Here is a 144,179-nt window from a genome sequence, read left to right as displayed (position 1 = left end):
CCACTCTTATTCACCATTGTGCTGGAGGTCCTAGCCAGAGGAATTAGGCTAGAAAAAGAAATAAAGTGCACCCAAATTGGTAAATAGGAAGTAAAAATATCTCTATTTGCAGATTATACGATTTTATACGCAGGAAACTCCAAAGAATTCACAAGAAAACTACTGGAACTAATAGAAAAGTTCAGCAAAGTATCAGGATATACAATAAACATTAAAAAAAAAAAAACAGTTGGATTCCTCTACACCAACAAAGGGGACGTCAAAGAGGAAATTGCCACATCAATACCATTTACAATAGTCCCCAAGAAGATAAAATACTTAGGAATAAATCTAACCAGAGATGTAAAAGACCTATACAAAGAAAACTACAAGACACTACTGCAAGAAACCAAAAGAGACCTACATAAGTGGAAAAACATACCTTCCTAATGGATAGGAAGACCCAACATTGTAAAATATCTGTTCTATCCGAAGCGAACTATAGGTACAATGCAATCCCAGCCCGAATTCCAACAGCATTTTTTAATGAGATGGAGAAACAAATCACCAACTTCATATGGAAAGGGAAGAAGCCCCAGATAAGTAAAGCGTTACTGAAAAAGAAGAACGAAGTGGGAGGTCTCACTCTACCTGATATTAGAACCTATTATACTGCCACACTTGTCAAAACGGTATGATACTGGTACAACAACGGATGCATAGACCAGTGGAGCAGAATTGATAATCCAGACTAAAATTCATCCACATATGAGCAGCTGATATTTGACAAAGGCCCAAGGTCCATTAAATGCAGAAAAAACAGTCTGTTTAACAAATGGTATTGGCATAACTGGATATCCATCTGCAAAACATGAAACAGGACCCATACCTAACACCATGCACAAAAACTAACTCAAAATGGATCAAAGACCTAAATCTAAAATCTAAAATGATAAAGATCATGGAAGAAAAAATATGGACAATGCTAGGAGCCCTTATACATGGCATAAACTGTATATAAAACATTACTAATAATGCACAAACACCAGATGAGAAACTAGGTAACTGGGAGCTCCTAAAAATCAAACACTTATGCTCATCTGAAGACTTCATCAAAAGAATAAAAAGACAACCTACAGACTGGGAAAAAGTTTGGCTACAACAAATCTGGTCAGCATCTAATATGTAAAATCTACAAGATACTGCAAAATATCAACAACAAAAAAGACAAATAATCAAATTAAAAAATGGAAAAGGATATGAAAAGGCACTTCACCAAAGAAGACTTTCAGGGGGTTAACAGATACATGAAGAAATGATCTCCATCATTAGCCATCAGAGAAAGGCAAAGCAAAACTACAATGAGATACCATCTCACCCCAACAAGGCTGGCATTAATCCAAAAAACACAAAATAATAAATGTTGGAGAGGTTGTGGAGAGACTGGAACACATATATACTACTGGTGGGGATGTAAAATGGTACAAACACTTTGGAAATTGATTTGGTGCTTCCTTAAAAAGCTGGAAATAGGACTACCATATGATCCAGCAAACTCACTCCTTGGAATATATCCTAGAGAAATAAGAGCCGTTACATGAATAGATACATGCACACCCATGTTCATTGCAGCACTGTTTACAACAGCAAAAAATGGAAACAGCCAAGGTGCCTATTGATGGATGAATGGGTAAACAAATTATGGTATATTCACACAATGGAATATTATGCAATGATAAAGAACAAAGATGAATCCGTGAAACATTTCGTAAGACGGAGGAATCTGGGAAGTATTATTGTGAGTGAAATTAGGCAGTCACAAAACGACAAATATTGTATGCGAACACTATTATAAGAACTCAAGAAAAGGTTTATACATAGTAGAAAACATTCTTTGCTAGTTACAAGGGTGAGGGGGAAGGAGAGCGGTCTTCACTAATTAGACAGTAGACAAAAATTATTTCAGGTGAAGGGAAGGACAACACCAGACTAATCCAAAAGCTAAAAAGTTTCCTGAATACAACCAAACACTTGGAGGGACAGAGTAGCAGGGGCGGGGACTGGGGACCATGGTTTCAGGGGACATCTAGGTCAAGTGGCATAACAAAGTGTATTAAGAAAACGTTCTGCATCCCACTTTGGTGTGGCAACTGGGGTCTTAAAAGCTAGCAAGCAGCCATCTAAGATGCATCAATTGGTCTCAACCCACCTGGAGCAAAGGAGGTTGAAGAACACCAAAGACACAAGGAAATTATGAGCCCAAGAGAAAGAAAGGGCCACATAAACAAGAAACTCCATCAGACTGAGACCAGAAGCACTAGATGGTGCCCAGCTACCAACAATGACTGTCCTGACAGGGAACACAAGAGAGAATCCCCGATGGTGTAGGAGAAAACTGGAATGCAGACCTCAAACTCTTGTAAAAAGACCAGACTTAATGGTCTGAGACTGGAGGGACCCCAGAGGTCATGGCCCCCGGACTCCCTGTTAGCCCAAAACTAAAACCATCCCTGAAGCCAACTCTTCAGACAAAGAGTGGACTATAAAACACAAAATGATACTGGTGAGGAGTGTGCTTCTTAGCTCAAGTAGACACATGTGGGGAGATCCTGTCTGGAGGTGAGATGAGAAGGCAGAAGTGGACAGGAGCGGGTTGAATGTACACAGGAAATACAGGGTGGAGAGAAGGAGTGTGCTATCACATGCAGGGACAGCAGCTAGGGTCATACAACAATGTGTGTGTAAGTTTTTGTATGAGAGACTGTCTTGAATTGTAAACATTCACTTAAGGCCCAATTAAAAAAAATCGGTAGTTTCAACAGTGTGCCACTCTAAAACAAACAAACAAAATGCAAAAGGTAGAAACCACATATGTATCTCCTTATATTAAAACTGTTGTTGTTAGGTGGTGTCCAGCAGGTTCCAACTCATAATGATCCTATGTACAACAGAATGAAACACTGCCCAGTCCTGTGCTATCCTCACAATCCTTGTTATGGTTGAGCCTACTGTTGCACCCGCTGTGTCAATCCATCTCATTGAGGATCTTCGTGTTTTTCACTGACCCTCTACTTTACCAAGAATGATGTTCTTCTCCAGGGACAGGTCCCTCTTGATAATATGTCCAAAGTATTTGAGGTGAAGTTTTGCTATCCTTGCTTCTAAGGAGCATTCTGGCTATATTTCTTCTGAGACATATTTGTTCATTCTTTTGGCAGTCCATATTCACTATTCTTTGCCAACACTATAATTCGAAGGCATCAGTTCTTCTTCTGTCTTCTTTATTCATTGTCCAGCTTTCCCATGCATATGAGGTGATTGAAAACACTGTGGCTTGGGCTTGGGCCAGGCGCACCCTAGTCCTTAATGTGACATCTTTGCTTTTCAACGCTTTAACGAGCTCCTTTGCAGCAGATTTGCCCAAAGCAATGCGTCTTTTGATTTCTTGACTGCTGCTTCCATAGGTGTTGATTGTGGATCCACGTAAAATGAAATCCTTGACAACTTCAATCTTGTCTCCTTTTATCATGATGTTGCTTATTGGTCCAGTTGTAAGGATTTTTTTTTTTTAATTGTGTTAAGCTATAATCCCTACTGAAGGCTGTAGTCTTTGATCTTCATCTGTAAGTATTTCAAATCCTCTTCACTTTCAACAAGCAAGGCTGTGTCCTCTGCATATTGCAGGTTGTTAATGAGTCTTCCTCCAATCCTGATCACCCATTCTTCTTCATATAGCCAAGCTTTTTGGCTTATGTCCTCAGCATACAACCTGAATAAGTATGATGAAAAATACAACCCTGACACACAACTTTCCTTATTTCAAACTGTGCATAATCCCCTTGTTCTGTTCAAATGACTGCCTGTTGTTATATGTATAGGTTCCTCATGAGTACAACTAAGTGTTCTGAAATTTCCATTCTTCCCAATGTTATTCATTACTTGTTCTGATCCACACAGTGAAATGGCTTTGCATAGTCAGTAAAACACAGGTAAACATCTTTCTGATATTCTCTGCTTTTAGCCAGGATTCATCTGACATCAGCAATGATATCCCTCGTTTCATGCTCTTTTCTGAAACTGGCTTGAATTTCAGGCAGTTCTCTGTCAAGTGGTACTGTTGCAACCACTTTTGAATGATCTTCAGCAAAATTTTACTTGTGTGTGATATTAATGATATTGTTTGATAATTTCCACATTCTGTTGGACCACCTTTGTTTGGAATGGGTACAAATACGGGTCTTTTCCACCTGGTCGGCCAGGTCGCTGTCCTCCAGATTTCTTGGCATAGGTGAGTGATCGCTTCCAGTGCTGCATCCATTTGTTGAAACATCTCAATTGGTATTCAGTCAATTCTTGGAGCCTTGTTTGTCATCAGTGCCGTCAGAGCAGCTTGGACTTCTTCAGTACCATCAATTCCTGATCATATGATACTTCTTGAAATGGTTGAGCTTCAATGAATTATTTTTGGTACAGTGACTCGGTGGATTCATTCCATCTTCTTTTGATGCTTCCTGCACCATTTAATATTTTCCCCATAGAATTCTTCACTATTGCAATTTGGGATTTGAATTTTTTTCTTCAGTTCTTTCAGCTTGAGAAATGCTGCGTGTGTTCTTCCTTTTTGGCTTTCTAGCTCCACATCTTTGCACATTTCATTTTAAATATTTTGTCTTCTCAAGCTACCCTTTGAAATCATCTGTTCAGCTGTTTTATGTCCTTGTTTTTCCTTTCACTTTAGCTACTCTGTGCTCAAGAGCAATATTCAGGCTCTCTTCTGACATCCATTTTGGTCTCCTTTTTCTTTCCTGTCTTTTTAATGACTTCCTACTTTCTTCATGTGTGATCCCCTTGAAGTCATTCTACAACTAGTCTGGTCTTTGGTCATTAGTGGTATTGAACTAGAAAATTTAAAAAGTGGTGTCCTACAAGGAGGAGGTGGTAATAGGGTGGAGGATTCCTCATGATCTATGTAATTTGAAAATATAAGCCAAAACTTCTTTGAATAAAACTTGTTTTGTACATTTGACTTTAAAGTCATGTAATAATTTACACAATATGAAATCCAATTAAGTTTTAAAGTGAATTTCCTATAAATTCAAATACGCAAAGAAACAAATGAACATGTATATACAATTGGTGAAATAACCACACAGAAAAAAAAAAAAAAACTCTTAAAATGACTTTAAAACACCTTGCTTTATACACCTCTAAATCAAAAAACAAAATAAAACAAAACAAACCAACTGCCTCCATGCTGATGCCAATACACAGCAACACTGTGAAACAGACTAGAGCCGCCCTATCGGGCTTCCAAAGGTGTACGCCTTTACAGAAGCAGTCTGTCACATCTTTCTTCTGTGAAGTGGCCGGTGTGGCTGAACCACCAACCTTTTGGTTAGCAGCCAAGCGCTTTACCCACTGCCCCACTAGGGCTCCTCCTATACACCTATTAAGGAAAAAAGCATTTATAAATGCTAACGACTTTTTTGTTGTAATCATATAGTTGAAGAGGAGGGTTGGCGTTGTTATTCTGAGGCTTTTGGGTGTCATATTGAGGAATAAAGGAAAATTATTAATTTCTATCTTTTATAGTATTACTGAGAATCAGGTTTCTTGGTGTGGGATAAGGGAAGCTCAGATGCAAGATATGAGAGGCTTAGTACAAACTCCAGAATAATGAATGTAACTGACTGTATCACAATGAACTTATCATATATTTTATATTAAAAAAAACAAAACAAACAAAAAAAACCCTTCCTATTTCTGTCCACTAAAAAGGTAAAAAAAAAAATAATGACCAACTCAGCAGTAATGAGTGTATCTACTGCTCAAATTGAGGTCCTGTTATATCATTTCCCACTAGAAGGAGCCAGGGCTCCTTGAGAAATGGTTGAGTCCACGTCTAGAGAAAGAAATGCAGAAGTTGAACTGAGAAACATCTTGATCTTTTTGTGTGTGTGTGTGTTACTATTATTTATTTATTTATTTTAGATGAAGGTATACAGAGCAAACTAGTTTCTCATAAAACAGTACACACATTGTTGTATGACATTGGTTAACAACCCCACGATGTGTCAACACTCTCCCTTCTCAACCCTGGGTTCCCTATTGCCAACTTTCCTGTTCTTTCCTACCCTCCAGTCCCTGTCCCAGGGCTGATGTGCCCCCTTAGTCTTGTTTTGTTCCATGGTACTGTTCAATCTTCAGCTGAAGGGTGAACCTCAGGAGTAGCCTCATTACTGAGCTGAAAGGGTGTCCGGGAGCCATACGCTCAGGGTTTCTCTGGTCTCTGTCCGGCCAGCAAGTCTGGTCTTTCTCTTTGAGTTAGAATTTTGTTCTACACTTTTCTCTAGCTCTGTCCAGGGCCCTCTATTGTGATCCTTGTCAGAGCAGTCGGTGCTGGTAGCCGGACACCATCTAGGTGTACTGGACTCAGTCTGGTGGAGGCCATGGTAGATGTGGTCCATTAGTCCTTTGAACTAATTTTTCCCTAGTATGTTTAGTTTTATTCATTCTTCCTTGCTCATGAAGGGGTGAGAACAATGGAGTATCTTAGATGGCTGCTCACAGGCTTTTTAAGACCCCAGACACTACTCACCAAAGTAGGATGAACATTTTCTTTATAAACGATGTTATGCCCATTGAGCTAGATGTTCCCTGGACCACGGTCCCCATAGCCCTCAGTCCAGCAATTCAGTCCCTCAGGGAATTTCTGTGTATCTATGGTGCGTCCATGGCCTTGCTTTGTACAGATTGTGCTGGCTTCCCCAGTGTTGTGTACTGTCTTGCCCTTCACCAAAGCTACAACTTATCTATTGTCTATTTAGTGTTTTTCCATTCCCGCTCCTCCCCTCCCTTGTAAGCATCAAAGATTGTTTCTTTTTGTGTATAAACCTTTTCATCGTTTTTACAGTAGTGGTCTCATACAATATTTGTCCTTTTGTGATTGACTTATTTCACTCAGCATAATGTCCTCCAGATTCATCAATGTTATGAAATGCTTTGCAGATTCATCATTGTTCTTTACTGTTGCTTAACACTTCATTGTATGTATGTACCATAGTTTGTTTATCCATATCTGTCGATGGGCATCTAGGTTGTTCCCATCTTTTTGCTATTGTGAACAATGCTGCAGTGAACATGGGTGTGCATATGTCTATTCATGTGACGACTCATATTTCTCTAGGATGTATTTCTAGGAGTGGGATTACTGGATCATAGGGTATTTCTACTTCTAGCTTTCTAAGGAATTGCTATATCATTTTCCAAAATGGTTGTATCATTCTGCATTCCCACCAGCAGTGCATAAGAGTTCCAATCTCCTCGAAGTCTCTCCAGCATTTTTTGTTTCCTGTTTTTTTGATTCGTGCCTGTAATGCTCGGGTGAGATGGTATCTCATTGTGGTTTTGATTTGCATTTATCTAATGGTTAGAGATCCTGAGCATTTCCTCATATGTCTCTTGGCTGCTTGAATGTCTTCTTTGGTGAAGTGTCTGCTCATTTTCTTTGCTCATTTTTTAAATTGGATTATTTGTCTTTTTGTTGTAGAGGTGTTGGATTTTCTTGTAGATTTTAGAGATTAGTCCTTGGTCTGATTTGTAATAGCCAAACATTTTTCCCAGCCTATGGGTTCTCTTTTTACTCTTTTGTTTAAGTCTTTTGATGAGCGTTTAAGTGTTTAATTTTTAGAACATCCCAGTTATCTAGTTAATCTTCTGGAGTTTGTGTGTTGTTAGTTATAGTTTGAATCCTGTTAATGCCATGTGTTAGAGCTTCTAGCATTGATCCTAGTTTTTATTCTATGAACTTTATAGTTTTTGGCTTCATATTTAGGTCTTTGATACATTTTGAATTAGTTTTTTTGTATGGTGTGAGATCTGGGTCCTGTTTCATTTTTTTTTTTTGCAGATGGACATCCAGTTTTGCCAGCACCGCTTGTTAGAAAGATTGTCTTTTCCCCATTTGATGGACTATGGGCCTTGTTGAAGATCAGATGACCGTAGGTGGATGGATTTATGTCTGGGTTCTCAATTCTTTTCAATAGGCCAATATGTCTGCCGTTGTACCAGTACCAGGCTGTTTTGACTACCATAGCTGTATAGTAGGTTCTGAGGTCAGGTACTGTGAGTCCTCCTACTTTATTCTTGTTCAATAGTGCTATACTTATTCAGGGCTTCTTCTCTTTCCATATAAAGTTAAAGATTAGTTTTTCCATCTCTTTAAAGAATGTTGTTGGTAGTTGGATTGGGATTGCATTGTATTTGTAAATTGCTGTGGGTAGAATTGTCATTTTCATAATGTTGAGTCTGCCAATCCATGAGCATGGTATGTTTTTCCATTTATGTAGATTTCTTTTGTTTTCTTGCAGTAGTGTTTTGTGGTTATCTTTGTATATATCTTTTACATCCCTAGTTAGGTTTATTCCTAAGTATTTTATTTTTTTAGGGTGTTAAATAGGAGTGGTGATAAAAGGCATCCTTTTCTTCTTCCTGTCCTCAAGGGGAATGTTTTCAGCCTCTCTCCCTTAAGAATGATGTTGCCTGTTGGTTTTGCATAGATGCCCTTCATTATATTGAGAAATTTTCCTTTTATACCAATTTTATTGAGAGGTTTTACCAGGAATGATAGACTTTGTCAAATGCCTTTTCTGCATTGATTGATATGATCATATGATTCTTTTCTTTGCTTTTATTTATGTGGTTGATTGCGTTGGTTGATTTTGTAATGTTGAACCACCCTTGCACACCTGATCTGAGTCCCACTTGGTTGTGATGTATTATTTTTTTGATATGATGTTGAATTCTATTGACTAGAATTTTGTTGAGAATTTTTGCATCTGTATTCATGACAGATATTGGTTTGTAATTTTCTTTTTTTGTGTAGAGTCTTTGCTTGGTTTTGGTATCAGGGTTATGCTGGCTTCGTAGAATGAATTTGGAAGTATCATTTCATTTTCTATGTTCTGAAATAGCTTGAGTAGTACTGGTATAAGCTCTTCTCTGAAGGTTTGGTAGAATTCTCCAATGAAGCCACCTGGGCCAGGGTTTTTTTTTTTTTTTTTTTGGAGTTTTTGAAATTACTTTTTCAAGCTCTCCTTTTGTTATGGGTCTGTTCAGGTTATCAGCATCATGCGGTGTTAGTTTCGGTAGTGTGTTTCTAGAAATTTGTCCATTTCCTCTAGGTTTTCAAATTTGTTGGAGTATAGTTTTTCATAATACTTTGTTATGATTCTTCTTATTTCAGTTGGATCTGTTGTAATGTCCCCCATTTCATTTCTTATTTGGGCTATTTGTGTCAATTTGGCCAGTAGTTTGTCGATTTTATTGATACTTTCAAAGAAAAAACTCTCGTTTTTTTAAATATTCTTTCTATTCTTTTTGTATTCTCTATTTCATCTATTTCTGCTCTGATCTTTATTATTTCCTTTCTTCTGGTGGCTGTGGGCTTTTTTTTTTCTATTTCTATTTGTTTGAGTTGTGTAGCTAATGGTCTGTCTTTGTCCCTTTCTTCTTTTTTTTGATGTGTACATCTACTGCTGTAAATTGACCTCTGAGGACTGCCTTTGCTGTGTCCCAGAGGTTTTGCTATGATGTGTTTTCATTCTCTTTTAATTCTAGGAATTTTTTGATTCCATCTCTGATTTCTTGTATTACTCAGTGGTTTTTAAGCAAGGTGTTATTTAATTTCCATGTAATTGGTATTTTTTTCCCTTGCTGTTCCTGTTGTTAATTTCTACCTTGATGGCATTGTGATCACAGAATATACTTTATCTCAGTGGTTTAGATTTTGTTGAGGGTTGCTTCGTGGCCTAAGATGTGGTCTATTCTGGAGAGCATTCCATGTGCATTGAAAAACAATGTGTACTTTGCAGCTGTTGGGTGGAGTGTTCTTTATATGTCTATGAGGTCAAATTGGCTGATTGTGTTCTTTGGCTCTTCTGTATCTTTGTTGAGCTTCTTTCTAGATCTTCTGCCCTTTACTGAGAGTGGTGTGTTGAAGTCTCCTACTATTATTGTCGAACTGTGAATTTCTGTTTTCAGTGCTGCTAGAGTTTATGTATTTTGAAGCCCCGTCATTGGGTGTCATTGTTTGTTATGGTTATATCTTCATGACAGATGGTCCCTTCAATCATTATATTGTGTTCTTCTTTGTCTTTTAGAATGGATTCTGTTTTAAAGTCTATTTTATCTGAGGTTAATATTGCCAGGCCTGCTCTTTTTTTTTTTTTGGTAGCTGTTTGCTTGATATATTTTTTCCAACCTTTGACTTTCAATAAATTTATGTCTTTGTTTCTAAGGTGTGTCTCTTGAAGACAGCAGATTGATGGATCCTTTTTTTTTTTTTTTAGTCCATTCTGTCACTCTCTGTCCCTTTACAGGTGCATTTAGGCTGTTTACATTCAGTGTAATTTTTTTTCTTATACAGACTTTCTTTATTTTTTAAAATTTTTATTGTGCTTTAAGTGAAAGTTTACAAATCAAGTCAGACTGTCATACAAAAACGTATAGACACCTTGCTATATACTCCTGGTTCTTCTCCCCGTAATGAGACAGCACACTCCTCTCCACTTTATATTTCTGTGTCCATTCAGCCAGCTTCTGTCCCCTTCAGCCTTCACATCTCCCCTCCAGAGAGGAGCTGCCCACATAGTCTCACACATCTACTTGATCCAAGGGGCTCACTCTTCACCAGTATCATTTTCTATTTTATGGTACAGTCCAATCCCCGTCTGAAGAGTTGGCTTTGGGAATGGTTCCAGTCTTGGGCTAACAGAAAGTCTGGGGACCATGATCTCCAGGGTCCTTCTAGTCTCAGTCAGACCATTAATTCTAGTCTTTTTATGAGAATTTGAGGTCTGCATCCCACTGTTCTACTGTTCCTTCAGGGACTCTCTGTTGTGTTCCCTGTCATGGCAGTCATCAGTTGTAGCTGGGCACCATCTAGTTCTTTTGGTCTCAGGGTGATGTAGTCTCTGATTTATGTGGCCCTTTCTGTTTCTTGGGCTCATAATTACCTTGTGTCTTCATTCTCCTTTGCTCCAAGTGGGTTGAGACAAATTGATGCATCTTAGATCGTCACTTGCGAGCATTTAAGAACTCGGATGCCACTCTCCAAAATGCGATGCAGAATGTTTTCCTAATAGATTTTATTATGCCAATTGACCTAGATGTCCCCTGAAACCACGATCCCAACCCTTGCCTCTGCTATGCTGGCCTTTGAAGCATTTGGTTTATTCAGGAAACATCTTTGTTTTTGGTTAGGTCCAGTTGTGCTGACCTCTCCTGTATTGTGTGTTGTCTTTCCCTTTGCCTAAATTTGTTCTTGTCTACTGTCTAATTAGTGAATGCTCCTCTCCCTCCCTCCCTACCTCCCCGCTCTCATAACCATCAAAGAATATTTTCTTCTCTATAAACTATTTCTTGAGTTCTTATAATAGTAGTCTCATACAATATGTGTCCTTTTGCAACTGACTGATTTCACTCAGCATAATGCCGTCCAGATTCCTCCATGTTATGAAATGTTTCATGGGTTCATCATTGTTCTATATCGAGGCACAGTATTCCCTTGTGTGAATATACCATAATTTATTTATCCATTCATCCATTGATGGGCACCTTGGTTGCTTCCATCTTTTTGCTGTCGTAAACTGTGCTGCAATGAACATGGGTGTGCATATATCTGTTTGTGTAAAGACTTTTATTTCTCTAGGATATATTCCAAGGAGTGGGATAGCTGGATCATATAGTAGTTCTATTTCTAGCTTTTTAAGGAAGTACCAAATCGATTTCTAAAGTGTCTGTACTATTTTACATTCCCACCAGTGGTATATCAGTGTTCCAGTCTCTCCACAACCTCTCCAACATTTATTATTCTGTGTTTTTTGGATTAATGCAAGCCTTGTTGGAGTGAGATGGAATCTCATTGTTGTTTTGATTTGCATTTCTCTAATTTTTTTTTTAATGAATAATGATCGTTAGTATTTCCTCATGTATCTATAAGCTATCTGAATGTCTTCTTTAGTGCCTGTTAATACTTTCGCCCATTTTTTTAAATAGGTTGTTTGTCTTTTTGTTGTTGAGTTTTTGCAGTATCATGTAGATTTTAGAGATCAGCTGCTGATTGGAAATGTCATAGCTAAAAACTTTTTCCCAATCTGTAGGTAATCTTTTTACTCTTTAGGGGAAGTCTTTGGATGAGCATAGGTGTTTGACTTTTAGGAGCTCCCAGTTATCTAATTTCTCTTCTGGTGTTGGTACATTTCTAGTAATGTTTTGTATACTGTTTATGCCATGTATTAGGGCTCCTGGTGTTGTCTCTCTTTTTTCTTCCGCGATCTTTATCATTTTAGGTTTTATGTTTAGGTCTTTGATCCACTTTGAGTTGGTTTTTGTGCAATGAAAGAAGACCTCGTTTTCATTTTTTTTGCAGATTAATATCCAGTTATGCCAGGACCACTTGTTAAAGAGTCTGTCTTTTCCCTATTTAACAGACTTTGGGCCTTGTCAAATATTAGCTGCTCGTATGTAGATGGATTTATGTCTGGATTTTCAGTTCTGTTCCATTGGTCTGTGTATCTGTTGTTGTACCAGTACCAGGCTGTTTTGACTACTGTGGTGGTATAATAGTTTCTAAAATCAGGTAGTTTGAGGCCTCCCACTTTGTTCTTCTTTTTCAGTAATGCTTTACTTATCCAGGCCTCTTTCCCTTCCATATGAAGTTGGTGATTTTTTTCTCCATCTCATTAAAAAATGTCACTGGTATTTGGATCGGGATTGCATTGTATGTATAGATCGCTTTGGGCAGAATAGAAATTTTTTCAATATTAAGTCTTCCTATCCACTAGCAAGGTATGTTTTTCTACTTACGTAGGTCTCTTTTGGTTTCTTGCTGTCGTGTCTTATAGTTTTCTTTTTTAGGTCTTTTACATCTCTGGTTAGATTTATTCCTAAGTATTTTATCTTCTTACAGGCTATTATAAATGGTATTGTTTTGGTGGTTTCTTGCCAATGCTTTCTTTGTTGGTGTAGAGCAACCCAACCGATTTATGTGTTTATCTTGTATCCTGATGCTCTGCTAAACTCTTCTATTAGTTTCAGTAGTTTTCTTGAGGATTCTTTAGGTTTTTCTGTGTATTAGATCATATTATCTGCAAACAAAGATGACTTTGCTTCTTCTTTGAATGCCCTTTATTTCTTTATCTAACCTAATAGCTCTGGCTTGGACCTCCAGCACAACGTTGAATAAGAGTGGTGATAAAGGGCATCCTTGTCTGGTTCTCGATCTCAAGGGGAATGCTTTCAGACTCTTTCTATTTAGGATGGTGTTGGTTGTTGGCTTTGTATAAATGCCCTTTTTATGTTTAGGAATTTTCCTTCTATTCCTATTTTGCTGAGAGTTTTTTTTTATCATGAATGTGTGTTGGACTTTGTCAAATGCCTTTTCTGCATCAATTGATAAGATCGTGTGGTTCTTATCTTTTGTTTATTTATGATGGATTACATTGATTATTTTTCTAATGTTGAACCATCCCTGTATACCTGGTATGAATCTCACTTTATCATGGTGAATTAATTTTTTGATACGTTGTTGAATTCTATTGGCTAGAATTTTGATGAGGATTTTTACATCTAAGTCCATGAGAGATATTGGTCTGTAATTTTCTTTTTTTATTTAGTCCTTACCTGCTTTTGGTATCAGGGTTATACTGGCTTCATAGAATGAATTTGGGAGTATTCCATCCTTTTCTATGCTCTGAAATATATTTTGTAGTAGTGGTGTTAGCCATTCTCTGAAAGTTTGGTAGAATTCTCCAGTGAAGCCATCAGGGCCAGGGCTTTTCTTTGTTGGGAGTTTTTTAAATGACTTTTTCAATCTCTCTGTTTGCTATGGTTTTATTTAGTTGTTCTGCCTTTGTTTGTGTTAGTTTAGGTAGGTAGTGTGTTTCTAGAAATTAGTCCATTTTGCCTAGGTTTTCAAATTTGTTAGAGTACAACTTTTCATAGTACTCTGCTATGATTCTTTTAATTTCAGTTGGACCTGTTGTGATATCGCCAATCCCTTTTCTTATTCGGGTTATTTGCTTCGTCTTTTGTTTTTCTTTTGTCAGTCTGGCCAGTGGTTTATCGATTTTTTTTTAATCTTTTCAAAGAACCAGCTTTTGGTCTTGTTAATTCTTTTTTAATTGTTTTCCTGTTTTCTATTTCATTTAATTCTGCCCTAATTTTTATTATTTGCTCTCTTCTGGTGCCTGAAGGTTTCTTTTGTTGCTTTCTTTCTATTTGTTCAAGTTGTAGGGATAATTCTTTGATTTTGGCCCTTTCTTCTTTTTGTATGTGTACATTTAGTGATATATATTGACCTCTGAGCACTGTTTTCGCTGTGCCCCAAAGGTTCTGATGGAAAGTGTTTTCATTGTCATTGGATTCTATGAATTTCTTTATTCTGTACTTAATTTGTTCCATAATCCAGTCGTTTTTGAGCAAAGTGTTGTTCAGTTTCCATGTGTTTGATTTCTTTTCCCTGATTTTCTTGTTAATTGACTTCTAGCATTATGGCTTTATGGTCAGAGAAGATGCTTTGTAACATTTTGATGTTTTGGATTCTGTTAAGGCTTGCTTTATGGCCTAATATGTGCCTATTCTAGAGAATGTTCCATGTGCATTGTAAAAGAAAGTATACTTCCTTGGGTGGAGTGTTTGTATAGGTCTGTGAGGTCAAGTTGGTTAATTGTGACATTTAACTCTTCCGTGTCTTTATTGAGCTCCTATCTGGATGTTCTGTCCTTTACTGAAAGCGGTGTGTTGAAGTCTACTATTATTGCAGAGCTATCTATTTCACTTTTCAATGGTGTTCAAGTTTGTTTTAAGTATCTTGAAGCCCTGTCTTTGGATGAATAAATATTTAATATGGTAATATCCTCTGGGTATGTTGTCCCTTTAATCATTACATAGTGTCCCTTCTTATCCTTTGTGGTAGATTTAAGTTTGAAGCCTGTTTTGTCAGAAGTTAATATAACCACTTCTGCTCTTTTTTGATTGTTGTTTGCTTGCTATATTTTTTTCCATCCTTTCAGTTTTAGTTTGTGTATGTCTTTAAGTCTAAGGTGTGTCCCTTGTAGGCAGTATATAGATGAATCATGTTTTTTCATCCATTCTGCAACTCTCTGTTTTTTTATTGGTGCATTTGGTCTATCTACACTCAGCGTGAACATAGATAGGTATAAGTTTAGTGCTGTCATTTTGATTCCTTTTTTTGTTTGTTGTTGACAGTTTCATTTTTCCACTTTTTTTTGTGCTGAGTAGTTTTTCATTGTAAATTGTGTGTTCCTCTTTTTCATTGCAGTTGATTTTGTTGTCTAGCACTTAACTACCACTGCCCCACATTTTAAATACATGCAGTTTATTTTATTTCAACACATGGTACTGGAACTTCTTTATTCATCAATAAATGTTTAAACAATTAAAAAAAGTAGACATCACATATTGTGTGATTCAGTTTATAAGAAGTTCTAGAGAAGAAAAATACATTCTCTAGTGACAAATGGAAACCCTGGTAGCATAGCGGTTAAGAGGTATGGCTGCTAGCCAAAAGGCTGGCAGTTAGAATCCATCAGGTGCTCCTTGGAAACTCTAGGGGCAGTTCTACTCTGTCTTATAGGGTCACTATAAGTCAAAATCGACTGGATGGCAAAGTTTTTTTTTTTTTTAAATGACAAATAGAAATCAGTGCTTGCCTGGGGCCCTGGCTTTCAGGGCGTTTAACTGCAATGGTGCATGCAGGGATCCTTCAGGCTGATGGAATTATTCTATATCTTGATTATGGTCACGATGACTTAAGTATATGCATTCTTCAAAACTCATCAAACCATGCGTGCAAAGTGTATGCGTTACAGAATATGCATCTTAGTCATCTAGTGCTCCTCTAACAGAAATACCACAAGTGGTGGCTTCAACAAAATAAACCGAAGTTTATTCTCTCACTGTCTAGTAGGGGAAATCCAAATTCAGGGCATAGCTCCGGGGAAGCCTTTCTTTCTCTGCCACCTCTGGAGGAAGATCCTTGTCATCAATCTTCCTCTGGACTAGGAGCTTCTGAAAGCATGGTCCCTGGGTCCAAAGGATGCACTTTTCTCCTGGCACTACTTTCTTGGTGGCACAATATTCCCTTGTCTCTCTGCTTGCTTCTCTCTTTTATAACTCAAAAGACTTTGGCCCAAGGCCCAATCCAACCTTGTGGATTGAGTCCTGCCTCATTAACACAACTGCTGCTAATCCCATCCCACCAACATTATAGAGAAAGAATTTACAACATACAGGAAAATCACATCAGGTGACAAAATGGTGGACAATCACACAATACTGGGAATCGTGGCCTAGCCAAATTGATAAACATATTTTTTGGGGACACATTCAATCCATGACAGTATGTAAACCATACCTTAGCGTATTTTATAAAAAACATCAAGTCTAGTTCCTATGTGTAGGTTCTGTAGGGTATGTTTAAGAGAGAAATATAGATTTAAACAGTCACCACATAGACTAGCATGTAGAATAAAAAATAAATAAAGGTAAATAGTGCATTGATCTCACATTATTTTTTCAACTATGGAATAGTTTACATGTTGGGACAGATGTGACTGGTTATGAAACATATCCGTATCACACATATGTTTATCATATGTTTGAAATTGTGGCACTTTTTTTTTTTTTTTTGTAAATAAACTCCACCTTGGGCATGGTGTCGACATGAGTGCAGAAACGTTAAACTGAAAAATCCATGTGTGAGCAAAGATTGTGCTTTGTTCTTGAATTCTGATTTCCATCCACCTAATTCCAATTATTACCCTGTAATGAATGAATTAAAACAGTCCGATTCAGTCATGCTTATAAAATGTTCTTATTAGTAACTACTTTGAATGTTTTCGTTGTCTCCTTTTAGAATCCTTTGGTAATAAAAATCCCCCTTCTGAAGTTTAAATGTCAAACATAGATGTCAAATGAGTAATGTGGAAGATTGGGTGCATGCTATAGTTGTCTCTAAGATCCGGAAATCTCTATTAGACTCCTGTCCCTGGGCTCCCATCAGAGCAGCTATGGGTGGCTTTAATTATTTGTTGAGGAGCACAGTCTATAAAATATTAAACTATGATGAAATGGAGAGAATATTCTGAGGCAGCTACAGACAAAGCCCCGCCTGTCAAGAAGATAAAAGGCGGAGGCTGAGTCACCTGCGGGGGAAGATGTGGTCATCTTTCTGAGAGGAACTGTCTCTGGAGGCAGATTGCGCAACTGGGGTGGCCTCTCGCCTGAGTCCCAAGAGGCCTGGAGGTGAACACTGGGTCAGCACCAACTGGGCAGGGTTGTGCTGAGGGCATCCTGGGGGTGGACAGCTCCATGTTGTGCCAGTCATGGGCTCCCAGAGGTCATTTCTGGAGGAGCTTTTTCTGCCTCTAAGAGCCACTTCAAGTCTAAACATTTTGTGTAAACAGGAGTGAGCTTATGGGAGCAATGCTCCTTCCCAACAGAATTCTCCCCTAGCATTGGGGTGACCTCTGGGCATTGGGGGCACTGAGAATAATGCTGCTTCTATTCAGCCACTTTGGGGTAAATGCTTTACATCAGGAAGTGAAAGGATATGAAAAAGTAAAGGGGCTTTGAATCAAGAGGATGCTGTAAATTCATGTCTTTGCTACCCTGCCCCCACTCCAAATGCAGCAGGGACACAGAGACAATAAATACCAAAATAAAAAGACAGAGCCATACAACACAGTCTATTTATGGTTCATAAGCAGACCAGGAATACGTATATAAGGTAAGGATGTTTACAGAAGGTTACTGAAATAGACTTGAAAAACATGAGCAATCATGAAGAGTTGGGATTACAGTCCTACCACTAGCTGTGTGAAGTCCCTGGGCGGTGCAAACAGTTTGCACTCTACTACTAACCTAAAGGTTGGCAGTTTGAACTCATCCTGAGGTGCCAAGCAAGAAAAGCCTGAAGACCTGTTTCTGTAAAGATCGCAGCCACGAATATCCTATGGAAGGGTTCTACTCTGAACACCTGGGTCTCCACGAGTCAGAATCAACTCCACAGCAACGGTTTTCTTTCTTTTTTTTTACCTGCTGTGCAGAGTTCCTGGGTGGTACAAACAGTTAACATGCTCGGTTGATAACTGAAAGCTTGGAGGTTCCAGTCCACCCAGAGGAACCTCAGAAGAAAAGTCTGCTGATCTACTTCCAAAAAATGAGCCACTGGAAACCCTATGGAGTGTAGTTCTACTCTGACACACATGGGGTCGCCATGAGTCAGAGTTGACACAATGGCAACTGGTATTGGTACCTCTGCTTAAAACTCTAAATGTTTCTACTCTATGACAGAAAACAAAACAATAAATGTAAGCATAAATCATGCTGATCAACTGAAAATGCAAGAAGGCAACAATGCTGGCAATTTCATCATGTTGGAAGCTGGCACATTTAGTTCACATTATTGTTATTATTTGGTGCCGTTGAGTCAGTTCCGACTCCTAGCAACCCCTTGTACAACAGAAGGAAACAGTGCCCTGTCCTGCGCCATCCTCACAATCGTTGCTGTGGTTGAGCCCATCGTTGATCACATAAGCACAGCTATTTCCTCAAACACATAAAGCAGAAAACAAAACATAAATGAACTTTCAGTGGCATGACTGGTTTGGGCTTTTTAGGGAAACTAAAGATGTATTTTCAAGCAATTAGTTTAACAGACTCTGCTGAAACCCAAAGTAGTCATAAGAAATGTATCACACTCAGGTACGTCATGTTTAGTTTGGCGGAGGGAGGGAGCGGAGAGAGTAATTCATCACGTGTTAGTGTTGAGACATCCTAAACGTGATTGATTTGGGGACAGGGTGCCCCATCTTGAAAGGAACACTGTGCATCGATAGTTGCTCATTCTAAAGCATGTGCAGCTCCTCATCCTGCCTCCAAAACGGCCAGTGCTCCTACTCTCTCCTCCCCCCCCAGCCCCATCCATCCCCCATCTCAGCTTCGCTTGCATACTTCCAGATTGACACATCCAGACCCGACTCTCTTCTCAGTTCTGAGTTTCCAGTCACATACCAATGTTCTTAACGTGACATTTCATGGTGCTCCTGATTTACCCCAGACAAGAACAATGCCATTGTCTTATAAGTCTTCTCTTGGATCTCCTGGGGTAGAGGCAGCATTACTGAGCATTCCAGGATCCAAAACGCAAGAGTTTATTCTTCATTCCGTAGACGCAGCTCCAAACTGCTCCCGAAACCCACCCTGCTGTCCTCACCCCTGCAGCCACTGGTCAAGGTGGGTGTCATTACAGACACACACCTGGAGTAGTTATCAACTATTACCACTGTTTGTATATTATATACTTGACCCTTGCAGCAACCTAAAGAGCTGAGTTAGTATTCAAATTTTATAAGTAAGAAAACTTAAGTTCAAAGAGATTAATCAAGTTGACCAAAATCAGACAGCTAGCACGGTATAAAATCAGTATTGGCATCCGGGTCGACCTAGCTGCAAAGCCCACACTCTGGAACCAAAAGAAGCACAGTCTGTGTGCAAAAATGTGCTGAGAAAAAATGAAGTGCTTCAAGCGTCGTCTCATTTGATCTTCACAATGGCAATATGTTGCAGATAAAGGACAGGAGGTTCAGAACGTGAAGTACCTTGCCTAGGGCTGCACAGCGAGTTAAGCAGCTGCCCTGGAGTCAACTCTGAGTCACGGCTACCCCATCCGTGTCAGAGTAGAACTGTGCTCCATAGGGTTTTCAGTGGCTGATTTTTAGGAAGTAGATTGCCAGGTCTTTCTTCTGAGGCACTTCTGGGTGGACTCGAACCTCCAACCTTTCAGTTAGCAGCCAAGTGTGCCAATCATTTGTACCTCCCAGGGACTATGTGTGTGTGTATGTATACATATATGCATACAAGCTATATGTTGTGTTGTTAGGTGCCTTTGAGTCGATTCTGAAGGAAACACTGCCTGGCCCTGGGCCATCCTTACAATTCTTGCTATGTTTGAGCCCATTGTTGCAGCTACTGTGTCAATCCATGTACGTGTATATGTATATATATATATATATATATATATATATATATATATATGTAAGCTTTTGTAGCATGAGGTTATTTGTCTGACTTTTCATGAGACGCGGTAAGTAGGTAAGGTGCTTGTCACCCGGAACGGAACATCGACTGAGCAACACAAGCGTTGCAGGGTTCAGTGAAGGGGGAGTGGCTGCCACACAGAGTCCTGGGCCCAGCGTGTTCTCATCCACACATGTCATCACCCACGAGTGTTCTCACCAACAAGTGTTCTCACCCATGTGCGTTCTCACCCACGCATGTTCACATCCACACATATTCTCACCCACATGCCCCTCTGCTGCATTGCTGGCTTGAGGCACTCATTCACCAGGGCCCAGTATCCTGAGCACAGGAAGAAGCAGAGATGCTGAGGTGGACATGGGGCTGACAGGAGAGTGGGCTAAGTCATAATTTAGCAGACTGTGCAGCAATGCTTGTGTCCCTGGAGGATTCGGCCATGCAGGCATGATAATCCAGCTTGAGATCCATCTCTTTTAGAAGATAAGCATGTTAAAACTGTGCTAAAAAAAAAAAAGTGCTAAAGATTCCGGTAAATCGAACACCTAATGAGTGACAGCTCTATGGTTTATCTCTTCAATGCCTGAGTCATGGGCATGTCAGGATGCCAGTGAGACAAAACCTACTGCACACACACTGTTGTAACTAGTTCTACAAACTCTGATTTGTGTCCTTGATACCTACTGCTCTTCCTGGACCTCACCCTCACTTGTAGTGGCTTGTTCAGCTCCCCAGCTCTAGCAACCCCAGGTTGTGGGGCGTGGAGCCCTTGGCCTCTGGCACAGTGTAGGCCCTGCTTCAGGTATGCACTTGGGTGGCTGGATGGTGATGAGCGAGCAAAAGCCCAGGAATGTCCTGGATCATGTATACATTAACGAAGCGTTCTTAGTAGCCTAGTGCAGTTGTAAGACAAATACCACAATCAGTGGCTTTAAAGAACAGAAATTTATTTCCTCACAGTTCTAGAGGCTAGAAGTCCAAATTCTGAGGCTCAATCGTATCAATTCCTTCCTTGTCAGTAGCCTTGGGTGTTCCTTGGCTTGTAAATGGTTCTCACAGGGCATCTGTCTTCCCCCATATGTCTAATCTGCTCTTTCTATAACTTCCCCCTTATGTCTAATCTGCTCTTTCTATAACTCAGAAGTGATTAGATTTAGAACCCACCCTACTTGGGTAGGATCTAATTAACATGACAAAGAAAACCTTATTTCCAAATGTGATTACATTCACAGGTATAGGAGTTAGGATTGCAACACATATTTTTTGGGGAAGGGGGTCACAATTCGATCCATAACAGATGTCAATAGAAGCTTATAATAGCATTGAGTTTAGGGGTAATCTGGAAACGAGCATTCTCATTTTACATACTGGGATTGACTTACTCTTGTGGCAAGCCTTCCATCAGATCCTGCTCATGGGCCTTAAAACTCTAGACACGTTGCAGGTAATAACTTCTCCTCTTTCCTGGAAAGTAGAAGGGATTGCCAATGTGTACAACATGAACTCTATGTCCTTTCTTCAGAAAATAAACCACATAGAAAAAAAGAGTGAGAAGATAAAACACAGATGAATCTAGGAGCCCTGGTGGCGAAGTGATTAAGAGCTTAGGCTACTAACCAAAATGTTGGCAGTTCAAATCCACCAGCCACTCTTTGGAAACCCTATGGGGCGGTTCTACTTTGTCTTATAGGGTCACAGTGAGTCAGAATTGACTCGATGGCACACAACAACATCAACAACAACAGATGAGTATCATTTCAAAATCTCCTAAAGTGTAGATGTGTTGGCTTGTTTACACGTTTCTATTGTGGGTAGAAAGACGCTTGCTTCTCTGTGTCTCTCAAGAGGTTAGAAGTTTTGATACAGCGTCACCCCTAAACCTGCCCCACATGAGGGGAAGTATGACTGGGCAGAACCACAGGCAGCATTTCTGACCCAGAAGAAGAAATAAAAGTGGTCAGAAATGTTTCTTTTTTGGAACATTCCCCCCATTTGTGCCCATTGAACGTGGATCTGACTTTTGGACAAACCCCGAGTGCTTACCCCTCCTCATGAGAAGTGGACAACGCTTACCCTTCTTCCCCAGAGAGATGGACAAACTCAAGGGCCCTTGACTGCTTGGGCAGCAAGGGTCTTAGGCCGCAACTGGCCAGGGCAGCAGAAGCCACATTAGAATGTTCTCTCACTGTCCTGGAAAGGGTCTGAAGGGAAAACAACCCCCTGGCTGGTCTCTGTCTCTGAGTGGACTGGAGCATCTCCCTCATAGTACTTTGAGGAAGGCCTTGGTAGAGAGAGGCACCATTTTGAATTCTAGCAACTTCAGTGACATCTATAAAATATCAGTCTTTATCTCTTGACTGTTTTAGAGAGAGCTGATAAGTGGATAGGACCTGGCCCTGCCTTGAGGGAAATATACTGAATCTGCTAATTTTGTCTCGGCCCATTTCCATTCCCCTTACTCATCAACCAGGGTGTTCTCCACAGGCATCTCACTCTAGAAGGAAGTCACGTGTTCTTCCAAGAAAGGGCCCTTTCAGACTGACTGCACCCACTTGACCACTGTTGGTTGGCCTCTGTCTCCACAGGAGACCCACTGACTTCTAATTCTGCACCACAGTCCCTAGGATTCCTCATCTCCTACTTCATCAGTAATAGTGTCCCTAAGTAATTCCAGTGGATATGGTATGCTTATAATGACCCCAGAAGTAGATGCCCACCTACTAATCCCTGGAACCTGTGGGTAGGTCACCTTACATGGCAAAGAGAACTTTTCAGATGGGATTAAGTTAAGGAGCTTGAGGTGGGAAATGATGCCAGATTACCTGGGTGGGCCCTATGCCATCACAGTGGTCTTTATAAAAGGGAGGCAGAGGAGATTGGCCTGCATAGAACAAGACGGCGATGTGACACTGAAGCAGGATGCTACACTGCTGGACTTGAGGATGGAGTAAGGGGTGCAGGGGATGTGGCCTGAGAGGCTGGGAGAGGCAAGGAGAGATTCTCCCCAGGAGCTTCCTGAGGCTGCAGCCTGCTGACACCTTGATTTCAGCCCAGTGAGAGAGACTTTAGACTTCTGACTTTTCAAACCATAAGAGGGTCAATGTGTGTTGTTTGAAGTCACGAGGTTTGTGTATATTTGTTAAGTGAAATAGTGTACAAATACCTGCCACAAATGAAGATTACATTTCTCAGCCTCCTTTTGCAGCTATATGTGGCCATGTTGCTAGGTTCTGACCCTATGAAAGTACTGCATCAACTTCTAGAAAAGTATTCTTAAATCAAGGGGCCTGTCCTCCTCCTCATAGGAGCTCTGGTGGCACAGTGGTTAAACATTTGGTTGCTAACTGAAAAGTCAGAGGTTAGAACCCACCAACTGCTCCTCAGGAGAAAGGTGGGACAGCCTGCTTCTGTAAAGATTACAGCCTTGGAAACCCCATGGGGCAGCTCTACTCTGCCTTATAGAATTGCTATGAGTCAGAATTGACTCCACAGCTATGGGGGAGGGCCTCCTTTTTTCTCCTTTCTGCTGGCCGGATTGCAGTTAGGTTGCCTGGAGTTCTGACAGCCATCTTGAGCAATGAGGTGAACTTGGAAATTGAGTCTACACATGGAGGAACAAAAGAGAGTGAGACTGGGAGCCAGCACTGGAGTGCCATACCAGCCTGGGTGGCCTACCCAATATGTTATATAAAAGAGAAATAAATGTCTATTCTGTTTACCTAAAACCAAACCAGGTGCTATGGAACCAACTCTAACTCATGGGGACTTTATGTATGTCAGAGTACAGCTGTGCTCCGTATGCTTTTCAACGGCTGGTATTTCAGAAGTGGATCACCAGGCCTTTCTTCTGAGGGCCCTCTGGGTGGATTCAAGCCTTCGATCCTTTAGTTAGCAGCTGAGTGCACTAACCACTTGCACCACCCAGGGACTTCTCCATTCAGTTTAAGCAAATGTTATTAGGGCTTTTTGATCAGCAAAACCCGATCATGACTAACAGAACCTACTCCTATTTATAAAACACCTCCCTAAACTGTCTTCTCCAAAGGATCCCATGGATTAATAAGCACCTCTGTTTACTGTCTGTCAGTTTGTTGTACTGTGAGGGGTTGCCTGTTGCTGTGATGCTGGAAGCTATATCACTGCTGTTCAGATACCAGCAGGGCCACTCATGGCGGAAAGGTTTCAGCTTAGCTTCCGACTAAGACTAAGAAGGATATGGCAGTCTATTTCTGAAAAGAATTAGCCAGTGCAAACCCTACGAATAGTGGCAGAACATTGATGTAGTATTGAAGATGTGCACCCCAGCTTGGAAGGCACTCTAAAGATGACTGGGGAAGAGCTGCCTCCTCAAAGCAGAGTTGACCTTAATGATGTGGATGGAGTCAAGCTTTTGGGACCTTCATTTGCTGATGTGGCACAACTCAAAATGAGAAGAAACAGCTGCAAACATCCACTAATAATTAAAACTTGGAACCTACGCAGAATGAATCCAGGAAAATTGGAAATCATCAAAAATGAAATGGAATGCATAAACACTGATATTCTAGGCATTAGTGAGCTGAAATGGACTGGTATTGGCCATTTTGAATCAGACAGTCATAAGGCCTACTATGCTGAGAATGACAATTTGAAGAGGAATAGCATTGCATTCATTGTCAAAAAGAACATTTCAAGATCTATCTTGAAGTACAACACTGCCAGTGATAGGATAATATCCATACTTATACAAGGAAGACCGGTTAACACAGCTATTATTCAAATTTACCCAGCAAACACTAATGCCAATGATGAAGAAATTGAAGATTTTTACCAGCTACTGCAGTCTGAAATTGATTGAACAAGCAATTAGGATGCATTGATAAGTACTGGTGATTGGAATGGGAAAGCTTGGAAACAAAGAAGAAGGAACGGTAGTTGGAAAATATGGCCTTGGTGATAGAAATGATGCCAGATATTGCATGATAGAATTTTGCAAAACCAATGACTTCTTCATTGCAAATACCTTTTTTCACCAATATAAAAGGTGACAATACACACGGGCCTCGCCAGATGGAATACACAGGAATCAAATTGACAACAGCTGTGGAAAGATACGATGGAGAAGTTTAATATCATTAGTCAGAAAAGGCAGGGGGCAACTGTGGAACTGATCATCAATTGCTCATATGCAAGTTCAAGATGAAACTGAAGAAAATTAGAAAAAGTCGATGAGAGCCAAAGTATGACCTTGAGTATATCCCGCCTGAATTCAGAGGCCTTTTCAAAATAGATTTGACACATTGAACACTAATGACTGAAGACCAGATGAGTTATGGAAGGACATTAAGGACATCGGACAGGAAGAAAGCAAGAGATCACGAAAAAGACAGCAGAGAAAGAAAAGACCTAAATGGATGTCACAAGAGACTCTGAAACTTGATCTTGAACGTCAAGCAGTGAAAGCAAAAGGAAGAAATGATGAAGTAAAAGAACTGAACAGAATATTTCAAAGGGCGGCTTGAGAAGACAAAGTATAATGACATGTGCAAAGAGCTGGAGATAGAAAACCAAAAGGGAAGAACACACTTGGCATTTCTCAAGCTGAAAGAACAGAAGAAAAAATTCAAGCCTCAAGTTGCAATAGTGAAGGATTCTATGGGGAAAACATAAAACAATGCAGGAAACATCAAAAGAAAATGGAGGGAATATACAGTTATTATATTAAAAAGAATTGGTCGACATCCAACCATTTCAAGAGGTAGCATATGATCAGGAACCTATGGTACTGAAGGAAGAAGCCTAAGCTGCACTGAAGGCATTGTCCAAAAACAAGTCTCCAGGCAATGATGGAATATCAATTGAGATGTTTCAACAAGTGGATGCAGCACTGGAACTGCTCACTCATCTATGCCAAGAAATTTGGAAGACAGCTACCTGGCTAACCCACTGGAAAAGATCCATATTTATGCCTATTACCAAGAAAGGTGATCCAACCCAATGCGGAAATTATCGATTAATATCACACGCAAGTAAAATGTTACCGAAGATCATTCAAAAGCGGCACAGCAGTTTATCGACAGGGAACCGCCAGAAATTAGGCTGGATTCTGAAGAGGACATGGAACCAGGGGTATCATTGCTGAGGTCAGATGGATCCTGGCTGAAAGCAGAGGATACCAGAAGGATGTTTACCTGTGTTTTACTGACTATGCAAAGGCATTCGACTCTGTGGGTCATAACAAATTACAGATAACATTGCCGAGAATGAGAATTCCAGAACACTTAATTGTGCTCATGAGGAATATCTACACAGATCAAGAAGCAGTTGTCCAGGCAGAAAAAGGGGATACTGAGTGGTTTAAAGTCAGAAAAGCTGTGTCAGGGTTGTATCTGTTCAGCATACCTATTAAATCTGTATGCTGAACAAATAATCCAAGAAGCGGGACTATATATATAAAGAAGAACGGGGCATCAGGATTGGAGGAAGATGCTTTAACAACCTGCATTATGCAGATGACACAGCATTGTTTGCTGAACGTGAACAGCACTTGAAGCACTTACTGATGAATATCAAAGACTACAGCCTTCAGTATGGATTACACCTCAGCATATAGAGAACAAAAATCCTCACAACTGGACCAATGAGCAACATCATGATAAATGGAGAAAACATTGAAGTTGTCAAGGATTCCATTTTAATTGGATCCACAATCAACCCCATGGAAGCAGCAGTCAAGAAATCAATAGGCGCATTGTTGTTGTTGTTAGATGCCTTCAAGTCAGTTCTGACTCATAGCGACCCTGTGCACAACAGAATGAAACACTGCCCAGTCCTGAGCCATCCTTACAATTGTTGCTATGCTTGAGCTCATTGTTTCAGCCACTGTGTCAATCCACCTCATTGACGGTCTTCCTCTATTCTGCTGACCCTGTTCTCTGCCAAGCATGATGTCCTTCTCCAGGGACTGATCCCTCCTGACAACATGTCCAAAGTATGTAAGACGCAGTCTCGCCATCCTTGCCTCTAAGGAGCATTCTGGCTGTGCTTCTTCTAAGACAGATTAGTTTGTTCTTTTGGCACTCCATGGTATATTCAATATTCTTCGACAACACCACAATTCAAAGTCAACAATTCTTTGGTCGTCCTTATTCATCGTCCAGCTTTCGCAGGCATGTGATGCGATTGAAAATACCATGGCTTGGGTCAGGTGCACCTTAGTCTTCAGGGTGACATCTTTGTTCTTCAACACTTTAAAGAGGTTCTTTGCAGCACATTTACCCAATGCAATGCATCTCTTGATTTCTTGACTGCTGCTCCCATGGCTGTTGATTGTGGATCCAAGTAAAATGAAACCCTTGGCAACTTCAATCTTTTCTCCATTTATCATTATGTCGCTCAATGGTCCAGTTGTGAGGATTTTTGTTTTCTTTATGTTGAGGTGTAATCTGTACTGAAGGTTGTGATCTTTGATCTTCATCAGTAAGTGCTTCAAGTCCTCTTCACTTTCAGCAAGCAAGGTTATGTCCTCTGCATAACACAGGTTGTTAACGAGTCTTCCTCCAATCCTGATGCCCCATTCTTCTTCATATAGTCCAGCTTTTCATATTATCTGGTCAGCATACAGATTGAATGTTGTTCTTGTTCTTAGGTGCCATCGAATTCGTTCTGACTCATAGCGACCCTATGCAAAACAGAACGAAACACTGCCTGGTCTTGCGCCATCCTCACAATCATCGTTATGCTTGAGCTCATCGTTGCAGGCACTGTGTCAATCCACCTCTTTGAGGGTCTTCCTCTTTTCCGCTGACCCTGTACTCTGCCAAGCATAATGTCCTTCTCCAGGGACTGATCCCTCCTGACAACATATCCAAAGTATGTAAAACGCAGTCTCACCATCCTTGCTTCTAAGGAGCATTCTGGTTGTACTTCTTCTAAGACAGATTTGTTCATTCTTTTGGCAGTGCATGGTATATTCAACATTCTTCATCAACACCACAATTCAAAGGCGTCAACTCTTCTTTAGTATTCCTTATTCACTGTCCAGCTTTCACATGCATATGATGCAATTGAAAATACCATGGCTTGGGTCAGGCGCACCTTAGTCTTCAGGTGACATCTTTGCTCTTTAACACTTTGAAGAGGTCCTTTGCAGCAGATTTGCCCAATGCAATGCGTCTTTTGATTTCTTGACTGCTGCTTCCATGGGGGTTGATTGTGGATCCAAGTAAAATGAAATCCTTGACAACTTCAATCTTTTCTCCGTCTATCATGATGTTGCTCATTGGTTCAGTTGTGAGGATTTTTGTTTTCTTTGTGTTGAGGTGTAATCCATACTGAAGGCTGTGGTCTTTGTTCTTCATCAGTAAGTGCTTCAAGTCCTCTTCACTTTCAGCAAGCGAGGTTCTGCTATCTGCATAACATAGGTTGTTAATGAGTCTTCCTCCAATCCTGATGTCCCATTCTTCTTCACATAGTCCAGCTTCTGGTATTATTTGTTCCGCATATATATTTAATAGGTATGGTGAAAGAATACAACCCTGATGCACACCTTTCCTGACTTTAAACCAATCAGCATCCCCTTGTTCTGTCCCAACAACTGCCTCTTGATCTATGTAAAATTCCTCACGAGCACAATTGTTTTGGAATTCCCATTCTTGGCAATGTTATCCATAAATTGTTATGATCCACACAGTCAAATGCCTTTGCATAATAAATAAAACACAGGTAAACATTCTTCTGGTATTCTCTGCTTTCAGCCAGGATCCATCTGACATCAGCAATGATATCCCTGGTTCCATGTCCTCTTCTGAAACTGGCCTGAATTTCTGGCTGTTCCTTGTTGATATACTGCTGCAGCCATTTTTGAATGATCTGCAGCAAAATTTTGCTTGCGTGTGATATTAATGATATTGTTTTATAATTTCCACATTTGGTTGGATCACCTTTCTTGGGAATAGGCATAAATATGGATCTCTTCCAATCAGTTGGCCAGGAAACTCTCTTCCATATTTCTGGACATAGACGAGTGAGCACCTCCAGCACTGCATCTGTTTGTTGAAACACCTCAACTGATATTCCATCAATTCCTGGAGCCTTGTTTTTCAGCAATGCCTTCAGAGCAGCTTGGACTTCTTCCTTCAGCACCATCGGTTCTCAATCATATGCCACCTCTTGAAATGATTGAACATTGACTAATTCTTTTTGGTATAATGACTCTTTGTATTCCTTCCATCTTCTTTTGATGCTTCCTGCGTCATTTCATATTTTCCCCACAGAATCCTTCACTATTGCAAATCGAGGCTTGAATTTTTTCTTCACCTCTTTCAGCTTGAGAAACACTGAGCATGTTCTTCCCTTTTGGTTTTCCATCTCCGGCTCTTTGCACATGTCATTATAATACTTTGTCTTCTTGAGGTGCCCTTTGAAATCTTCTGTTCACTTCTTTTACTTCATGAATTCTTCCTTTTGCTTTAGCTGCTCAACGTTCTAGAGCAAGTTTCAAAGCCTCCTCTGACATCCATCTTGGTCTTTTCTTTCTTTCCTGTCTTTTCAATGACGTCTTGTTTCTTCACGTATGATGTTCTTGATGTCATCCCACATCTCATCTGGTCTTTGGTCACTAGTGTTCAATGTGTCAAATCTATTCTTCAAATGGTCTCTAAATTCAGGTTGGATGTACTCAAGGTCATATTTTGGCTCTCATGGACTTGCTCTGATTTTCTTCAGTTTCAACTTTAACTTGCATATGAGCAATTGATGGTCTGTTCCATAGTCGGCCCCTGGCCTTGTTTTGAGTGATGATATTGAGCTTTTCTATTGTCTCTTTCCACAGATGTAGTCAACTTGATTTCTGTGTGTTCCATCTGGTGAGTTCCATGTGTATAGTCACTGTTCATGTTGGTGAAAGAAGGTATTTAGAGTGAAGAAGTCGGTGGTCTTGCAAAATTCTATCATTTGATCTCCGGCATTTTTTCTATCAGCAGGGCCATATTTTCCACCTACCATTCCTTATTCTTTGTTTCCAACTTTCAAATTCCAATCACCAATAATTATCAATGCATCTTGATTGCATGTTCGATCAATTGCAGTACTGCAGCAGCTGATAAAAATCTTCTATTTCTTAGTCTTTGGCTCTAGTGGTTGGTGTATAAATTTGAATAATAGTCTTATTAACTGGTGTCCCTTGTAGGCGTATGGCTATTATCCTATCACTGACAGCGTTGTGCTTCAGGATAGATCTTGAAACGTTCTTTTTGATGATGAATGCAATGCCATTCCTCTTCAAGTTTTCATTCCCAGCATAGTAGACTATATGATTGTCCAATTCAAAATGGCCAATACCAGTCCATTTCAGCTCACTAATGCCTAGGATATCGATTTTATGCTTTCCATCTCATTTTTGATGATTTCCAATTTTCCTAGATTCATACTTCGTACATTCCAGGTTCCAATTATTAATGAATGTTTGCAGCTGTTTCCTCTCATTTTGAGTCGCGCCACATCAGCAAATGAAGGTCTTGAAAGCTTTACTACCTCCATGTCATTAAGGTCAAGTGTACTTTGAGGAGACAGCTCTTCCCCAGTTACCTTTTGAGTGCCTTCCAACCTTGGGGGCTCATCTCTCAGCACTGTATCAGACAATGTTCCACTGCTATTCATAAGGTTTTCACTGGCTAATGTTTTTAGAAGTAAACTGCCGGGTCCTTCTTCCTAGTCTGTCTCAGTCTGGAAGCTGAGCTGAAACCTGTCCTCCATGGGTGACCCTGCTGGTATCTGAATACCGGTGGCATAGCTTCCAGCATCAGAGCAACTTGCAAGCTCCCACAGTATGACAAACTGACAGACACTTGGGGGATAGATGCATTGCATTGGGTAAATCTGCTGCAAAGGACCTCTTCAAAGTGTTGAAGAGCAAAGATGTCACCTTGAAGACTAAGGTGTGCCTGACCCAAGTCATGGTATTTTCAATCGCATTATATGCCTACGAAAGCTGGACAATGAATAAGGAAGACTGAAGAAGAATTGATGCTTTTGAATTATTGTGGTGTTGGCAAAGAATATTGAATACACCGTGGAGTACCAAAAGAATGAAAAATTCTGTCTTGGAAGAAGTGTAACCACAATGCTCCTTAGAAGCAAGGATGGCGAGACTGCATCTTACATACTTTGGTCATATTGTCAGGAGGGATCAGTCCCAGTTGAAGGAGATCATGCTTGGTAAAGTAGAGGATCAGTGGAAAAGAGGAAGACCCACAACTGTATTGACTGACACAGTGGCGGCAACAATGGGCTCGAGCATAGCAACAATTGTGAGCATGGTGCAGGGCTAGGCAGTATTTTGTTCTGTGCTACCTAGTGTCACTATGAGTCGGAACAGGCTGGAGCTCACTTAACAATAACAACAAAACTGTTCACTGCTCCCTAAAATCCTTAACATGGTACTTACTGATCATTGTTCTGTATGTTCCTAAACTGATCTCAAATTCCATAAAGTATATGTCACTGTTGTGCTTTCAAAGTATATATGCATAAGTACTCGTAATATGAATTTAGAAAAAGAAATATGAGTACCATTGTGAGACTCTAATATTGACTATAATCTGCTGCAGTCTCTGTACTCAGTTTCACCGGTGGTTGAGCTGTTCGGACTTTCAAATGGGTACTTCTTTATTTTTTGTGTGTGTTTTTAGGTTTTCAAATTGCTGTTTGGTTTTGATGTTCACTCTTCTTTTGTTCTGTTTGACTCATAAAAGACAAGAACTTTCTATTTAGGTATATTTCCTAACCTAATGTTTTGCAAGACATTATTTTATGGACATAAAATAATGGACATAGTTGGCTGTCTCCTTAATCGTTGAAATGTTTCAGGTGTGTTTTACTTTATTTTATTTCTTTATTTTTGTTGTGCTTTAGGTGGAAGTCTACAGTTCAGGATAATTTCTCATACAAAAATTTATACACATCTTGCTATGTGACACTAGTTGCAGTCCCTATAATGTGACAGCACACTCCCCCTTCCCACCCCGGGTTTCCAGTGTCCGTCAAACCAGCTCTTGGCCCTTCCTGCCTTCTCATCCTGCCTCCAGACAGGAGCTGCCCATTTCGTCTCGTGTATCTGAGTCCAGTTGTGCTGACTTCCCTGTGTTGTGTTGTCCTTCCCTTCACCTCAGATGATTCTTGTCTACATCTAGTTAGTGAATTCCCCTCTCCCTCCCTCTTCACCCTCATTGCCATCAAAGAATGTTTTCTTCTGTGTTTAAACCTTTTCTTGAGTTATAATAGTGGTCTCATACAATATTTGTCCTTTTGGGACTGACTAATTTCACTCAGCACAACACTGTCTGGATTCATCCGTGTTGTGAGATGTTTCCCGGGTTCATCATTGTTCTTTATTGTGGCGTAGTATTTTATTGTGTGAATATACCATAAATTGTTTATCTATTCTTCTGCTGATGGGCACCTTGGATGCTTCCATCTTTTTGCTGTTGTGAACAGTGCTGCAAAGAACATGGGTGACGGCTCAAATTGCTCTAGGATATATTCCAAGGAGTGAGATTGATGAATGGTATGGTACTACTATTTCTAGCTTTTTAAGGAAGCACCAAATTGATTTCCAAAGTGGTTGTATCATTTCACTTTCCCACCAGCAGTGTATAAGCAGTCTCTCCACAACCTCGCCAACGTTTATTATTTTGTGTTTTTTGGATTAGTGCCAGCCTTGTTGGGGTAAGATGGTATCTCATTGCAGTTTTGATCTACATTTCTCTAATGGCTAATGATCGTGAGCATCTCCTCATGTATCTGTTAGCCGCCTGAATGTTTTCTTTGGTGAAGTGTCTGTTTATATATCCTTTTCCCATTTTTAAATTGGGTTACTTATCTTTTTGTTGTTGAGGTTTTGCACAACCTGTAGATTTTAGAGATTAGACCCTTATCAGATAGGTCGTAGCCAGGAATATTTTCCCAGTCTGTAGTCCGTTTTTCACTCTTTTAGTGAAGTCTTTTGATGACCATAAGTGTTTTATTTTTAGGAGCTCACAGTTATCTAGTTTCTCTTCTGGTGTTTGTACGTTGTTATGTTTCATATTCTGTTTATGACATGTATTAGGGCTTTTAGCTTTGTCCCTATTTTTTCTTCCATGATCTTTATCGTTTTAGCTTTTAGATTTAGGTCTTTAATCCATTTTGAGTTAGTTTTTGAACATGGTGTGAGGTATGGATCTTTTTTCATTTTTTTTTGCAGATGGATATCTGATTATGTCAGCACCATTTGTTAAAGAGACTGTTTTTTCTCATTTAATGGACTTTGTTGTTGTTGTCAGTCTTTTGTAGAGGCTTAGATCCCCGCCAACTCCTTTGGCTTGACTCAAGCAAAATAAAGCTTGCTGAAGATAAAGTTTGTTTTTCGCATGTATTCTTACTTAGGAAAAGACAAGGACCTTTTGTGTCAGATTGGCAATTGGTAACACGCCTACCAAATGGCTGCTGGGGATTCTGTTTGTGACTAGAAGGTTGTCCCTAGGCCCGAGCTCCCTTGCAGTGCCCCTGGTCCCCAACCGTGCCAAAGAGGTAGGTGAAGGCAAGACCTAACCACGACCCTGAGGTGAGTCCCTGATCCCCTCCCCGTTGTGCTCAGGGCCAGGGTGCATAGGGTGGGCCAGCGTGGCTTCCGGAACTGGACTCGAGCCCTTGGGTTGTAAAGTGAGTGGTGCCTTGGATGACCATCCACCGTGAGTAGGATCAGATGCTCATAGGTGGATGAATTTACCTCTGGGTTCTCAATTCTGTTCCATTGGTCTATGTAACTGTTGTTGTTCCTGTGCCAGGCTATATTGACTACTGTGACATATAATAGGTTCTAAAATCAGATAGTGTGAGGCCTCCCTCTGTTCTTTTTTAGTAATGCTTTACTTATCTGGGGCCTCTGCCTTTTCCATATGAAGCTGGAGATTTTTTCTCTTTCTCTTAAAAAATGCTGTAGGAATTTGTATCCAGGTTACATTGTATCTGTAGATTGCTTTGGGTAGAAATGACATTTTTACAATGTTGAGTCTTCCTATCCATGAGCATGGTATGTTTTTCCACTTAGGTAGGCCTCTCGCAGTAGTGTCTTGCAATTTTCTTTGTATAGGTTTTTACATCCCTGGTTAGATTTATTTCTAAGTGTTTTATCTTCTTGGGGCCTATTGTAAATGGTATTGATTTGGTGATTTTCTCTGGCTGGTGTAGAGGAATACAACTGATTTTTGTATGTTTATCTTGTATCCTGATCCTTTGCTGAAATCTTCTCTTAGTTCCAATAGTTTTCTTGTAGATTCTTTGGGGGTTTTTTGTGTATAAGACCTTGTCATCTGCAAACATGGATACTTTTACTTCTTTACCAATTTGGATGCCGTTTATTTCTTTTTCTTGTCTTATTGCTCTAGCTAGGACCTCCAGCACAATGTTGAATAAGAATGGTAATAAAGAGTATCTTCGTCTGTCCCATTCTCAAGGGGAACACTTTCAGACTCTCTCTGTTTAGGATGAAGTTGCCTGTTGGCTTTATATAAATGCCCTTTTTTATGTTGAGGAATTTTCTTTCTATTCCTGTTTTGCTGAGAGTTTTTATCATGAATGGGTGTTGGACTTTATCAAATGCCTTGTCTGCATCAATTGATAAGATCATGCGGTTCTTATCTTTTGTTTTATTAATATGGTGGATTACATTGTTTTCCTGATGTTGAGCCATCTCTTCATCCCTGGTATGAATTCCACTTGGTCGTGATGAATTATTTTTTTGATTTTTTGTTGAATTCTATTGGCTAGAATTTTGTTGAGGAATTTTGCTTCTAAATTCATGAGTGATATCGGTCTGTTATTTTCTTTTTTGGTGGTGTCCTTACCTGGTTTTGGTATCAGGGTTATATCGGCTTAATACAATAGGTTTGGAAGTGTTCCTTTTCTATGCTCTGAAATACCTTTTGTAGTAGTGGTGTTAACTTTTCTCTGAAAGTTTGGTAGAATTTTTCAGTGAAGCTGTCAGGGCCAGGGCTTTTTTTTTTTGTGGGGATTTTTTAAGTTACCTTTTAAATCTCTTCTTTTGTTATAGGTTTATCTAGTTGTTCCACCTCCGTTCACATAGCTGGACTCTATGAAGAATGGGGGATCAAAATTGGAGGAAGACTCATTAACAACCTGCATTATGGAGATGACACAATCTTGCTTGGTGAAAATGAAAAGGACTTGAAGTATTTACTAATGACGATCAAAGACCAAGCCCTCTATCAATTTCTTTATTCCGTCCTTAATTTCTTTTTTAACTCAATAGTTTTTTTTTTTTTTTATCAAGGTGTTGTTCACTCTCCATGTATTTGATTTTTTTTTCTGTTATTGATGTCTACTTTTATGGCTTTATGATCAGAAAAGACTTTTTGAAATATTTCACTGTTTTAGATTCTGTTAAGGCTTGCTTTGTGGCCTAATACATGGTCTAGTCTGGAGAATGTTACATGCATGTTGGAAAAGAAAGTATAGTTGGCTGCTGTTGGGTGAAGTGTTCTGTATAAGTCTATGAGATCACGTTGGTTGATTGTGGGATTTAGATCTTCTGTGTCTTTACTGAGCTTCTTTCTAGATGTTCTATCCCTCACTGAAAGTAGTGTGTTGAAGTCTCCTACTATTATTGTGGAGCTATCTCTCTTTTCAATGCTGTTGGAGTTTATTTTATGTATTTTGTAGCTCTATCGTTGCATGTTTATATATTTATTAAGGTTATGTACTCCTGGTGTACTGACTGTTTAATCATTATGTAGTGTCCTTATTTATCCTTTGTGGTGGATTTTGCTTTAAAGTCTATTTTGTCAGAGATTAATATTGCCACTCCTGCTCTTTTTTGATTGTTGTTTGCTTAATGTATTTTTCCCCATCTTTTGAGTTTTAGTTTGTTTGTGTCTTTAATCTAAGGCTTGTTTCTTGTTGGCAGCATATAGACGGATCATTTTTTTTTTAATCCGTTTTGCCACTCTGTGTCTCTTTATTGGTACATTCAGTCTATTTATATTCAGTGTAATTATTGATAGATATGAATTTAGTGCTGTAAAAGTTTGGTGTATATTTTTGTGTGGTGTGGACTGTTCTACTTAATTTTCTGTGCTGAGTCACTTTTCTTTCTGTATTTTCTTTTAATCTTTTTCATTGTTGTTTTTGTATTTGCTGAGTCTTTTTGTTTTTGTTTTTTTATTTTGATGTGTTGTTTTGTTAGTTTCCTTTGTGATTACCTTAAAATTTACCTCTATTTTTCTGAGTTTAAGCCAATCTTTTATTTTTTGATATTGGCTTAACTTCCTGTCCATATGGGAGTTGTATGACTGCACTATTTAGTCCCTCTTTTTTTGTTTCAGTGTTGTCGTCTTTTACATATTAATGTCTCTGTTTCCCTATTTCCAGTGTTTTAGCTTTGACTTATTTTTTGACTTCCCTCTCTGGCTTGATATCTCGTTTTCCTGCCCTGTGTTCTAGTCTTGGGTTGTTATTTTATTGATTCTCTAGCCAGAGGACTCCCTTCAGTATTTCTTGTAATTTTTTTTTTTTTTTTTACAAAGTCCTTTAACTTCTGTTTATCTGGAAATTACCAATTTTTCCTTCATATTTGAGAGACGTTTTTCCTTCAGGACTGTATATATGTTATTCCATTGCCTTCTTGCCTGCATAGTTTTGCTGAGTAGTCAGAGTTTAGTCTTATTGACTCTCCTTTGTAGATGACTTTTCATTTATCCCTGGCTGCTCTTAAAATTCTCTCTTTAGCTTTGTTTTTGGCAAATTTGATTATAATATGTCTTGGTGACTTTCTTTTGGGATCTGCCCTGTGTGGGGTTTGATGAGCTTCTTGGATATGTATCTTCTTGTTTTTCATGATATCAGAGAAGTTTTCTGCCAGCAAGTCTTCAACAATTCTCTCTCTATTTTCTGTTTCTCCTCCCCCTCAATTCTGGTATTCCAATCATTTATAGGTTTTTCCTCTTGATAGGTTCCTACAGAATTCTTAGATTTTCTTCATTTTAAAAAAATTATTTTATCTGATTTTTTCATCAAATAAATTGGTGTAAAGTACTTTATTTTCATTTTCACTAAGTCTGACTTCCATTGCCTCAATTCTGCTCCTATGACTTTCTATCGAGTAGTCTAATTCTGAAATTTTATTGTTAATTTTTTGGGTTTCTATTTGCTGTCTCTCTATAGATTCTAGTAGCCTATTAAATTTGCCATTGTGCTCTTATATAGGTTTCCTGAATTCCTCTATTGCTTTGTCTGTGTGCTCCTTGGCTTGGTCTGAGCTTTCCCTGATTGCTTTCCTGATCTCTTGAAGAGCTCTGTATATTAATCTTTTGAATGCTACATGCAGTAATTCCAAGATCTTCTCTTCCTCTGGGAGGTTTCCTGATTTTTTGTTTTGGTCACTTGGTGAAGCTGTCATGGTCTGCCTCTTTCTGTGATTTGACATTGACGGTTGTCTCCTAGCCATTAATATGTTGTTATATTTATTTATTGTACATTTGCTTACTGTGTCTGAGCTTCTTGTTTTGTTTTGTTTTGATATGCCCAAATAGGCTGGGCATGTGAACTACTTTGATTATTAGCATCTTTGAAGTGCTCCTGTCCTGCCACCAGGTGGTTAGAGCTTCTACTAGGTGTCTGAGCTCAGGAGTCCATTTACTTTTCTTGTGTAGATTCATCTCAGTTGTCTAGGTCACTGGTCACTGAGTGTGTGATCAGGCTCTCACCTACAGTCCTAGACAGGCAGGGTTACACTGGGGTGAATGAAACAGGCACAGATATCTGGCTGCAGTAGGGGGTTATATGCTGATTAAGGTAGGTGGCTGATGGCTGCCCCTGAGTGCCTAGGTGGAAGGCATGTCCCTGGCTTCTAGAGCATGTAGGTGGGTGGGCTTTGCAGCTGGATGTTGGGCACCCAGTGCTGTTGGGTGTAAGGATTGGGAGGCACCACTTATCCTCGGACCACTGTCATGGGTGTCTAGATGGATTGGGTGAATCCACCAGTCCTCAGAGCCCTGATGTGGGTGGGTGAGGACTCTGCTTAATGGGCTGGGAGGTGTCAGACATCACAAATCTGCCACTTCCCCTTAGCTGTTGCAGTTGAAAAGTTTCAGGTATAGACCCTATTGTACTATACTAATGAGGGCATATGCTGTTGAATGGGCCCACACAGGTCTAGGCATAGGTGAAAGGCATTTGAAGTCTGGGACCCCTTATGCCTGTGCCAAGGCAAAGGGGCAGGGCCTGCCCTGACTTCCCAGCTTAGGAAGTGTGGCAATTTTTTAAAGACGCAAGAGTGATTTGGGTGCAGCTTAGGGGACTTGGTAGCCTCCTTTTTTTGTTTGTTCATTTGTTTATTTTTTCCCTCCCCAAAGCCAGGAGACAGGGTTGGGTGTGACAGGTCTCACTTCTGGCCTAGGGGGCGCAACAACTGCTGAACACTGCTGGACCATCACTGGAGCAGAGCAGGGAGGGGACAGATGAGGGGAAAACAGGAACTTCTCCCTTACAGAAGTCCAATAGGAGAAAGTGTTATTTTGGTCCCATGCTGTAGGTTAGAAGCTTACATTTAACTTTCACAGATCCAGTGCCACTTCCCCCTGGCAAAACTCATCCTGAGCACCACTGCTTGCTTCGGCCGGAGTGGGCTAAAGGATCTGGCCTGCAGGGTGCCAGCTAGGTCAGGTCTGGCATCTCTTTACTGCTTCTGAACTGTCTCTCCCTCCCCCTGCCACTCAGTATGACTCCTTAACTTTGTCTTTGATGTTCAGGGCTCCTAGGTTGTCATATATAATCAACTCACTTGTTTTCTCAGGTCTTTGTTGTGAAAGGGACCACAGGAAGCATCAGATTATTCCGCCATCTTGTCTCTGCCTCTCAGACACGTTCTTTAGGACTATTATTTTTTTCTCTTTTTGAATTTCCAGATGGACACCTTAAAAATTTAAAAGTAGTAAGATTCATAAAGCTTAAGCATCACTGAATCTTATTTTTCTGTCTCTTTATGGAACAAATCTTCTAATTGCTTTTGTAACTTGGTTTCCAAATACCTCCTCTCTGAGAAAGCCAAAGCAGATGAAATTACAAATGCTTGGAACCTGGCCTTGTGACCCAACACATATCCTTCTTGTTGGATATGTGTTAGTGCTGTGGCAACATTTTGAGAAATGCGTTGAAAATAGAAGCAAAGTTTGATTATCTCCATCTTATCATCATATGTTGAGCAAAACACTTGAAACTCTTACAAAACAGACGTTGTTGCTGGTTTTGCTCCTTCCTGCCTTCTAATTAGGCCGGGAAAAGGCATGACATTTTCCCTTTTCTCAGCGTCTTGGCAACCTCAGCTCTGGTTCCAGCCAAAATCAGGAAGCGCAGAGAGAGGTGGATAAGAATAGCCTTAAAAATAAAAAGAAAGACCCAGTATGTTTAACACTACAAAATGGGTTGGCTTGAACTTGGAAGTTATATTCAGCTTGATTCTTTTTTTTAATCCAAGTAGTTCCAGCAGATTCCATCGGTTACCTTGGAGAAGGGTGACTGCATCTTTATCCCTCCTGAGTGTCGCCTAGCACCTACAAAAGAACATTCCTGAGTTAATGGGGTCAGACAAGACAACTGAAATGACCTTCTTAGACAGGCCCTGAAGAGGGTCAATGTTTCCTAATCAAATTTGATATTTCAATTTTCTGTGGATTTTAGCTACGCTTCAAAAATGAATGCTATTCCTGGGAGTTTTTGCATCTTGGAAAGATATTTTAAATGTGCCTTTATACATTGCTTAAGGTTTATTACAAAAACAAAACAAAACAAAACCCAAACCCATTGCCATTGAGTCTATCCCAACTCATAGCAGCCCTATAGGACAGAGTAGAACTGCCCCATAGAATTTCCAAGGAGCGCCTGGTGGATTTGAACTGCCAACCTTTTAGTTAGCAGCTGTAGCTCTTAACCACTATGCCACCAGGGTTTCCAGGTTTATTACAGAAAGTTTAGTATACTATTACATAATACATAGTACATATTATATTATGTTACCATATTATATATATTTTATTGTTGTTCGGTGTCCTTGAGACAGCTGTGACTCAGAGCAACCTTACATGCCACAGAATGAAACACTGCCAGATCTTACACCATCCCCACAATCATTGCTATGTTTGAACCCATTGTTGCAGCCACTGTCAATCTATCTTGTTGAGGGTCTTCTCTTTTTGCTGACCTACTTTATCAAGCATGACGTCCTTCTCCAGGAACTGGACATGATAACATGTTGAAAGTACATGAGATAAAGTCTTGCTATCCTTACTTCTAAGGAGCATTCTGGCTGTACTTCTTCCAAGACAGATTTGTTTGTTCTTCTGGCAGTCCGCAGTATATTCAATATTCTTTGCCAACATCATAATTCAAGGCATCAATTCTTTGATCTTCCTTATTCATTGTCCAGCTTTCACATGCATATGAGGCGACTGAAAAGATCATGGCTTGGGTCAGGCACACTTTAGTCCTCAAAGTGACATCTTTGCTTTTCAACACTTTAAAGAGGTCTTTTTCAGCAGATTTGCCAATGCAATACGTAGTTTGATTTCTTTCTTTCTTTTTTTTTTTTTTTAATGTGCTTTAGGTGAAAGATTACAGCTCAAGTTAGTTTCTCATACAAAAATTTATACACACATTGTTGTGTGAACTTAGTTGCTATCCCTATAATGTGACCACACATTGCTCCTTTCCACCCCAGATTTCCCGTGTCCACTCAACCAGCTCTTATCCCTTTCTGCCTTCTCATCTCGCCTCTGGACAGGAGTTGCCCATTTAGTCTTGTGTGTCTACTTGAACTAAGAAGCACTTTCTTTACGAGTATCATTTTTTGTCTTATAGTCCAGTCTATTCTTTGCATGAAGAGTTCTGCACCCCATTTGTTCCCTATCAGGGCGGTCACTGGTGGTAGCTGGGTACCATCTAATTCTGGTCTCAGGCTGATGGAGTCTCTTGTTTATGTGGCCCCCTTTGTCTCTGGGACTCATATTTTCCTTGTGTTTTTGGTGTTCTTCATTCTCCTTTGCTCCAGGTGAGTTGGGACCAATTGATGCATCTTAGATGGCCACTTGCTAGCTTCTAAAACCCTAGACATTACTCACTAAAGTGGGATGCAGAGCACTTTCTTAATAAACTTTGTTATGCCAATTGACCTAGATGTCCCCTGAAACCATGGTTCCCAGACCCCAGCCCCTGTTACACTGTCCCTCGAAGTGTTTGCTTGTGTTCAGGAAACTTCTTAGCCTTTGGTTTAGTCCAGTGGTGTTGACTTTCCCTGTATCGTGTGTTGCCCTTCTCTTCACCTAAGATAATTCTTGTCTACTATGTAGTTAGTGAATTCCCCTCTCCTTCCCTCCCCACGCTCGGAACCATCAAGGAAAGTTTTCTTTTGTGTTTAAACCTTTTCTTGAGTTCTTGTAATAGTGGTCTCATACTATATTTGTCCTTTTGTGACCGACTAATTTCACTCAGCATAATGCTTTCCAGATTCATCCATGCTGTGAGATGTTTTACAGATTCATCATTATTCTTTATTGTTTTGTAGTATTGCATTGTGCGAATATACCATAATTTGTTTATCCATTCATCCGTTGATGGGCACCTTGTTATTTCCATCTTTTTGCTATTGTGAACAGTGCTGTAATGAACCTGGGTGTGCATATGCCTATTTGTGTGATAGCTTTTATTTCTCTAGGATATATTTCAAGGAGTGGGATTGCTAGATCATGTGGTACTTCTATTTCTAGCATTTTAAGGAAGGATCAAATCGTTTTCCAAAGTGGTTGTACCATTTTAAATTCCCACAAGCAGTGTATAAGTGCTCCAGTTGCTCTACAGCCTCTCCAACATTTGTTAATTTTTTTTTGTTTTGTTTTGTTGGGGTGAGATGGTATCTCATTGTAGTTTTGATTTGCATTTCTCTAATGGCTAGTGATCGTATTTCCTTATGTATTGTTAGTCACCTGAATGTCTTCTTTGGTGGAGTGCCTGTTCATATCCTCTGCCCATTTATTAATTGGGTTATTCATCTTTTTGTGGTTGAAGTTTTGCTGTATCTTGTAGATTTTAGAGATTAGACCCTGATCAGATATGTCATAGACAATTTTTTTTTCTCAGTCTGTAGGTTATCTTTTTACTCTTTTAGTGAAGTCTTCTGATGAGCTTAAGTGTTTGATTTTTAAGAGATCCCAGTTGTCTAGTTTCTCTACTGGTGTTTGTGCATTGTTAGTTATGTTTTGTATTCTGTTTTCACTGTGTATTAGGGCTCCTAGTGTTGTCCCTATTTTTTCTTCCATGATCTTTATCATTTTAGATTTTATATTCTTTAAATTTCTTGACTGCTGCATCCATGGGTGTTGATTGAAGGTCCAAGTAAAATTATATGTATTAGTGAATTAGAATTCAGAGGTGCTTGAGAAGTTGGGTATTTGTAATGGGAGGAATCAGGGCTTCAAATGTACAGTGTTTAACAAGGGCCTTCTCATGTAAATTCCCAAAGGCTTAAGAAACACCTAATTCAATTAAAAATACCAACACTCATCACAGCTTGCAGGGTGTGCAGTTGATGCTGACTCCTGTGTCCTCCGGTCCTGGTGGGGGAGGTGATAAGGTCCTGGAGGTGTGTCTGCTGTTGACCCCTGCTCTACTTGCTTGACCAACCACATGAGTACAGTGTGAGGACCTACTTTGTGGGAACACTGGAAGTTTCTGGGCCAAAAACAGAGGGTGCCTGGCTGTGTGAAATGCCATTAGTAGGTGAGAGGCAGTGGGTGTCTGCAGAGCCCCAAACAAGGTGTGGGAAGACTTGCTGTCCCTGAAGAAGGGCGTCTGTCCTCACATGGTGCCACTTCTCCTCGGAAGCAACATCCATGCCATGCTTCAGGGACCTGGAGAACTCTCTGGACTCACACCAAGACTTGAGGAGTTATTTACATGACAAAATGACCAGTTGCTGAATATAGTCATGGGCAGGAAATAATGTTAACGTAATTTAAAAATGTGTCACCCATCAAGACTTCCACTCAGTCCTGTAAAGGGGCTCTCTCAGCATCACCCCACTCCTGAGGTGTTTCCACCTCACTTTAGGAGACACTTGGTTCACAGCAATAAAGAATAATCTGTAATTTGAGGCTCATACATATGTGTGGTTGCTAAGCAAAGGTTTGAAGACTTTTCTTTTCACATTAAACAAAAAGAAAGTATGTATCAAGGTGTAGTGATTGAGTCTACAAGATAATAAATGTGTTCTTTGTGAATAAATCATGAAAAATAATGGCTTATGTGAACTGAGATTTCAGCATGAGACTTCAGAGTACAGAAAATACCTAACTTTCTGTTTGTTTGTATGAATGAATGGATGGGCTATTTTTACTTAAGTGGGACATGGAAGCACAGACACGAGAATTTGAAGGAAAAGGATGAATTTCCAATACCATCACCAAGAGACGTTCATCAGTGAGTCACCTTTGAGCTGGACTCAGCGAGTCCTCAGAGCTTCCTCAGTGGTCCCTCTGTCAGTGGACCCTGAGTCTCACACTCGTGGTCCACCTCTCCCCACCCCACAGATCAGGAACACACTTAACGTGTACTGTAGGAGAAGAGAAAATGAGGTGGGGGTGTGGAGAATGACATGAATGTCACGAAAGTGTCCAAGGAACAAAAGAGAAAACCACAAAAAGAGACATAATTATTTAACCTGTAGTGGCCATGCCCAGTGGCAAGTGTGGGCAGTGTGTCCCAGAATGTGACCCCTGAGTCAACTGGCCCCTTCAATAAGGGAATACGGAAGAGTGGAAGGGAAGATACTCCCTCCCACTAGAGGGGGTTGATTTGTGGTTTGGTTCTAGCCAAACTCACTCTTTCTTGCTTCTCTGTCAGTTGGCTCTTCTTAGACCCTTTGGGTCACACAAGACTAGGAGCAGTGTTGGCCATCTTCCTGCTCGCACAATCCCATAAGTCTGCCCCTCATCTTTCCTATCAAGGATTACAGAACACAGGTGAAGTACTTAACCAAGACACCAACTCTGCTGATAATTATTCTTAACTATCTTACCTGTTAATTGTTCTCCCAAGGAGCCCTGATGGCACAATGGTTACTTGCTCAGTTGCCAACAGGTTGGTGGTTTAAACCTACCTAGCAGCTCCTTGGGCGAAAAGACCTGGTGATCTGCTCCCATAAAGATTACAGCCTAGGAAATGTTATGGGGCAGTTCTACTCTGTACTGTAGGTTGCTGTAAGTCAGAATTGGCTCGATGGCACACAAGAACAACCACTTCATTGTTGACAGAGTCCCTGAATGGTGTAAACGGTTAACGTGCCTGATGCTAATCAAAGGTTGGAAGTTCAAGTCCACCCAGGGCATCTCAAAAGAAATGCCTGGCAGTCTATTTATGAAAAATCAGTCATTGAAAACCCTGTGGAGCACAGTTCTGCTCAGACACTCGAAGGGTTGCCATTAGTTGGAGTCAACTCAATGGCAACTTGTTCCTGATAAAAAGTATTAGTAAGGGTACAGGTAGAGTTTTATAAAAGCTAGGTGTCATGTGAAAGGCTTCTAGGTGTTGGAATGATCTGTAACATGGTCTGGGTATCCATTAAACAAGTGTGTGTTGTGTGCCATCGAGTTGATTCAGACTCATAGTGTGTACTTACATAAAAACTCAAGGAGTTGTGCCCTGAAGATTTATGCACTTTACTCTTTGTAATTTATATCTCGATAAAAAATGTTAAAACATTAAAAAGAGATCATCCCTGACAGTGCTCATTTGGTCCTGTAAGTACATGCGGTTGCAAAGCCAGTTGTATGTGTTCTCTGCTGACTGGGTGGGGCCGTCATGAATCAGGGCCAACGCCACAGCAACTGGTGTGGACATTACCGACCTGCCATTCCTTCTGTGTGGCAGTTAAAGCAGAGAAGATCAAACACCTTAGGTAACCCACGTGTACAGGATACACTTCAGTTATTCTTGTGAGAAAATAATAGTCTGACTTTCTGTCCTCAGCTGGCCAGAGGCAACGGCAGCTGATTTTCCTCCTTGATAGAACTAAATCCTCCCGTCTCAGCTTTAGTGGGCGTGGCAGGAGCCTTTAGGATTTTAATTAAAACAAACAAATAAACAAACAAAACAATTCACCTTTCCTGCCTGTTCACATTCCAAACTCATAACTTTCCTGAACTATCCCTTTTCTCTCTCCTCCCCTTCTTGATGGTGGAGCTCTCTCCCCTGGAAGTACATTTGATAGGTATTCCCAGTGAAGTTTTTCTCTTGGATGTGTACCTGCAGGGGTAACACACACATCTGGTTTGCCATTACTGACTTTATTGGAAAGAACTCAGCATTGCTACCAACAGGAGAAATCCTAGAGGTTGATGAAGTCACAGACACTGATGGATGAGGGGGCTATTTTTCATTGGTAAATTCCCACCTCGTTCATGAGGCTTGTATCTGCGTGTTTGGTGACTGTTAAATTCATGTTCAATCACATGCTCCACCGTAGCCGCACCACATGTAATGCAATGAAATTAAATATAATACTTGCAACAGTACCATTAATTGAAATCTTATTGTGTGCCTGCTGTCTTGTTTATATTTTACATAAAGTACTGTACTGTATTTAATTCTCAAAATAGGCTAAATTCACATCAAATGACATATTCCACCACAACTACACCACATGTAATGCAATGTAGTTAAGTATAGTAGTTGCAATAGTATCATTAATTGAAATCTTGTTGTATGCCTGTTGTCTTTTTTACATTTTACATAAAGTATTACATTGAATACTCTTTGAATATGTGAAATGTAAACAAGACCACAGATACACAACAAGATTTCAATAAAGATTGGTGGTTCAAGCCCACCAGCAGTTTCTCAGAAGAACCTGGCGATCTGCTTTCCTGCTTTCCCATCCTGGAAACCCCTATGGGGCAGTTCTACTTTGTCACATGAGGTCACTATGAGTCAGCATGGACTAAGCACACGACAACAAAAGCCATATTTTACATACATAAAGTTCTGTATGCATCCCTGAAAGGCTGTGTAACTTCCCCAAAATCACATAGCATAGATCCCAGGTCCACAGCTGGCATGACTCCTGAGCTTCCCAATACTGTCTCTCACTGCCTGCTTGCACACCAATAAATAAAGACGTGGAAGAGAGACCTTATCTAGCATGAAAAATGCATTCTTAGCATGAAAAATGCCAAGGCTTATCTTCAGGAATATAATTATGTAAAATCAGTGATGTCATTTGCTATAAATAGAACCTTATATCTAGATATCTGGTTTACAAGAATTGGTCAAAGTAAATTGACATGTCACTGTAGTTCGATTTAGTATTTCAAGGTCACACAGGAAATTGCAAAATTAATAAACTTAGATTTAATAAAAATCACACCGTAATTTTTTATTGCCTGTTGGCTGAGTGGAATCATTGAGGTCCTAAGTTAAGCTGAGGAGAGAACTGGTTACAGGTCCCAACTGGGAAGGCAGCGTTGCAGGCCGGGATCCCAAAAGGCAGGTCTCAGCACTGACAACAAAATTCTCCCAGGAATAACCTGGACATGAGTGGCTGTGATGATAAATTGCTTAGTTTTACTTATAGATATGGAGCCCTGGTGGCACAGTGGCTAAGAGCTTAGCTGCTAACCAAAAGGTCAGCAGTTTGAATCCACCAGCCACTCCTTGGATACCCTATGAGGCAGCTCTACTCTGACCTGTAAGTTGGCTGTGAGTCGGAATAGACTGGGAGGCAACAGGTTTTGCTTTTGGTTTTTTATAAATATGCTTTTATAATTAGGTCTTCCCAAAACACATCATTAAATGCCACGGAATAGCTCAGTTGGGTAAAGATTCCAGTTTATCATTACAGATACAGGTTGTATCGAAATCCTTGCTGGATTCAGTTTCTAATCCAGGGCCGTGCCACTAAATATGGAGTTTAATATCTTCCCTACAGTCTCCCAGCTTTTCTTCCCAGATGGATGTGTGGTGTGAAGAGTGCCTGAATGCCCACAGCTGGATCCCCACAGAGATCTGGAGCAGGTTTTTCAGAGCTCATGAATGGAGCACAGCCTGCCCCAGTGGTTTGTGGGAATCTCCCAAAGTCCTGGGTGTAGCTCCTCTGGATGGGGATGAAGCCTCCACCGAGTCTTACCCCCACTCGCAGCACACCAAGCTTCTAACTGCAGTTTGGCCGGACTATACTGCAGCCCTAAAAGCAGTTTGAATTTGGTACCAGAATCCCATGCATTCACGAACCAGGATTTTGGAGCATGCACAGGACCTGAAAAGCTAAGTCCTTAATCTGTCCTTGGACCTGAAGATCACAAACATGATTCAACATCCGGAACTCCAAATGAGGACATGGGAGGGCTAAGAGCTAAGAGCTAAGAGTTCTGGGCACCAAACCCAACCCCCAGATGCCATTGAAAATAAAAAAGCTCCCCAACCCCCTCAGGCAAGGAGCACATGGTCTTTTGGCTGCTAAACCCCATGTTGCTCCTTGTTTGTGCAAACAATAAATTTCCACTTTCTGTTTCCATTGCAACTGGCGGTGTGGCATCTGTCTTATTTCAGTCAGCTAATTTTAATAGGACAAGACAAGAACCCTCATTTGGTTACAGGGGGATGAAGGGACTTTTTAAGTCAGGGCATGCAGCCTTTCTCTCAAATGATGCATTTCAACACCCTCTTAAGGTAATCTCTGAGGAGTACTTTTCATTTCAAAAAGATCTCAAAGGTGACATTTTTACCCCAAGTAACAATTCTGTGCTATTTGTGCATTTATTCACTGGAAGTACTCTTGGGAACTCAAATGGCTTCCTTTCACCACATTATTGGTTTGTTTCCTCCTTTCCTGGTTGCTCCTTTTCTGTGCCCTTCCCTGGTCCCTCCTCCTCTCACCCATTGACTGCTGGTTTTAACCAATATTTTGTCTTCCATCCTCTTTCCTTCTAAGTCATTTATTCATTCTCCATGTGTGGTCACATCCATGTAACCTGTCTTCAGTCATACCCTATAATGTTTGGTGCTATGTTCCCCAGGCATATGTGTTGAAGTCCTAATCCCTGCACTTGTGGATGTGACCCCATTTGGAAACAATGGTTTTCTTTTGTCATGTTAATGAGGTCATACCTGTAGGGTAGGTCCAAACCTAACCACTCTGGATACATAAAAGACCAAAATAGACACAGAGACACACAGAGGAAAAGACAGATCCATGTGAGGATCGTCTATAAGCCAAGGAATTGCTAGGAACCATGGAACAACCAGGGCTACTGACAAGGAAGGAATTGACAGGGCTGAGAACCTGACTTTGACTTTTAGCCTTGAGAACTGTGTGAAAATACATTTCTGTTCTTTAAATCCATCCACTTGCGGTATTTGTGTTACTCTCGCCCCACGTAACTAAGACAGTTGGTGTCTTTGAATGGAGCTCTGTGTCACATCAGTTAAGCTCTCAGCTGCAAACCAAAAGGTCAACAGTTTAAATCCACCAGATGCTTCAGGGGAGAAAAGACCTGGTGATCTGCTCCCATAAAGATCAGAGCCTAGGAAACCCTATGGGGCAGTTCTACTCCATCCTATAGGATCACTATGAGTTGGAATCAACTCAATGACACACAACAACAAAAGGGTGGCCTCATTTCTGCATTCCAACTCTCACGTCTAACTGCCTGGACATCGCTGGCAGGAACATCTCACCCAACATGTCCATGACACCCAACACTTCCATGACAGTTCATTATATTCTCATAAACCTGCTCCTCCACTTCTATTTTTTTTTTTTTTGATTGCTGTCATCCCATTTAATTTGTTGCCCAAGGCCTAAGTCTCAAAACTTTCTGCCATTCACAACCACAACTCAGCCCATTCATCTCCCAGGTAAATCGGTTCTATTTCTCAGTCTCAATGTAATCCAGACCCTCCTCACCATTTCCATTCCCAGACACTTTTATGAGTCATTATAGTCTTTCTCATGGACTTTTATTTTTTTCTCTCTTCTGGTTTTCTCCCTTAATCAGCCAGTCTTCAACACTGTAGCTTGAAGGATCTTTCTAAAATGAAAAACTCATCAAGTGAAGCAACTAGTTAAAATCTATTGGCTGATACCAACACCATCTCAAAAAGTATTTTGGTAACCCTGACCTAGAACATATTTGTCATAGGATCATAAGTAACAATCCTACCTGGTTGTAATGATCTTTATTGATTTAACTTAACTCTGAATATTAGGATACAATGTAATTTATTTGACAGGATTTATAAAATCCATGTTTTCCCAAGGGCAGTATGCTAATGCGCAGACAATGGCTACCTGTTAGGTGGTGGTTTTGGTTCAAACACCAAAATTATCAAGTTATTGATGCAGTTGAATGGAAAATGCCCTCAATAAGAAAAAAAAAACAAAAACAAACACTAGTCTTTATCAGTTCCATGCATTGTGCTGATGTTAATTACTTGCTACAATTTCTGTTTAAGTGGTGTATGGTCAATATTACCTAGACGGTCTGTTTTTGAGTCTTTTGGTCAATAAAATTCATGGGGGAGATACACGCTAAAATTAATTTACTGGAGACTTAATGGTAGTGCTGGATAAGAATGAATAAAACATTGGTGTTCTTTCTTTACTCCTTGACGTATTTTACTGGAAATTTTTGGACAAGTGCACAGACTTTTGCTTAAAAGCTGTGAAACTGTAATACAACAACTCATCACCTCATATAATTCTAGCACTAGAAGGGAAATTGGAGCTCCTTTGCCACTGATTTCATTTTAATGATGAGATGATGGAGGCAACTGGGGTGTGAATGGCTTTCTTGGGCTTACATAATTGTCCAGTGCCATTCCTGGAAATGATCAAAGTTATTTCTCTCCATATCTAGATCTGTATTTGTTCATGGAAATGTTTGACATTATGTAGGCTAGCCCAAGCCAACTAGACCCCTGATGGCTAACTTTCCAAGTAAATTCTGGAATATAATACGCTTGTAGAAGTGGGTTAAGAGAACTTTGCTACAGTTAAAGGGAAAGATTAAACTGCTAGAGGAAAGCTTCATTCAACCAATGAATACGATTCATTCAATCAGTTATAAAGTTCATGTTTTCCCAGGGGAACCATGGCTAGGTTCTAGATCTAAGTGCTAGATCATGATTGGCATGCCAGATGCAACCATCAAATAAAGCATATGAAGCAAAAGTCTGCAGACCCAATTCTTATTATTGATTAGATTATCATTACAAAATTGGATTTGCCTTGTCTTGCAAGATTTTGACAGCAAGTGGTGTAAAATCCTTTCAAAAATGGAGAAGAATTGTAAAAAGAACTTATACAGCTAAAAAATATTATATAAATAGGCATTTTTAGATAAAAGGAGTTAAAATTTCCAAGAGCATCACAACAATGATGTTTAGAAAGACTGGCTCTGGATCAGGTAATAATAATATGATGATGCTGGTGATGGTGATGATAATCTCTGAAATTTATCAAGTGATCATCATAATCCAGGACTTAGTACTTCACATGCATCATCTCACTAATCCTCAGAATAATCCAACGAGGTAAATACTATCATCATAGCTATTTTACATAGGAGGAAATAAGGACTTTGAGAAGTTAAAGATTTCACCAAAGAACATCAGGGTGAACACAGACCTGCGTCTCCCACCTTACTCCCCATCACTTATCTTCCTGACCAGCCAGCAATGTAGAAAAGAGAAGCTGGTACAGATTTAAGGTGGAAAATGTCTTCAAATCCTATAATCATGAGGTCTAATGTCTTAAGATTCAATGTCTTAGTTATCCAGTGCTGCTATAACAGAAATACCGCAAGTAGGGGACTTTAAAAAACAGACTTTTTTTTCTCACAGTTTGTTGTTGTTAGGTGCCTTGACAGTGTAGAACTGCTCAGTAGGGTTTCTTGACTGTAATCTTTAAGGAGCAGACCACCATATCACCAGATATTTCTCCCTCAGAGTCTCTGGGTGGGTTCTAGCTGCCAGTCTTTCAGTTAGCAGCTAAGCGCTTAGCTGTTACACCACCAGGACTCATGGCACAGGCTCTGGGGAAGTCTCTCTTTCTTTTGGCTCTGGGAGAAGGTTCTTGTCTCTTTTCACCCTATGTTCCTCAATTCCTTGGTGGTCTTCATGTGGCATGGCATTTTTCTTCTCCTATCTGAGCTTCCTCTGTCCCTGTGCCTAATATGCTCTTTTATATCTCAAAGTGCTTGGTTTGAGACACACCCTACACTGACATAGTCTCACTAATATAACAAAGGAAAACTCTATTCCCAAATGCGGTTATATCCAAGGTATAGGGATCAGAATTCCAACACACAATTTAGGGGACCCAATTCGATCTGCAGCAGAGAGCTTTCCTCGCTCCTCAGTTTTTTAAATGCTTGCAGGTGTAATTTTATGCCCAGGTTGACATAATTTGAGGAATATTTGTGCTGTGTTTAAAACTGAGAAAATATTTGTGGAAATTTAAAATTCTCAAATTAGGCACACAGATTTACCCTTTTGCAACACTCTCAGCACAGTTCACTGGTAGAAATGAGTCTTGGACTGATTTGTCATCACATGCAGACGATTGTGATCCTGTGTATAATGATGTTGAAATAAGTATGTTTTAATGTACTAAAGTCAAGCTTCCAATGTGCGTGACCGTTGAGTGAAGACTTACCATAATAAAAAGATAAACACAACTTACAATATTAAAAGCGTTATCTGCAGGATATGAACTACATTAAAAAACATGCCCAAACACGATGGAAATAGTGCATTTTATGACATTCTAATGTTAGAAATTTATATATATTTTATCCTGATATTACATAGAAAAGAATTCATTGAAACCTACAGAAAATATGCATGCTTTTATAAATGCTGCTCAGTACTTTCAACTGTTAATCTGCCCTCCAGTCTAAGAACCAGAACAAATCACTTTTATTTTTCGTCTTGAGTGCATATGAGGAAATAAAAGAATAAAGGAAATAAAAAACCAATACTAACAAAAATAAATAAATTAAAATCTCAGAAATGAAAAATAACCCTCTCCTGAATTCATCTCAAATCTCTGCATGGAAATGGTATTTTATTTACTGAACTTTTTGTTTATTTTGCTTATATAAAACAGTAACACAACATATACTGCTTTTAGAAACCTTTAATCATAAAGTAAGAAGGCAGTTTAGGTAGAGAAATGTTAAGAATATTTTCAGGTCTTTATTCATAGAAAGGTACATATTTTACTTCCAGCCACATAATTTGTGGCATTTCAAAGGCAAAATAATTATATCATCTCTTCATATAGAGGCTTATCAAAAACTTATTAGACTTTTCCCTGCATTTTCTAATTTTCAGCAAACAAGGCCCTTGAGTGAATATTAAATTATTGCTTCATTTATTTATTCATGAAAATATTAAATCACCACTATGTGCAGACACCTGGTCAAGTGCTAAGACTCTCAAGGGGAAGAAGACATGAAAATTCCTACCCAAGGTTAAGAGTGATACAGACAAAGAAATAACTGCAAAACAGTATAAAGGACGACTGCAAAGGTGATATGGCGCAGAGGAAATGGTTCCAATGCAGTCGGACGAGGAGGGGTAGGAGGGGAGAGGGAGAGAGAGAGACAGAGAGACAAAGAGAGAGACAGAAAGAGACAGAGAGAGGGGACAGAGAAAGAAAGGGAGAGAGACAGAGAGAGAAAGGGAGCAAGCCAGAGAGAAGGAGACAGTAAGCAAGTGAGAGGGAGACAGAGAGACAGGGAGAGTGAGAGATAGGGAAAGAGAGAAAGAAATATCTTTGTATATTCTGGATACATGGCTACAAGTTCTTTATCAGATATAGGATTTTCGACTCTTCCATCTGTGCCTCGTTTTTTCATTCTCTAAACATGTATTTTTGCAAAGCAGGACTATATTATTTTGATGAAGTCAAAATTATCAATGCTTCTATTTTATGGATTACGCCTTTGTTGTTGTTGCAACACTTGGCCTCACTCAAGGTCACAAAGATTATTATCTTATATTTTCTTTTGGAATTCATAGAGTTTTAAGGTTTCCATTTAGGTCTATCATCTATTTTGCATTAATCTCTGTATATGGTGCAAGGTCTAAATCCAAGTTCTTTTTTCCCCATGTGGATATCCAATTGTTCTAGCACCATTTGTTGGAAAGACTATCCCTTTTCTACTGAATTGCCTTTGCAACTTTGTCAGCAACTGTGGTTATTTTGAGTAGTTGTCTATAAATCATGGGTCTATTTCTGGACTCTACGCCGCTCCATTTTTTAACAGTATCATGCCGTTTTGATTAGTTTTATAATAAGACTTAGAGTCAGGTTGTGTTAGCCTTCCAAATTTGTTCTGCCTTTTCAGAGTCATTTTGGCTGTTCTGGGTCCTTTACATTTCCGTGTGGATTTTATAGTCAGTTTGTCAGTTTCTACAAAAAAGCATGCCCAGATTTTGATGGGGATTGCATTAAATCTACAGATTAATTTGGGGGATAATTGGCATTTTAAAAATACTGAGTCTTCATACACATTGCTGCTGTTGTTGTTAGGTGCCGTCAAGTCAGTTCCAACTCATAGCGAGCCTATGTACAACAGAAGGAAACACCGCCTGGTTCTGTGCCATCCTCACAACTGTTGTTATGCTTGAGCCCACTATTGCGGCCACTATGTCAATCCATTTTGTATTTTGAGTGCCTTCCAAAAAGTGAGGGGCTCATCTTCAGGCACTATATCAGACAATGTTCCGCTGCTATTCTTAAGGTTTTCCCGGCTAATTCTTTTCAGAAGTAGATCGATGGGCCCTTCTCTCTGATGCATCAGCAGGGCACTTCTTTTTATTTGGCTCTTAACCACTATGCCACTAGGGTTTCCAGTTTTTTTTTTGTTTGTTTGTTTGGTTTGGTTTACTCTCAGCAATGTTTCATAGTTTTAAGTGAACAGGTATTGAATATATTTTGTCTGATTGATTCCTAATTTCATATTTTTGTTCCTATTGTAGATGGTATTTTTTAAAATTTCAATTTCTGGTGGTTTCGTTTGCTAGTATATAGCAATATAATTGATTTTTGTATATTGATCTTGTATCCTGCAACCTTGCTAAACTCAATTATTTCTAGTAGTTTTTCGTAGATTCCACTGGCTTTTCTAAGTACACAATCATGTTGTCTGCAAATACAATGCTGAAAAAAGTGACAAGAGCAGACATCCATGTCTTGTTCTTTACCTTAGGGGGAGCACATTCAGCCTTTTACCATTGAGTTTATGATGTTAGTTATAGAATTTTCACAGACACGCTTTATCAGGTTGGTAGTCTCTTGGTGCTGTAAACAATTAACACATTCAGCTGCTTAACAAAAAGTTGGTGGTTTGAGCACACCCAGAGGCACCTCAGAAGAAAGGCTTAGCAATCTGCTTCTGAAAAACCAGCCACTGAAAACCCTAAGGAGCACCATTATACTCTGACACACATTGGGTCGCCATGATTGGAAATCAACTCAACAGCAACTGTTTGCCGGTCATCAAGTTGGAGATGTTTCCTTGTATTCCCAGTTTCCATCTGGTGTTGTCTTCTTTCTGCATGACAGACTTCCTTTACCAAACCTTATAGGGCAGGACTGTGTGACAGACTTCCTTTACCATCCCATATGGGGCAGGTCTGCATGATAGACTTCCTTTATCCTCCCTTATAGGGCAGGTCTGCAAGATAGACGTTCTTTACTCTCCCTTATAGGGCATTTTTTTTTTTTTTTTAATAGGGCAGGTCTGCTGTGATGAATTCTTTTCACTTTTGTATGTCTGCATTAAAAAGTATTTTACCTTCGTTTATGAAAGATATTTTTCCTGGGGCAGAATCCTAGGCTTACAGTTTTCTTTTTGTTTTGTTTTTAATTTCAGTACTTTAAAGGTGCGGCTTCGTTTGCTTCTCTGTGGACTGGTTGTTCATGAGAACTCTGATGTCATCCTTAACTTTGTTCTTTTGTACATAACGAGTCTTTTTTCTCTGGTTCTTTTTATGATTTTTCTTTATCACTGGTTTTAGGCAATTTTCTTCCTATGCACCTTGGTGTAGTTTTCTTCATTTTATTTATAATTGGGGTTCATTAAGCTTCACTGATATATTGCTTCATAGTGCTCATCAAATCTGGACATATTTGGCATTACTGTTTTCTGCCTCCCCCTTTCTTTGGGAACTTCAATTACAAGTATTTGAATCAGCTGGAAGCTGTCCTATAGCTCACTAATGCTCTTTGATTTATTTTTATCTTCTGCTTTCTCTGGGTTTTATTTAGGATCGTGGCCATTGCCAGGTCCTCAAGTCCTCTAATTTTTCTCCTGCATTCTCATCTGCACACATGGACTTCCCACCTCTCACTTCATAGTTTTCATTTCAGAAAAGGTTTCTACTTAAGGTTTTGAACATATGGAAAGCAGTTATAAAAACTGTTTTCATGTCATTTCTGCTAATTCTCAAGTCTGTGTGAGCTCTGGTTGAGTTTCAACAGATTGCATTTTCTTCTCGTTACACGTTTTACTTCCCTTTGTCTTTGCATCCTTGATGACCTTTGATTAGATACCAGACATTGTCGATTTTACCTTGCAGCTTGCTAGATAATTTTTGTGTTCCTACTAATATTACTCAACTCTATTTAGGGGATTCAATTAAGTTACTTGGGAGCAGTTTAATCCTTTTGAGTCTTGCTTTAAGAGTCATTAGGAGGGGTGGGAGCAGCATTTAGTTTAGGGGTAATTATTCCCCAGAGGCTCTTGGTGGTGCAAATGGTTTATGTGCTTGGCTTAAGTCCCAAAATTTGGAGGTTAAAATTTACCCAGAGGCTCCCTGGAAGAAAGGTCTGGTGATTTGCTTCTGAAAAATCAGCAATTGAAAATCGTATGGAGCACAGTTCTGCTCTGACACACATGGGGTCGCCAGGAGTCAGGGTCAGCTTGACAGCAACTGTTTTTTTTTTTTTTTTTTAAATTATTCCCCAACAAGAGGCTTAGGGATCCTGGCTCTATAGTCCTTGGAATATGAAGCTTTCCAGTCATGATTCCAGGCCCTGCATGAGCACCAGGAATTTTACCTCTGATGCCTTGGGAAGTTTTCTCCCTCCTGTGGTGGTTTCCACACTTGAATGCTCTGATTAGCATTCAGCTGAGTGCTTAAGGGTGCCCTCTGCACAACTCTGGAACTCTCTGTTCAGCTCTCTGCTCTCCAGATCCATCCTGCAGATTTGAGCTGCCTTGTCTGACTCTTTCTTTCAGCTCAACTCAGGGAGTCAGCCACCTCCCCAGGGTCATCCATCCCTGTCTTTCTGGAAGTTCTGCCAGGCAGCAACCTGGGGCCACGGTGGCTCATGACTGCTTTGCATCTCTCAGGTTTCTCTGGCCTTTGTTGCTGACCTCCCATGTCTGGACAACTGTTGCTTCGTAAGTCTGTCTGGGCTTTGATTGGTTCAGGCAGGAGGGTGAATCTGGTCCCTGCTATTCCATCTTGTCTTTGCATGAAACCAGCCATCCTGCATTTCCTGCTCATGACTGGCCCTGAAAGAGGAACGGCTCCTTCTCAGGCACTATTTTGAGGGGGAAGAAATGGCTCTAAAAAACAAGAATAAAAGTACAGCACTGTTTTTGGCATATTTTTCTCTAGTTCATTTTAGACACAGAGGAATTGGAAAACACAACCGAGCTGGTGTTGTTAGGTGCCATCTAGTCGATTCCTGCTCATGGCGACCCCATGTGTGCAGAGTAGAAGTGCTTCGTAGGGTTTCAAGGCTGTGACTTTTTTGGAAGAAGATTGCCAGGCCTGTATTCCAAGGCACACCTGCGTGCGTTTGATCCATCAACCTTTCAGCTAGTAGTCAAGTGCTTAACCATCTGTGCCAGCCAAGGTCTCCTGGGTAGCTTTCCCTTCTACCCTGTCTCTTGGAACTTGCCCAGTGGTGCCTGGCCTTACCCCAGCCTGGGAAAGTGGGATGGGATTTCTCACAGCTTTAAAGAAACAACTGATAAGACATGCTTTCCCTGTGCTATGCAGAGTGTCATAAAGTTGAATGAGTTAATACTCGTAAAGTACTTAGGATGGTGTCTGGAACATGAAGTCCTCAGTAAGAGGTGTGCAAATAAGTATAAACAAGCAGCATTTCATTGTTTGAGCTTGCTGTCAGCACTGCTGTGTGAAACCATATGAGATCCTGGGTCATACTTTTGAGGAAGAGCTATGGACCAGCCTGGGGTAGCACCGATGAGGAAACAGAGCTAGAGGTATCAGACCACTTGCCCGTGGGCATACAATGTGCAAATGTATGAGTTAGGATCTGAACTCACATCTTCTGCTTCCAAATTCATTACTTTTACAGCCATATTATGAGACAGTGGTGGTTTAGTGGGAGAGGTCTCACCTACCACGAGGGAGACCTGGTTTGATTCCAGGCCAATGAGCCTCACGCGTAGCCACCACCAGTCTGTCAGTGCAGGCTTGTGTATTACTAGGATGCTGTCTTAGTTATCTAGTGCTTGTATAACAGAAATTTATTCTCTCACAGTTTAGGAGGTTAGAAGTCTGAATTCAGGGTGCCAGCTCCAGCAGAAGTCTTTCTTTCTCTGTTGAAAGTCCTTGTCATCAATCTTTCCCTGGGTTTAGGGGCTTCTCAGCACAGGTACCCTGAGTTAAAAGGATGCACTCTTCTACTGGCTCTTCTTTCTTGGTGACAGGAGTTCTCTTTCTGCTTAGTTCTCTCTTTTATATCTCAAAAGAGATTGACTCAAGGTACAACCTAATCCTGTACATTGTGTCCTGCCTCATTAACATAACCGCCTCTAATCCTGTCTCATTAATATCATAGAGGTTAGGGTTTACAACACATAGGATAGTAACATCAGATCACAAAATGGAGGACAATCACACAATAAGGGGAATCATGGCCTAGCCAAGTTGACGCATATTTGTGGGGGGACACAATTCAATCCACAGCAGACACTGAACAGGTTTCATTGGAGCTTGCAGGCTAAAATGGACAAGGAAAAAGGACCTGGTGATCTACTTCTGAAAACCAGCCCTTGGAAACTATGGATGACAACTGTTTGGTCCACAACAGATCATGGGGATGAAGCAGGACTGGGCAGCATTTTGTTCAGTTGTGCACAGGGTCACCATGAGTTGTGGCCAGCTTGATAGCAGTTAACAACAACAGCCACAACACTCCATCTCCAAAAGGATCCCTCCATTGCCGTGTCCTCCCGAGCTGCACATGGAGTGCTTCCTTCCAAGTTCCTCTCCAGGTGAGGTGTTTCTACCACTTATTATAGAGGATGTTGACAGGGCCCATCTGTGTTTGCCGGACATTGCAAAATCTCAGTTTAGCTGGAACTCTCATTATTGAGTCATGGACCTCACACATTTTGTGAAGTCTCATCTTTACTTTTATGCTGGAGTCTCTAAAGCAAATGGGAATGGGACACATGGCTCTCCTAGTGGCTCACCCACAAGAGCTGGGCTCCACCAGAGATCAATGATCCTGCAACCCTGCTCAGCCACCCTGGGTCTCTGTACTGACAGCAGTCTCAAGGGCATCTTAGTCACCTAGTGCTGCTATAACGGAAATACCACACGTGGGTGCCGTTAAAAAACAGAAATTCATTTTCTCACAGTTTGGGAGGCTGGAGGTCCAAATTTTGGGAACCAGCTCTAGGCGAAAGCTAGAGCTCTGTCTGTGGGCTCTGGAGGGAGACTGTCTGTGGACTCTGGGGAAAGGCTCTCTGTGGGCTCTAGGTGAAAGCTCTGTGTCTGCTTGTGGACTCTGAGGGAATGCTGTCTATCTGTGAGCTCTGGGGGAAGGCTCTCTGTCTGTCTGTGGGCTCTGGGGGAAAGCTCTGTCTGTGGGTTCTTGGAAAGGCTCTCTGTGGACTCTGGGGAAAGGCTCTCTCTCTTGTCTGTCTGTGGACTCTAGGGGAAAGCTTTCTGTCTGTGGGCTCTGGGGGAAAGCTGTCTGTCTGTGGGCTCTGGGGAAAACGCTCTACCTCTGTGGGTTCTGAGGGAAGGCTCTGTCTCTGTGGGCTCTTTGGAAGGCTCTATGGGTGGGCTATGGGGAAAGGCTCTCTCTCTTGTCTTTGGGCTCTTGTCTGTCAATTCTAGGGGAAGGCTCTCTCTCTGCCTGGGCTCTGGAGAAGGCTCTCTCTCTTGTCTGTGGGCTCTGGGGAAGGCTGTCCGTCTGTGAACTGTGGGAAAGCTCTATCTGTTGACTCCGGGGAAGGCTTTCTCTCTCTGGATTCTGGGGGGTAGGCCCTCTGAGCACTCTGGGGAATGGCTTTCTATCAGCTCTGGGGGAAGGCTCTCCCTCTGTCTCTGAACTCTGGGTGAAGACTTTCTGTCTATAGTATGCGCGGAAAGGCTGTGGGCTCTGGAGGAATGCTCTCTGTCAGCTCTGGGGGAAAGCTCTTTGTTTGTGGGCTCTCAGGGAAAGCCCTTGTCTCTTTTAGCTTCTGTTCCTTGGCTCTTTGGGATCTATCTGCCCCTGTTTGTGGTCACTTTTCTCTGAGTCTATGCTACTCTTCAACTCATCCAGGAATGATAAGGTTTAGGACCCACCCTACACTGATATGGCCTCATTAACACAGCAAAGAATACCAACATAGATTCGAAATAAAGAACCTCTGATGTGGGTCTTACTATTACTCTTCTGAATGAATAACACGAAATGTAATCAGAGAAAATTTCCATTTTTCCCCTTTGTCAATAATTTCATATATCAGAGGAATGTAATGTACACAATAAAGAAACACTTTTATTAACAAAGATTTAAAGGAAGGTTTCTTTTTAACCAGTACCAGTTGCCATGGTGTAGTTGACCTTGACTCATGGCGACTCCATGAATATGTGAAAATAGGGCTGTAGTCCATAGAGTTGTCAATGGCTGATTTTTTGGAAGCAGACCACCAGGCCTTTCTTCTGAGGCACCTCTAGGTGAACTAGAACCTTCAACCTTCCCATTAGCAGCTGAACACTTTAAACATTTGCACCACTTGGAGATTCCTTCCTTTTTAAACTCCTTCAATAATGTCAGCTCAATTTTGATGCTTCCCATTTACTGATGTTTCAAGACAGCCACTGAGGAGTAAATTCATTCTGGATGAGACTGTTATTCACCTGGTTCATTACTTACTGGTACCCATTTAGAAGCTACATGTAACACAACAACTCTTTGCTTTGTCCTCTTGGTTTTTATTTCTTGCCCATATAAGGCTTGCCAAGTACTTTTCAAAACAATCAAAAATTGAGTAAAAATAAAGAACTTGAGTCTTTCTTATGAAATCTTGCAAAATCTGGCCTCTCATTAACTTGCAAAGACATTGGAATGAAAGGGGATGCTTCCTTGATTGCACACTGTGAAAGGTTAAGCTTACTCAATATTGGGAATCATGTCCACATCTGTCGTCCTATCTGGGGCATTTTACAATCACGGGAATCCTCTGCCCTTGTTGACTAGACAATGAATTCCACAAGAAGGCACATGCACACACCCAGTGAGGCGTCAGCACGGCCGCGATTGGTCCAAATGCGTTCCCACTTTGTTTCTGTGTTCAGATTCCTGACTAATTACAAAAACATTGTTTAAATATCAGTCACATGAATCTGTTTGTGAAAACCCACTGCCATGTGTGCATTCTCCCAGGACAACACACAAGGCGGTGATTCAGCACCAAGCCTTCTGCCACTGGAAAAGTAATACTGAGCAAAACTTAACCACCGATGTTGAGCAGATGAGGCAAACTCCTGTTGAAATGCGACATCGATGCTAATGCTTCCTGGTCTAACCATCTGTGATGCAGTGAGGAGGTCCAAGCTGCATCAAGAGCAGCTCTTCCCATTCTGGAGCTAGGGCTCTCTGAACCTCATGACTTCCTTCTAGTTGCTGCTGGCTACTCTCAGTCTCCCCCGGCTCATGGAGACCCCATGCACAATGGAAGGAAATGCTGCCCAGCCCTGTGCCATCCCCATGTTTGATTGCTGATCAAACTGTCGGGATCCACAGAATTTTCTTTTTGTCAGTAAAAAAAGATAACTTTATTTTATTTGGAAAAATCAATTCACATATATATTTCACACATACTTGTAAGGAAAACATTGAGATTGAATAAAGTGGGCAAAGTGCTCTACAGATGTTTTCCAAACAATAAACCACATACACAAAAAATACTCAATTTTGTTTGTACTAAAAGAAACATAAACCAAAAAATTTACTAAGATATTTCAAAATGGAAATATCCTTTGCTGGCAAGGTGAGGTGAAAGCAATTCTAACATGTTGATGGGCAATATAAATTAGTATAGTCACAACTCTTTTGGAAGCAATTTGGCACTATATATCAAGGGCCATAAAAATGCTTCTATATTTTGACCTGATACTCAAACTTAAAGGTCTCTAGATCTAAGAAATAATTAAAACTAATGGACATAAAGATGTTTACAGCAGCATTATTTATAATCATAATATCGAAAACTGTACACCACATACATGGTCAACAAGTGATAGTTACATGCATTGTATTATATTCACCTGTTAGAATAATCTAGTCAATTATTTATTTATTTATTGTGCTTTAAGTGAAAGTTTACAAATCAAGTCAGTCTCACATACAAAAAGTTATACACACTTTGCTATGTACTCCCAGCTGCTCTCCCCCTAATGAAACAGCACATTCCTCCTCTCCACCCTGTATTCCCCGTGTCCATTCAGCCAGCTCCTGTCCCCCTCTGCCTTCTCATTTCCCCTCCAGACAGGAGCTGCCCACATAGTTTCATGTGTCTACTTGAGCCAAGAAGGTCATTCCTCACCAGTATCATTTTCTATCTAATAGCCCAGTCCAATCCCTATCTGAAGAGTTGGCTTCGGGAATGGTTCCAGTCTTGGGCTAATAAAGCGTCTGGGAACCATGACCTCTGGGGTCCCTCTAGTCTCAGTCAGACCGCTAAGCCTGGTCTTTTTATGAGAATTTGAGATTTGCATTCCACTGTTCTCTTGTGATTCTCTGTTGTGTTCCCTGTCAGGGCAGGGATGGGTGGTGGCTGGGTACCATCTAGTTCTTCTGGTCTCTGGCTGATGGAGCCTTTGATTTATGTGGCCCTTTCTGTCTCTTGGGCTCATCTTTACCACATATCTTTGGTGTCCTTCATTCTCCTTTGCTCCAGGTGGGTTTAGAACAATTGATGCATCTTAGAAGGCCACTTGCTAGAGTTTAAGACCACAGTGGGATGCAGAACACTTTCTTAATACATTTTGTTGTGCCAATTGACCTAGATGTCCCCTGAAACCATGGTCCCCAAACCCCTGTCCCTGCTACTCTGGCCTTTGAATTATTTGGTTGTATTCAGGAAATTTCTTTGTTTTTGGTTTAGTCCAGTTGTGCTGACCTCTCCTGTATTGTTCCACAGGGTATTCACCAGCTGATTTTTTAAAACAGATCACCAGGCCTTTCTTCCTAGCACATTTAAGTCTGGAAGCTCTGCTGAAACCTGTTCAGAATCATAGCAACATGCAAGCCTCCACTGACAGACAGGAGGTGGCTGTGCTTGAGGTGCTTGGCTGGGAATCAAACCCAAGTCTCCCCCACGGAAGGCAAGAATCCTACTGTGGCAGCCTATTCAACCTGAAACAGTAATGGACCTCAGGTTGACCACCATAAACATATGCACATAAATCCTATTTAAAGAAACGATGTAGATGCTTAGTCCTCCAAGCTCTACTGGATGTGGGCAGTAACCTGCAGGTTCAGTACCAAGCAAGCCCATACAGGTTAATGGAAACAACTCCTGCTCACATTTCTGCAGAGGACACAGAGAACACCCAAGATACCTTTCAGTGGGTTCCTCACCAGATGTCTTGGCATCCTGTGTATAATGAGTGACATTCTCCCCGTGTGTTACATTGCTACCCAGGAAGCCTTGGGTCTCCCTGATCCAGGCATAGAAAATGCCCCTAAAAACCATCTTTTCTGACTCTGTCTTCTTCATCTCTGTTTTCCCAGTTTCATCGCAACTCCAAGAACCAGCATCCAGTTCTCACCAGTGACTGGGACAGTCCCGGCCAGAGAAGGACAGAGGCCAGCAGTCTCGGCCCCCACCGCCTGTCTCTCAGTCCTGGAACTGATTCTTTCTGTGGACCAAATTCCACTTATGAGCCACCTGCCGGTGCAGCATTTTCTGTTTTTCTCTCTTGAACTTCAGTTCCTCACAAAGTCTGATGCCCTCAAACATAACAACAATCATGGAGATGGCATGGGACAGGGCAATGTTTTTGCTTTGTTGTACTTGAGATCGCCAGGATGTGGAGCCCACTCAACAGCAACTAACAACATCTCTATCTATACAAAATATACTTGAGTTCCTGATTTTCACCTTTCCTTTTTCTATTTATAACCCAACATCATGCTGTCATCCCCAAATTTAAAGATACATTTCACTCACCCCCACTTCCAATGAATTTCTAACTTCTATTAACCTACTTGGAGCCCTGGTGGCACAGTGGCTAAGAGCTAAGGCTGCTAATCAAGAAGTCAGCAGTTTGAATCTATCATCCACTCCTTGGAAACCCTGAGGCAGTTCTACTGTATCCTACAGGGTTTCCATGAGTCAGAATCAATTCAATGGCAACAGTTTTTTTTTTTTTAATTAACTTACTTGCATCTGGAGTATTTTCTCTACTCTTATTTATGTTATTTCAACCCAAACTCCCATTTCTAGCTCTCTAGGAAATTGGAAATGTCCTAACTTGTTGCCTTGCTTTATGTCTCTCCATCTTCTGAGTTTTCTTTTATATTAAATGAGAATAATCTTTCCCAAGTGTGATTTGGATCACATCACTGCTTTGATCAGAATTTTAAGCATGGGACCCCATTGCTGAGAGGACAGAATAAAGACCTTTTGAACTTGGAATCCAAACTCTGTGGACTCACAGCAGTCCGCAAGCTCAACCTTTTCTCCTCGTGGGTGTCTCCAGCCAAGCTGGGCTGCTTCTAGTTTTGCAAACACGTCCCATGATTTCTCATTTCTGGGCTTTATTTAAGGCTTTTTCCTCTGCCTTCATCTTTAATTAGTCTATCAAAACTTACATGATTTTTGAGATGAACCTAAGTATCATCTGTCTTGGTTATCTAGTGCTGCTATAACAGAAATATCAAAAGTGGATGGCTTTAACAAAGAGAAATTTATTCTCTCACAGTCTAGGAGGTTACAAGTCCAGACACAGGGTATCACCTCCAGAGGAAGGCTTTCTCTCTCTGTTGGCTCTGGAGGAAGGTCCTTGCCATCAATCTTCCCCTGGTCTAGGAGCTTATCTGCACAGAAACCCCCAGTCTAAAGGATGTGCTCTGCTCCCAGCACTGATTTCTTGGTGGTATGAGGTCCCCTGTCTCTCAGCTAGCTTCTCTCTTTTATATCTCAAAAGAGATTGGCTCAAGACACAATCCAATCTTGTAGATTTCATTGACATAACTGCTGCCAATCCACCCATTAACATCATAGTGATAGGATTTACAACCTATGGGAAAATCACATCAGATTAAAAAATGGTGGACAATCACAAAATACTGGGAATCATGGCCTAGCCAAATTGATACCCATTTTGGGGGGGACACAATTCCATCCAAAACATCATCCTTCCTGTAGAATTCTGGCTCCCATGGACTCCTGTCCCCTAAGGCAAATCATGACTCAAGGGAGGTCCAATGAAAGCCCCCTTGGAGTGTGGATCTCCGGGTAGTTTCTCTGTTTGCCTGGATGGAGGCAAACACCACAAGGGAAGAAGCAAGAAGACCAGTTAGGAGACTATAATCATATCCCAGGTGGAAAATGGTAGCATGGACCAGAGTGGTAGCCCCTGACCTGGTGAGAATTGGTCAGATTTGAGATTTATTTTGAAAGAAAAACCAACAGGATCTTCTGCCATTTGAATGCGGCAAAGAGAGGCAGAAGTCAAGAATGTTCACAGCTGAGTCCAAAGTCAGCAATGGGAAGTGGGGTTGCCAGTGAGAAAGATGGGAAGACCACAGAAGCAGCAGGTGTGAAGGAGACCAGGAGACCAATTGTGGACTTGGTACCTTGGAGGTGGCTGTTAGACACCCAAGGGGAGGTTCACACAGGCAGCTGGGTCTCTGAGTCTGGAGTTCAGTGAGGAGGTCCTGTCCAGATGTAAACTAGTAAATCATTAGTATTTTGATGCTATTCAAAGTCATTAGACTAGTTGAGATCATCAGGGAAGTAAGAAAATGCAGATAGAGAAAAGAATGGTCTAAGGACTAAGCCAAGGATACCTGATATTCAAAAGTTAGCAAGATGAGGAGGTGGGGCCAAGACAGTGGAGTAGTCAGATGCTTCTGGTGACGCTTCTTATAACAAAGACCAGAAAAAACAAATGAAACGATTATATATATGACAAGTTAGGAGCCCTGAACATCAAAGGTGAAGTTAGGAAATCAGACTGAGTGGCAAGGGGAGGGAGAGAAGGTTCGGAATTGGCGAGGAGTTGCCAGACCTGACTCGGTGGGAACTGGTGCCCCTCAGGCACAATCCCCTGGAGCAACCATGGCGGGGCTGGCAGTAGTGTTTGGGACGTGGTTTCCTCATGGACAGACAGTGAGTCAAACGGTCTACTCACATGTCTGGAACCAGAGAAGAACATAACTCTGGGTAAAAGCTAGGTACTTGCATTTTTTTTTTTTTTTACCATGCCCCTAGCCCCCAAGCCAGCTTCAGTGACTGTCAATTTCCCTGGGCCTGAGATAGGTTCTGCTGTGTTCCCTGAGCCATTCTCCCAGCCTTGGGGAAGGAAAATATTCACAACTGGGGGAAAAGATAATCTGTCAGCACCATTAAGCTGGGGAGCTCGGGACAAAAGTGGCTCCTGTCCAGGCACAAATGGACTTTGAATACCTTTCACCCCTCCATGGACCTGTGTGGGCCCATTTCAGGAGATTTGGCCCTTGTTGGCAGACTGCAATGGTGTATGTGCTTGAGATCTGACTTCAACTATTTCAGCTGTGTGGTGAAGAGGTGGGTTTTTGATGTTTGACACCACTTTGCCTATTAAACAAGGTCCTTACCCACCCACATCAGGGGCCTGAGGATGGGTGGCTCCACCCACATCACCCAACCACTTGTGACAGGGGTTCAAGGATAAATGGTGCCTCCCAATCCTCACAACCAAAAGCATTGGGTTCCCATGGTCCAGCAGCAGAAGCCACGCACCTGTGTGCTCTAGGGAACAGGGATGTGCTTTCTTCACAGACACTCAGGGGATGGTTGTCAGCCTCTTGCCTTGTTCAGAGCCTGACCACCTGTTGCAACCAGATACCTGTGCCTACACCAATCACCCCTGCCCCTCTAAGACTGTAGGACAGAGCCTGGACCACACAATTGATCAACAACTAACCTGGACACGTGATCTGAATCCATACAAGAAAAGTCAATGGACTCCTAGGCTCATATACCTGGTAACAGCTCTAGCCATCTGGTGACAGGACATTAGAGTTTCAAAGGTGCAAATAATCAAGCTAGCTCACTCAAGCAGCCTATTTGGGCATATCAAAACAAAACAAAGAAACAAACAAAAAAGAAATCAATAAAATGACTTATAGATGGCTTGGAGACAACAGTCAATACCAAATCACACAAAGAAGCAGACCACGATTGCTTCAACAAGCTCTCAAAACAAGGAATTAAGGAAGCTTCCAGATGAAGATGTCATACTAGAATTAACAGATGTATATTACAAAAGATTAATATACAAAACTCTTTAAGAGATCAGGTAAAATGCAGAAAAAGCCAAGGAACACAGAGATAAAGAAGCTGAAGAAATTAAAAAGGTTATCCAAGAACATGATGAAAAATTTAATAGGCTGAAAAATCCGTAGAGGGACAGCAATCAAGAATTCAGATTAATAATAAAATTTCAGAATTAGACAACTCAATAGAAAGTCAGAGCAGCAGAACTGAGGAAATGGAAGTCAGAATTAGTGAGACGGACAATAAAACACTTGGCAAAAGTATATCAGAAGAAAAATCAGATAAAAGAATTAAAAAAAATGAAGACCCGCTAAGATCATGTGGGACTCTATCAAGAAAAATAACCTATGAGTGATTGGAGTAACAGAACAGGGAGGGATAACAGAAAATATAGAGAGAATTGTTAAAGACTTGTTGGCAGGAAACTTCCCTGATATTGTGAAAGATGAGAAGATATCTATCAAAGATGCTTATCGAAACCCACATAAGGTTGATCTCAAAAGAAAGTCACCAAGACACATTATAATCAAACTTGCCAAAACCAAAGATAAAGAGAATTTTAAGAGCAGCTAGGGATAAACAAAAAGTCACCTACAAAGGAGAATCAATAAGAATAAGCTTGGACTACTTGACATAAACCATGCAGGCAAGAAGGCAATGGGATGACTTATATAAAGCATTGAAGGAAAAAACTGCCAGCCAAGAATCATATATCCAGTAAAACTATCTCTTAAATATAAAGGTGAAATTAGGACATTTCCAGATAAACAGAAGTTTAGGAAATTCCTAAAAACCAAACTGAAATTACAAGAAATACTAAAGGGAGTTCTCTGGTTAGAAAATCAATAATATTAGATATCAAGCCAAGGCTAGAACACAGGACAGAGCAATCAAATATCAACCCAGACGGGGAAATCACAAATATAAACACTCAAAACAGGGAAACAGCAATGTCATTATGTAAAAGATGACAACATTAAAACAATAAAGAGGGACTGAAAAATGTAGTCATAGATCTTTCATATGGAGAGGAATTCAAGGCAATACAGAGAAAAAAAAGTTTGGTTTAAACTTAGAAAAATAAAGGTAAATTTTAAGGTAACCACAAAGGAGACTAACAATCCTACACATCAAAATAAAATACAGGAAAAGCATAAAGACACAGCAAAAACAAAATCAACAGAAACGAATGAGGAAAAGACATTATTTAAAAAAAACAAAGAAAAAGAAAAAACTACTCAGCACAGAAAATTAAGTGGAAAAGAGAAACTGTCAACAACACACAAAAAAAGACATCAAAATGATGGCACTAAACTCATGCGTATCCATAATTACACTGCATGTAAATGAACTAAATGCACCAATAAAGAGACAGAGAGTGGCAGAATGGATAAAAAAACATGATCCATCTATATGCTACCTATAAGAGGCACACCTCAGACTTAGAGACACAAACTAAACCTCAAAGGATGGAAAAAAAATATATAAAGCAGACAACAATCAAAAAAGAGCACAGATAAAGCAAACAACAATCAAAAAGAGCAGGAGTGGCAAAATTAATTTCTGACAAAAGAGACTTTAAAGTTAAATGCACCACAAATGATAAGGAAGGACATTGTATAATGATTAAAGGGACAATAATATACCAGGAGGATATAACCATATTAAATATTTATGCACTCAATGACTGGGCTTCAAGATACATAAAACAAACTCCAACACCATTGAAAAGTGAGAAGAAACAGCTGCAAACATCCATTAATAATCAGAATCTGGAATGTCTGAAGTACAAATTTAGGAAAATTGGAAATCATCAAAAATGAAATGTAACACATAGACATTGGTATCCTAGGCATTAAAAATGAGCTGAAAAGGACTGGTATTGGCCATTTTGAATCAGAAAATCATATATATAGTCTACTATGCTGGGAATGACAACTCAAAGAGAAATGGTGTTGCATTCATCGTCAAAAAGAACTTTTCAAGATCTATCCTAAAGTACAACACTGTTAGTGACAGGATAATATCCATACCCCTACAAGGAAGACCAGTTAATACAACTATTATTCAAATTTACGCACCAACCGCTAGGGCCAAAGATGAAGAAATAGAAGATTTTTATCAGCTGTTGCAGTCTGAAATTGATCGAACATACAATCAAGATGCATTGATAATTACTGGCGATTGGAATGAGAAAATTGGAAACAAAGAAGAAGGAGCAGTAGTTGGAAAATATGGCCTTGGTGATAGAAACAATGCCGGAGATCGAATGATAGAATTTTCCAAAACCAACGACTTCTTCATTGCAAATGCCTTCTTTCATCAACATAAACGGTGACTATACATATGGACCTCGCCAGACGGAACACACAGAAATCAAATTGACTACATCTGTGGAAAGAGACGATGGAAAAGCTCAATATCATCAGTCAGAACAAGTCCAGGGGCTGACTGTGGAACAGACCATCAATTGCTCATATGCAAGTTCAAGCTGAAACTGAAGAAAATCAGAGCAAGTCCATGAAAGCCAAAATATGATCTTGAGTATATCCCACCTGAATTTAGAGACCATCTGAAGAATAGATTTGATGCATTGAACACTAGTGACTGAACACCTGACAAGTGTGGAATGACAACAAGGACATCATGCATGAAGAAAGCAAGAAGTCACTGCAAAGACAGGAAAGAAAGAAACCAAGATGGATATCAGAGGAGACTCTGAAACTTGCTCTTGAGCGTTGAGCAGCTAAAGCAAAAGGAAGAATTGATGAAGCAAAAGAACTGAATGGAAGATTTCAAAGTGCGTCTTGAGAAGACAAAGTAAAGTATTATAATGACATGTGCAAAGAGCTGGAAATGGAAAACCGAAAGGGAAGAACACACTCGGCATTTCTCAAGCTAAAAGAACTGAAGAAAAATTCAAGCCTCGAGTTGCAATAGTGAAGGATTCCATGGGGAAAATATTAAACGACGCAGAAGCATTAAAAGAAGATGGAAGGAATACACAGAGTCACTATACCAAAAAGAATTAATCGATGTTCAATCATTTCAAGAGGTGGCATATGATCAGGAACCGATGGTACTGAAGGAAGAAGTCCAAGCTGCTCTGAAGGCATTGGTGAAAAACAAGGCTCCAGGAATTGATGGAATATCAACTGAGATGTTTCAACAAACAGATGCAACACTGGAGGTGCTCACTCGTCTGTGCCCAGAAATATGGAAGACAGCTTTCTGGCCAAATGACTGGAAGAGATTCATATTTATGCCTATTCCCAAGAAAGGTGATCCAACCGAATGTGGAAATTATAGAACAATATCATTAATATCACTTTCAAGCAAAATTTTGCTGAAGATTTTTCAAAAACTACTGCAACATATATCGATAGGAAACTGCTAGAAATTCAGGCCGGTTTCAGAAGAGGACGTGGAACCAGGAATATCATTGCTGATGTCAGATGGATCCTGGCTGAAAGCAGAGAATGCCAGAAGGATGTTTACCTGTGTTTTATTGACTATGCAAAGGCATTCGACTGTGTGGATCATAACAAACTATGGATAGCATTGTGACGAATGGAAATTCCAGAACACTTAATTGTGCTCATGAAGAACATTTACATAGATCAAGAGGCAGTTGCTCAGACAGAACAAGGGGATACTGACTGGTTTACAGTCAGGAAAGGTGTGCATCAGGGTTGTATTCTTTCACCATACCTATTCAATGTGTATGCTGAGCAAATAATATGAGAAACTGGACTATATGAAGAATGGGGCATCAGGATTGGAGGAAGATTCATTAACAACCTGGGTTATGCAGAGGACACAACCTTGCCTGCTGAAAGTGAAGAGGACTTGAAGCACTTACTAATGAGGATCAAAGACCACAGCCTTCAGTATGGATTGCACTTCAACATAAAGAAAACAAAAATCCTCACAACCGGACAAATGAGCAACATCATGATATATGGAGAAAAGATTGAAGTTCTCAAGGATTTCATTTTATTTGGATCCACAAACAACAGCCATGGAAGCAGCAGTCAAGAAATCAAAAGATGAATTGCATTGGGTAAATCTGCCTCAAACGATCTCTTCAAACTGTTGAAGAGCAAAGATGTTACCTTGAAGACTAAGGTGAGCCTGACATAAGCCATGGTATTTTCAATCACATCATATGCATGTGAACGCTGGACAATGAATAAGGAAGATGAAAGAAGAATTGATGCCTGTGAGTTGTGGTGTTGGCAAAGAATATTGAATATATAACGGACTGCCAAAAGAACGAACAATTTATCTTAAAAGAAGTATAGCCAGAATGCTCCTTAGAGGTTAGGATGGCGAGACTGCATCTGACATACTTTGGACAGGTTTTCTGGAGGGATCAGTCCCTGGAGAAGGACATTATGCTTGGCAGAGTACAGGGTCAGCGGAAAAGAGGAAGACCCTCAACGAGGTGGATTGACACAGTGGCTGCAACAATGAGCTCAAGCATAGCAACAATTGTAAGGATGGCTCAGGACCAGGCAGTGTTTCATTCTGTTGTGCATAGGGTCACTATGAGTCGGAATCGATTCGATGGCACCTAACAACAACAACAACAACAACAGTGCAGAGATGGTTCAACATCAGAAAAACAATTAATGTAATCCATCATATAAATAAAACAAAAGACAAAAACCACATGATCTTATCAATTGATGCAGAAAAGGCATTTGACAAAGTCCAACACCCATTCCTGATAAAGACTCTCAGCAAAATAGCAATAGAAGGGAAATTCAACATAATAAAGGGCTTTATACAAGGCTAACAGCCAACATCATCCTAAATGGAGAGAGTCTGAAAGCTTCCCCTTGAGAACGAGAACCAGACAAGGATGCCCCTTATCACCACTCTTATTCATCATAGCGCTGGATGTCCTAGCCAGAGCAATTAGGCTAGGTAAAGAAATAAGGGGCATCCAGATTGGCAAAGAAGAAGTAAAAGTATCTGTATTTGCAGATGACTTGATCTTATACACAGAAAACTCTAAAGAATCCTCAAGAAAACTACTGAAAATAATAGAAGAGTTCAGCAGGGTACCAGGATCCAAGATAAACATATAAAAATCTGTTGGATTCCTCTACACTAACAAAGAGAACTTAAAAGAGGAAATCACCAAATCAATACCATTTACAGTGGCCCCCAAGAAGATAAAATAGTTAGGAATAAATCTAACCAGAGATGTAAAAGTCCTAAACAAAGAAAACTACAAGACATTACTGCAAGAAACCAAGAGACCTACATAAGTGGAGAAACATACCTTACTCATGGATAGGAAGACTAAACATTGTAAAAATGTCTATTCTACTGAAAGTGATCTGTGGATACAAGGAAATTCCAATCCAAATCCCAATGGCATTTTTTAATGAGATGGATAAACATATCGCCAACTTCATATGGAAGGGAAAGAAGCCCTGGATAATTAAAGCATTACTGAAAAATAGCAATGAAGTGGGAGGCCTCACTCTACCTGATTTTAGAACCTATTATACTGCCACAGTAGTCAAAACAGCCTTTACTGCTACAACAACAGATACATAGATCAATGGAACAGAACTGAGAATGCAAACATAAGTCCATCCACATATGAGCAGCTGATATTTGACAAAGGCCCAAAGTCAGTTAAATGGGGAATAGATAGTCTCTTTAACAAATGGTGACGGTATAACTTGATATCCATCTGCAAAAAGTATGAAACGAGACCCATACCTCCCACCATGCACCAAAACTAACTCAAAATGAAGCAAAGACCTGAATATAAAATCTAAAATGATGAGGGTAAAAAAAAAAAAATAGGGAAAACGCTAGGAGCCCTAATATGTGTCATTAACAGTGTACAAAACATTACTAGCAATGCACAAACACTAGAAGAGAAACTAGATATCTGGGGGCTCCTAAAAATCAAATGCCTATGCTCATCCAAAAACTTATCAAAAGAGTGAAAAGATCACCTTCAGACTGGGAAAAAGTCTTAAGCTATGACATTTCCGATCAGCATCTGATCTCCAAAATCTACATGATACTGCAAAACCTCAATAACAAAAAGACAAATAACCCAATTAAAAAATGGGCAAAGGATATGAGCTGACACTTCACCAAAGAAGACATTCAGGGGACTAACAGATACATGATGAAATGCTCACAATCATTAGCCATCAGAGAAATGCAGATCAAAACTACAAGGAGATACCATCTCACTCCAACAAAAAGGCTGGCATTAATCTAAAAAACACAAAATGATAAATGTTGGAGAGGTTGTGGAGAGACTGGAACACTGATACACCTCTGTTGGGAATGTATAATGGTACAACCACTTTGGAAATCAACTGGGCATTTCCTTAAAAAGCTAGAAATAGAATTACCATACGATCCAGCAATCCCGCTCTTTGGAGTATATTCTAGAGAAATAAGCCTTTACATGAACAAATATATGCACACCCATGTTCGTTACAGCACTGTTTACAATAGCAAAAAGATGGAAGCAACCAAGGTGCCTGTCAACAGGTGAATAGATAAATTATGGTATATTCACACAATGTAATACTACTCAATGATAAAGAACAATGATGAACCCGTGAAACATCTCTTAACATGGAAGAATCTGGAAGGCATTATGCTGAGTGAAATTAGTTGCAAAAGGACAAATATTGTATGAGACCACTATTGTAAGAACTCAAGAAATAGTTTAAACATAGAAGCATATATTCTTTGATGGTTATGAGGGTGGGGAGGGAGGGAGAGGGGTATTCACTAATTTGTATAGTAGATGAGAACTATTTTAGGTGAAGGGAAAGACAGCACAGAATAGAGGAGAGGCTAAGACAATAGGACTAAACCAAAAGCAGTTTCCTGAATAAACAGAACCCTTCGAAGGCCAGAGTAGCAGGGACATGGGTGTGGGGACCATGGTTTCAGGGGATATCTAGGTCAACTGGCATAACAAAATGTATTAAGAAAGCATTCTTCATCCCACTTTGGTGAGTGGTCTGGGGTCTTACACGCTAGTGGCCATTTAAGATGCATCAATTTGTCTCAACCCACCTGGAGCAAAGAAGAATGAAGAACACCAAAGACACAAAGGATTATGAGCCCAAGAGATAGAAAGGGCCACATGAATCAGAGACTACATCAGCCTGAGACCAGAAGAAATAGATGGTGCCTGGCTACAACCAATAACTGCCCTGACAGGGAACAAAACAGAGAATCACTGATAGAGCAGGAGAGCAGTGGGATGCAGAACCAGACTTAATGGTCTGACTGAGACTAGAAGGACCCTGGAGGTCATGGTCTCCAGACCTTCTGTTAGCCCAAGACTGGAACCATTCCGAAAGCCAACTCCTCAGACAGGGGTTGGACTGGAGTATAAGAAAATGATACAGGTGAGGAATGAGCTTCTTAGCTTAAGTAGACATAGAAGACTATGTGGGCAGCTCCTGTCTGGAGGGGAGATGAGAAGGGAGAGGGGGACAGAAGCTGGCTGAATGGACATGGGAATACATGGTGGAGAGTAGGAATGTGCTGTCTCATTGGGAGGAGAGCAACTAGTACACAGCAAGGTGTATATAAATTTTTGTATTAGAAACACACTTGATTTGTAAACTTTCACTTAAAGAACAATAAAAACAATGATTAAAAAAAAGTTAGCAAGATGAGGAGAAACTAGTTTAAATGAGACCCAAAGGTCAGAGAGGTAGGAGGAACAGTAGATGAGTGATGTTATTGGAATCTGTGTGCTTTGAGGAGAGAGCAATCAACTGAGTTAGGAAAGTGAGAAGTGGCCATTTGTAAACTTAGCAAGGACAGCTGGGTGGAGCAGTGTGGGTAAAGCCTGACAGGAACGAGTTCAAGAAAAGATGGGAGAGAAATTGTAGCATCAAGTTCGGCATAAGCCCCGGGGCAGGAAGGTAGGCAAGTCATCTGAGACGGTCATGGGAATTTGGGTTCTATTCTAAGTATGGCGGTAGGCCATTGAGGCTTTCTAGTGGCGGCTCCATGGTCTACCTCATCAGCTCTGGGTTACTTTGTGGGGAATGGCTGTAGGAGAGAGAAGTGTGGAGGAGCAGAAGAGTCCAGCTGCTGTAGTTGTAAGTGGTCACACTTACTCAGTACTTATCAGCTCCAGGCATTTTCTAAGTGTGCTGTGCTCAGTGGGGCTTACAGTGCCCAGGATGAGGTGGTGGTGGTACCCCAGTCTAACTAGGATTAAGTCAGGTGTGGTGAAGCGATGACCCAAGGGTGCACAGCCTGCGGCTGAAGAAGGACAGAAGCCTTCGGGTCCTGGAAGGGACTGTTTCTACAACTGACTCACATGCAGCAATTCTGAGAGGGAAGTGGTGGCAATGGCCAGCAGTCTCCCAGCCAACCAGGCAGCTGCAGTGAGTCAATGCCACATGAATCAGCGTAGAACCATGCTCCACAGGGTTTTCAACGGGTGATTTTCCAGAAGTAGATCACTAGGCCTTTTTTCTGGGTGGACTCGAACTTACAACGATTTGCACCACCCAGCGGATCCAGGGGTCTGACTGTGGAGCAGAAAGAGAGGACAGACCAGGGTGTCTGATAGCTCTCCCAGATGCCTGGGTGAGGAGGGGAGGAGAGATGAGAGCTGGTGACTCATGGGTTCTGGCTTGAGAAGCTTCCTGATCAAGGACATTTACTCATCTGGGAAAGATTGGGGCTGGACGCACATTTTTGTTTGTGGAGAGGGAGGTTAGGAGATCAAGGCTTCTTTGTGGACATGATAAGTTTACATCCACCAGTGCATTGGAATAGAAGTTGAGGCTACGAGTCCAAAGACCACCCTGGTGGACCCGGAAGAGAGGTGATTTTAAAACCCTGGACAGGATGAGGCCACTTGGGAATGGGGGAACACTTGGGAAGAGAGGGGGGCTGGGGGGGCCTGAGCCCCATGGCTGGCTGTGTCTGGGGATGGCGGTGCCCTGGCTTCGGCCGGCGCTGTGTACCGGGGGCCAAGGTCCAGCATTGGGGCCGTTTCCAGTATCCCAGGAGGATCATCTGCCATAGGCAGGGGTTTCTCCCTCCTGCCAGTCCCCAGGTGCCGGGCCAAGCCGAGGGATGCACACCTTGGTGAGGTCAAGCTTTTTCTCAACACCTCGAGGGCCTACCGAGGCATTGCACATCCATCTGCAGAGGCCATGTTCCTGCTTCTATTGGTACCTGGGAAGGCTGGCCTGGACAGAAGGGCCTGAGCTGAGAGACAGGGCTGGGTGTGCCTGGGCAGTGTGCTCTGACTCCGGGGCTTTATAATTGTCTTTATTGCTTTACTCCCTGCTCTGAAACCCTAAAGTTGAGTCACCTGCATCCTCAGCACCTTCCAGGGACGATCTGAGGGTGGTGAGCATTTGCACTACTGTGAGCTTTCTGAAATGACGGAGCAGCAAAGGGACAGACTGTGAGTGCATCACTTCAGTGCAGGCTGGCCAGGCCCTGGCTCCAGCAGACCCTGGGGCCTCTGTGGGTTGGGGTGACCTGAATGCATTTCTGTCAGTCTCTGAGATGGCATCGGTGCTTTACCGTCTTCAGGTGCATGCATGGGGGGCCTTTTATTCCTACCACCCTTTGGGCAGGTTTGTTATTATCCCATGTCCTACGAGAGAGAACTAAGGGTGAGAGGGTCCCTCAGTGTCACAGCCTCTGGGGACATAGACCTGGCTTCCTGGTCCCTGCCAGGCTCAGCCACAGCATGCCACAGCCCCCCCAGGGAAGGGGGACTCCCTCCCCTCCATCTGTTTGTCTTAGGCCCAGTGGGCTGCTCCTGTCCCGCCCTCCCCCTGAGTGCTCAGCCTCAAGGAGATCAGACACAACCCTTACCTAACCACTTGGCTTTTTTCCCCACAAGCTCTTTTCAGGAGTTTTCCCACACTGCTCCCAGCCCCGGGAGACTCACAAAGACCTCGCAGGCCTTGGTGCGTCTCTGCCGCTGTTGCCTGTAACCTGTGCCCTTGGCCTTGGAGGGAGCGGAGCATCTGGCTTACTGGCTGGTTGTGGCTGGCAGAGCCCAGGGAGTAAGGAAGCCAGATGCTGGCAGCTGTGCAGTCCCAGGTGGCCGCTCACGTCTGCTCTTGCCTCTCAGGATCGGGCACATTCGTTTGTCATGGGGACCACACCCTGTGACACAGAGAACGGAGAGGCCTGGCCACAGAGTTTCCTGTGGGATTCCCACCACCACCACCACAGCCATTGGTGCAGGAGGTGGGTGGTCATCAGTGCCCCTGTCCCCTCCCTGCAGCCCCTCTTGCCTCCCATGCCCGGGGCTCCGGAAGACAGTGGCTGTAGTCCAGGCACCAGAGTTCCCCGGGTGGAGAATTCCTTCTGCCTTTGATACAAGCCTTGTAGACTCTGAGTGTTTGCATGGAAGGAACGGGAGTCCACTTATTCATGCATTTGTGTGTCCATTTGTCCATTCTTCTATTCAAAGGATACTTGCTGCGCAGCTACCACACCTAGTGCACAGCAGGCTGTGTTGCAGGGACTAAGACCACAGCATGGGTCAGACTGAATGCTTGTGCCTTTACGAGCTCAAGTTCAGTCCCACCCAACCTCATACTTGAGCTCTGCATCTCCCACTGGCCTCATGGGACCTGAACATGTCAGAGCTCAGGGGACCTGAACGTGTCAGGGGCAAGAAGCTCTCTGTCGCCCGGCAGCTCTGAGGACTGAGCAGACAGACATCTCTTCCCTGTTCCCTTTCTGCATAAATTCTAATTTGCCTCTGGAGCCAGAGGAGATTCTTTTTGTGACAGTTCTTCAAGTCATCGTGTTCAGGGCATGGGCCTCCCATCCGAGTCCTTCACATCCACTCTGGTCCTCCCTCCCTCCTGCCTACCTGCAACTGGACCAAATCACACAGCCCTCTTACACCCAGGAGGCAGCAGTGGTTCAGTGTAGAGCCCTCACCTTCCATGTGGGAGACCAGAGTTCGATTCTCAGCCAATGCACCTCACACACAGCAATCACCCCTCTGTCAGTGGAGGCTGGCATGCTACTATTGATGGTGAACAGGTTTCAGTGGAACTTCCAGACTAAGAGAGACAAGGAAGAAAGGACCAGGAATCTACTTCCAAAAATCAGCCAATAGAAACCCTATGGACCACAATGACTCCATCCACAACCAATCACCAGGATGGCGCAGGAAGGGGCAGCATTTTGTTTCCTTGTGCATGGGCTTACCACGAGTCCAGGCGACTAGAGGGCAGTAACCACAGCTCCTAAGACTCACTGCCTGAAACTGAGCACAGTGAGGTGACCGCGGTGGACGCTCCTCCAGGAATACAGCGGAGATGGTGTCAGCCGTGGGGAGGAGCCGTTCCTGTGGCCTGACCATTTGGAGTTCAAGGGCAGCCGATGTTTGGGCCTCAGTAAAGCTCCTTCTTTTGTCCTGCTAAGAGAAGCTGTCTGGATCCTCTCTGTCCTCCCCCCGGCAAGAGCCCCGATCTCCAACCTCCGGGGCCAGCAGCTGAGTGTGATTGTGAGGCTGGCCAGCTTTGGACCTCGGGTCCTGGTTCCAGAAACTAGCTCCCTAGGCTGACTCTTCTTTTCCTTTCTTCTCCCTTCCCCTCTCATTGCTGGCACTGTTGGTGTGCAATCGCCTAGGCCCCTGGCCTTGCTGACGACCTATGTCCAGGTGAGAGCTCGGGTGTCGTCCAGAGCCTCACATCTGTGTGCACATCAACTCCTCTACCCTGGAGCTGCGGTGGGGCAGAGAGCTTCTTCCCCCGCCGTGGTTCAGCACAGGTGCCATTACCCTGTCAGAGATGGGGACTATGAATGAGGCCGGGGGGCCTGAAGGTGAGCCTGCAAAGGCGAGGGACGGTTAGCGAGTCTTCACGGACAGATTCTTCATCTTCTCCGGAGAAGAGAGCCGCCCTCCACAAGCCCAGGCTCTGGGACTGGTACAGCCCCGTCCCAGCCAACCCCATCCAGGTTAAAGTTCTTTGGCTCCAAGATGCCCCTGCCCCTCCCCACCTCTCAGTCCTACCCGCTTCCGACAGCCTGGACCCCCACGTGGATGTGTCAGAAATTTCACCTGGTCTCCAAACGTTCCTGTCAGACGTCAACTTCGTGCCAGCCCTGGAACAGTCTTAAGTGTCAGCTGAACGGCCTCATCACTCCAGGTGAAGTCCTGACTCCACCCTGCAGCCCATGGGCCCTGCTCACGCGAGGGGCTTCCCTCCCACGCGGGCTCTGTGCGCCCCCACCACTGCGTCCCTCTGCCACCTCCGCGCCCCTCCGTCTTCTCCCTGTACCTGAATCCTCTCTGCCCACCTCAGCGCCCCTCCGCCCCCCTCCGCCTCTTTCTGTACCCCTCCGCACTCCTCCGCCAACGCAATGCACCAGATCGTTTCCGTGCTCCTCCGCGCCCCTGCGCCCACCTCCGTACCCTTCTGCCCATCTCAGCGCCCCTTCCGCGCCCCCCCGCACCGTCACGCGCCTCCTTGCACCCCGTGCCCCTCCGCGCCCCTGTGCCCCTCCCTACCCCACCCCCTTGCACCCCCGTGCCGCTCTGAGCACCCTCCTGCGGTAGTCGGACCTGCAGGCGCCAGGGGAGCTCTACATGAGGGCAACGCTCCTGTCCTGCAGTCATCCCTGTCCTGTTGTGTGCTTGGGGCTGGTGATTCTTGCCGGCCTGCAGCGCAGGGTCTGCCTGTCTGACCCCCAGGTGCACCTTCAGCCCAGACTGCCCCTGAGCGCATGGGCCAGCACAGGATTCTGGCTGGTTGAAGCTGGCTCCCAGGCCTGTTTCCCTGGAGCTGCTAATTCACTTCCAGACCTTGGCCTCTGTGGCCTGCTGTCTCCCTTCTCTGGCCTGCAGACCTGAGGGAGCTCTCCCAGAATGCTCACACCCACCCATGTGGCCCTGCCCGCTGCCAGCCTCCTGGCCCCCAGCCTCGGTGCTCCTGTCCCTTCTACCTAGGCTGGGCCTCAGGAGCCAGGTTTCCTGGAGAAGTCCCTGAGCTGCGCTCTGCTCAGGCACCCATCCCGTCCGTGTCATCTGTACTTCTCAATTGCCCCCATGTTGGGTGGTTTGGTCTGGCTGTTCTGGTGCCTGGCAGGAGCTAGCTGAGCCCTGTCCCAACAGCGATCAGGCTAGGCCAGTTTCTAGCCTATCCAGAGCTTTCTGTCTGTCATCTGAGGCATCCACTGGCCTCCTGGCTTCGCCCAACCATCCATCTGCTCACTGTGCCCTTGTGTGCCTCCCAGAGCTGGTGGACACAGCGACAGGCCAGGGCTGAAACCGCAGCTCCCGGTCTGTCTCCCGTCCTGTCGTCGTCATGACTCTGACCTTCCTCTGTCTGCCCTCCATGCTACGTGGCCTTCAGTGCAGAAGTGGTACCTCCTACAGGAATTTACAGTGTGAAGGTAGATCTCTCATCTAACACGTGCTTTCCCCATGCCTGTGCTTCCCTCCAGCCTGTGTCTTCATCCCTCTAGGGCCTCTGTGCCCTGGCTGGTCACCATGTCCCCATGCCCTGCTCTCAGGCGCCCCAGGGAAGTTGACCAGGACTTTACCTCTCCCCTCTGCCCTCCAATCCATCTGCACTTAGCGTGGCCATGAAGTGCCACGTCCGTCATGGCACCAACATCTCTCATCATTCTGTCACCCACAGGTATGCTCCACACACATGAGGTGGACCCTTCCTGGCTCTTGGTCAGCGTCCACTCTGTAGAGCTGCTCAGGCTTTCTCTCATAGGCCGTTAGTTCCCGCTCGGTATCTTTTTGTGGTCCCTCCACCTGCAGTGCTCTCCCCTCACCTGTTCCATTCCTGTTGGCTCAATTCTGCCCTTCTGAGAAGCACCCTGAGGGGTGGGGGGCAGCTCTCCCCTGGGAAGCACTGCTCCTTCCCAGGGCCCAGAGTGCTGGTCTACCCTGCTGGGCACAGCCTGTTTACTTAGGCACCTGCATGTTCACAGCCTGCTTCTCTGATCAGCTATGAAGGCAGCATCTTGCCTTCTCCTCCCGCACATTCCTGAAGGCTTTTCTCCAACAGTCCTGCTCGGTTAATGCTGAATTAATGCCTGACAGCTTTAACTAGAATGGCCGAGCTCAGAATCTTTGCTTTCTGGCCACAGGGGTGACCAGCCTGTGAGCAAAGATGAACTGATGAACTGGCAATTGTCCTTGTGGAATTCTTTGAGGAAACCTGGGTTATGTGTTTTTCTCTGGAATTTGAGATAACCTATCAATTTGGTTATATCAATTAGAATGCTGACTTTTTAATTCAAATGATGGCTTTGCCACCAACTTGCTAACCATCAGAAGATATTAACTTCTTATCTTAAACATTCTTTGAGACTGGCCCCGTTTCCTGTGTGTGTCAGATGTCCGTATTGTCCATTGGGTGGAAGATGGACCATGGCCATAAAACAGAAGTGTTCTGGAAATGCAAGAGAGGAAACAGCCGCACCGTCCTTCACAGCTGCAACCTCTCTGTCACCTTTTCTCTGCCTCTCTGTCCCTCTCTCTGTCCCCTGCCGAGGACCTGGGTCTGAGGGCGCCCTCTACGCACGCTGTTTCCAACTGTCTCTGGTTGAGACTTGCTCTTTGTCTTGCCCTAGACACAGCAGCCCCAGGCAGAACCCAGCACCCTGGGTGCTGCCAGCCCAGAACGGAAGCCTGTGCTCACCCAGGTGATGCTGTGTCTATCTGACCACCCTCCCCCTGCCCACCACCTGGGAGGGACTCAGTGTTTGAGAGCTGGGGGAGCAGGGAGTGTGGAGATCGAATGCTGCACGATTTTTGCTTCTTGCCTTTACCGTGCAAAGCCTCACAGCCCACTGTCCCTCTGATCAAGAGGATGAGCTGATGATGGGCTGCTTCCTGTCACTGTGAGAATACTCCCTACACGGGGTCAGCCAGGCACCGAGGTGTCTGCAGGGCCAGTCAGTGTGTGGGATCTGTGCCCAGCGGATGAAGCAGGCTTTCGAGTAAAATAAATTCCCCAAAGCTACAAGACTACTTCTCAGCCATCTAACATTCTGAAAGAAAGTGAGCAGACTCCTTTTCAATGAACTGCCTCTTTTTTGCACATGATAAAATGAATCCATTCAGTGTACAACTTTGTCAATACCCAGACTAATGGTTGAAGAATGCTTGTACCGCTGTGCCCTACTGATCTCTACTTACCGCGCTTAGCATTGCCGTGCTTACGTCTGGCGGTGTGAAGCAGACTTAGAGCATAGCGCTTGCATTCTTCCTCCTCAGCACAAGGGGAGTTACAGACAAGCCTGCGAGTTTTATTTACCGTCTTTTATTTCCTGAGAAGGACGGGGAGACTGAGTGCGGCTGTCCCTCTGCATCTCACCCGCCCCTCTGGCACCACGGGCTGAGAGGGAGGGACGTCTAGCAGAGGGCTGGACTTGGCCTTCTGCTCCAGGTACCAGAGCAAATGCCGGGATCAGGATGGGGATGATGTCAGCCCTCCGAGGGATAAATCGAGCGGCGTCCCCTGTGTCTGGCTGACAAGAGGCGCATATAAGGGGGAAGCCGCCTGCAGTACAGGACCCAGGCCATGTGCACCGAGGGACCGCTCTGAGCCTTCCCACTCCATGGCCCTCACTCTTTCTGGGCTTGCTTTGGGACATCAATCAGTCATCAAAATACCAGGTGAGGTTTTTTTCTTTTTTTTTTTTAATTTACCAAATCATGTCATTGTATGATAATTTTCAAAAATGTTTCTCCTAATTTCTAGGAGGGAGAAGGAAAACGTGTAAAGTGGAGTTGTAATTTAGGGTGGGTGGTGTATCTATGAACCCCTCGTTAGCAACAGTCTCTTTGCAGTGTGTTTTTACTACTTAATCAAAGAGTCGATGCAAGTAAGCTCCTGGTAAGCTTTTTATTCACGTGCTGTCGCCTCCCTTGGCACTTGCTCCATACCGAGTGAATGCTGGTATTTCCATACTCTGTGCCTGTCAACTGCAGAATAAGGGACTCCACGTTAGAGTTTGTTATTGAGGGGACTCTGAGAAAGAAATTAGGACCAGTGTCCCAGGGAATGTGAAAAGAAATCAGAGAGATTACAGTGACTCCAATTCTAAGAATCATTAATAGTAGAAGTCAGTCTATGAAAAGTACTCCTGGAATACAGTTGTTTTAAAACATTTTGGGGGTAATTTGCATATTAAAAGGTAACTGGTCCTGATGATGAAGAAAAGTTGGGTTTATTTGCCAACAAGTGAAGTTTGCAGAACTCTTGATGGATGTAAATATGTATCTTCCCCCTAAAAATATTTTTTGCTTTGGTTATTGATATAAAAATAATTTGAAAGATCTTTATAATTTCTGGTCAAGTTCTGTTGAAGGAAAGCTTCGGCTTTCTTTTCCTTTGGAAATATACACCCATAAGCACACATGTCAATGTGGGGAAGTGAAAACTTAGGCACGGTCCTGGGGATGGCTGGATCTCAGGGTGTCTGACATAGCACGCAGCAAAGCTGTAACTGCTACGCCTGTGTTTTGTGATCGTTCTTTGTTGCTGTTGTAACAATCCCGTGAGATAAGACAGGAGGACTATGACTCACCGACAAATAACAGACTTTTGACATTTTGCAGTATTTTTACTTTTTAAGGAATCCACCCCGAGTCAGAGACACGTGGAGGATTAGACTGTGGGAAGAACTGAATTCAGGTTACTTTGTTTAAGCCTCAACTCAGGAGTCTGAGTACCCAGAATTTTCAAATTCACTTTTTGGATGGATGTCACTTTACCAGAGCCAGCAATCTCATGGCTGTCTCTGGGGAATGTGATTTTCATAAGGGGTAGACTGGAGCCAGTGAGGAGATCCCAGACAGCCTACATCTGCCAGACGGTCAAAGGACGCAGCAGAAGCCATCCAGATGTTGTGCCCTGTCTACCAACTATTCATTTAAAACCACTATAGTGTCACTATGAGTCGGAATCGACTCGACAGCACTGGGTTTGGTTTGGTATGTGGTGCTTCTGTGCACCAGGTGCTGTTCTAAGCACAGGTGTTTACCCATTTCATTTAATCATCTTACAAAACGTATAAAGAGGCCCTATTAACATTACTATTATTATTACTGCTACTATACCAAAAAGTAGTAGTAGAAAGCATTGAAGACATGTAGGTATATGTTTTTTCCCACAAATATTTGCATGCTTGCTATCGTTGTTAGGCTCTGACACATAGCAACCCTATGTACAACAGAATGAAATGCTGCCCGGCCCTGCACAGTCACTGCTATGTTTGAGCCCATTGTTGCAGCCACTGTGTCAATCCACCTCGTGAAGGGTCTTCTTATTTTTTGCTGACCCTCTGGTTTACCAAGCGTGTTGTCCTTCTCCGGGAACTGATCCCTCCTAATAACATGTCCAAAGTATATGAGACAAAGTCTTAACACCCTCATTTCTAAGAAGCATTCGGGCTGTATTCTTTCCAAGGCAGACTTGTTCGTTCTTCTGGCAGTCTGTGATATGCTCTGTACTCTCTGCCAACGCCATAATTGCTTGCTGTACCGTATGATATCCTAAGCATTTTACAAATATTGATTTGCTTCATTTATTTCTCATAACAGGCAGCCCTATGAGGCAGACATTTTTAATGAATTCTTTCATTCTAAGGAGCCCTGGTGGTGCAGTGGCTAAGCTAACTGAAAGGTCAGCAGTTCAAACTTACTAGCCCCTTCATGGAAGAAAGATATGGCTATCTGCTTCTGTAAAGATTACAGCCTTGGAAAACCTATGGGGCAGCTGTACTCTATACTATAGGGTCACTATGATTCGGAGTCAACTTGATGGCGATGGATATATATATTTGTTTTGGTTTATTTTCATTCTACAGGCGAGGGAACTGAGGCACAGGTGGCTTAAGTAACTTGCCCTAGGTTACACAGCTGACAGGCTAAGCTTTGATCTGGGCAGCCTGGGACGTAGGCACTGTGCTCCCTGCCACCTGCCAGGGAATGGTTCAAGTTCAGCGCAGGGCCACTTTATGGTTTTGTTTGTGTCCTGCATTGTGTGAAACACAGCTCTCGATCTGGGAGGGGTCTGGGGGGTCCTGCAGGACGCGGTCCTTCCTTTGCGGAATATTTCTCCATTCCCTAGAGGTGACATTTCCAATTTACCAAATATTTCTCGAGAGGGAGCCTTCTGTATTTTCTTTAACACCAAGAAGACGATGAGCTGTAATATTCTACACGTGGGGGGAATGAGATTGACGCTTTAGCTTTGAGTTAGAATGCGGTGCACACGTGGTTCCAGAAGGACCTAGGAGTCATGTCTCCACATCCATGTGGCTGATGAGAGGACAGAGGCCCACCTCTTCCCCGAGTCCTACAGGGTTAACACTGCAGCCTGGCTCCTGCCCAGGCTCCTGACTCCTGGTGCAGTGCTGTCGGACCACGCCAGCTAAAAGCCCCAAGAATGGAAAAACAGGCCTGGAGGAAAACAGAAAAGCAGGGTAAATCATAGCTAAGTAGGACGTTGTGTTTTTCTAAGTATGACATACCAAATTATGTTTACTTCTTTCTTTCAAATGCAGTCAATATTTAGTTTATTTACTTAGCTTATACACAACTTTTTTCCTTGGATATTTACCCAAAATACATTCATGGATTATTTTTCACCAGGATGGATTTTTTTTTTTTTTTAATTCAGATTCCTGGGTTAAACTTCCTGGGTACACTACTTATTGGCAGCACTTAGCTTTGCATTTCCTTTACTTGCTCATCTGTAAAATGGGGTTAATGGTGTTTACCTCCTATGTCATTATAAGAATTAAATAATGCAGATATTTGGAATGCAACTAGCATAGTGCTTATCAGTAAGTACTAGACCAACGAGTAATACCCATAGCTAGAAGAATCTCATTTCAAAAGCACATTTCTTATCTACATTTCAGCTTCCCACAAATGCATTTACTTCTGGGTTTTAAATGTAACTATTTTTAAATATGGAGCGTTGGTAGTTCAGTGGTAGGATTCTCGCCTTCCATATGGGGGACCCCAGTTTCAATTCCTGGCCAATGCAAGTCATGTGCAGCCACCACCCGTCTGTCACTGGAGGCTTTTGTGTGTTGCAGTGATGCTGAACAGGTTTCAGTGGAGCTTCCAGACTAAGATGGACTAGGAAGAAAGGCCTGGCAATCTACTTCTGAAAATCAGCCAGTGAAAATCCTATGGATCAGTGCAATCCGATCCACTACCAATCATGGGGATGGCGCAGGACTGGGCAGCGTTTCATTTCGTTGTGCCTCGGGATCGTCGTGAGTCGGAGGCTGACTCAACGGCAGTCTGTGCTAAGCATTGTGGCTGTGTACTCAGGACTAACGAGGGTTTGATTTGCTTCTAGGAGGCAGGATGCTCTGGAGGCTGGCCCTGCTGGCTCTGTGGGTGTCTTCCACCTTGCATGGTGAGTGTTCCAGCAACCTTCTCATTGGCTGGCCTTGTTGCAAGCAGCTTGACTGAAAAATGAAAGACTTAAAGAAAATAAACCCAACCTGCTAGAACCTTCCTAGTTTCTTTTTAAATATAATGTATTTCCTTTTTGAGTACATATAATTTGAAATGATTGACTTTGGAAAATTTGGGTATTAGAGAAAAATACCCTTTTACCTAGAGGTACAATATTTTTCTTTGCATGTTTTAACTTTTTTTCCCCCCCTTTATCTTATATTTACAACACTGGAAATATTCAGTGTTTTATAACTTATTTTCTTCCCACTGTCTTCTAACTTAAAGTATATCATAAATATTTTCCCATGCGTTTATTTTCTTATACATTATTCTAATGACTGTATAGTATTCCATCAAAGGGAGAAACCCCAATATTTTTAGACCAATTCCTATTATATTGTTGCTTTTATTTTCACTAGTCTAAATTATGCCACAATAAATATTATTGTGAATAAATCATTAGGCATTTATGATTATATCCTTAGGATATGTTCCTAAAGTAGAATTGTTGAGCCAAAGGTTTTAATTATGTTGAAGATTTTTGGCATATTTCCAAATAGCCTATCAGAAAGTTGCAAAATTCATACTTCTGTCACCAACACTGTGTATTTAATGTTTTAACTTGTCAAGTGTTAGATGAAACTTTAAGCTTTGTTGAAACCTCTTGTTGAGTAAATTATTTTGAATTATTTAAAGTGCTTTGATTTTGGTGAGATCTGATAACTTTTCTTGCCAGTAGCTTAAATGGCAACTTAAAATCGTTCATTTATTGAGGATTGTCCTACTCAGGGTTCTGAGAAAGAGAGAGAGAGACAGAGAGAGAGACTGAGATTTATTTCAAGGGACTGGCTCATACTGTTGTGGAAGTCAGGCAGAAGGCTGAAGACTTCTGTAGGCTTGCATCCCAGAATCTGTAAGTAAAGTGATGGAAAGAGTACAAAGTTGAGAGAATTTCCCTAAATGCCTATTTATTGCCTGAAGGCAGGACACACCCAAAGGAAATTCTTTTTCAATGGATCCATTGATTGTATCACATTACACTGTGGAAGGTGATCATAATGTCACATTACATTATGAAACAGCAACCAAACTAGCATTTGGTCAAACCACTGGGAATCTTAACCTAAAGACACATAAAATTAACCACCACAAGGGTAAAATGTGCCTCTCCACTGAGAATGACCTGAGCCCAATGATTGCCTCAGATTCTCACCTGTAGCATGCACCACGAATGGGATAATCTATCTTCACAAAATAAAGAGAGGTCAATATAATCGTTTACCTCAGATGGTCAGCATAAAAAAGCAACATGTAATTTCATTCCTTTCTGAAAATTCGTCAGTCTCAAAGACAAATACGCGTTTCTTTTCTGGGATGTTCTTTTCTTTTTCTGGGCAATCAAAGGGTAGGGAGGAAGGTTGTCATTAGGTTTAGTTCTGGATAAACAGCAAGAAGGGGAGAGGTCAGCGTGGCTCAAACTCCTGGTCTGTGACAGGAGACAGGACTTGTGCCACAGTGTAAATCAATCATTGCTTCCTTCATTGAGAAAGTCTTGCTATGGAAAATGCCGGCCAATCTAGACTGTGTGCTTGGTGAGGTTGTTGACTGACATTTGGGCACAAGCCCCTCAAGTCATCATGGATGGCAACCATGAATGGGCCAGCAGCTATTCTGTGGACACAAGTTAGTAGTCCTGAGATAGATGATACCTACCTACCAGTTGCCAACAAGTTGATTCCAACTCATGGTGACCCCATGAGTGCAGAGTGGAACTGTGCTCCACAGGGCTTTCATAGCTGTGACCTTTCAGAAGTGAATTGTTAGGACTTTCTTCCAAGGTAACTTTGGGTGGGTTGGAACCACCAACCTTTTGGTTAGTAATTGAGAAGTTAATTGTTTGTTCCACTCAGGGACTCCAGGACAGATGATAATGGTTTTATTTAAAATATAGAATTGACATTCTTGTAAGAAAAGAAGCCGTAAGTTGTTGGATGACTGCATACATTTGTTATGTATAGAATTGTGGTCTGATTATAAAGATAGACTAGCTGTTCGCACCCTTGTCTGCTGTTTGTTGGTAACCTCCTTGCTGCTGTTCCCTTTGGCAGCTGCTGACCAGGATGATGACGCTTCCTTCAACCTTTTCAGTGTCAGCAACATAAACCGCAAGACCATCGGAGCCAAGCAGTTCCGAGGGCCTGACATCAGTGTACCGGCGTACCGGTTCGTCCGCTTTGACTACATCCCACCGGTGAACGCTGATGACCTCAGCAAGATGGCCAAGATGATGCAGCAGAAGGAGGGCTTCTTCCTTGTGGCCAGCCTGAAGCAGGACCGCAAGTCCCGGGGTACCCTGCTGGCCTTGGAGGGCCCGGGCGCCACACAGCGGCAGTTTGAGATCGTCTCAAATGGCCCGGCTGACACGCTGGACCTCACCTACTGGGTGGAAGGGGCACAGCATGTCATCTCCCTAGAAGATGTGGGCCTGGCAGACTCCCAGTGGAAGAACATCACGGTGCAGGTGACGGGCGAGACCTACAGCCTGTACGTGGGCTGTGACCTGATGGACAGCTTCACACTGGATGAGCCCTTCTATGAGCAGCTCCAGACAGAGAAGAGCAGGATGTACGTGGCCAAAGGGTCCTCCCGGGAGAGCCACTTCAGGGTGCGTAGAGGGCTGGCTGAGAGGCTGCGGGTGGACTTTGCTGAGACGACAACACAGAGCATCCCTTAGTGCATATCCACATTTGATTATGCAAGTGGGGCTCTGGTGAGACACACCACACACATTCGTTCATACACATGTGTACACACATTCACACACACACGTGTACTATGTACAGTACACACTACACACAGACACACTCTCACACACACTCAGACTCTCACATGCTCAGATACACATGCACATTTATACACTACACATTCATGCACACTCTCACACACCACATGCATTCACTTACAGACATTCACACATGCATACCCACTCACACACACACTTGCAGATAGATATACACACACATGTACCACACACCATAGATACCACACGCACACATCACACACACCACATGTGCTAACACATACTCACGTGCAGACATACACAGACACGCACATGCTAATGTTCACTCACATATACTGTCGCACAGGGTGTCTCTCATGCGTATCTATGTTTGAGTATGCAGGGAAGGTGCTGGTGAGACAAACCACACACACTTACATTCATTCACATGCACACACTCACACATTCACTCAGATGCACTTACACATACACACCCCCACACACTAGCACACACTCCTCTTATTGAGCCAGGAGTAAACAGAGCACATTGACACCAGGGCCACATTTCTACCTGCACAAATGATCATGGATTTCCATGTGGGGCACTGGTGTGACAGTCAAGGAGTGAACCCTATTCAAATGTTTCTGATAACCCCACGTTCATTTTACTGCAGCGGAAACAGCTCATAAATTGCTGTTTTGTGTTGAAAACACATGAGAGTTAATTAACGACTGTCCGTATCTAAGGAAAGGACTACTTATTTATGGGGGGATAGTTCCATGTTCATTTCGGTTAAAACATTTTTGGGAAGCAGGTCTTTCTAAATCACTGTGTTTGTGACCTACAAGGGAACGTCAGCACAGTTCTCTCTTCTAGGTGTGTGTGCGTTCTTTGGAAGTGAATATGTGTTTAAACTAGGTGGTTTGAGTAAAAGGCCCAGAGATGCTTGCCTTGTTATTGAATGAATCTCCTGTGGACATCAAGGAACCCCATGTGGCTCACTGTGATGATCGGCTCCTGCCATAAACAATGATTGACCACTCACACACGGGGAGGCTCTGGTAGACCTGTTGTCTGTGATCCCACACGGACTGTGGCTGGTCCAGGAGCTGCTTCTGAGACCTTTAGGCAAATGGAGGAGTACTGTGATCACTAGCATACCCTGTAAGGAAAGGACAGCCTGGAATGTCTACAGGACCACCTTCAGATGAGAGAATGTACACAGCACTCTTCCGGCCACCCTCCTTCTTCTCTGTAGAATGCCCTTTCTTCTAGTCAGCCCATTTCTTACATTAAACTCCCACTTTCTGTGTCATGCCTAAAAATAAAGTTTTAAAAATAAAATATACTGTGGATAATCAGTTATAAAAGATTTCAAGCCTGCTGAGTATAAAAACACAAAATGATTGTCACAATTTTAAGATTACATTTTGTGTTTTTATATTGTCATTTAGCTTGACATCAAAAGTTCAATGTTTATATGTTGCTCTGTTTCTCCCTTTATGTCTATTTATAGGGTTTACTTCAAAATGTGTACTTAGTTTTTGAAAATTCTGTGGAAGATGTTCTAAGCAAGAAAGGGTGTCAGCAAGGCCAGGAAGGTAAGTGTGTTTTGGACTATGTCTGCCATTCCGTGTCTTGCACTGACTTTCTACTATGATGTGTGTGTGCGTGTGTGTGTGTGTGTATAAATAGTGCTAGTGGGGATTTAAGTAAAACTGTTTTAATAAAGTACCATCATTGTCCTTGAATGAGTTGCCTAATCAACTTAGACATGTTGACATCCAAAAATGATAAACTGTTTGAAGGGTTGCTTTTGGATAGATTTCAATAGTCCAAAGATTTTTCCATTTTACAACCCAATATAAATCATTAGCATTTAAAATTGATTTGAAATACAGGCAGTCCCTGGGTTATGACGAATGTCTGACTTACATACAACCTGTAGTTATGAACCAGTCCCTGTATAGCCTATTATATTAAAAATTCGAGGTACATGAAATGGTTCATAACAACAAATGGGTACCACATTGAGACCCACATCAAAACATTATTATTATTGTTCCTGTGTTATTATTATTCCTGTATTATTATGTTGCAGATATTTTAGTGTATCTGGAAGTGTTTCTTTAATGTTTTTATGCATAGAAAGGTACACTATATACCAAAACAAACATTTGACTAACTGACCTTAGATATGAACTGTACCGAAGTGTTTCAATTTACATACACATTTGACTTAAAGACAGATTTAGGAAGGGAACCCTTGTAATCTTGGGACACCTGTACCTGCAACTCTTAGAGTCTGTTAATGTGTGAAGATACGCTGCATAAAGTGAATCAAGTTTGTCAAACTTGAATTAAGAAATATTCTTATACTATTCATTGTTGTTGATAGTCAAATTACAAAAATTTATGCTACTTGAATCATCTACAAATCATCCCAATTGTCTGTTAATTATCATTTTGAATTATATTTCCAACCATAATTTTCTAACCTTTTCCTGAGCTTTTAATTTATGAAGGTCACTATGCCAGACACTTTAAATATACTATTTGATCTTCCAAATAACTTTATGAGATGAGTACTTTCATTCTTCTCATTTTACAAATAAAGAAGCTAAGGCCCATTGCAGTGATTGTGAGGATAGTGCAGGACTGGGCAGTGTTTCATTTTGTTGTACATAGGTTTGCTATGAGTCAGAACCGACTCGATGGCACCTAACAACAACAAAAACAAGGTTCAAGAGGCTATGCTAGTTGCCGGGTTTAACTACGTGATAAGCAGTGAGGCTGGGCTACCAGCCTGGGTTTGTCTGATAGGCTCCAAGGCAAAAGCTGGTATCAGCTTACTGTTCGTTGCCATTGAGTTGGCTTCGACTCATGGTGACCCCATGCGCAACAGAAGAATCACTGCTGGTTCTGCACTCTCTTCATGATCACTGGTGTGCTTGAATCCATTGTTACAGCCACGGTGTGTTTTGAGAGGCTTCCAACCTAGGAGGCTCATCTTCCAGCATTACATCAGGCCAATAGTCTGTTGTGATCTATAGGGTTTTCATTGGCCGATTATCAGAAATAGGTCACCAGCCTTTCCTCCTATGTCTTAGTCTGAAAGCTCTGCTGAAATCTCTCCACATGGGCGCCCCAGAGGATATCTAAAATATCATTGGCGTAGCTTTCAGCATCACAGCAACTTGCAAGCCACCACAGCATGATGAACCAACAGATGTGTGGTGGTCTTATCTGGTACACGATTTCAGCTGTATAATATTTTTCATTAAGACCACTTCTTCATTTCAATACTAAGTGATGACAAAAGTAAGTTATTCTTTTATGGATAAAAGTGTGAAGGATTCGTAGGATTAATAATTTCACAATCATAGCTACGTGGTCCAGCCGTCCACTTCCAGGTAGGGCCCTACTCTGATAACTCATCCTTGCTGGGACCCCACGTTTGTGCGTTTCCTGTGCAGGAAACAAGGTATCCCTCCTGAGCCCCTTGGCATTAGCTCCGTCATGAACTGCTGACTGAGTTTACAGACTTAAGTATCTTTCAGTCTAAGGTGCATACCTTTCAACCTGTTGATCAGTCAAGGTACAAGAGGGTAAAAGGAATAAACGCCATGTTCCTGGGCTGGACTGTTGAGATGAAAGTCATTGTTAGCACCTCATCACATACACTCCCAATTCCAGACTCCTTCTTGCCAACAGCAACTGTGGCTCAGGCCCAACTCTCACCCCCCATATTCCAGATCCTTCTAAAACACACCATCAGTCCATCTGAGTTGAGTCATTGCCCTTTTTTTGGGTGCAGTGACTGAAAATGCAAAACATTCTGAAAGGCAAAGACATGAACTGACATCAGACAGTAACCCTGTAGTTCACCAGGAGAGCAAAGGAAAGAGCAAGCAGAACTTGCACATACTGGGGCTAGGGTTGGGCGGCCATCTGTGTCCAGGTATAGAAGACGAGCCTAAGAAGTGCCAGCATATGTTCTGGTTAGGCCAGCAATTTGCTGCCTTGTGATGGAACAAAGGAGAGGGACATTATACCCCAACAAAAGGGGAATGGAAGGTCTCCTAACCCTTGTCCTAGTCCTAACTCTAACCTTAACCCTAATGAACCCTGGCTTTGCCTGTTATCTAGAGAGCAACTGAGAACTCAAATAAGAATGATCCTCCTTGAGTACCATGTGCTTAGGGGCACACTAGAGGGTTCTTGTTCTTTTGGGTACTTTTTGTTGCTGCTATTTTTTTTCAATCTGCTAGTCTATTTATATATTATATATATATATACAAATACAGTTGTATAAAGAGAAAATATACCCTTTGCAATGTCCCTAATAAAAAAATATCTGTACTGTAACTTGATGCAGGCTGATTTACACTGGGAGACCCTGGGTGGTACAAATGGTGAACATGCTTGGCTGCTAACTGGAAAGTTAGAGGTGGGAGTCCACCCAGAGGAGCCTTGGAGAAAAGGCCTGGTGATCTACTTCCGAAAATCAGTCATCAAAAATCCTGTACAGCACAGTTTTACTTTGACACGCATGGGGTTGCCATGAGTCAGAATTGACTGGACTGCAACAGGTTTAGAGTTACATTGGAGCTAGATTATTGATGGCAACATGAGTCTGTTACCACAGAGATAATCTCTCTCTCTCTCTCTCAATATACATACACAGTCCTGGGTCATTTAACATCCACCATACAATCTTTGAAACAGGACATTATGTGATTTGGATGTTGTGTAAACACCTTGTTATGGATGAAGGTCCTTTCAGGCATTCACTCCCAGAATAAGGAGGTCTCGTCCATATTAAAAACTTTCTGTGGCAAATAACCTCAGCTTGTCAGTTTGTCATACTGTGGGGGCTTGCATTTTGCTGTGATGCTGGAACTCTAGCAGCAGAACATTGTTGTATACAGTACTGGAAGAGGAGTCCCTCAGTTTGGAAGGCACTCAAAAGACCACTGGGGAAGAGCTGCCTCCTTAAAGTAGAGTCAACCTTAATGATGCGGACAAAGTCAAGTTCTTGGGACCTTCATTTGCTGATGTGGCACGACTCTAAATGAGGAGAAACAGCTGCAAATATCCATTAATAATCAGAACGTGAAATGTACAAAGTATGAATCCAGGAAAATTGGAAATCATCAAAAATGAAATGGAATGCATAAACATTGATATCTTAGGCAATAATAGTGAGCTGAAATGGACTGATATTGGCCATTTTGAATCAGAAAATCATATGGTCTACTGTGCCATGAACGACAACTAGAAGAGGAATGGCATTGCATTCATCATCTAAAAGAACATTTCAATATGTATCCTGAAGTACAATGCTGTCAGTGATAGGAAAATATCCATACGCTTATAAGGAAAACTAGTTAATACGACTATTATTCAACTTTATGAACCAACCACTAAGGCCACAGATGAAGATACTGAAGCTTTCTACCAACTTCTGTAGTCTGAAATCGATCAAACATGCACTCAGGATACCTTGATAATTACTGGAGATTGGAAAGTGAAAGTTGGAAACGAAGAAGGATCCATAGTTGTAAAATATGGCCATTGTGATAGAAACGATGCTTGAGATCACATGATAGAATTTTGCAAGGCCAATGACTTACTCATTGCAAATACCTTTTTTCAACAACATAAACAGGGACTGTACACATGGACCTCGTCAGATGGAATACACAAGAATCAAATCCACTACATCTGTGGAAAGAAAGAGACGATGGAAAAGCTCAACAGCATCAGTCAGAACAAGGCCAAGGGCTGACTGCAGAACAGATCATCATTTGCTCACGTGCACGTTCGATAGAAACTGAAGAAAATTAGCACAAGTCCTTGAGAGCCAAAGTAGGATGCTGAGTATATCCCATGTGAATTTAGAGACCATCTCAAGTAGAGATTTGACTAGTTGAACACTAATGACCCAGGACCAGACAAGTTGCGGAATGACATCAAGGACATCATACATGAAGAAAGCAAGAGGTCATTAAAAAGACAGGAAAGAAAGAAAAGACCAAAATGAATGTCAGAAGAAACTCTGAAACTTGATTTTGAACATCAAGTAGCTAAAACGAAAGGAAGAAATGAAGTAAAAGAGTTGAACAGAAGATTTCAAAAGGTGGCTTGAAAAGGCAAAGTAAAGTATTATAATGACATGTGCAAAGAGTTGGAGATGGAAAACCAAAAGGGAAGAACACGCTCTGCATTTCTCAAGCTGAAATAACTGAAGAAAAAATCCAATGTTTGAGTTGGAATATTGAAGAATTCTATGGGTAAAATACTAAAAGACACAGGAAGCATCAAAAGAAGATGGAAGGAATACACAGAGTCAGCATACCAAAAAGGACTGGTCGATGTTCAACCATTTCAGGAGGTGCCATACGAGCAGGAACCAATGGTATTGAAGGAAGAAGTCCAAGCTGCACTGAAGGCATTGTTGAAAAACAAGGCTTCAGGAATTGATGGAATATCAACTGAGATGTTTCAACAAATGTATGCAGTGGTGGAAGTACTCACTCCTCTATGCCAAGAAATTTGGAAGACGCTACCGGCCAACTGACTGGAAGAAATCTATATTTATGCCCATTCCCAGCAAAGGTGATCCCACTGAATGCAGAAATTATTGAACAATATCATTAATATCACATACAAGTAAGATTTTGCTGAAGATCATTCAGAAGCAGTTACAGCAGTATTTTGGCCAGGAACTTCCAGAAATTCAAGCCAGATTCAGAAGAGGACATGGAACCAGGGATGCCATTGCTGATGTCAGATGGATCCTGGCTGAAAGCAGAGAATACCAGAAAGATGTTTACCTATGTGTTATTGACTATGGAAAAGCATTCGACTGTGTGGATCATAACAAATTATGAATAACGTTGTGAAGAATGAGAATTCCAGAACACTTAATTGTGCTCATGAGGAACCTGTACATACATAGATCAAGCGGCAGTTGTTTGAATAGAACAAGAGGATACTGCATGGTTTAAAGTCCAGAAAGGTGTGCATCAGGGTTGTATCCTTTCACCACACCTACTCAATCTGTATTTTGAGCAAATAATCTGAGAACCTGGACTATACCAAGAAGAACAGGGCATCAGGATTGGAAGAAGACTGATTAACAACCTACATTATGCAGATGACACAACCTTCCTTACTGAAAGCGAAGAGGACTTGAAGCACTTACTGATAAAGATCAAAGACCACAGCCTTTAGTATGGATTATACCTCAACTTATAGAAAACAAAAATCCTCACAACTGGACCAATGAGCAACATCATGATAAATGGAGAAAAGATTGAAGTTGTCAAGGATTTCATTTTACTTGGATCCACAATCGACAGCCATGGAAGCAGCAGTCAAGGAATCAAATGACGCGTCGCATTGGGTGAATCTGCTGCAAAGAACCTCTTCAAAGTGTTGAAGAGCAAAGATATCACCCCGAAGACTAAGGTGCACCTGATCCAAGCCATGGTGTTTTCAGTCACCCCATATGCATGCAAAAGCTGGATGATGAATAAAGACCAAGGAAGAATTTATGTCTTTGAATTGTGGTGTTGCAGAGGAATATTGAATATACCATGAACTGCCAAAAGAATGAACAAATTTATCTTGGAAGAAGTACAACCAGAATGCTCCTTAGAACCAAGGATGGCAAGACTACATCTCACATACTTCAGACATGTCAGGAGGGATCAGTCCCTGGAGAAGAACATCATGCTTGGTAATGTAGAAGGTCAGAAAAAAAGAGGAAGACCCTCAAGGAGATGGATTGACACTGTGCCTGCAACAATGGGCTCAAAGCACAGCAACAATTGTGAGGATGTGGCAGAGCTGAAAAGTGTTTTGGTCTGTTGTGCACGGGGTCTCTATGAATTGGAACTGACTCAATGGTGCCTATTAAAAACACAATTTGCTTATGTTAGTTTTCAGCAAATTCTCATGTTGCCTTTGCATCAGCACTAGAAGACTCACCAGTCACTTCTACATTTTGCAGCGAAAAACATTGTTTGAAGCGCTTGAACCACCAAGACCTAGCACTAAACTCCGTTTTGTAGTCTGGTCCTGCTTTTTCTCTAAGCATCTCAAACAAGCTTCGTGCCTTAACAGTAATTGTCAACATGCTGAGAGGGATTTGCTTTTGTGTTTGGTCCTCAGTTCATGTCATTAGCAATTTCTCCATATCTAAGTTCCTGTCACATTTTTGTTAATGTCATAGCTCTTTCAGTGGGGCTGATCCTTTAACAGTTTGGAGATTTTTTCTTTGTTTTTGAGAATTGTCATGATTGTTGAGTGCGACATGCTTAACTTCACTAAGTCCCCTTCTCTGTTTGGAATTTCTGAACTCTGATGTAACCTTACAGGACTACAGACATATATGTGGTCGGACGTTGCTGCATGGACGTTTTGTGGTACATGATTGTATATAGTGGGTAACATTCACCTACAATGACAAAAATAATTACAACTTTTTGAAAACAGTTGTTTGCTTGTTTTTAACAACATACTTTCTAACAAATATAACTTCTTTAAATAGATATTTTCTAGACTTAGCGTTACAAGTTAGTAATGTGCTTGGAACTAGTAAAAGCAACACTTTAAATTTACCGAAGGTCTTACTTAATAAGCAGATGTGCACAGAAATCATAATCTTTTATTTCAAGATACAGAATTAGTATATGTTTATATACTTTTAAATATTTACTAGCCTTTTCCTTGTCTATCTAATAATGTGTAGCAATTAACCATGAGCGTGTCTTCTACTGAAGCACCCGGAACATTAAACCAAAAAACAAACAAACCAGTTACTGTTCAGTTGATTCCTACTCACAGCGACCCTATAGGACAGAGTAGAACTATTTGGTAGGGTTTCCACTGAGCAACTGGTGGATTTGAACTACTGACCTTTTGGTTACCAGCCAGGCTCTTAACCACTGCACAATGAGGGCTCTGTTAGGGTTCCATTTTTAAGATCTTTGTGAACAAATTTCCCAATTTTTATTCCCCACTAGTTAGGTCAGTTTTAAAGAAAATTGGCCTTATAGAAACACTTTCACAAATTGGTGCTTAGTAATAACACAGCCCTTTTTACTGTTTGTTAAAAAAAGGGAGTAACCTTGAGAATGGTGCCAAACATTATTATTTCACTACTAAGAATATTTGCAGAAACGTGGGAAAATTCAGTCTAGTTGGATAGTTTTATGACCAGGACAATTGAATTCATGACAGAAGCAGGAAGACAAACAAAGAGATGTACTGTTTTTTGCTTAGCTGTTAAGATAAATGAAAACTGAGTAGTCTGGATATACTGAGAGTTTCGTTACTGAATGAAAATGATATGAACTGAGAGTAGAATCCAGTTAAGATAATCCCTTTCTCTCTTTACACACACACACACACACACACACACACACACACACACACACATTCATGTGGTTCTATTTATATGATTCCATCAGTTTGTTGTACTGTGGGGCTTGCATGTGGCTGTGATGCTGGAAGCTATGCCACTGGTATTCAGATACCAGCAGGGTCACCTGTGGCAGACAGGTTTCAGCTGAGCTTCCAGACTAAGACAGACTAGGAAGAAGGACTTAGTGGTCTACATCTGAAAAGAAATAGCCAGTGAAAACCTTATGAATAGCAGCGGAACATTGTCTAATACAGTGCTGGAAGATGAGCCCCCCAGGTTGGAAGGCACTCAAAACACAAATGGGGAAGAGCTGCCTCCTCAAAGTAGAGTCGACTTTAATGATGTGGATGGAGTCAAGCTTTCGAGACATTCATTTGCTGACTTGGCACGACTCAAAATAAGAAGAAATAGCTGCAAACATCCATTAATAAACAGAACGTGGAATCTAGGAAACTTGGAAGTTGTCAGAAATGAAATGCAATGAGTAGACATCAGTATCCTAGGCATTAGTGAGCTGAAATAGACTGATATAGGCCATTTTGAATCAGAAAATCATATGGTCTACTATGCTGGGAATAACAACTTAAAAAGGAATGATGTTGCATTTGTCATAAAAAAAAAATTTCAAGATGTATCCTAAAGTACAATGCTGTCAATGATAGGATAATATCCACACGCCTACAAGGAAGACCAGTTAATACATTTTTCAAATTTATGCCCCAACCACTAAGGCCAAAGATGAAGAAATTGAAGATTTTTACCAAATTTCTGCAGTCTGAAATGGAACGAACATGCAATCAGGATTGATAATTACTGGTGATTGGAATGCAGAAGGTGGAAACAAAGAAGAATTGGTAGTTGGAAAATATGGTCTTGGTGATAGGAATGATGTCAGAGATCAGATGGTAAAATTTGGCAAGACCAATGACTTATTCATTGTGAATACCTCTTTCAACAACATAAAATGTTGACTATACACGTGGACCTCGCCAGATGGAATACACAGGAATCAAATTGACTACATCTGTGGAAAGAGACAATGGAAAAGCTCAATAGCATCAGTCAGAACAAGGCTAGGGGCTGACTGCAAAACAGACCATTAATCACTCCTATGCAAGTTATGCAAGTTCAGGTTGAAATTGAAAAAAATTAGAACAAGTCCACAAGAGCCAAAGTACAATTTTGAGTACTGTTTGGTTAGCAGCCATAGCTTTTAATCACTGCAACACCACAGCTCCTATAAACATATGTTATTGTTGTTATGTGTTGTCTAGTCTGTTTCAACTCACCTGAATTTAGAGACCATCTCAAAAAGAGATATGACACGTTGAACACCAATGACCCAAGACCAAAATGGATGTCAGAAGAGACTCTGAAAGATGTTGCTAAACGTCGAGTAGCTAAAGCAAAAGGAAGAAATGATAAAATAAAAGAATTGAATAGAAGATTTCAAAGGCCATCTTGAGAAGACAAAGCATTATAATGTAATGTGCAAAAGGCTTGGAGTTAGAAAACAAAAAAGGGAAGAATATGCCCAGTATTTCTAAGGCAGAAAGAGTTGAAGAAAAAATTCCAGCCTTGAATTGCAATATTGAAGGTTTTGAAGGGGAAAATATTGAATGATGCAGAAAGCAAAAAAAGAAGATGGAAGGAATATACAGAGTCACTGTACCAAAAAGAATTGGTGGACATTCAACCATTTCAGGAGGTAGCATATGATCAGGTATTCATGGTACTGAAGGAAGAAGTCCAAGCTGCACTGAAGGCATTGGTGAAAAACAAGCCTTCAGGAATTAACGGAATACCCATTGAGAAGTTTCAACAAATGGATACAGCACTGGAAGTGCTCACTCATCTCTGCCAAGAAATTCAGAAGACAGCTACCTGGCCAACCGATTGGAAGAGATCCATATTTATGCCTATTCCAAAGAAAAGTGATTCAACAGAATGCAGAAGTTATAAAACAGTATCACTAATGTCACATGCACATAAAATTTTGCCGAAGGTCACTCAAAAGCAGCTGCAGCAGTATATCGACAGGGAACTGCCAAAAATTCAGGCTGGTTTCAGAAGAGGACGTGGAACCAGGGATATCATTGCTGATGTCAGAGGGATCCTGGCTGAAAGCAGAGAATACCAGAAGGATGTTTACCTGTGTCTTATTGACTATGCAAAGGCATTTGACTGTGTGGATTATAAATTATGGACATTGGGAAGAATGGGAATTCCCGAACACTTAACTGTGCTTATGAGGATCAGTACATGGATCAAGAGACGGTTATTCGAACAAAACAAGGGGATACTGCATGGTTTAAAGTCCAGAAAGGTGTGTGTCAGGGTGGTATCCTTTCAGCATACCTATTCAATTTGTATGCTGAACAAATGATCTGAGAAGCTGGACTATATGAAGAAGAATGGGGCATTAGAATTGGAAGAAGACTCATTAACAACCTGCGTTATGCAGATGACACAACCTTGCTTGCTGAAAGTGAAGAGGACTTGAAGCACTGACGAAGATCAAAGACTACAGTCTTCAGTATGGATTACCCCTCAACATAAAGAAAACAAAAATTCTTACAACTGGACCAATAAGCAACATCATGATGAATGGAGAAAAGACTGAAGTTGTCAAGGATTTCATTTTACTTGGATCCACAATCAACAGCCACAGAAGCAGCAGCCAGGAAATCAAACAAGGCATTGCATCGGGCAAATCATCTGCAAAAGACCTCTTTAAAGTGTTGAAAAGCAAATATGTCACCTTGAAGAATAAGGTGTATCTGACCTAAGCCATGGTGTTTTCAAATGTCTCATATGCACGCTAAAGCTGGACAATGCATAAGGAAGACTGAAGGAAAATTGACGCCTTTGAATTGTGGTGCTGTGGAAAAGTATTGAATATACTGTGGGCTGCCAAAAGAATGAACAAATCTGTCTTGGAACAAATATAGCCAGAATGCTCCTTAGAAGCAAGGATAGTGAGACTACGTCTCGTGTTATCAAGATGGATCAGTCCCTGGAGAGGGACATGATGTTTGGTAAATGGAGGGTCAGTGAAGGAGAGGAAGAGTCTCAATGAGGTGGATTTACACAGTGACTGCAACAATGTGCCCAAGTATAACAACAGTTGTGAGGATGGTGCGGGACTGGGCAATGTTTTGTTCTGTTGTACATAGGGTCGCTGTGAGTTGAAACAGACTAGATAACACATAACGACAATAACATGTGTTTATAGGAGCTGTGGTGCAGCGATTAAAAGCTATGGCTGCTAACCAAACAGTCAGGAGATCAAATCCACCAGCTTTCTGCTTGGAAACCCTAAGGGACGATTCTAGTCTGTCCCATCGAGTCACTAGGAGTTGGAACTGACTTAATGTCAAAGGGTCTGGTTTGATATATTTTTATAGATATAAGAAATCTGAGGGGAAAATTCCAAGGTTAATGTGAGTGGCAACAAAGGGGTATAACCAAGTAATGAAAACTTAGTAACCACTGCCTGACAGAATTATGACATTTAACAGTGTTAACTCAATAATGGAATGTCTGAAGGAGCTGGATTGTGAGTAAGCAGGTCAAGCTCCTGCTGGGAGACCTTGGCACTGATACTGCTAACCAGGCCCAGCTTGGCCTGCTGATAACTTCTGCTTCTGGACTTTCCAAGAATAAAGTGCGTGAATTACATGCATGTCCACACATGTCCCACGCACTGAGACTTCAGGCAGTTGGGTACCACATCTGGGCAGTAAAAGGCAGACTCCTCTGGATCAGGCTCCTGTAGGTGTCTCCCCTTCACTGCAGTGGATTGACCCTGAATTCCAGCAAAGAAATGGCACGAAGGTGGTGTTTTTAGGAAGTTACTTATTTGAGCATGAAGATAATGGAATTTTCTTTAAGGCAGAGCAAGGAGTGATAAGAACGGGATTTAGGGATGGATAAGAGAGCTATGTGAAATTAAAACAAGTCATAGAATATGTGGCTGAAGGAAAGGTTTAGGATGGGGCCTAAATTGAGATATTGTCAGAAAAAGAAAAAATTGCTACCTCTACCTTAGTTTGAATAAGATTAATGACGTGTAACTTCAGCACATGCATTTGTGAATGTTTGTTGTTTTTGTTCATTGCTGTTGCGTCAGCTCTGACTCATGGTGACCTCACGTATAACAGAACAAAACATTGCCCAGACCTGCGCCATCTTTGTGATTGTTAGCATGTTAGAGTCTATTGTTGTAGTGACTGTGTCAATCCATCTCATGGAGGGTTTCCCTTGTTTTCTGTGAGCCTCCGCTCTACCGAGGAGCCCTGGTAGTCCAGTGGTTGAAGCGCTTAGCTGCTAACTGAAAGATCAGTAGTTGGAACCTACCATCTGCTACGAGAGAGAAAGATGTGGCTGTCTGCTCCCGTAAAGATTACAGCCTTGGACACCCTGTAGTGCAGTTCTACTCTGTCCTACAGAGTTTCTATGAGTTGGTATCAACTCGATGGCAACAGATTTGGTTTAGGCTTCGGCCTACTTTACCAAGCAGGATGTCTTCTTCTAGTGAGTGATCTTTCCCTATGACACACCCAAAGTACGTGAGCTGAAGTCTGTCCATCCTCGCTTCCAAGGGGCATTATGGTTGTATTTCTTCTAAAACATTTGTTCAGTCTTCTGGCAATGTAGTATTCTTTATATTTTCCAATGTCCTATTTTTACATGCTTAGTAAGTATAGTGTTTTGGAATGGGGCAGATGCCTTTTTTTTCTTTTTTTTTTTTTAAAGCCTGGGTCATGATTGGAAACAGCTGTTGCCCTTGGGCATAATTTAGCATTGTTGTTGCTGTTGTTGCCCTTCAGTTGATTCTGACTTACAGTGATCCCATATGTGTCAGAGTAGAACTGCACTTTGTAGGGTTTTCAATGGATGATTTTTTGGAAGCAGATCAACACACCTGTTTTCCAAGGCACCTCTGGGTGTGTTCGAACTGACAACCTTTCGGCTAGTATTGGAGCACTTAACCATTTGTGCCACCTGGGGACTCCAACTTAACATTAAGATACCCACATATAGTCCTAGTGTGGGGCTCCAGCCAATCCCCCTCACTGTCTTGGTGTGCTTCCCCCCAGTGGAGGTCAATGCCATCAATGAGAACACGGAGACCCTCCACCTGAGCCCACATATCACAACTGAGTATGTGGGCCAGAGCGCGGAGAAGAAGCCGGAAGTGTGTGAACGCTCCTGCGAAGAGCTGGGTCACATGATCGACGAGCTGTCAGGGCTGCATGTGATTGTGAACCAGCTGCACGAGAACCTGAAGAAAGTGGTAGGTGTCCAGGAGGGAGGAAGGGCAGGTGAGGAGAAGGGAGGAAGGGCAGGTACCCAGAAGTGAGGAGGGTCAGGTATGGAAGAGGGCGGAAGGCAGATGTGGAGAAGGGAAAGTGAGGCAGATGCCTGAGAAGTGAGGAAGGGTAGGCGTGGAGAAGGAAGGAAATGGCAGGTGCCAAGAAGTTGTGCTTACGATGATCAAACATTTCTCCTTCTCAAACTGAAAAGAACTTTTAGGATAAGATTGTTTAACTTGGAGTCCAAGACTCAGGAAATTTGTAAACTCCCTGAAATTGCACAAAAAATCAGGGTGGTGAACTTCTGTACATTTTTGCAAGTGGGGGCCCACATCTGTCACCAGATTCTCAAAGGGCTTGTCACCCCAAGATAGAAATCACTATTCAGGGAGAAGAGACTCACATAATAGTCTCCTGAGGGGAGAGCTCAGAACAAAGGAGGTAAACACATACATTTTTAGGGACATTTGGTGTAATTTTCATTTATTTTATTTAGTTTATTTTTCTTTTTTTCTCCATAGTCTTAACCCCCAGTAGAGCAAGAATTACATCCTTACTTCATTTTTTTTATTGTATTATGAGACAGTGCCTGTCACACTTAGTGAATAAGAGAGAAAATAGTGAACTGCATGGACTGGACCTTAGTTCTCACCTGCAGTTGACTAGTTGACCGTCTCCCTCTCCGACCGCTGTCCTGCACCTTGGTGGCAGTGGTAGCCCTCTGGGGTAGCATCAGCCTGAGTAGGGACCCACTGAAGGGATGTGGGAAGGCAGCAGTATGCAAGGACAGATGCTAATTAGACATGGGAGGAGAGGAGCACAGTGGATGAGCCACAGCAACGGTGGAGACAGTCTGTTTGGTTGCAGTCATGAAGGGCACAATTTTGCATAGATTTTAGTCAGTCTTCATCAGCCTCTTCCATGTCCATGCAGATGGTAGAAACCGTACCACCAGTGGATTCTGGGCTGTTATTGCTCCATAAGGAGGAACGTTCTTTCTCATCCATGAGTGCGACGGCTGAGTGTAGTGTGTTCCTGTCTATACTTAAATATTTAACTTAATTTTCCAGTCGAATGACAACCAGTTCCTCTGGGAGCTTGTTGGTGGACCCCCTAAGACCAGGAATGTGACAGCGTGCTGGCAGGATGGCCGGTTCTTCGCAGACAACGAGACCTGGGTAGTGGACAGCTGCACGACCTGCACCTGCAAAGTGAGGCTCCAGATGCCATTCTTCTTGTGTGCAAGGGGCAATGTGCACACTCAGGCATTCTGCACCACACTTAACTCTCAGCACATCTTAACTGCCCGAACACTGGCAATGTTCAACAGCGACCCTACAGGACAGAGTAGAACTGCTCCATAGGGTTTCCAAGGAGTGGTTGGTGGATTCAAGCTGCCGACCTTTCGGTTAGCAGCCAAATGCTTAACCACTGCACCACCAGGGCCCTGCAACATTCAATGGCCAAGTATAAAATGTGTTTAGACATAAGAGTCACAGATGTGGAAGGAACCACAGGGATAAAGACTTAAATCGACCTCTTTGTTTTGCACATAAAGAAACCAAAATCCCGAGGGTGAAACGACGTGGCCAAAGTCACACAGGTGGTTGGGGACAGAGCTGGCATAGAAAGTCATGTGTTTCTGTCTGTGTTTATTTCCACTTGGTTCTATTTGGCATTGAGGTTCAGCAGAGACATTTGGGAAAATGCAAGTCACTATTAAATATTTTAAAGAGATGATTATTTTCCTTTTCTTTACTTGATGGTGTTCAATTCCCATGGATGGTGGTCTTCACATCAAACAATACAGGTTTACATGGCCCATCCATTTATCCTCTCCTACACCAAGAGGGTGGGTGGTCTTTGTTTTGTCATCACGGCTCCTGTGATTGGAGAAAGGAAGACAGTGGGTATAGAGAGCCATCTTTGGTGTCCCTATTTGCATTAAGCTCTGAGAATTAATGAGAGAAAGGGCTGACTCTATTTTCCAGCCTCTTCTGTTTATAACGTGTAAGATCCGTGGGTGATAGAGGACATTATAGCCACGCTTTTGGGCCTCCTCAGGTTTTTTTTTTTTAGGTTAGCCCTTGTGACAATCTTTCACAAACTTGTTTTTTTTAATGAGTGCTGTATAAATACCTTTGTTTCATTGTAGAAATTTAAAACTGTTTGCCACCAAATCACATGCCCGCCAGTGACATGTGTGAATCCATCCTTCCTGGAAGGTGAATGCTGCCCTTCTTGCTTCCACTGTAAGTACTGCCAGGAATGCGAGCGTCTCGGTGATTTATTTGTTTTATTCATGTATTTATGTGTGCAGAGAAGGGTGTGACTTAGACCCATGGTATAAACAGATAAGATGCAGAACAATTGATCCCAAGCTCATAACTCCCTTTTGTGTGTTGTTAGGTTCCCTCCAGTTGGTTCCGACTCATAGAGACCCTACATACCACAGAAAGAAATACTGCTCAATCCCGTGCCATCCTTACCATCGCTATTATGCTTGAGCCCATTGTTGCAGACACTGTGGCAATCCATCTTGTTGAGGGTCTTCCTCTTTTCCACTGACCCTGTACGTTACCAAGCATGATGTCTTTCTCCAGGGATTGATCCCTCCTGGCAACATGTCCAAAGTATGTAAGATGCAGCCTAGCCATCCTTGCTTCTAAGGAGCACTCTGGTTGTACTTCTTCCAAGACAGATTTGTTCATTCTTTTGGTATATTCAACATTCTTCGCCAAGAATATTCGTCAATTCTTTTTTGGTCTTCCTTATTCATTGTCCAGCTTTCACACGCATATGATGCAATTGAAAATACCATAGCTTGGGTCAGGCTCACCTTGGTCTTCAAGGTGACGTCTTTGCTTTTCAACACTTTAAAGAGGCCTTCTGCATCAGATTTGCCCGATGCAATGCGTCATTTGACTTCTTAACTGCTGCTTCCATGGGTATTGATTGTGGATCCAAGTAAAATGAAGTCCTTCACAACTTCAATCTTTTCCCTGTTTATCATGATGTTGCTCATTGGTCCAGTTGTGAGGATTTTTTTTTTTTTCTTTATATTGAGGTGTAATCCATACTGAAGGCTGTGGTCTTTGATCTTCATCAGTAAGTGCTTCAAGTCCTCTTCACTTTCAGCAAAGAAGGTTGTGTCATCTGCATAATGTAGGTTGTTTGATTAATCAGTCTTCTAATCCTGATGCCCTGTTCTTCTTGGTATAGTCCAGGTTCTTGGATTATTTGCTCAGCATATAGATTGACTAGGTATGGTAAAAGGATACAACCCTGATGCATGCCTTTTCAGACTTTAAACCATGCAGTGTCCTCTTGTTCTGTCCAAACAACTGCCTCTTGATCTGTGTACAGGTTCCTCATGAGCACAATTAAGTGTCCTGGAACTCTCATTCTTCACAATGTTATCCATAATTTGTTATGATCCACAAAGTTGAATACCTTTGCATAGTCAATGAAACACAGGTAAATATCTTTCTAGTATTCTCTGCTTTCAGCCAGGATCCATCTGACATCAGCAATGATATCCCTGGTTCTACATCCTCTTCTGAATCTGGCCTGAATTTCTGGCAGTTCCCTGTCAAAATACTGCGGCAGCCACTTTTGAATAATCTTTAGCAAAATTTTGCTTGCATGTGATATTAATGATATTGTTTGATAATTTCCATATTCAGTTTGATCACCTTTCTTGGAAATAGGCATTAATATGGATCTCTTCCAGTGGGCTGGACAGGTAGCTGTCTTCCAAATTTCTTGGCGTAGATGAGTGAGCACTTCCAGTGCTGCATCTATTTGTTGAAATATCTCAGTCGATATTCTGTCAATTCCTGGAGGCTTGTTTTTCACTAAAGCCTTCAGTGCAACTTGGACTTATTTTAATACCATCGGTTCCTGATCATATGCTTCCTCTTGAAATGATTGAACATTGACTAATTCTTTTTGATATAATGATTCCGTGTATTCCCTCCATTTTCTTTTAATGCTTCCTGTGTCATTTAATATTTTCCCCATAGAATTCTTCACTCTTGCAACTCGAGGCTTGAATTTTTCTTCAGTTCTTTCAGCTTGAGAAATGCTGAGCGTGTTCTTCCCTTTTGGTTTTCTATCTCCAGCTCTTTGCACATGTCATTATAATGGTTTACTTTGACTACTCAAGCAGCCCTTTGAAATCTTCTGTTCAGTCCTTTTACTTCATCATTTCTTCCTTTTGCTTTAGCTGCTCAACATTCGAGAGCAAATTTCAGAGTCTCCTCTGACATCCCTCTTGGTCTTTTCTGTCTTTCCTGTCTTTTCAATGACCTCTTGCTTTCTTCATGTATGATGTCGTTGATGTCATTCCACCACTCGTCTGGTCTTAGGTCATTAGTGTTCAATGCATCAAATCTATTCTCGAGATGGTCTCTAAATTCAGGTGAGATATACTCAAGGTCGTATTTTGGCTCTCGTGGACTTGCTCTGATTTTCTTCAGTTTCAACTTGAACTTGCATGTGAGCAATTGATGGTCTGTTCCACAGTCAGTCCCTGGCCTTGTTCTGACTGATGATAACTGAGCTTTTCCATTGTCTCTTTCCACAGATGTATTCGATTCCTCTGTATTCCATCTGGTGAGGTCCGTGTGTATAGTTAACATTTTTGTTGGTGAAAAAAGGTATTTGCAATAAAGAAGTCTTGCAAAAATCAATCATGTGATCTCTGGCATCGTTTTTTTTTTTTTTTTTTATCACTAAGGCCATATTTTCCAACTATCGATCCTTTTTCTTTGTTTCCAGCTTTTACATTCAAAATCACCAGTAATTATTAATGCACCCTGATTGCATGTTTGATCAATTTCAGACTTCAGAAGCTGGTAAAAAGCTTCAATTTCTTCATCTTTGGTCTTAGTGGTTGGTACATAAATTTGAATAATAGTCATATTAACTGGTCTTCCTTGTGGGTGTATGGATATTATCCTATCACTGACAGCGTTGTACTTCAGGATAGATCTTGAAACGTTCTTTTTGATGATGAATGCAACACCATTCCTCTTCGAGTTGTCATTCCCAGCATAGTAGATTATATGATTGTCCAATTCAAAATGGCCAATACCAGTCCATTTCAGCTCACTAATGTCTAGGTTATCGATGTTTATGCATTCCATTTCATTTTTGACAATTTCCATTTTTCCTAGATTCATACTTCATACTTCATACATTCCAACTTCTGATTATTAGTGGATGTTAGTAGCTGTTTCTTCTCATTTTGAGTTATGCCAAATCAGCAAATGAAGGTCCCAAAAGCTGGACTCTATCCATGTTATTAAGGTCGACTCTATTTTGAGGAGGCAGCTCTTCCATTGTTGTCTTTTGAGTGCCTTCCAACCTGGGGGGCTCATCTTCCTGCAGTATATTAGACAATGTTCCACTGCTATTCATAAGGTTTTCACTGGCTAATTCTTTTCAGAAATAGACTTGCGGGTCCTTCTTCCTCGTCTGTCTTAGTCTGGAAGCTCAGCTGAAACCTGTCCTCCATGGGTGACCCCACTGGTATCTGAATACCAGTGGCATAGCTTCCAGCATCACAACAACATACAAGCCCCCACAGTACGACAAACTGACAGCATGTGGGGGTCATTCCCTTTACTGACTGGAAAAATGAATTGAAGACAGTGTCTGACCTCCTCTGACTTCACAAGAGGAAAGGAGAATCAAGATCAGTAGCCCAAAGCTGAGTCCCACGAGGTGGAGGTCAGATAGGCCTCCTCTCTCTGCCATCTTTACTAATTCTGAAACCAACAGTCCCTTCCACAGCAACTCTCTACTGGGTTTGATAATTCATTGCAACGGCCACACAGAACTCACAGACCATATTCACAATTACAGAGTTTATTCGGGAAGTAACAGTTATAATTCAGGCTTAAGAACACCCAGGATATAGTTCTTCCATCAGGATAGCCTCTTTCCAGCTGTGCTCGCAGGCTTGCCTCTCCCTGATCCTCAGTCTCTGCCCAAAGGCACTCAGCTTTCTCTCTCTGTGGGCCAGGAAGCCTACCATGGTGTATCCTCTGCTGGTCTCTGCTGCTGGGTCTCTCTTGCTGGTCTCTCTTTCCTCTGTGGTGGGCTCCTCCTGTCTGTTCTTGAAGTGACTCTCTTTTAAGGCAAAACTGACTAATCACCTTGGTAGGCCACAATTACCCTATCACACAATCACCTGGGTGGAAGTTACAAGACCATGGCTAGAAAGGCCACACACAAGGGTGATTAATCACACCACACAGACTGTCTGCCAGGAAGCCATTTGTATATCTTAGAAGTTCAAGAATCTGGATGAGTCCTTGTCAACTCATTTCACTTTAACAGATGAGGGACTGAGCCCCAGGGGGGCTACAACTTGCTCAAGATCTTATGTACAAAGAAAGAACCCTAACTTTATGCCCATAGTAAACAAAGGAACTAACCCCTTTGCCATCGAGTTGATTCTGACTCACGGAGATGCCACGTGTTACAGAGCAGAACTGAGCTCCATAGGGTTTTCTTGGCTGTAGTCTTTACAGAAGCAGATTGCCAGGCCTTTCTTCTGTGGTGCCACTGGGTGATTCAAACCATCAACATTTTAGCAGTTGAGTGCCAACAGTTTGTGCCACCCAGTTATAAATACAGACTGCTGAGTCAGCTTAGATCTTAGTTGATATGCTTGGCTACTAACTAAAAGGTTGCAGGTTTGAGTCCACCAAGAGGCTCCTTGGAAGAGAGGTCTGGCAATCTACTTCCAAAAACTTAGCCACTGAAAGCCCTATGGAGCACAATTCTACTTTGACACATGTGAGGGTGCCATGAGTTGGAGTCGACTCCCTAGCAACTGGATTTTTGATGTCTCATTCTTCTGTCCTTTCCTCGTGTCCTCCAGCAGAACTGAGCAGAATTGGTTGTTTCTGAGTATATCCGCTCTCAAATTTCCTGCTTCATGCCCACACTTTCTCATCTTCATAACCTGATCTAAAAGCTTTGAGATTGATGTCACAAAGGCTTGGACCATATTTGGAAGCTTTGTCTCAGCACCTCCTCCTCCCCTGGTTTTTTCCACCATTCCTGGAGAGACCCAGACCTGGAGGTGCACTTGAGCTGCTGGGCCTGGCAAGGGTGCAGAGTTGGGGAAGGCATTGTCCTTTTGCTGGTGGCCTTGATGTACATGCTCAGCCCTGGGTGTGGACGGGGGACAGATGCAGCCAGAGCTCAGGCTTCATCACTCCATGATTTCAAGCAAAGTGTAATTTTTCTTAGTTTCAGTTTCATTATTTGAAATGTGCAGGATAGCTATCCCCCTCTACAGAGGGTTGGCTTTGTTGTTAAATAAACAATACAACATATGTCCAAGTGCCTGACATACATTATGTGTTAAATAGTCATAAAATGGATTGCCCATTGGCTAGGATAAAAATACAATTCTGATAATTGGAGGGCCCACATTCAGATGAGAGGGAGAAACGCTTATGTTATTGAGAGCACCACAGCACAGAAAAACACCTTCTTGACCATTCTCCTGTTTGTCCTGCTTTCTGAAACATTTAACCATAGAACATTCGTATGTGTATAGTGGGTTCTTTGCTACCTGAATACAATAGTGGGACAAATAGCATTTTTTACTATTTACTGGAACTATCTCTTGCGGTAAATCACTGTAATTTCCATCCTTTAGGGATTTTAATTACCTGTGAATAAATTCTTTGTAGGAAATTGCCTTTTTATTTCACCTGTCACCATTTAAATTATTTAGAACTGAGTTTTATTGTCCTATATTCCAACCAGTAATTGAAGTGATCTGTTACCATATGTAAGTCAGCAAGAAAGATTAAAATGGAAATAAATTAAACCTTAATAATTTTTTAAAAAATCTCATGTAAACATGGTTTAATGCACTCTCTTGTAAGATATTTTTAAAAATCTAGTAAACAACTCCCCTGGACACAGATGGACTAGACCCCTCCCAAACCTCAGAGTACAGACCCCCCCCAGTTCCTGGTCCTGTAGGGCTCCTCACACAACAGCCATGGAAATGGGAACCTCCATTCAGCAAAGGGTCCTTTCCTGTTTTGAACTGGGAAGGCAGCTGTTGAGCTCCTTAGGCATAATGGACTTTTGGTGACCCTGGGCTTGTTTGGTTAGAGAACTACTTGCTCACCAGGAGGTCTTGCACATTCTGACTCCTGAGTTGCATGAGTTCTCAGCTCAAGAGCTGCTGTGCCATTTATCTGTTTTGTTTGGTGAGGTAGTCCATAATGTAGATTGTGTGACTTAAGTCCATTGTGCTTCCTCTGACCACAGCTGTGGACAGTGACAAGGGCTGGTCTCCTTGGGCAGAGTGGACAGAATGCTCTGTTACCTGTGGCTCGGGGACCCAGCAGAGAGGACGGTCGTGTGATGTCACCAGCAACACCTGCCTGGGACCCTCCATTCAGACGAGGCTGTGTAGCCTGGGCAAGTGCGACAACCGTAGTAAGTGTCAAGGAGCACTGTGAATGGTCAGTGAGATGACTGCAGTAAGTGTTGGGGAGCACTGTGAATGGTCAGTGAGATGACCACAGTAAGGATCGGGGAGCACTGCCCATGGTCAGTGAGATGACCATAGTAAGTGTCAGGGAGCACTGCCGTGGTCAGTGTGATGACCACAGTAAGTGCCGAGGAGCACTGCCATGGTCAATGAGATGATCACGGTAAATATCAGGGAGCACTGCCCATGGTCAGTGAGATGACCATAGTAAGTGTCAGGGAATACTGCCCATCATCAGTGAGATGACCACAGTAAGTGTTGGGGAGCACTCCCATGGTCAATGAGATGATCACAGAAAGTGTTGGGGAGCATTTCCCGTGGTCAGTGTGACTACGGCAGTATTGGGGCCCCACTCCTGTTCACTCTCGTTCCTCAGCCTGGATGCCTGCACAGTGGATGAAGCATGGCATTTCTTGAGGCACCTGACTTTGTAAGAGCATAATTGCATCCTACAGTTTGGTAGGCAGTACACAGGCCACTCTGTTTTGAAGGGTTCCTGCCAGGTGAAATTCTCTTTGTCCCCATCCTTCTTAGATGTAAGGAATCAGTTAGTGAAAAGGCAGACACCTGGTCTGGTACGAGCTCGTCTTGAGCTTCTATGTGTATTGATCACCTTGTGCTGTGTTCTCCATGTGCAGTCCGGCAAGATGGCGGCTGGAGCCACTGGTCCCCCTGGTCCTCCTGCTCTACCACCTGTGGGGTTGGCAACATCACGCGCATCCGGCTCTGCAACTCCCCGGTCCCGCAGCTGGGTGGCAAGAGCTGCAAGGGGAGCGGCCGTGAGACAAAGGCATGCCAGGGCGTCCCCTGCCCCAGTAAGTGTGTGGGGGCCTTGTAGCTGCGTTTGTTGGGGACAGTGGCACAGGAGAGCTGTCTGTGAACAGCTCAGGTACAGCAGGGCACATGGGTGCCAGTCCATTGTCAGTCCAGCCCAGCATCCTGGGATGGCAGCCCAGCCTAGTTCCAGAGGAATGGAAGGTGTTCTACAGTTCCCCGGCTTGGCCAGTTTTGGAACGGAGCCTTCAGGGTGGGTGCTGCTTGCCTGGGCTCAGTGTGACCTTGATGAACCGCTCTGAACCTGTCCCTGTCTCACAGACTCTGATCTACAGTGGAGGGACAGATAGGCCAGAGCCTGGAGGAAGTTACGGTCGTGGCTTTGGACCAGGCACAGGGCAGAATATCTTCTGAAAGCGGCACTTCCACTCAGCATCTTGGCCAAGCCAGTGTCAGAGTTTATAGAAAATGTAGAGGTTAAGAACATGTAGCACCTTCTCTAAGTAATCCCAGTTCATGATGGTCAACACTCAGGAAAAAGGGGGATGTAGGGAGGTGGCGTTCAATCAGTTGCTTCTTTGTACAAAAGACTAAATGACAAACATTTAAAACCAAATTCAAGTTTAAACAACTTTTCAGAAATGAAAACTTCTGTGGTGGCGCTGTGGTTAAGTGCTCAGCTGCTAACCAAAGGGTAAGTAGCTCAAATCCGCCAGCCCCTCCTTGGAAACCCTATGGGGCCGTTTTACTCTGTCCTGTAGGGTCGCTATGAGTTGGAAAGTTTGAATCGACTTGGTGGTAATGGTTTTTTTTTTTTTTTTTCCTCTTGGTTCTATGTTACAGAGGTGCACCAGTAATTTGTAGCCCTTTGTAATCAGTTCTGTGCTTCTAGATATAAAAGTTTGTGTGAATTTTCTCCCCAGGCCTAAAAATGAAACCCTTTTAATTGTCATCATGTATAACCAAAAGAACCAGACCCAGTACCGCCCAGTCAATCCCGACTCATAGCGACTCTATAAGACAGGGTAGAACTGCCCCGTAGAGTTTCCAAGGAGCACCTGGTGGATTCGAACTGCTGACCCTTTGGTTAGCAGCCATAGCACTTAACCACTATGCCACCAGGGTTTCCGTCATCATGTATATCACTCCTAAATCCTATGGTCAGGAAGGGACACGTGGGTGGCCGTGAGTTAGAATCGGCCCCACGGCAACTGGAACTGGTACTTTAGGGAGGGATATCTGTTCTGGTCAGGAAGACTGCCCAGTGTCAGGCTGGGGTGGCTTGGTGGACAATGGAATCATTATTTAGCATAGGAAACAAAAGAAGATGATATATTGAGGGGAAAGGTAAAGACCTCAGTTGGGGAAATGTTGTGATACAAATGACTATTCATGTAGCTAAAAGCATAGGGTGTAAGCTAGGGAGAAATAACCAAAAACCAGTTGTTGTGGAGTCGATTTTGACTCTTGGTAACCCCAAGTGTGTCAGAGTAGAACTGTGCTCCACAAAGTATTCAATGATTGGTTTTTCAGAAGTAGATCACCAGGCCTTTCTTCCGAGGTGCCTGGGTGGAATTGAACCTCCAGCCTTTCTGTCAGCAGCCAAGTGCATTAACCATTTGCACCAACCAGAGGCTTCTACTTAAAGTCAACCAACAGAGACCAGTTTTTTTCTCCAATGTGTGGAACACCGCATTCCCCTCGTACACCACAACAGTGTGAAGCGGCATTTCCTGCCCCTGACTCTTCTCTGTGCTCTCACCTCTGTGTGCTGTCCCCATAGTTGATGGCCGGTGGAGCCCCTGGTCCCCGTGGTCAGCCTGTACGGTCACCTGTGCCGGTGGCATCCGGGAGCGCACACGGGTCTGCAACAGCCCTGAGCCCCAGCATGGAGGGAAGGCCTGCGCAGGAGACACCAAGGAGCAGCACATGTGCAACCGGAAGAGCTGCCCTGTCGGTGGGTGGACACTGGTGTGCCAGAGGTGGACACGGGCATGTCTGTGTTGGACGGGGGTATGTCGGTGGTTGTGAGAGTGTTGGTGGTAGACAGAGGCATGTTGGTGGATGGGAGTGTGCAGTGGTAGACCTGGGCATGTTAGTGGTGGACATGAGACCTGCCAATGGGGTCTACGAGCGTGTTGGTGGCGGACATGGAGAGTGTCAGCGGTGTCCTTGGGCTTTCTTCACAGTGGGCATTGGTCTGCCCCATCAGTGGGAGGTCACAGGGCTTGTTGGTGTTGGACACGGGGTGTGTTGGTGGAGGATGTGGAACGTGTTGGTGGTGAACATGGGGCATGTAAGTGGGATCTGTGGGAGTGACGGTGGTGAACATGGGGTGTGTCAGTGGGGTTGGTGGGCCTCCTCCACACAAAGTAGAGTTCAGCCTGCTCATGGTGCCCATGGCCCTGTGAAAAGTCATTGAGTTTTCATTCTGGTTAAAAGTGCAAAAATTATGGAAAATAACTAGAAAACAGAATAAAAATTAAAAATCAATTCTGTTCTCACTGTGCAAAGACAACTTTTATTTAAAAAAAGATCATCTGCATTATTGAAGTGTTTCCTTACATTTTCGCTGTGGTAAATATAAATGTCAGAAAGCACCTGCCGTTTCAACATTCTTCACAGTACGGTTCAGTGACATTAGGGTGTTCATGATGGTTACCATTGGTGTGCTGTGCCTTCCGTGTTTTCATGGGGAACACAAAATTTGACCACAATGCTGAACAGCATGTAGACTAGGGACCTCGTACAGCGTGTAGACTAGGGACCTCGATGTCCACGTTCTGTTGTAATCTATGACACTTAGACCACTTGACAGTATCTTCTTAGAGATCACACCTTTTGATGGTGGCCCAGTGTTAGTCTACCTGAGAATTCCTAACTCACAGTTTTACAATGACCATATTGCAGGCACTTGGCAGTGTGAAAATGAAGCACTTCCACAGGCCCAGTAGTCTTTTTATTTTTCCGAGTTAGTTCTGTGCCTGGTTAGAACAGGGTGATGTTGAACCTGACTCTGCCCTGCCCCCCCTCAACAGATGGGTGTCTGTCCAACCCCTGCTTCCCGGGAGCAGAGTGCAACAGCTTCCCCGATGGCTCCTGGTCCTGCGGGTCCTGTCCACCTGGCTTCCTGGGCAACGGCACCCACTGCGAGGACTTAGATGAGGTGGGGGTCCCCCTTCCTGGCCCATGATGGGGTGGGGGACTTTACACGGGGGCCAGAGCCCCACTACCTGCTATCTGCTTGTCCCCTGCAGTGTGCTGTTGTCACAGACATCTGCTTCACGACAAACAAGGTTTCCCGCTGCATGAACACCAACCCTGGTTTCCACTGCCTGCCTTGTCCCCCACGCTACAGGGGAAGCCAGCCATTTGGGGTCGGCCTGGAGGCAGCCAGGACAGAGAAGCAGGTGAGTGGGGCAGGCTGTCTTCATGTACCACTGACGGCCCCATTCTTCCTTCTTCTTCTCCCGCTCTTCCTGCTCCTCCTTCAGGCAAAAGTCCAAAAATAAGGAGGGTGGGATAGAGAAGACCAAGGAGCAACATTCAGCATCCAGCATTGATAAGAGAGATAAGGGCAGAGGAAGTACTTACGTTCTGTTCTGGAAGCTGAGAAAACGCTGTCTCAGAGTGATGAGTAGAGTGAACTTCGCCTGAGTTGTAGTGCAAAGAACCCACAAGGTTTAGGGCCTCATTACTTCCTTAAATATCAGCAACACCACACGTGAGCCTTCTGCAGGCTCGGAAATGTTTCGACTGCTCCAGGAACTTACTGAGGAGAGCCCCAGCAACCCACAATTCCAGGTTACCTGCTCTCCGCGCTGTGGCTGTAGTCCCCACAGCAGCCCAGTGGACAGAATCTAGGACACGTGCATGTGTGCTTGCGGTGCCGACCCAAGCCTCATACAGCTGCCTTCCCCACAGGTGTGTGAACCCGAGAACCCTTGCAAAGACAAGACACACCGCTGCCACAGGAATGCCGAGTGCATCTACTTGGGCCACTTCAGTGACCCCATGTACAAGTGTGAGTGTCAGACGGGGTACGCCGGGGACGGCCTCATCTGCGGGGAGGACTCGGACCTGGATGGCTGGCCCAACAAGAACCTTGTCTGTGCCACCAACGCCACCTATCACTGCATCAAGGTAGGTGGGCTGTGTGGGAAGTGATTGCCAGGGCCTGGGACAGAGTACAACCAGCGAACCCGGTGCCATCAAGTCAACTCTGACTCATGGCCAACTCTTGTGTGTCAGAGTGGAACTGTGCTCTGCAGGGTTTTCAGTGGCTGATTTTTTGGAAGTAGATCACCAGGCCTTTCTTCTGAGGTGCCTCTGGGTGACTTGAACCTCCAGCCTTTCATTTAGCAGTTGAGTGTGTTTGCACCACTATGACTCAAATGCTTAAACAGCCCCAACTCCAGTCAAGTCAGGATGGGTCTTTCATGGCAGATTTGAAATGATTCATTGTCCCAAACAATGAGAAACTCGCAGTCTTTCCAAGTCCCACCCTACAATCCTCATGAAGTTCCTCTCGTAGACAATGACATACCCCAGAGTGTGCACGTTTTGTCTGCCCTGGTGGGATGAAGGAGGGAGGGTGTTGGTGACGCTAGGGCTCCCACCAGCAACTCTCAGATGTCTTCACGGTGGACTGGGGTTACCAGGTGGAGTTCATTCTCCATTCATGCCCTTACTTTCCCAGGTTAGTGTGAAAGCAGCTGCAGTGCTTATTCTGGGAATGGGGAAGAGCCCTGGGTCTTAACAAACATTTGTTGAAGTAAAAAGAGAGACTTGGAGCTGGAGGAGAAGGCAAGAAGATGGTGGAACTCAGGCTCACAGGTGGTCCCAAAGTGTGGAGGCTAACATGTCCTTGGGTGGATGGAGCCAGACCATGGTTACTAGTGTTTGCTTTTCTCCACAGAGAGCCTTTAGCACTGCAGCAAAAGGAGGATGGGCCTTCTCAGGGACTATAAAGAGTGCATTAGCTTCACGTTGCTGCTGTAACAATTAGACCAGACTTGGTGGCTTAAAACAAAACAAGCTTACTGTCTCATAGTTCTGGAGGGTAGAAGTCCAAAACTGAGATGTCGGCGGGGCCATGCTCGCTCCGGAGGCTCTGGAGGCGGGCAGGGATGCTTCCTTGCCTCTTCCAGCTTCTAGTGGCTGTTGGCATTTCTTGGAATTCATGGCTTGTGGTGGCATCACTTCAATCTCCGTGTCTAGCATCACATCAACTTCTCCTCTGCTTGTCAGTTCAAAAGCCCCCCCCCCCCATAAGGATACACACGATTGTATTTAAGGCCTATCTGGGTAAGCCAGAATAAGCTCCAAGATGCTTAGCTTCATCACATCTTACACCACATAAGGCAACATTCACATGTTCCAGAGATCAGAACACAGACATAGACTTTTGGGGGCCACACTCAGTTCAGTTCACAGGGTCTCCCCAAAAAATCTTAGTGCAGTTTTATGCTTTAATAACTTCAAAATTGCAAATGCTAGAAGCTTACAAAAATACCATTTGAAAGTATAAACATTCATTTACTTAGAGCCCTGGTGGCACCGTGGTTAATAGTTATGGCTCCTAGCCAAAAGATCTGCAGTTCAAATCCACCAGCCACTGCTTGGAAACCCTATAGGGCAGTTCTATTCTGTCCCATAGGGTTGCTATGAGTTGGAATCAGCTCGATGGCAAAGGGTGTATATATACCCCAGTGCCGTCGAGTTGATTCTGACTCATAGGGACCCTATAGGACAGAGTAGAACTGCCCCATAGAGTTTCCGAAGAGCACCTGGCAGATTTGAACTGCTGACCCTTTGGTTAGCAGCTGTAGCACTTAACCACTACGCCACCAGTGTTTCCATACACACACACACACACACACACACACACACAGAGGAAACCCTGGTGGTGAAGTGGTTAAGTGCTACAGCTGTTTACCAAGAGGCTGACAGTTCAAATCCTACAAGCGCTCCTTGGAAACTCTATGGGACAGTTCTACTCTGTCCTATAGGGTCACTATGAGTCAGAATCAATTCAATGGCAGCGGATTTGGTTTTATTTGTATACACACACACACACACACACATATGTATATATACACACGCACATACATATATATATATATGTATTATATATATATATATATATAATTTATGAGAATAAGTAGATTTAAAAGTAAGACTGATTAAGAAGCCCTGCGGCTCGTCTGGAGGTCTGCATACAAACTCTGCAGCCCAGTTGCTGAGCCCTTCCTTCCTTCCATGGCTAGCTCACCCCACCCTGGTCTGTGTCCCCCACCACGAGTGATATATGCTCTTCTCTTCCTCCGTAATGCTGAAGCACTGGCTCCCAACGCCCCCACATGCTGCTTCTGAGGAGACCAGTTGTCCACTTGACTCTGCTTGGGGGCCACCCTGGGCTTCCCCAAGGTACGTGTTACTGTCACTAGAGCAAACGCTTCAGTGTCTACTCTTTTCTGATGTTTCCATTCCTTTAAGTTACTAATGTCTGCACAGCTCTGTTCTGGCTTATAGTATATTTGGACTGAAAACAAGATGACTTCTTTCTTCTCATTTTTCTTATATGTGTTACACACTTATTGCCAAGAGCTGAATTACAGAACATAACGTCAGGTTCTATGTCTCCCTTTCTGAACAGGTCAGGGACTCCTTCGGAAGGCTCTTTCCTTTGAATCTTTTGGTTGATGAGGGTCACAGTTTGTGGCCCTGGCTTGTTGGTTTATGACTTGAAGGCTGTGGGAAGCATAGGGGACACAAATATCCCACCCTGCTTTTACACTGAGGGCTGGCTCTTTATTGTTTCTGGCATTCCTTGGCAACTTCTCAGGCATCCAGGGCTTAAAGACAAGTTCCTTTTGTCTCAACTTCCCTGCAATAGAGAACTGATTCCCAGGGCAGCACTTGGAAAGAAAGACATATACTCCAGCCCTGCAGCTCAGGGGTGCCTCAAGCTGGCGTCAACTCGATGTTAGCTGGTTTGGTTTTATATACACATGTTGTTGTTAGGTGCTGTCAAGTCGATTCCAACTCATAGCGACCCTGTGCACAATGGAACAAAACATTGCCCGGTCCTGCGCCATCCTTACAATTGCTGTTATGCTTGAGCTCACTGTTGCAGCCACTGTGTCAATCCACCTCATCGAGGGTCTTCCTCTTTTCTGCTGACCCTGTACTTTGCCCTGTACTTCTCCAGAGACTGATCCCTCCTGACAACATGTCCAAAGTATGTAAGATGCAGTCTTGCCACCTTTGCTTCCAAGGAGCATTCTGGTTGTACTTCTAAGACAGATTTGTTTGCTCTTTTGGCAGCCCATGGTATATTCAATATTCTTTGCCAACACCACAATTCGAAGGTGTCAATTCTTCTTCGGTCTTCCTTATTCATTGTCCAGCTTTCACATGCATATGATGCGATTGAAAATACCATGGCTTGGGTCAGGCACAGCTTAGTGTTCAAGGTGACATCTTTGCTCTTCAACACTTTAAAGAAGTCCTTTGCAGATTTACCCAATGTAATGCGTCTTTTGATTTCTTGACTGCTGCTTCCATGGCTTGTTGATTGTGGATCCAAGTAAAATGAATATACACATGTACTCACACATATGAGTTATGATGAGCCATTTTTGAAGTTAAGTTCCTGCCTGAAATTCTACAAAATGGACAACTAGGATGTTGTTACAACAACACAAACTCAATCCCCAAATTAAGCCCCAGGATAAGTCATGCATGTCCCTCTGAGAACACGTCTGAGGTTTACCTCTTCATGCTGATTGTCTCATTTTACACATCTTACTGAAAGAAAGGAGCTTTTGAGAATGCTTTTAGAATTACAGTTGTTGTTGTTAGTTGCCATCAAGTCATCTCCGACTCAAGGCAACCGCATGTACAACAAAAGAAAATGCTGCCTTATCCTGTGCTGTCTTCATGATCATTGGTTTTTTTGAGTCCCTTCTTGTGGCTATTGTGTCAGTCCATCTCACTGATGGTTTTCCTTCTTTCCAATGACTCTTTACCAAAAATGATGTCCTTTTTTGGTGATTGGTCTTTCCTAATGGTGCTTCCAAAGTAAGGAGCCAAAGTCTCATCATCCTCACTTCTAAGGAGAATTCTGATTATATTTTTCTAAGACCGATTTGTTCATTCTTCTGGCTGACCAAGGTACATTCAATACTTTTTGCAATACCACAATTCCAATGTGTCAATTCTTCTTCTCTCTTCTTTTTCATTGTCCAGCTTTCACATGCATATGAGGCCATTGAATATATCATGGTTTGGGTCAGAATTATTACACTTCCTTTAATTAAGTTAAAATTACATTTCCTTGGACTCTTAGGCTTATATTTCTGGTAACAGCCCAAACCAGCTGGTAAGAGGACATAAGTGATTCAAAGCCTACAACAATCAAGGCAGCGCAATCTAGTAGCCCACCTATGTATATTGAAAGAAAACAAAACAACATAAGACTCACTGAGCAAATATAAAATAAATCATTACAATATCTTATAGATGGCTCGGAGACAACAGTCGATATAAAACCACATAAAGAAGCAGACCATGATTGCTTCTACAACTCCCCCAAATTAATGAATAAAAATCTTTTCCCAAATGAAGATACAATTCTGGAATTGCCAGATGCAGAATATAAAAAACTAATTTACAGAATGCTTCAAGACATCAAGAATGACTGCAAAAATGAAATAAGGCAATCTACAGAAAAAGCCAAGGAACACACTGATAAAGCAGTTGAAGAAATCAAAAAGATTATTCAAGAACATAGTGGAAAAACTAATGAGCTACAAGAATCCATAGAGAGACACCGTTCAGAAATCCAAATCATTAACAGTAAAATTACAGAATTAGACAACTCAGTACGAAGTCAGAGGAGCAGAATCAAGGAATTGGAATGCAGAGTGGGGGAGTTGGAGGATAAAGCAATTGACACCAATATAAAAAATAGCTGAAGAAAAATCACAAAAAAGAATTAAAAAAAAATGAAGAAACCCTAAGAATCATGTGGGACTCTATCAAGAAGAATAACTTGCGTGTAATTGGAGTTCCAGAACAAGGAGGGATAACAGAAAATACAGAGAGAACAGTTGAAGATCTGTTGGCAGAAAACTTCCCTGACGTCATGAAAGACAAAAGGATATTTATCCAAGATGCTCATCGAGCCCCATTATAAGATTGATCCAAAAAGAAAATCACCAAGACATATTATCATCAAACTTGCCAAAGCCAAAGATAAAGAGAAAATTTTAAAAGCAGCCAGGGATAAAAGAAAGGTCTCCTACAAAGGAGAATCAATAAGTTCAGACTACTCAGCAGAAACCATGTAGTCAAGAAGGCAATGGGATAACATATATAGAGCACTAAAGGAGAAAAACTGCCAGCCAAGGATCATATATCCAGCAAAACTCTCTCTCAAATATGAAGGTGAAATTAAAACATTTACAGATAAACACAAACTTAGAGAATTTGCAAAAACCAAACCAAAGCTACAAGAAATACTAAAGGAAATTGTTTGGTCAGAAAATCAATAACATCAGATACCAACACAACACGAGGTCACAGAACGGAACATCCTGATATCAAACCAAATAAGGAAACCATAAAAACAAATTAAGATTAATTTTAAAAAGAAAAAAATGCTCAAAACAGGAAATCATTGAAGTCATTATGTAAAAGATCACAATAATCAAAAAGAGGGACTAAATACAGGAGGCATAGAACTGCCATATGGAGAGGAAAACAAGGTGATATAGGATGACACAAGTTAGATTTTACTTACAAAAATAGGGGTAAATATTAAGGTAACCACAAAGAGGTCTAACAATTCCATAACTCAAAATAAAAACCAAGAAAAACATAACAACTCAGCAAACATAAATTTGACTGCTATGAAAATGAGGAACACACAATTTACAAAGAAAAATGTCTCAGCACAAAAAAGTATGTGGAAAAAGGAAATTGTCAACAACACACACAAAAAGGCATCAAAATGACAGCACTAAACACATTCTTATCTATAATTACACTGAATGTAAATGGACTAAATGCACCAATAAAGAGACAGAGAGTCTCAGACTGGATAAAAAAACACAATCCGTCTATATGCTGCCTACAAGAGACACACCTTAGAGACACAAACAAACTAAAACTCAAAGGATGGAAAAAATATATCATGCAAACAACAATCAAAAAAGAGCAGGAGTAGCAATATCAATTTCTGACAAAATGGACTTCAAAGTTAAATCCATCACAAAGGATAAAGAAGGACACTACATAATGATTAAAGCGACAATTGACCAGGAAGATATAACCATATTAAATATTTATGCACCCAATGACAGGGCTGCAAGATACATAAAACAAACTTTAACAGAACTGAAAAGTGAGATAGACACCTCCACAATTATAGTAGGAGACTTCAACACACCACTTTCAGAGAAGGGCAGGACTTCCAGTAAGAAGCTCAATAGAGACAAGGAAGACCTAATTGCTACAATCAACTAACTTGACCTCATAGACCTATACAGAACACTCCACCCAACAGCTGCAAAATATACTTTTTTTCCTAGTGCACATGGAACATTCTCTAGAATAGACCACATATAAGGTCATAAAACAAACCTTTGCAGAATCCAAAACATCGAAATATTACAAAGCATCTTCTCAGACCACAAGGCCATAAAAGTGGAAATCAATAACAGAAAAATCAGGGAAAAGAAATCAAATACTTGGAAACTGAACAATACCCTCCTGAAAAAAGACTGGGTTATAGAAGACATTAAGGAGGGAATAAAGAAATTCATAGAATGCAATGAGAATGAAAACACTTCCTATCAAAACCTCTGGGACACAGCAAAAGCAGTGCTCAGAGGTCAATTTATATTGATAAATGCACATTATATAAAAAGAAGAAAGAGCCAAAATTAGAGAACTGTCCCTACAACTTGAATAAATAGAAAGCGAGCAACAAAAGAATCCATCAGGCACCAGAAGAAAACAAAAAATAAAAATTAGAGCTGAACTAAATGAAATAGAGAACAGAAAAACAATTGAAAGAATTAACAAAGCCAAAAGCTGGTTCTTTGAAAAAAAATTAACAAAATTGATAAACCATTGGCCAGACTGACTAAAGAAATACAGGAAAGGAAACAAATAACCCGAATAAGACATGAGATGGGCCATATCACAACAGACCCAACCGAAATTAAGAGAATCATATCAGATTATTATGAAAAATTGTACTCTAACACATTTATAAATTTGCAAGCCTAGAAGAAATGGATGAATTCCTAGAAAAACACTACCTACCTAAACTACCACAATCAGAAGTAGAACAACTAAATAGACCCATAACAAAAAAAGAGATTGAAAAGGTAATCAAAAAACTCCCAACAAAAAAAAGCCCTGGCCCAGACGGTTTCACTGCAGAGTTCTACCAAACTTTCAGAGAAGAGTTAACACCACTACTGCTAAAGCTATTTCAAAGCATAGAAAATGATGGAATACTACCTAACTCATTCTATAAAGCCAACATATCCCCGATACCAAAACCAGGTAAAGACACCACAAAAAAAGAAAATTACAGACGTATATCCCTCATGAACATAGATGCAAAAATCCTCAACAAAATTCCAGCCGATAGAATTCAACAACATATCAAAAAAATAATCCACCACGACCAAGTGGGATTTATACCAGGTATGCAAGGTTGGTTTAATATTAGAAAAAAAATTAATGTAATCCACCATATAAATAAAACAAAAGACAAAACCCACATAATCTTATCAATTGATGCAGAAAAGGCATTTGAGAAAGTCCAACACCCATACATGATAAAAAAAAAAAAAACTCTCAGCAAAATAGGAATTGAAGGAAAATTCCTCAACATAATAAAGGCCATCTATACAAAGCCAACGGCCAACATCATTCTAAATGGAGAGAACCTGAAAGCATTTCCCTTGAGAACGGGAACCAGACAAGGATGCGCTTTATCACCGCTCTTATTCAACATTGTGCTAGAGGTCCTAGCCAGAGCAGTTAGGCTAGACAAAGGAATAAAGGGCATCTGGATTGGCAAGGAAGATGTAAAATTATCTCTATTTGCAGATGACATGATCTCATACACAGAAAACCCTAAGGAATCCTCCAGAAAACTACTGAAACTAATAGAAGAGTTCGGCAGAGTCTCAGGTTACAAGATAAACATACAAAAATCACTTGGATTCCTCTACATCAACAAAAAGAACATCGCAGAGGAAATCACCAAATCAATACCATTCACAGTAACCCCCAAGAAGATAAAATACTTAGGAATAAATCTTACCAAAGATGTAAAAGACCTATACAAAGAAAACTATGAAGTACTAGTGCAAGAAACTAAAAGGGACATATGTAAGTGGAAAAACATACCTTGCTCATGGATAGGAAGACTTAACATAGTAAAAATGCCTATTCTACCAAAAGCCATCTATACATACAATGCACTTCTGATCCAAATTCCAATGACATTTATTAAAGTTATGGAGAAACAAATCACCAACTTCATATGGAAGGGAAAGAAGCCCCGGATAAGTAAAGCATTACTGAAAAAGAAGAAGAAAGTGGGAGGCCTCACTCTACCTGATTTTAGAACATATTATACAGCCACAGTAGTCAAAATAACCTGGTACTAGTACAACAACAGGCACATAGGCCAGTGGAACAGAATTGAGAACCCAGATATAAATCCATTCACATATGAGCAGCTGATATTTGACAAAGGCCCAGTGTCAGTTAATTGGGGAAAAGATAGTCTTTTTAACAAATGGTGTTGGCATAACTGGATATCCATTTGCAAAAAAGTGAAGCAGGACCCATACCTCACACCATGCACAAAAACTAACTCCAAGTGGATCAAAGACCTAAACATAAAGACTAAAACGATAAAGATCATGGAAGAAAAAATAGGGACAACCTTAGGAGCCCTAATACAAGGCATAAACAGAATACAAAACATTAGTAAAAATAACGAAGAGAAATCAGATAACTGGGAGCTCCTAAAAATCAAACACCTATGCTCATCTAAAGGCTTCACCAAAAGAGTAAAAAGACCACCTACAGATTGGGAAAAAATTTTCACCTATGACATCTCCGACCAGCACCTGATCTCTAAAATCTATATGATTCTGTTAAAACTCAACCACAAAAAGACAAACAACCCAATCAAAAAGTGGGCAAAGGATATGAACACGCACTTCACTAAAGAAGATATTCAGGCAGCTAACAGATACATGAGAAAATGCTCTCGATCATTAGCCATTAGAGAAATGCAAATTAAAACTGCGATGAGATTCCATCTCACTCCAACAAGGCTGGCATTAATCCAAAAAACACAAAATAATAAATGTTGGAGAGGCTGCAGAGAGATTGGAACTCTTCTACACTGCTGGTGAGAATGTAAAATGGTACAACCACTTTGGAAATCTTCTTAAAAAGTTAGAAATAGAACTACCATACAACCCAGAAATCCCACTCCTCGGAATATACCCTAGAGACATAAGAGCCTTTACACGAACAGATATATGCACACCCATGTTTATTGCAGCACTGTTTACAATAGCAAAAAGCTGTAAGCAACCAAGGTGTCCATCAATAGATGAATGGTTAAATAAATTATGGTACATTCACACAATGGAATACTATGCATCGATAAAGAACAGTGACAAATATGTGAAACATTTCATAACATGGAGGAACCTGGAAGGCATTATGCTGAGTGAAATTAGTCAGATGCAAAAGGACAAATACTGCATGAGACCACTATTATAAGTTCTTGAGAAATAGTATAAACTGAGAAGAAAACATTCTTTTGTGGTTACGAGAGGGGGGAGGGAGGGAGGGTGGGAGAAGGTTATTTACTGATTAGTTAGTAGATAAGAACTACTTTAGGTGAAGGGAAGGACAATACTCAATACAGGGAAGGTCAGCTCAACTGGACTGGACCAAAAGTAAAGAAGTTTCCAGGATAAACTGAATGTTTCGAAGGTCAGCGAAGCAAGGGCAGGGGTTTGGGGACTATGGCTTAAGGGGACTTCTAAGTCAATTGGCATAATAAACTCTTTTATGAAAACATTCTGCATCCCACTCTGAAGCGTGGCATCTGCGGTCTTAAATGCTAACAAGCAGCCATCTAAGATGCATCAATTGGTCTCAACCCATCTGGATCAAAGGAGAATGAAGAACACCAAGGTCACACGATAACTATGAGCCCAAGAGACAGAAAGAGCCACAAGAACTAGAAACTTACATCATCCTGAGACCAGAAGAACTAGATGGTGCCCGGCCACAACCGATGACTGCCCTGACAGGGAACACAACCGAAAACTCCTGAGGGAGCAGGAGAACAGTGGGATGCAGACCCCAAATTCTCATAAAAAGACGAGACTTAATGGTCTGACTGAGACTAGAAGAATCCCAGCGGTCATGGTCCCCAAACCTTCTGTTGGCCCAGGACAGGAACCATTCCCGAAGACTACTCATCAGACATGGAAGGGCCTGGACAATGGGCTGGAGAGAGATGCTGATGAAGAGTGAGCTACTTGTATCAGGTGGATACTTGAGACTGTCTTGGCATCTCCTGTCTGGAGGGGAGATGGGAGGGTAGAGAGGGTTAGAAACTGGCAAAATGGTCATGAAAAGAGAGACTGGAAGAAGGGAGCGGGCTAACTCATTAGGGGGAGAGTAAATGGGAGTATGTAGTAAGGTGTATATAAGCTTATATGTGACAGACTGACTTGATTTGTAAACTTTCACTTAAAGCACAATAAAAATTATTTAAAAAAAAAAAAGACCAAATTTACTAGTTTGACAGAGACTGAAGAAACCCCCAAAGTATGGCCTACCGGACAGCTCAGTATTGAAGTAACTCCTGAGGTTCATCCTTCAGCCAAAGATTTAAGGAAAAAAACAAAAAAACACCATTGCTGTCCAGTGTATTTTAACTCATAGCAACCCTACAGGACAGAGTAGAACTGCCCCATAGAGTTTCCAAGGAGCACCTGGTGGATTCGAACTACCAACCTTTTGGTTAACAACTGTAGCACTACACCACCAGGGTTTCCAATAGCCCCATAAGATAAAATGAGACAAAATGAGCACACCAGCCCAGGGGCAAGGATAAGAAGGCAAGAGGGGACAGGAAAGCTGGTAATGGGGAACCCAAGGTCAAGAGGGGGAGAGTGTTGACATGTCATGGGGCTGGCAACCAATGTCACAGAACAATATGTGTACTAATTGTTTAATGAGAGACTAATATGCTCTGTAAACCTTCATCTAAAGTACAAAAAAAAAAAAAAAAAAGAAAGACTTTGCTCTTAGATCAACCTGAAAAAAAAAATTACATTTCTTTAATTGCAGGATAACTGCCCCCATCTGCCTAATTCTGGGCAAGAAGACTTCGACAAGGATGGAATTGGGGATGCTTGTGATGAGGATGATGACAATGATGGCGTGAGCGATGAAAAGGTAGGCTGGTGCAGCCACTGACCCTACTCTCAACTTCAGGAGCAGTGTGGCCAGGAGATCGGTGGTCAATATCACTGATTCTTCAGAGTCACTAATAAGGAAGACTAGTCACACGGCAGGTTCACCAGCGCCTGGAGCTGTCTAGAGTGCCCTGCTAGGAATGTTTCCGCTCACATGGTTCACTTTAATTACATAAAAAGGAACATGTCCACCTCCCTTCTTTGTAGGGAGGTGCCAGTAATGGGCAATGCTATTACCACCATGAGTGATATACTTGACTTTGTGACAATATTTTCATTTTTTCTGAGAAAATTTTTTCAGAACATCAATGATTTGACAGATTAGCACATACTATGGCACTAACAGGGATAGGTTGCCTGTATTTTCGCTCACAGATATCCTACATCTGACTTTCATTGATTCATTCATTGATTTGAGATTTATGGATCTATTCTCACTGTGACGTATATGGTGTGTCAGTTTTGGATTAGAAAATCTCAAAGTTTTTAACAGGGGAAGGATGCATACAAGAGACTAAAATGATGTGGTATCAAGGAAGCATTTCACTAGAGCTGAAAGACTTCATGTGTTTTCTTTTATTCCTATGTTGGTTATTTTTACCTACTGTGAGCAAATAACTTATAAGCCCTGAGCAATATTATAAGAAATCAAATAAGCATTCATGTGTTCTTTCTTAAATTCTGTCCTTGTTTTCTCCCAGGACAATTGCCAGCTTCTATTCAACCCCCGCCAGCTTGACTATGACAAAGATGAGGTTGGGGACCGCTGTGACAACTGCCCATACGTGCACAACCCAGCGCAGATCGACACCGACAACAATGGCGAGGGTGATGCCTGCTCCATGGACATCGACGGGGACGGTCAGTCCTGCACTCACTATCATACATGCATTCTAAGGCTACCATCAGAAGTGCTTACAAACTTCACGTGTTAGCTTGTATTTACGGATTGAGCTCAACTCCACCCATACAATGATATACCAGTTGCCCTGGAGTTGACTCTGACTCATGGTGCCCCAATATGTTTCAGAGTAGAATTGTGCTCCATGGGGTTGTAAATGGCTGATTTTTCAGAAGTGGATTGCCAGGTCTTTCTTCTGAGGCACGTCTGGGTGAACTTGACCCTCCAACCTTCTGGTTGGCAGCCAACTGCTTTAACCATTTGTGCCACCCAGAGATTCCTGTATAAGATTAAATGATTCATTAAACTGTGCTTGTAGAAGCCTACCCTCATTCTGCCCCTTTAGCCTTTGTCTTTTCTTGTGGTCCATGACAGCAGTCATCAGCTTCAGGACCACCTTTTAGAAAACTATGTATTTGAGGTGAGGCATTGGTGGTTTAGTGATAGAATTCTCACCTTCAGTGTGAGAGATCTGGGTTTGATTTTGGCCAATGTGCTTCGTGCACAGCCACCATCCGTCTGTTAGTGGAGGCTTATGTGTTGCTGTGATGCCAAACGGGTTTCAGTGGGGCTTCCAGACTAAGAGGGACTAGGAAGAAAGGCCTGGTGATCTACTTTAGAAAATCAGCCAATGAAAACCCTATGGATCACAATGGTCCAATCTGTAACTGATCATGGGTATGGTGCAGGACCAGGCAGCATTTCTTTCCATTGTGTGTGGGATCACCGTGTGTTAAGAGCCGACTTATTGGCAGCCAACAACAACAACATTACATCAGGCATCTTCCTTTCTCCAAACCAGCCCCCGAGTCCTGTGCCTTTGACCTTCCTCATGGCCTCCTCTCTAACACAGCCACCCACTCAAAGTTCCGAGAGCCCAGCCCTTTTCTCACCAAACTGCACCTCTGAAAAAGTCTGGTAGCAGCCATTTGCCTCTTTTTGTGTGATCTCTTGCGGGGCGCTTTTATCTACGTCTTTATTTCTAGTCACTCCATGAACAGCCACTCCATGAAAAGCACCTCCTAAAGGAGTTTCCCATATGGTCACCTCTGATGTCACACCTGCTGACAGGTAAATAGAACACTGCCCTCTTACTCTGAAGCCCTGTTGTTGTTGTTAGGTGCCGTGGAGTTGGTTCCGACTCATAGTGACCCTATGCACAACAGAACAAAACACTGCCCGGTCCTGAGCCATCCTTACAATCGTTGTTATGCTTGAGCTCATTGTGACTTCCCCAAATAAGCCCTAAACCCACAGCAGGGCGTCAGCTCCTTCATTCACCCCTTTCCACCGGGTGCAGAGACGAGCAACATCTCCAGGGAAACAGCAGGCAGTCGGTTAGCCTCTTTGGGAGCTGCTGGGTACTCAGCTCTGTGTCTCTGGTCCTGGTATTCCCAGCCATCGCCAGCCGCAGCCCCTCTGGCTCACTGTAACCTACTCTTTTGTCTCATGGTGTGTTTTTTCAGATTATTTTATATACACATATGACAAAATTTGTCATCATCTTAGCCATTTCTAAGTGCACAATTCAGTGATATTCAGGCAGTTAGAATCCAGCAGCTCCTCCCCAGAAGAAAGATATGACAGTCTGCTCCCATGAAGATTACAGCCTTGGAAACCCTGAGGTAGTTCTACTCTGTCCTATAGAGTCACTAGGGGTCAGAATTGACTTGATGGCGGTGGGTTTTTTAAAAATGATAATCACCATGTTGTGCAGCCATCACCACTATCTTTTCCCAAAATTTTTTTTTTTTTTTTGTCATTCCACACAAAAACTCTGCACCCACTAGGAGCTATCGTAGTGTGTATTTTAACATCACCTTTTCGAGAAACTCCACACCAATTTCTGCTTCCACCGCGCCTCTGAGAGAGCATCTGAATCACATGCTTGCCGGTGGCTCTGAGGCATCAGGGGACCTCCTCCACTCTGTGATTTAGGTTGTCTATTTGATGCTGAGTCTGTTTTTAGGGAATCCTTTCTCTCTTGACCTCGATCCCTGTTGCTTGGCCACTTCATCCTTGCTCAGACTCTGCCTGACTGAGAATGAGGCTGACCTTTCAACTCTGCCTGATCCCTTCACTCTGGACTCTTGGTTCTTCATATGTGTCACTGTGGTATGGCTGCTGATGCGTATTTATTCATAGCTCCAATATTAGCAGAATCCATTGTCTATTTTCAGATTCCTTCAAATACATATTACATCTAAAATCCCATAAATCTTGCATTGTTATTTTCCTACAAATGTGCACTCGTGTAGTTGATGAGGCATCAGAACCTGGGAGCTAAACAGTTCTGAGGAACCCAGTACATATTTTCTGAGTGGCTCTTTGAGGGGAAATAACCAATATAGTTAAGTGCAGAGTTTTACACTGTGACAACACATTTAATGACTCCTCCTATGTGGAATCCTACCCAGGAATATTCAAGAGCTGGTTCTGTTTTAAACTAAGGACATTTGGACTTTAAAGTGAAATATGATCTATGTTCTCTCATGAATCTAATCATCTTTAAGTTCTACCATATTCTTAGACCATATTTTTTTTAATTAAAGAAAAGTTTGGTTGGAAGTTATTTAATGCAAATAGGAAAAGCAGCACATTTTCCTAAATGCACCGTGCTTCCATTTCTTTCTTTGAACGCCTATAGATGTCTTCAATGAGCGAGACAATTGTCCCTATGTCTACAACATTGACCAGAGAGACACCGATGGCGATGGGGTGGGGGATCACTGTGACAACTGTCCCCTTGTGCACAATCCTGACCAGGTAACTGCTTGTGCCTATAAGGAGAAGTTTGTGTGGGGGGTCTGAGGTCCTTACCAGTTGTGTATATGCATGTGCAGTGATACATACATACAGATGTAGATGCAGACACAGATGGCACAAATGGTTTGTGCTTGATGACTAACCTTAAGGTTGGCAGCTTGAACCTGCTCAGTGACACCACAGAAGAAAGAATCTGCTTCCAAAGATTACAGCCAAGAAAACCCTATGGAGCACAGTTGTACTCTGTAAGACATGGGGTTACTATGAGCCAGAATCAATTCAATGGCAAAAGGTTTGGTTTTTAGGTTTTATAAATATAGATATCCCTTTATCGTCATTTATTAACTCTGCCAAGATACAACAATGTAGGATTTTCAATAATTTTAACTGGGAACATTTGCTGGACTCAAAGCTATGCATGTCTCTTGCATCCCAGTGGCGAGTCCCAGAAGAGTCGATATGTAGCCTCACTCTATCTAAAGGGATGGGGTCTCTGTGTATTACTCTCTGAATTCCCTGACGCAAATGTAGGAATTGGCGACATTTCCAGATTTGCCTTTGGATGCAGTGAGTGGGAATATAACACGCTGATACAGACCGTGCACTGTGTGGCAGTGGATGATGTAAACATGGCCTTTCATTCTGTAGCATTTAGTTTCTTCCTATGAAGACACACAAGTCTGACATATGAAAGTGATTTCCTGTAGAGGGGTGCATAGCGTGGAGGGTGGCAGGGCTGAGAACCCTGGATTCAAGTCCTTGCTCTGATATCCGATAGTCATGTGGTCTCAAGGGAACCATTCCTTCTCCACCATCCTGTCCTCTTAGACTGTACAACCAGACCCCGTGCTGGTTCTTCAGCGCTACCTCTGTGAGTCTTCCCTGCTTCAGTGCATGAATGCTCACTGCTGCCTTCCTCTTGCTGTGCCCCCTTAGACAGATGTGGACAATGACCTTGTTGGGGACCAGTGTGACAACAATGAGGACATCGATGAGGATGGTCACCAGAACAACCAGGATAACTGCCCTTACATCTCCAACGCCAACCAGGCCGACCATGACAGGGATGGCAAAGGCGATGCGTGCGACTCGGATGACGACAATGACGGTATCCCTGATGACAGGGACAACTGTAGGCTTGTCTTCAACCCAGACCAGGAGGACTCAGATGGTAGGTGCTGTTTCTGGTCCTTTCGTACGGTGGAAACCTCCCTGTGAACAGTCCTGCAAAGACAGGGATGTGTGTGTGATGAAACTGTTGTAAAACTCCTGGTAGGGAGATGCAGCCACGCTGAAAGGGCAGTGTTCCTTTCCTGCTCCGTGCATTTTTAGCTCTTTCTGTGTGTATTGTTCAACAGATGATATGCCTCAGGGATCTGCTTATGTACGTTGGGATGAGGGAAAGTGTCAGCGTCTTTATACCAATCTTCAAACTTCGGACAATCTCTAAGAAAGAAATATCAGTTTAAACATAACGTGAAACAGTGATTCAGTGTATTATGGCAGTGAGGTCACTGAGGACTTAGTCTTCTAAGGGCTAAGCAAACAAAAAATGGCAGGAGTGTGGAGCATAAAGGGAAAACAATTATGTTACCTGGGTTAATATGAATTAGTGGTCTCCAGCAGCATAGGGTCCTGGGGAGGCTGAGACCATCAGGATTCTGCAGCCTTTTATGCCCCATCTTCATGTAACAACTGAGGGGTGTGGCTGGGCTCAGTGGCCATCTGAGGCTGTCTGACTTCCAGTTGAAGATGCAAAGAGTGTCTTAGTGAGCCATCCTGGCCAGCTCCAGTGGACTTGCTGAGGACACAGATCCTTAGTAAACCATCATAAGGGGCTAAGAAGGATATGGGAAAACACCAAGATCCACAGTGCAGCCTGGAGGACCCTCCCTGGGATTTAACAGGAAGCACGAAGCTATTGGTTGGTAGGAAAACAGACTGGATCCAGATCATAGAGGGCGGTGGGTTTGCCGGCAGGTGGAGCATATGCCAGACCTTTCACCCAGGGAAGTGGTGGGATGGAATAGAAGCTCCCACACATGGGAGTATTTCAGTATTTTTAAGATTTCCATGTGCAGGATTATGTGCCTGCCACACACAGTTGGTGTGCAGTGCAAGCTATTGAAAAGAATGGAAAAGGAGTTTAAGAATGTGATGGGAGAGTCCATCAAACTTTGTATCTTTTTCTCCTAAAACGACTGGCACAAAAATGGGCTAACTCAGTCATAGCCTGTAGGATGATCAGTGTTACCATGGAGCTGGATAGCTGCTGAGGCGACATGGTTCTTCTTCCCATATACACCAGGGTGGTGTATGGATCACTTACCCCTGCACTCCCAGCCCCCTACTACCACCTCCCTGAAAAATTTGGAGTTCATATCTCCCCAGGAGAAATCATTTCTAGTACAAGTTCTGCCTTAAATTCCAAGTAGATTAGAGGCAGAGAGGAAGAGAAAGATGCTGATAGATGTGCTGGGAACTACCAGGGTAAAATGTTAGAGACTGAGCTTGCTGTTCCCTGACAACAGTCATTCAGACCCCATACCCCAGTGCTGAGTCAGAAAAGGGAGAAAAGTCTCTGGTGGGATTTGACTTCATTTCTCCTTTGCTGTACTATGTACCAGAGCAATGTTTTGAAAAGCTTATCAAGACTTCTCCTAGCATTCAACTGAAAGTCTTAGAGATCACTAAGCGTTAATCCACAAAATGCCGTGAAACGTTTAACCTTAAATTTTCAGAGGATGATGCACGAACTTTTCTCAGACCTAGCAAGGCCAGTGATGACCAACTCTCTGATTTGTTGTTTCTGTTTCATCCTTTGTGAATAGGCGATGGGCGGGGTGATGCTTGCAAAGACGACTTTGACAATGACAGTGTCCCAGACATTGATGATGTGTGTCCTGAAAACAATGCCATCAGCGAGACTGACTTCAGGAACTTCCAGATGGTCCACCTGGACCCCAAAGGCACCACTCAAATTGATCCCAATTGGGTGATCCGTCACCAAGGCAAGGAGCTGGTTCAGACAGCGAACTCTGACCCTGGCATCGCTGTAGGTGAGCCTCCAAGATACAGTGTGTGGGACTATTGTGATCCCGCCATGATCAAATGACCGCAGGAACACAAGCTGCTCTTTAAAATAATGGAGATGGGTTTAGTGTGGTCTTTCTGCCAGCCTCCATCCACTCATGGTGTGTAGAACTGTCGACATAAATAATTAAAGTAGAAAAACTTGGGGACCCGTGGATTTGCCTCTCCAAAGGCAATTCCAACCCATGGTGACCCCCATGTGTGTTAATTTTTGGATTTGTACTTTAAAATATCTATTATGTAATACAAAAAAAGTCCTCCCCTTGTTCTGTAAATGTAACTCCCCCCCTTAAAGAAAATCAGGAAAAATTAATCAAACTCACAACAGCAGAACATGGGCTGGGTGGAGGAGGGGAGCCTGTCCCAATCTCTTCATACCTGCATTCACGTCATCCCAGGGATAATTTGGGAATTTCCTTAGATGGTGTGTCTGACTACATCCTGTGACAGAACGCCTTCCCTTTGAATCCAGGTTTCGATGAATTTGGGTCTGTCGACTTCAGTGGCACGTTTTATGTCAATACCGACCGGGACGACGATTATGCTGGCTTTGTCTTTGGCTATCAGTCCAGCAGCAGATTCTATGTGGTGATGTGGAAGCAGGTCACTCAGACCTACTGGGAGGACAAGCCCACGCGGGCATATGGCTACTCAGGGGTGTCTCTCAAAGTGGTCAACTCCACGACGGGCACGGGAGAGCACCTGCGGAATGCACTGTGGCACACGGGGAACACGGAGGGCCAGGTGAGGAACACAAGGTGGGCAGACATGGCTCCTCCTTATACCACTTCACAGATACCACGCACATGCTTCAGCCATTCTAAAGACACCCCAACTTCTGTTTTTATTTATTTTTACCTAAAACATGACAATCATTTTGTTATTGCTAGTTACTATTAAGTTGCTCCGACTCATGATGATCTAACGTATCACAAAACAAAATGCTGGCCAGTCCTGTGCCATCTTCATGACCGTTGGTATGTTTGAGCCCACTGGACTCAAACACGATAACTGTAGTCATCTTTTATTGAGTGCCTGCTTTATAAAGGACTGTCCCTTCTGCTTTTATGAACACAATTGGCAGCCCGCTTGCAAATTAGTCACATTCTGCCCTCTTGTAGAGATAGCCAGAGTCCTGGTGGCACAGTAGCTAAGAGCTCAGCTGCTAACCCAAAAGTTGGCATTTCGAATCCACCAGCTGCTCCTTGGTAACCCTATGAGGCAGTTCTACTCTGTCCTGTGGAGTTGCTATGAGTCAGAATCGACTTGATGGCAATTTTTTTTTTTTTTTTTTCCCTAGAGACAGGCAGAGCTGGGTTTCAAAAAGTTTAAAAATTTTGCCCAAGGTCTTCACTGGGAAAGTAGCAGATGCTGATGTGAGGCTGTGACTCTGACTCAGGCCTGGGTTCCTCACACTGGGCGCCACTGCTGCTTATATATGGATTTTGGATCCATCCAGGAGGAGATGTGTTCTGTGAGATGCATGAGAGCGATGCAGCCACATGCACCTCGAGGACTCATTTGCATAGGGAAGACTGTGTATTTCCCTGTCGGTGTTATGAAGTGTTTTGAAGCCCAGGTTACTGGCTGTGCTCAGTAGTGATATTTTCTTCTTCTGCAGGTGCGCACATTATGGCACGACCCCAAAAATATTGGCTGGAAAGATTTCACGGCTTACAGGTGGCATCTTACTCATAGACCCAAGACAGGTTACATAAGGTGAGGGCATCTCGATTCCTTCCAGGTTTCTATCAAATGATGACCATTCTGGGAACTTCTTTCCACTTGACTTCAAGTCTAAATGTTAATAGACAAATTAAAGAAATATTAATAGACAAAAAAACAGTTGCCGTTGAATTGACTCTGACTTATGGCGACTCATGTGTGTCAGAGTACAATTGTGCTCCATAGGGTTTTCAGTATCTGATTTTTTTGGAAATAGCTTGCCAGGTCTTTCTTCTCTGGTGCCTCTGGGTGGATTCTAACCTCCAACCATAGCCAATATGAATTCTAATGTATGCGTTCTTCTTCAGATTTTTCATTTTTAAAAACGTTCCCTTTTTTGTCCCACATCTGTATGTGTTATTTCTAAAAATATTTTTGAAGAGGAGAATCTAAGACTTGTCTTGTTAAAATCATTTGGAGAATGTTGAGTATCTTTCTCCTAAATACTACTCTGGATGTGGAAAAGAAAGTGCAATTAAAATAACTGCATCTTTGCAATATTAGCATGTGCATTAGCTGGAGAACACATTCATACTTCTTCATGATGTTGTAAAATGGCTGAACTTAAAACACATTTTAAAATAACTTTAACAGTTATCAGCTCCACAGATTTTTTTTTTTTCTCTAGGCTTGATGGCATTTGTAATTAATTTTGATTGAAAGAAAATGTGGACAATTTAAATTTAAATTTTTTTTTTTTTAAAGTTAGACTTAGTTAATAAGAACCATGACCTGCTTGGATTCTCCATAGATGCTGGAAACAAGCATGTCCATTGTAGGTATAAACCCACCTGCACAGGTGAGGAGCCAGGTGGTGTAGGGATGTGATGTCTCCTTGTAGAGCCTTCCACTTATTCTCTCGTTGCTTCATCATAGGAGCCTTACTATAATGAGCAGGTGAGCACCTGCAGAAAGTGCTGTGGCACAGGGAGAACATGGTTTCTGGCTTGCCCTCTCCATGTTGGGTAGAGCCCCTGTCTCTACTTTCGAACACTCAGTCTAGTGGGAGAAACTCAGGTGTGCTTATGATTTTAATACAAGGTGAAGGTCTGAGAAGCGTGACAACATGTAAATAAAATGGCACCCAACAGGTTAGGAGGACGCACCTGGCTCCACCTGGGGGAGACTGAGGATGCCCTTCCCTCAATCAAACTGTCTGTGGGTTCTCAAAAGCAAAGACTGTGGTCGACCTCTCTGTGGGTGATTGCTATGCATTGATTGACTGTGGTGCTGACATGAGTTAAGAGAAAGGAGGAGAGTGTTGAGTTGGCCTGTGGTTGTAAGGAGAAAGTAAGCAGCTCGCCCCCTCCCTAGAGGTTATGCTGAATCCACGAGCTGAGACTCTTAGACTCTCCCGTGCCAACAGCTCTTACAACGACTGACCACCTAGTGTTTGGTGAATCTGCTTCATGAGTTCACATATCTCCTTCTTTCCCTTTTTAGAGTGTTAGTGCATGAAGGAAAACAGGTGATGGCTGACTCAGGGCCTATCTACGACCAAACCTATGCTGGAGGGCGGCTAGGCCTGTTTGTCTTCTCTCAAGAGATGGTCTATTTCTCGGACCTCAGATATGAATGCAGAGGTGGGTATGAGAATCAATGCACTGGGGTAGTGTGGCAGCTGGGGATGAAACACACGCTTACTTTTCCTTTCACAAAAGCTATGAATTGGGATGATAAACTGGGGACCCATTCCTAGCAGATGTTTTGTTTGGCCAGCATGGTTTTTGTTTATTTGTTTGTTTTAAATTGAATTTGCACGCCTTTGGCAGGACACTTTCCAGTTATTCACTGGCCCCACCCACCCCAATTTCACTGTATCCACAGCTTCTTATTCCCTTACCTGCTGGACTCTTAAAGGCATTCTAGATTGCTACCCTTGCTAAAAATTAGGAAAGGAATAAAGAATGGGAGGAAGGAAGGGAGGAAGGCAGGGAAGTAGAGGAAGGCGGGGAAGAGAGGAAGGGTTTCTTTTTAGTTATTTATCTAGAGCATATTTGGGTCATGTGACTATAGACCTGGAAGGGAACTTGAGGTCTCATATGGTCCAATGCCATGCCTTCTAGAAGATATGAAAACATCATCCTGCAGGCAGATGATGTTAGCAAGGCTCAGAGATGTGTCTCAAAAATCACACATTGACAAGCGCACAGATAATAAAGGTGTAAAAGAATTTTGACTTCTTGCTTCTGGTGAAGTTTTCCTTTCCCTATCTTAGGTTGCCTTTCAAGACATTTCATGTTCTCATCCATTCAGTGATCCACCCTTCCACCCATTCATCCATCCAGTCAATGATCCATCCACCCACCACCCACGTACCTATCCATCTGTCTGTCCGTCCATCTGTCCGTCCATCCATCCATTCATCCACTCATCTATCCATCCATCCATTCAATGATCCACCCACCTATCCATCCACCCACCACCCACCTACCCATCCATCTGTCCGTCCGTCCATCTGTCTGTCCATCCATCCATCTATTCATCCATACATACATCCACGCATCTGTTTACCCATCCACCCATCCATCCATCCAATGATCCACCCACCCACCCATTTATCCATTCAATGATCCATCCATACATTCACCCACTCACCCAACCACCCATCAATCTATATTGTGGATGTCATTTTTTATATTGAAATAATGATGTTTTAGGTTATAGGCAAAACAAAAGCCATGACCCTATCATCCTAATTCAGTTTATCTTTTTTTTTTTCAGATATCTAAACAAGATTTGCTGCATTTCCAGCCATGTACTGTACATGCTGTTACCCAGACACCTCAATTCATCCTGGCACTTGCAGCTTCTCTCTCTTAGCAGCACCTCCTGCCCCTTGCCCTTAACTCTGAATGGTTATTCATCTCCTGTCATCAACCCCAAACCCAAGTGCCTTCATAGGATAAATGTTAATGAAACCCAAAGATGAGATTCCAACCCATTATAGGAAAACAGTTTGATAATGTATGTGACTCTATGCAGAGTGAAAATGGAGTATGACATGCATTGTTCTTTCTTGTGTGTTTAAAAAAGAATGACGTTTACATATAAAATGTAATTACTTATTGTATTTATGTGTATATGGAGTTGAAGGGAGTACTGTGCATATACCATTATCATAAATTAAGCAGGAAAAATATTGCTAAATCACTTTCATTGCTTAAAGTTGTCACTATTCTTGGAATAGAGCTGTTCTACAATAACACACAAATCATATTAGGTCAATTATAAAACAGGGTCAATGAATGTCTGAGGCAATGCCATAGTAAGGAAGAGGCTAGAAAACGATAATCATATCAGACTATAGCCTGATCTCAAATGATGGAAGATATCAATTAACTAATTGGAACATAAAAAATAATTACAAAAATAAGTGAATACCCCCCATTCTCCTCTTCTCCTACAATGAACCACCCCCACACACATTATGCAGAGATGTAATTGAATCAAGGAAGGATTATCTTTTTGTAAATATCTTGTGAAAAGGGTTGAACTAGATTCTAAACGTGAGCCTGGGACTGGCAAATTCCAACTCAAGTGTTAGTTTAGCAGAGCAAAGTGCCTTAGTTTGAGCTGGTCACTTCTGCTGTTCTAGCACTGAGAGAATTCTTGGCTACTTGCCATTTGGTTTTGCATTACGGCCACCAGAACTTTTTGCTTGGGCTTCTTTCTCAATCTCTGGTACTAGCGAACAGACAAGCAGACACATAAGCAAATGCACTTTGGCATATAATTCCTATTCTAGGCTTTGGGAACTATGGAATAGTTGCTTTTACCTAATTCACTAACACATTTCATTAAGGTTCCAGTTATAAATGTTTTGTTAATATTTATTGAATGAATATAGAATGCAACCCCATTTGCCAGTAACTTATTTTAGATGTGTCAAGTAATACATAGGTGGTATAATTTCTAGAAATGAACTTATAACCAGTATGTAATAATATATAGTGTTACAGCAAGAAATATGCTTGCAAGCATACAAGGCTTAGTAATATTATGTTGTCATGATAAAGCATGCTGTAAAATGTAATAGGTAAATAAATAATAATGAAGAGTTTATAAATGGAACCTTAATATATACTATTGACAGTAATTTTAATATCGTATGTTTTACTGTTACCTCTCTGCTGTATATAGGATTTTTTTTTTTAATACTGAAGAAATACCAGCATTTACTGTTAAAAGACACACCGATTAACTAGTCATGCAGTAATGTACAAAAGTTTGATTTCTTTTTGGCTTTAAGTTGCATGGTCTTTCTTAAAAAAATATTAATCGCACTCTATGTAGGGGTTTAATAAGTTTGTCTTGTCTGTCTGATATGGGGTGACTCTTCCTCCCCTTTCTGTTAATAGTGATCTCATTTCCATGTCTAGTAGAAAGGATCCATAGCATTAGTCTTAATTACAGATTTCGTTTTTGTTTTGATAAAATTATTTTTGTTGCTTCCTTTGAGGTTAATTTTGTTTTGTTTCTTTTGCTGCCACTTCTTTCTTTTTTTCTTTTTTTTATTTTGTGGAACTGTAGTCCCAAGACCAGCAAAGGGTTGGGAGACTTCATTAAATGTAAGGATCATAAAGAATGAGTGGGTTTTCTGTTTTGTGGTTGTTTGGTCAAACAATACAGTGGTGTGGGATGATGCTGTTAATATTCAGAATGTACCATATTTTCCTGTAAATTATTTATTTTTTTTTAACAAGCTTCTAGTACAAGTGGATGAAACTTCATTTGTTTGCCAAAGACTGTAAATATTTATTTATTTGTTCACATGGTCAGACTTTCACCACTGATGCCCTACATCTAGCTAGAGCCTCCCTTTTATACTTTAAAAATCAATAACAGGAAATAAATTGTAAAAAGGTTTTCTATAAACGGATCTCTCTCCCTTTTTTAAAGGTAATTGGCTGGGTTTCTGCTGGGGGAAACAAAAAAAATTCAACCAAGGGGGAATGAGCATTTTGCCCCTTATAACCTAAATGAGGAAACCCTGGTGGTGTAGTGGTTAAGCATTTGGCTGCTAACCAAAAGGTTGACAGTTTGAATCTACCAGGTGCTCCTTGGAAACCCTATGGGTCACTTCTACTCTGTCCTGTAGGGTCACTATGAGTTGGAATCGACTCGACAGCAATGGGGTGGGTAACATAAACAAGCATGAAGTTTGTTACGGTTTTCCCTTTCTACCATTCGGGATAAAATGGAGAAGCTCCATTTCACCTAGGTCTCAGTAGATCCTTCTGAGTTGCCCAGTGTTGTGCTGGTACAGCCACATAGCAATTCAGCCTCCTGCCGTTCTCGCTATCAGAAAAGGGAGCAGGATTCTGCAGCAGGTTTGGCAGGTATTCCAGGAATGATTTAGAAAAGCAGAATGACAGGAGGGACACCTCTCACTGACACAGAGAGCTGTGCTTCTCTGCACTCCTCCACCTTCCAGCCCAGGGAGAGGAGGGGGAAGAGCAAAGATTTAGTAAGTGTACATTTTGTGATGATGCACACAAGAATAAATTTCCAACTTACTGGAGAGAGAATAGGAAAAACAACACAGTAGTTTGGAAGTTCCCAAGTATTTTTAGGGATTCCTGAACATTATAGCAGAATCAAATATAGCAGAAAGATGAGAGAGACGGGGGAGGTGTAGAGGGGAAGAGAGAGAGGGAGAGAGAATGAGAGACAGAGAGAATAAGAGAGAGAAAGAGAGAGAAGAGAAGGGAAGAGAAAATAGAAGAAAGAGTATTGTGTGTGTGAGAGAGAGAGAGAGATTGAAGGGGAAAAAAAAACAAGCATATTTGGCTAAGATTGAAGAAAAGCGAGAGTGAGTCAGACAGTGAAGCAATAAGACATAGGAAAGGCCGTTTAAGGTGATGGATGTGAACTTAAGGCCCAGTTCTGACTTGAGTGGTGGAACGGGTGGATATTGTTATATAAACATGGAGGAGAAGGCTAGGCTTATACATGTAAGTCAGGAAGCATTTGAAAAGTTCAGAGACAATATAAGATAGATAGATAGATGATAGATAGATAGATGATAGATAGATAGATAGATAGATAGATAGATAGATAGATAGATAGATAGATAGATGATAGATAGATAGATAGATAGATGGTAGATAGATAGATGATAGATAGATAGATAGATAGATAGATAGATAGATAGATAGATAGATAGATAGATAGATAGATAGATAGATGATAGGTAGATAGGTAGATGATAGATCGATGATAGATAGATGATAGATAGCTAGATCGATGATAGATAGATGATAGATAGCTAGATCGATGATAGATCGATGATAGATCGATGATAGATCGATGATAGATAGATCGATGATGATAGATAGATAGATAGATAGATAGATAGATAGATAGATAGATAGATAGATAGATAGATAGATAGATAGATGATAGAAAGAAAACAAAACAAACTCATTGCTGTTGAGTTAATTCTGACTCATAGTGACCCTATAGGACGGAGTAGAACTGCCTCATAGGGTTCCCAAGGACTGGTTGGTGGATTTGAACTGCCAACCTTTTGGTTAGCACCCAAGCTCTTAACCACTTCTCCACCATATGTATATGTACGTAATTGGTTAAGTGCTCTGGCACGTATGTTAATAATGGTGCTTTAAAATCGTGCATTGCATCAATGGTATATCTCATATATTCAGATTATTTTCAGTAATTTACTAGAATATGTAAGTTTTCCAACAGGCAGCTGCATTTCCTTGCAACGGCAGTGGCCATATCAGAAACATTGTCGCTTAGGATGACTTTTTCATGGTCTGTAAATGGATGCTGAAGAGGCCCATGGAATCCAGGGCTCTAGCTCTACCCTAGTGAAGAAGCAAGCCCTGTTCAGACTCCCAGGATTTGTGTTTTCTGTGAGAGAA

The 144,179-nt window shown here is 42.1% G+C and overlaps 1 protein-coding gene across 1 annotated transcript; it reads left to right on the top strand.

Moving 5' to 3' along the window:
- The first annotated feature begins 82,271 nt into the window (after positions 1-82,271).
- THBS2 (thrombospondin 2) lies at positions 82,272-141,877 on the top strand. The gene is made up of 22 exons (XM_003421983.4): positions 82,272-82,602; positions 86,306-86,365; positions 88,518-89,074; positions 90,706-90,790; positions 103,728-103,924; positions 105,014-105,154; positions 106,099-106,195; positions 112,254-112,424; positions 113,118-113,294; positions 115,037-115,210; positions 116,292-116,419; positions 116,511-116,663; positions 117,178-117,396; positions 128,677-128,784; positions 129,506-129,665; positions 132,353-132,471; positions 133,408-133,642; positions 135,303-135,530; positions 136,037-136,308; positions 137,186-137,283; positions 138,733-138,872; positions 140,014-141,877. Exons 1-22 carry the CDS (start codon positions 82,545-82,547, stop codon positions 140,019-140,021), a joined length of 3,585 nt encoding a protein of 1,194 aa, XP_003422031.2. The 5' UTR covers positions 82,272-82,544; the 3' UTR covers positions 140,022-141,877.
- The last annotated feature ends 2,302 nt before the right edge of the window (positions 141,878-144,179 follow it).

Source organism: Loxodonta africana, chromosome 1, assembly GCF_030014295.1.
Source record: "Loxodonta africana isolate mLoxAfr1 chromosome 1, mLoxAfr1.hap2, whole genome shotgun sequence".
In the NCBI taxonomy this organism is placed as follows: Eukaryota; Metazoa; Chordata; class Mammalia; order Proboscidea; family Elephantidae; genus Loxodonta; species Loxodonta africana.
The sequence above is the reverse complement of the archived record's forward strand: the minus strand, read 5'-3'. Positions and strand labels throughout refer to the sequence as shown.

What these genes read in the sequence shown, in the direction of transcription:
- THBS2 (XM_003421983.4), top strand. Translation starts at nt 82,545, where the DNA reads ATGGCCCTCACTCTTTCTGGGCTTGCTTTGGGACATCAATCAGTCATC. An exon ending in ACTGCGAGGACTTAGATGAG is followed by an intron (nt 116,420 to 116,510) that starts GTGGGGGTCCCC and finishes TGTCCCCTGCAG; the next exon opens with TGTGCTGTTGTCACAGACAT. An exon ending in AGACCAGGAGGACTCAGATG is followed by an intron (nt 133,643 to 135,302) that starts GTAGGTGCTGTT and finishes CTTTGTGAATAG; the next exon opens with GCGATGGGCGGGGTGATGCT.